General features: G+C 39.2%; 8 protein-coding genes across 13 annotated transcripts; 4 read left to right on the top strand and 4 right to left on the bottom strand.

The window, feature by feature from the left end:
- Nucleotides 1–13,274: 13,274 nt before the first annotated feature.
- Nucleotides 13,275–20,738, bottom strand: LOC114143924 (homeobox protein unc-4 homolog). The gene is made up of 3 exons (XM_028016331.1): nt 20,174–20,738; nt 19,298–19,473; nt 13,275–14,413 (listed from the first exon to the last, which is right to left on the bottom strand). Exons 1-3 carry the CDS (start codon nt 20,433–20,435, stop codon nt 13,343–13,345), a joined length of 1,509 nt encoding a protein of 502 aa, XP_027872132.1. The 5' UTR covers nt 20,436–20,738; the 3' UTR covers nt 13,275–13,342.
- Nucleotides 20,739–35,922: 15,184 nt separating this feature from the next.
- Nucleotides 35,923–43,677, top strand: ubn1 (ubinuclein 1). Of its 3 annotated transcripts, XM_028019237.1 has the most exons (14): nt 35,923–36,256; nt 37,702–37,803; nt 37,880–37,975; nt 38,237–38,368; nt 39,308–39,387; nt 39,469–40,063; nt 40,665–40,735; nt 41,192–41,321; nt 41,404–41,528; nt 42,543–42,626; nt 42,699–42,842; nt 42,911–42,961; nt 43,048–43,092; nt 43,170–43,383. In XM_028019237.1, the coding sequence occupies exons 1-14, from the start codon at nt 36,026–36,028 to the stop codon at nt 43,234–43,236; spliced, it is 1,953 nt and encodes a 650-aa protein (XP_027875038.1). In that variant the 5' UTR covers nt 35,923–36,025; the 3' UTR covers nt 43,237–43,383. The 3 variants fall into 3 exon arrangements, with proteins under 3 accessions (XP_027875038.1, XP_027875037.1, XP_027875036.1); XM_028019236.1 differs by having other exon boundaries at nt 35,925–36,256; nt 37,708–37,803; nt 43,048–43,677; XM_028019235.1 differs by having other exon boundaries at nt 35,925–36,256; nt 43,048–43,677.
- Nucleotides 43,678–44,037: 360 nt separating this feature from the next.
- Nucleotides 44,038–50,490, bottom strand: LOC114145597 (uncharacterized). The gene is made up of 7 exons (XM_028019238.1): nt 50,211–50,490; nt 47,872–48,040; nt 47,720–47,795; nt 46,796–46,946; nt 46,388–46,720; nt 44,902–44,991; nt 44,038–44,785 (listed from the first exon to the last, which is right to left on the bottom strand). The coding sequence occupies exons 1-7, from the start codon at nt 50,263–50,265 to the stop codon at nt 44,721–44,723; spliced, it is 939 nt and encodes a 312-aa protein (XP_027875039.1). The 5' UTR covers nt 50,266–50,490; the 3' UTR covers nt 44,038–44,720.
- A 4,375-nt stretch (nt 50,491–54,865) lies between these two features.
- On the top strand, nt 54,866–68,210 carry LOC114145279 (protein GPR108-like). The gene is made up of 18 exons (XM_028018761.1): nt 54,866–55,425; nt 56,247–56,363; nt 57,568–57,618; nt 57,782–57,867; nt 57,950–58,020; nt 58,142–58,317; nt 58,405–58,467; nt 62,201–62,302; nt 62,392–62,525; nt 63,067–63,142; nt 63,257–63,330; nt 63,819–63,936; nt 64,282–64,412; nt 66,096–66,115; nt 66,199–66,248; nt 66,552–66,635; nt 67,374–67,495; nt 67,959–68,210. The coding sequence occupies exons 1-18, from the start codon at nt 55,330–55,332 to the stop codon at nt 68,044–68,046; spliced, it is 1,659 nt and encodes a 552-aa protein (XP_027874562.1). The 5' UTR covers nt 54,866–55,329; the 3' UTR covers nt 68,047–68,210.
- Nucleotides 68,211–70,835: 2,625 nt separating this feature from the next.
- On the bottom strand, nt 70,836–100,539 carry man2b1 (mannosidase, alpha, class 2B, member 1). Of its 3 annotated transcripts, none has more exons than XR_003595652.1 (24): nt 100,431–100,539; nt 100,054–100,156; nt 98,978–99,151; nt 98,669–98,862; nt 97,462–97,594; nt 97,211–97,356; nt 96,154–96,353; nt 95,947–96,067; nt 95,759–95,837; nt 94,380–94,489; nt 94,122–94,229; nt 93,792–93,908; nt 93,510–93,692; nt 93,312–93,409; nt 93,080–93,200; nt 92,014–92,132; nt 91,785–91,886; nt 91,609–91,696; nt 91,432–91,512; nt 90,273–90,497; nt 90,031–90,180; nt 89,762–89,864; nt 87,854–88,325; nt 70,836–71,828 (listed from the first exon to the last, which is right to left on the bottom strand). XR_003595652.1 is itself a non-coding variant. In XM_028018757.1 (23 exons), the coding sequence occupies exons 1-23, from the start codon at nt 100,533–100,535 to the stop codon at nt 88,222–88,224; spliced, it is 2,964 nt and encodes a 987-aa protein (XP_027874558.1). In that variant the 5' UTR covers nt 100,536–100,539; the 3' UTR covers nt 86,875–88,221. The 3 variants fall into 3 exon arrangements, 1 of the variants encoding a protein (XP_027874558.1); XR_003595651.1 differs by having other exon boundaries at nt 70,836–71,814; XM_028018757.1 differs by lacking the exon at nt 70,836–71,828 and having other exon boundaries at nt 86,875–88,325.
- LOC114145278 (protein GPR108-like) lies at nt 71,957–86,374 on the top strand. 2 transcript variants are annotated; one of them, XM_028018759.1, is made up of 18 exons: nt 71,957–72,513; nt 73,335–73,451; nt 74,656–74,706; nt 74,870–74,955; nt 75,038–75,108; nt 75,230–75,405; nt 75,493–75,555; nt 76,760–76,861; nt 76,951–77,084; nt 79,013–79,088; nt 79,203–79,276; nt 79,422–79,539; nt 80,287–80,417; nt 82,499–82,516; nt 82,624–82,675; nt 82,975–83,058; nt 83,808–83,929; nt 84,605–86,374. In XM_028018759.1, exons 1-18 carry the CDS (start codon nt 72,418–72,420, stop codon nt 84,690–84,692), a joined length of 1,659 nt encoding a protein of 552 aa, XP_027874560.1. In that variant the 5' UTR covers nt 71,957–72,417; the 3' UTR covers nt 84,693–86,374. The 2 variants fall into 2 exon arrangements, with proteins under 2 accessions (XP_027874560.1, XP_027874559.1); XM_028018758.1 differs by having other exon boundaries at nt 71,958–72,513; nt 82,499–82,542; nt 82,626–82,675.
- A 2,436-nt stretch (nt 100,540–102,975) lies between the features above and the next one.
- On the bottom strand, nt 102,976–113,279 carry LOC114145486 (E3 ubiquitin/ISG15 ligase TRIM25-like). The gene is made up of 9 exons (XM_028019089.1): nt 112,304–113,279; nt 110,938–111,033; nt 109,232–109,312; nt 108,229–108,381; nt 106,776–106,935; nt 106,612–106,650; nt 105,626–105,697; nt 105,440–105,517; nt 102,976–103,746 (listed from the first exon to the last, which is right to left on the bottom strand). The coding sequence occupies exons 1-9, from the start codon at nt 112,898–112,900 to the stop codon at nt 103,187–103,189; spliced, it is 1,836 nt and encodes a 611-aa protein (XP_027874890.1). The 5' UTR covers nt 112,901–113,279; the 3' UTR covers nt 102,976–103,186.
- A 4,724-nt stretch (nt 113,280–118,003) lies between these two features.
- On the top strand, nt 118,004–141,300 carry mfng (MFNG O-fucosylpeptide 3-beta-N-acetylglucosaminyltransferase). The gene is made up of 8 exons (XM_028018840.1): nt 118,004–118,797; nt 124,974–125,019; nt 126,701–126,803; nt 130,348–130,501; nt 133,235–133,320; nt 134,266–134,431; nt 134,525–134,610; nt 136,669–141,300. The coding sequence occupies exons 1-8, from the start codon at nt 118,408–118,410 to the stop codon at nt 136,727–136,729; spliced, it is 1,092 nt and encodes a 363-aa protein (XP_027874641.1). The 5' UTR covers nt 118,004–118,407; the 3' UTR covers nt 136,730–141,300.
- Nucleotides 141,301–142,048: the final 748 nt, after the last annotated feature.

Below are 142,048 nucleotides of genomic sequence, written 5' to 3'. Positions count from 1 at the left end.
TCAAAACCCACCTGTCTACACTCTAAGAAGTGTATTTGGGCTGTACTTCATTTTATGGACTTATTTACACTAATCTCACTTAATTCCTTTGGTTTAGTGACGACAGCTTACCTTTTTTTTTGTATTGAATTAACTTAAAAGTTGAAAGTATTTAACTTAAAAGAACTTTTTACTTTGACTTTACTTGAAACAATTCATTTCAGTGCAGCGGTGGCATCCTACATGATGCAAGCTTCACCAGATCTGTTACCACACCAGGTGCTGTGGTGGCGCGGGGGTTAAGCAAAGCAAACATAAAGAGGTCTTAGTCGTATATAGCAACTTAGCCGGACGTGGCTGTCGCAGGTTTGATTCCCGGTCTGTTTATTACCCACTTTCCTCTCAAATAACTGCAGCCTGAGCCAAAAACAAGATCCTCTATTAGTTTCCTTTTTTAATTGAAGTAAACTAAATGATTTGAGTAAGACTGACTTATTGATGTCAAGTTAAACCAACTTAATAAATTAAGCTGGATAAACGTCATTGAATTACTTGTTACCAGTTGAAGCAATTCACTTAAATTGGTCCAGCTATTTCCTTTTTTCAGTGTAGAGTCGCCTTTGACTGATAATGACTGAAATACTGACAAACATCTTTGACGTGTGCTGATGATTTGGATGATGGCGTTTGACAAAAAAAGTCAAGTTTAATACCGGTTTCCCAATTGTCTGCATGTTTTTATGTTTTTATGGCGTAAAACTCTTTGAACTGCCTCGTCGCCGAATCGTGCCCCGCAAATAAGCTTCGATTTGAATTGAAAAGTTGCGAGTTACACTCCAGAACTTTCTCCTGCCACTTCCTCTCCCACCTGCCTTTCGTGTGAGCGTGTGTTCGGGCACTTCTAGTGTAAATAACCTTCAGTTGTTGCCGTGATGAGAAAAATTCAGTCTATTTACCGTCAAAACTCTTTCCCCCACTTTAACGGCTGTTGTGAGACACACAAAGTTGGCAGTAAAGACAATCACTTTTCCAGTGAGTCTGCTGCACTGCGCCGTGTGGACTCAGGAATCAGAAGTTCTAACATATAGCTGCCAATGCTGCTAACGCTGTATTTCATTACAGACACAGCAAACATGAAATAAATGTCACGGCATAAAATAACACGCGCTTTCTTCAAACAGTGCCTAATAAAATAGCTCTGCATTATGTTTGAATAAACTGCGCTGAAATATATATTTCTGTTAATGCGTTTGTATATTAAAAAATAAAGCAGGGCTGAGTTTACTTCGGCTTTGCTTTTCATCAACTCGTGCGGAGGCCTCTCGGTTCAACAAGAGACGCACGTCGTCGCGTCGCTCGTTCGGGTTCAACGAGCCGCAACAATAGGAGAAAGAAAAAAAGAGCAATTGTTTTGCCAGCTAGTTGGAGGACGACTTTCACAGACAAAGAGCTGCGTTGTTGTGGTGAAGTGGAGGTTAGGAAGCGGCTCTCTCGGCTAACGCAGCGCGTTGGCGCGGTCCGAAATGTTCAAACCATGACAAGGGTTTTGACTTTTAAAAAAATGTGTTGTGTTTTGACTGTCACACATTTTGGGTGACAACCCAGGATATGAAATAATTGTGACACATTTTGAACTGTTTACTCAAGTTACTTTGATTTTTTTATTTATTTTTTTCGTCTGTCATGTTTATGTTGAATTTTGATGAGAACCACAATCGGTAGAAATGGTGTTAAATTTGTTTGAAGATTTATTTGCAGAAATCTATGAAAATCTTAATTACCAACAGATAAAAAGTGACTCTCAGTAGATTCACAGGTACAAAGTGATTTGTTCTGGCTGTGACTTATTGCCTGCTTAGAGGTTCAATGCTGTGAAAAAGAATTTCCCCACATATCTTGTTCTGTTGTTATGTCACACTGCATGTTTCAGGTCATCATGCAAGTATTAATATTAGACAAAGTTTTTTCACATGAGCATTTCAGTTTAATCATTGAATTTAAGTCTGAACTTTGACTAGGCCAGTCCAAAACCAAAAGCTGTTTCTGTTTATTCCACATGCATGTCGTGCCTTGCTGTTCTAAAATCACCAGTGCTCGACTCATCCCTTCATCTATTGTTGTTTCATCAGGCGGGGATTTATAGCCAATAACTGAGAGTAAAATATATTTAGCTTATGATCAGGTGGTAATTTTGATCTAAATTATTAGTCTTGTTAATAATTCCTTTAAGCAGTTATTTGTAATTACTCGAAGCCAAATCAGACCCTGCTGTTGAGCAACACCAGTACGATTCCGACCTCTAACAAACACTTTCATTGCTTCTTGCAAATCCTAATATAGCAAGATTTGTAGCATGCTAAACTAGCAGTAGCCTAAACCAGTATTTCAAAAAACAAAAAACTGAGTAGTCATTTTTTAAAATCTTTTTCTTTTCTTTTGCATAGAATCCAGTTTTTTTTCAATTGTTAGTATAAAACATAAATTAAAATGATGTTTTACCGTGCTTATCTTTATGATTGGCTGACAGATTTATCAGGCTCACTTTGCTACTCCAGTAGTGTAGCAAGAGCAAACTGGAAATGATTTTGACAATAGAAAGACCAAAAACAAAAAACAAAACAAGACAAAAAAACCTGTTGTAGATCCTGGCCAACTTAAATCAGAAAGTATGAAGCAGCATTTATGCTAAACAAATGTAATAATTATTAAATATTGAATAAAAGTGAAAGGAAAAAACATTCCAATTGGTGTGTTTCCATTAAATAAGAAACTGAATTAAAATCACATGTGAATAACTTTGTTCACATAATGAATCATTTAAAAAACCTGTTTTTTATCAAAACACATAAGTTTTCTTAAAATTGCCGTGTTTCTATTAAGCACATTTATTTTCATTATTCCAATTTTGCAGTCATGTGGTCAATGGAAAGGCAGCTACCATGTGACTAGTTGCGCTTCCACTACAAATGCGCACAAAACTTTGACAATATTCCCCCTAATGTTGAAAAAAAACCCACCCAATTTGGCAATTGCAGCGTTTCAATTAAATAAGTAACAGAATTAAAATCATTACAGTTCTGACTGTACAATAAGTTCACGTGGAAACATGCCGTGCCGTCTTCTTCCTACCACTTCCTGTCTTCTTCCTCGTCTTTTCCGCCAGTAGCAACATCCGGCCGCCGATCATGTGACTCGTGTGATGTAGAAAACAAGTGTTTCCATTGCAGGTGGGGTGTGTCTGTGTGTGTGGGCGTGGGTGTGTGTGTGTGTGAAATACAGCTGTAAACCCACCTCATCCTACTGCAATAACGTGAGTTTTCTCAAAATTTCCGTTAAGCAAATTTATTTTCGTAATTCCAATTGGCGCGGTTCTGCGGTGAAACCCAACCATCGCTTGAATCTTTATGTCAGAAGATGTCTCTGTCTAGTTTGTGCTTCGGTTAACCTCAATCATCTTGTGCCAGACCTTTATTGAACAATTCATCTCATAGATGGCCTACTACAGATAAATGACACACACTACTATTCCTCTCTCTGTGTGTGTGTAGGTGTGTGTGTGTGTGTGTGTAGGTTAACGCTCTGATGCTGAATCAATGCGACACCTCAGGGATGGCACAGAGGAGGTGGTGGGGGTGAGGAGGGGAGGGTTCATACCAGCCTTCCTCATTCGCACCCTCCTCCCCTCCACCCACCTTAAAGCAGGGGTGTGTGCGAAATAATACGCGCTCATTAGGAGCTCTCTGGCTCCCGGTTAATTCATCCTGGACTGTCATGGGCTTGTGTACGACCCCCGGGTAACACATAAATCACACGCAGAACCAACCGGCCGAGCGGTAAGCTCCGTGCCCCTAACACAGCTGATTTATCAACCAAATTACTGCGAGTCCTGCCCGGCCCCAACACTTTGCAGAGGAAATCACCGAGTAACCCCTGAGCAAGCCGATTTATTGAAAAGCTGTCCCCCTCCACTTCCATCTCGCCGCCCTGCCCCTTGCTTTCCGTGTCACTCCACTCATCTCTCACCGACTTAATTAAAATCTATCCCGTTGGCTCGTTGGCATTTATTACAACCAGTGGGCTAATGAAACAAAGAACACGACAAAAACCGGAGCTGCTTGGCGCCTATAAACGCTCATTACGCCGCAGCAGTCCTGACTGTACTTATTGGCAGTTAAACAAGGTGGCCCTTATTGGGATGTGTGAGTCTCAGTCAGCAGACACAAACACAACAGACAGGTTTGAGATCCTACTGTGAGAACTGTAAGAAAAAAAAAAGTGATTGGAATATAAATAATAATTAATCCAGAACATTACTAAAACCATCTTGTGATTTTCTAAAAATTACAAGACTTGATTCAGCAGTCTTTTAACTTTACGTTTTGTTTTGACAGAGGTTACTGGACGTACAGGAAATTTGATTCAACGTGACGTCACAAGAGCTCAACATCCTGTCCCTGAGCTCTCTGCTGGATGACTAGCACTGGTTTTAGCTGTTGAGCTGTCAACAGGGACGCAGCGCTTTGCTACTAATTGTCAACACTACGACAACCAGATAACAAGATTCAAGGGTATCACAGTTCACAGGTTATTGAAAAGTTTTAATTAAAAACAATAGCGAGGGAGAGTGAAGTAGGTCCGGTATGCTAGCTTGACTATGACAACCTTAACAAGTAGATATGTTGCGGAACTCGACCTGCTACGGTTCAGTAAAAAAATAATAATAATAATAAATTTGACTTAGTATTACTTACACACCAACTCTGACAGATCATCGGTAGAGCAGGTGTTTAGTGAATCTACCGCCACTGTGTTCAGGGAATCACTTATTAATAATAAACATCCATCCTGAAAGCATGATACTGTAGCAGACTGAATGTTTTGTTCTTTGTGGAGGAAATATTTGTATGTTTTTTGGGAGTGAATCTTGATACACTAGTGGAGCTGTTGTTGTCAGTCAGTTGCCTTGGCAACAGGTCTGTGTGTAATATAGCTGACACAGAGAACAAGAATTAAAACCTACAGACTGGCCTGAACAGTTCCTAGCAGGAAGGAGGCCATGAATCCAAATCAGGCCCTGGACTCTTTCTCCCCTTGCATGCATCTTTCAGGGTACTCTGGTTTCCTCCTAGGGGACATTAGCACTACTCTTTCTTTACATCAAGAAGTGTCTGGGTTCAAGTCCCAGAAACTTACATGAAGTTTGCATACTATGGTCCTCCCAGGTAGTCTTTGGATAGTCTGAAAACATGACGGTGAGATTAACTGGTTGATTGACATTTTTGTTAAGTGTGTGTGTGTGTGTGTGTGTGCGGGGGTGGGCGTGGGTGTGTGTGTGTGTGTGCGTGCAGGGGTGCAGGGGCCTGTGTGTGTGTGTTTCTGTGTCAGCTTGTGATGCTTGGGCAACCTGTCCAGTGTGTACCCACCCTGCCTTTTGCCTGCTGACTGTTGAAGACTGGCACCATCCACTGTATCCACTAAAAACTCAGGATGCATTAGCACTATAGCTAAAGCCAGACAAAAACGTAAATTTTAATTATTAGTTGAATTATTAATTCAACTAATAATTAATAATTCAATTAGTTAATAATTATTAATTATTAATGTTGAATTAGTTTAATTATTAGTTGAATATATTTACATATTTTTTTTTAAATATGTAAATTTTAAAAAATAAATGTTTTTACATATTTGCTAACATCATCATTATGTTGTAGCAGTATAATATGAGGCAGATAACCTGTGAAAAAAATCAACCTCCTCTACCTTCTCCCAGTGCTCCCAGTACTAACTGCAGAAATACACAACTCACTGAAACAACATGTCAGAGCCAGGAGGAGGGTCTTAGCGCTGTCAATCACTCTTGTGCTCAACCTCTCCCACTTACTCTGTGCTAAGCTACAGCTGCTTCACCACCACATAGCCTGCCACTAATGCGAGTTAGCATAGCCACCGTTGATGGTGGAAAAACAGTTGTCTGAAAGAGTCTCTCTACCTTTAACACATTGAACAGTGTACTGGAGATTGATTGACAGCACTAAGACCCTCCTCCTGACTCTGATTGGCTGTTTTTAACGAGAGGTGCATTTTTGCAGTCGCAATAGCAGCTCTGAGAGGAGGTGGAGGAACTTGATGTTTTCACAGATTATCCGTCTCATAACATACTGTCACTGACAGTTGTGGAAAAACCATATATTAGTAAAAGTGACATACTGCAGCTTTAATATGGGCTGCAACTAAGTGGAAGTTGTAAACTCTTATAAGTACTTTTGTTGAGAAAGCTGAACTGAATTGAGTGGACAACTTGTTCGGGGAAAAAGACCTTACCATGTAGACGAGCCGAATTTTCATGTTCCATATCCCACAGATAATAGCTTATGCACTTTTTTTTCTAGTCACTGATTCTTTCAGATTGGCTCCTTGTTTTGTGGTTTGGTCTTAGAGGATCTAAGGGGCATATTGAATCAGATTTGAGCAATGGCACAGGGTGCTAGGCTGTAGTGAACAACCATGAGACATCACTGGTCTCATGATTGTTGAGACCAGTTACAACAATCATGTAAGATTGACCAATCCCCTCTAAGTGATTGGTCAAGTTATATAGATAAAAACAATAATTTTACAAACTAAAACCCCTCGTTCGACCCCGGGCATGTTGGACAACAGAATCATCCTGAGTTTTTGAAGTTTTTCTGCAACTTAATTAAATCAGAACATAACGGGGTTCTCACAGTTACATTGCACTTTGGGTCATCTTTTTGTGCAGATGAACACAACTCTAGAAATTATGTCATGGGAAAAGGAAACTTAAAAATAACAGATTATTTTTTGGGGGAAAAAAAACCTTCTTAGGGACGAGGCCTCAACAGTTTGATACCTAACGTCTTGTATACTCCTGAATGTTGTTTTACTATTGGGTTCCTGAAATCTATAATTAATTGTGCAAATTAGTTTTTTTAAAAGGTGGGGGAAAGTCTTTGAAGAATTGGATTAGCGTCAATTGATTCTCTAAATTGTGCACATTTTTTGAGGAATGGTTGGAAGACGGTTTTGTCCTCTGACATAACGTTTTATATTCTTCCACCTCTGGTCTCTTTTTTTTTTTTTTTTGTTCGTCTCCTTCGCCGCAGGAGGTTAGACATTGGACTCGCCCCTCTTCTCTACCCAGTTTTCTTTTTCCTTCCTTGCCTCCTCTTGAGAATTGGAAAAGGGGGAAACCGGGGCGGGGGGAGCTCGGGGAAGGGAGGGAAGTGGAGACGGGGAATGTGGAAGGTGCTAAATTAGCTGGCTGATCCGCGCTCATTGCCGCATACACATCCCCCTATTACCGCGCGCCCGGCGCCGCTTAATATTCCGGGCATGGCGGGCGCGTCTAGATAGCAGATTTATCAAATGGGAAAATGAATGTATGATGATCAGTTAAATTGAAAATCAGCGCCCGGGTGACAGGCCGAGCTGACACCTCGGTAATTAGAAAGAAAAATGATGGCGTCCGAATGCATAATAGAGCAAAAACAATTTGCGCTATCCCCCCACGCCGTAATGATCGCGCGTTCAAATTGAAAATTTCTCCCGGCTGAAATTGAATTCATAAAGTGTGATGCATGAGCGGCGCCGGGCCCAGCAGGAGGGCCGGGGCCGGTCCGGGCTCGGCTTGATCGATTGGTCGTTTGCGTCGGTGTCACACACGCGCGTGCACACACTAGATAGATAGATAGATAGATAGATAGATAGATAGATAGATAGATAGATAGATAGATAGATAGATAGATAGATAGATAGATAGATAGATAGATAGATAGATAGATAGATAGATAGATAGATAGATAGATAGATTTAACTCTGTTAAACTTTATACTGATGGATTGGCCACTTCTCTCCAGGGCCGTATTTAGTGGGTTTTCCTCAAATGGGGCCCCCTGAATAATCTTAGTCTCACACCAACAATAAAAATCTATTACATCACTTTTAGGAATTTTATTGCGCTGTTGTCAAATATTTACCCCAGAAGTGAAGTAGTGATCTTCAATCAAAGAATAAATAGGTAAATAAATGCATTTAATGGAGAGTGGCTGTATTTGTTTAGCCCAAAATGTGTTTAATTTGGTGACTTTTATACTTTTAAAAAGGAGTTTGTTAAATTGCGGGCATATAAACTCTTTAACTTTTTTACTAAGCACATTAAATTGTGAATTTCGTGCCCCACTACGGTTATGTCGGGCACTAAATTTATTTCGGTAATGAAAGTTGCACAAATGTCTTGATTAGAATTGATCTATAATTGTTTAATCATTCACTCATTTGTGAGTTGAGAAGCTCTGTGTATATTGGGACACATTATATAATTGCCTACTTAGTAAAATTGAAGAAATATTCCGAGGTATAGTAAGAATTTAGGTTTGAATGCAGCTTTAGTTAGCTTACTTATAGTGCTAATGCTAAAAATAAAAATCAGGCTTGCATTCCTCGGCCTCTCTTGGACAATTAGTTCTCAGCTGTAAACTGTCAGAGAAAACCTTGTTAGAATAGATTTAAAACATTTTATGTCTGAACTTGAACAAATCAGATATGCCAAATGTTCTAAATTGTAAATTCATTCATTTGTTTCGGCCAATTTCAGCAGTTATACATATTTTTTTGCTCAGAAATATAGATGGAAAATCTGCACAGATAAAGGAAGCAAAATCTTGACCGGTTGCTTTCCAGTCCAAATTCAGTCTAATTAAAGGGGATGGTTTGAGCCTCAACCACATGTTTAGACGTCAGTGAACGTCTCACACTGTTTATGAAGTGAATGTGCCGCCATACTTTCTGTCTACTCAACAACACAAACAAAAAAAAAATAGTAATTGTTTGTGGCTGTGGGCGGGGTCAGGGTATTCCTGTCTAAAAACAATACTCTAGATGAAATCCTCTGCTTTCTGTTTTTGATTTATTATGTCTCTCCACCTCAAACTCGGGCTGCAACAAAGGCCTTACAGGAGGGAGTTCAGCCTATGCGTTTTAATTAACCGCGCTTCTGAAACTAACCGATTATAACAAAGTGCTTCACCTAAAGAAAAAAATAAAATAAAAAGATAAATAAAATAATACAGTGAACGAACGGAGGGATTTCACACAGCACGCGCGGAATGAACGATTTAATGTGATTGTTTCGGTCGAAGGGGACGTTACTGGAGGCCTTGTGGGGAAATAATGTCCTTATGAATTAAATAATAGGGTTATTACTTTCATTGATTTTAGCTGTCTGGGAATTTAGTGTTCAGCTTCGGTCTTAACCCATCCTCCCTCCTGCTGTGTCTCACTCCGCTTCCCTCCTCATCCTCTTGTCTAATTATTTTTTTCCTGTAAGAACCCCTCCTCCACCACAACCCGCTTCCTACAGCGCAAATAGCAGAGTCACTGAGCGAAAATTATGTAAATATTATTAAAGAGACTCCGGCACGGGGAAATTCATTTTAGGACCGGCGCAGCAAAGTAAAGCCCTGTCCCTCGGATCTTCCCTCAATTTATTTGCAAATAAAGGCGAGGTGACCGGGAGGGATCAGGGGATATTTAGCCGGGGCTGTCAACACCGCTCCTCTGCGAGCAGGGCTCGCCAGAATTAATGGTTTTAATAATTGGGATTTCGGTTTCCAGGGAGTTGGTGGCGTTTACACTTCATAAGCCAGACACTCTCTCTCTCTCTCTCTGTTTTTTTTTTTGTTTTGTTTTTTTAAACTGGGATTTGCGCATGTCCATTGTACGCGTCTATTTGGGCACATTTGAAAGAACAAACATCTCCTCCGTTCCCCCCAATCCCCACACACTGTAAAAAAAAACCAGAAGTCAAACTGTTAGAATCTCAATGACAGAATTGGTGTAACATTTGGGTACATTTCATTTGGACAGGATCAGTCAATATTTTCGAGTGCTTAACTTTAACAGCTACCTACACTTAAATCAGTAAAAATTCATTCCAACTGTCAAAATGTTCTCACCAAACTAAATGCGTCAGATTTGAACTAATTATTAGGATCCACTAGCTCATCTAGTTTGAAACAAAACAAAACAAAAGGCGATGGACAAGCTGAAACAGCAGATTGATGCATATTTTAAATCTATTTAAACGTGTGACATCGATTGCACTGTGTTAGTAAATCTGGAAAAATGTCTGAATCATCCCTTTGAAACTTCTCAACTAGAGGTCTTGTAATACTCCTTAACTTTAAACTAAATTATAAATCCTTCATGGTGTAAAGTCTTTCCAATTTCTTTTAGACAACACATATTGATTAAGGATGGCTAAAATTGACAGAACCAATATCATTTGGTTAAAATGTTCATGCAGGACTTTCAGAACTCTAATCATTAATATTTAGTGGCCACTAAGCTCTTCTTACCTCGAATTTCAGACACATCTCTGAGCTGGTTTGTGAGTGAGGCACTAAATGTTTCCAAATTGTCAGTAGATGTTTAAAATCTATTCCAACACTGAGGCAAGTAAACCGTTGTCATGACGACCACAACTATAATGTGTCGTTCAATAGCAAGCAACTTGTCAAAGTTAAAATCGGTAGTTTGGGCGCAAGTTTAACTTTAGCTTTACTGCTGAGTGCAAGTTTAACTGCTGAGTGCAAATTTAAATTGTTGGTCCGACACAGCAACTTTGTCAACAACCAGCTGTATGACAGGCCGTAACTTTTACTAAGTCGATATGTTCATTCATACTGAAAACCACGTAAACAAATCAGCCAAGCTGGTCTATGATGGACTCCACACACACTGTAAAATAGAATTTTGGAGAGTTGTAGAAATTAGCCATCAAACTTATTATTATTTTAATCAAGAAGTAGCTCTTTTGAACATAACGTTTTGTGATAGCTGAATTCTAACTTGTTTGTAGCGTATTAAAACATTTTGATTAAAAAATGTCCAGGAAGCTGCTGAATCGGTTTAACGTTGACATTTCTTGCTAATTGTGTGATGTGTCCAGCAGAGAACTATTTAATGATGTGATTTATCAATTTTTTTAAAAAACAACAAGTTTTTAAAATTCTCATTAGACTTGAGGTTAATAAAGTTTGTGTGTTCAAGAAAAATCTAAAGTACCATCCAGCTTCAGCTAGCCAATCAAGCTGGCTAGCTAGCCAGCTTGTAAGCTGTGAAGCAATTAGAACTAATGAACAACACAGATTGACTCTGGATGTCAGAGAAAACAGATTACACAAAAAGTTATAGCAGTAGAAAAAAGTATTAGATCTAGATCCATTAATCAAAAAAAATTATTTTCCTTTTTTATCCAACTTTAGCAAGTTTAGCTTTGTCAAACATGCTAACAAGCTAAGCTTCTTCACCCATGGCAGTGGTAGGCAATTAACACCATAGCTATGATTTTAAGGGCAAATGTTAACGTACTATTTTGTGGTGACATATCTTTAAAAGATTGCATTCAACCTTAACTAGTTATGTTAAAGTGCTGAAGCTAAAGTCAAACCTACAGGCATGTTTAGCTTCATAATCCTTCATTTCCAATGAACAGAACACATTAGCTCTAGTTGTGCTGTTTATATGTTTACATATTAAAATAGATGTCAATACATTAGCCTCAGTATGCCTTAATAAACCAATTGCTATGTTTTTCTTTTCTTGTTGCCATGGAGAACACGCCAAATTAGAAAAAAAAATTATTACTGAATAGTTAGAAATTAAGTCATTTAATTGAGTAAGTAAATGTAAGTTATTGCCAATAAAATTAGCCAATATTAATTAATATTGCTACATTAGATTCAGCACCTAAATTCGGTCTGTTTATTAGCATATGAGCATTTTAGACAAATTGTAGACTGAAAAGTCTTCAGTCACATTATAGTCTAAATATTCTAATATTTTGCTTTTAATGACTAATAATATTTAATGCTCTCCAAAATTCCCATTTATAGTATACTCCAAGAAGTTCTAACAACAATTAGTTGTTTTTTTTTTAAAGAATGCTAATGCACATCACCGGGCTTCCTTTCTTCCGTCTCCCCTCCTATATCTTTATCTGTCTCGGCCCGGAGGGAATCACAGTCCTATTAGAACAAATGACGAGGGGCCCAGGCGCTTTTGTTAAAAAAAAAACAAAAAAAAACGAGGCAGGCAGGCGGGCGCGCGCCTGTCCTATTATGTGCGACACATGATCAATAGGGCGATAACACAGCAACATCAATATAAGCGACAGAACAATGAGGGATATCATCGAGCATCTATCTTAATATAGCCGACTACAAGGGCCGTCTGACAGCCGCGGCAGCTCATGAAAATTCCGCCCCACGAATCTCCCAGCTACCATCTCCGCCTCCTGCTCAATAGACTATGCACGCTCACGCACAGCGGATCGCGCGCGCCCGCGCGCGCGTATACACACACCGGCGCGGTGCAGCTGGCGCGGCTATTATTTTCCCATTTCAATTTGACACCCCTGCCTTTCATGCTAATTCTATTATTGTAGGAAGTTTATGTGATTCCATATCACTGGAAATCGGTAATGTCTAATAACCCTTTGGGCTGAAACGAAAGAAGGGGAGAGGAAAAAAGAAAGAAGGGATGTGTGTGTGTGTGTGTGTGGTGGTGGTGGGGGGGGGGTTACTGCCTGGAGACCTGCGGCAGCCAGTGGGAAAATAATTACTTTCATATCAAAACTCAGCAGGAGGCGCAGGGTCCTATAGCCCGCGGCCACTAACCTCATTCCAGCTCGGCCTTTCAAATGAATAAATTTGTTAAAGCAATAAATACAAACAGCCAGACGGACTTGAGCTCCAGCTCTTGCATGGCTCACGACACAGAGGGGGAGAGGGGAGGACAAAAAGAGGGGGGGGGGGATTTTCTGCTGTAACATGACAAATCTCTAGCTGCCATGGTCCAAAAAGCTTCTGTCAAACATCCTTTTCTAACTCCAACCTCAAGACAAACGGAATTCAATTAAAACAATAACTTTATTTATCAAAAATGTTTACATATAAATATCGTTATCTCATTTTTTTATGTTTTTGTTTGTTGTTGTTTTTTTTTTTGTTTTTTTTACAATATTTGAGGATTTTTGTTGTGTACGTTTTATTGAAGCCTATAGTTTTTCTTACAAGCTGTTCACAAAAAGAAAAAGGAAAAAGAAAAAGAGCGAAACCTGCTTCTAAAAGGTGTGTGTCGGGGGCCGGGGGGGGGTTGCTCAAAAGGCTGGACTCGTCATACCCTTTAAAAAAAAGAAAATAAACAAAAGCTCAAGTCTCCTGATTCCTGATATGTTTCAGAGTGTCTCGGCAGAACTTTGGGAATGTTTGAACTGGTTGGAGCGTTTTTGTTTTTTTTCTTTCCCTGGTCCTTTGTTTGTGTTTGCTCCTAGAAAGTGTTAGTCCATATCGACATCCTCTCCATCTGTTCCTGGTGTTTCTCCACAGTCTGTGTTCGCCTCGGCGAGGCCTGGAGACCCCGGTTCCTCTCTTGCACTCCTTTCCTTTGAACTCTGCTCGACCTCCGTTCGAGACGTCGGCCCCCCGTCCTCGCCGACCAGAACCGTCTGATCCGTGCCGTCGGACGGTGGAGGAACGGGGAAGGCCGCGTTTTTGCAGCTGCCGACGCGGACCCTGGCGTCGCCCGCCTCTGCTGTAACACCGAGGTGATTGTGGAGTGTGTGCTCCATACGGGCCGAGTTCAAACGGTCAGTGGTGCTGCCAAAGGCGGAGAGGTCGGAGGGAGCCGGGCTCCCTTCGCTCGGCGAGCGCCTCTGTCCCTGGGCGAGTCTGTCGGAGTTCTCCTGACACGGAGCTGCCTTCAGGGCGGCTTGGGGCACTAAAAACCCCAAAGGCTGATGGGTGATGGGGTAAAGCAGGAAGTGCCCCTTTCCCACCAGCGTCCTTTGATTGGGAAGCGGGGAAAAGTCCAGTTGGGATTTCCGCCGTGGCATGGTGTCGGAGAGGAGGCTCTCCACGCTGAATGGGTTCCGCTTCTGCATGCCGGGCGACCTCTGACCCCCAGGGCCGGGGCTGTGCGTGCTGCCCGGAGAGACCTGCTCCGGTTCCCCCATGGTTCTTTGGTTTGGCTGGTTTTGCGGCGGACCGAAGTCGTGTCGCGTTTGGTCGCAGCTGGATTCGCCCCTCGACGCCGGCAGCTCCACGTGGATGGAGGGCAGCGGCGGCTGCTGCTCGCTGTCGGTGAACTGCGACACCCCGCTGTCGCTTTCGGAGCCGCCCGGCGTGTGGAAGCTGTCGCCCGACAGGAGCTTGTTCTGGGACTTGAGCAGCTTCCTCTCATGTTTGCGTTTCTTCTTCTCGGCCCGCTCGCGCTCCCGCCGCGCGATCTCCTCGGGGTCCATGGGCTCGCCGCTGCAGGTGGTTGGGTGGGAGTTGTGAGCGGGCCGCCCGGGGCCCTTCTTCGTGTTCTCCTTCTTCCTCCATTTAGCTCGTCTGTTTTGAAACCACACCTATTCACACATACAAAGAGAGTGCGTGTAAACATTTATTCACACAACTACATAGAAAACTTTTTCCAATTAGCATTTTAAACTCAGCGTTGCTGCATTGAGCCATTAGGCCTGCCACAAGAAAAAACTTTTGCTGGCTGATAAATTGTCCCAGAAGTTATCGTGATAAACGATAATACAGTTTTGAGACAATTTTCAAGTAATATAATGGTAATGGAAAAATAAGGCAAGAACACGTTCTGAAATATTAAGAAGCTTTAAATTCCAATGAAGATTTCACACTGGAATTGGAAGACATTTTAAATAAACAACAGAAGAGAAACAACAAATAAAATGGATACTGAAGACTCTGTGAACAAAATTGTGACTTCAAAAAAGGTCTACTTGAGACAAAAGCACCATACTGGAGACATCTGTCGTCCAGTTTTTGGTGGAAAGAGAAAAACAACAAATAATACAAATAGAAATTATTGAGCTTGTTTTAATATATTATGTGATTAATTGATTTATTGTTTATTGTGGCAGGCCTATGTGTTAAAACAAGGAATGTGAATCTTTCAGGATGATTGGATGGATTATATATTTTACACATGAATTGGAGTTATTTGTTTTGTAAGAAGTGTTGAAATTACATATGTTATAACTGGCTTTATGTAAATAAACTGAATTAAGTCCAATTGAAAAGGCAGCAGGTCACTATGAATGATGTTGTTATGGTTAGGGACGCACCAATCAAATTATTTCCCCTCCAATACCGATATGTGAGGAGTAGTATCAACCGATACTGATCCGATACAGGAAAACAGCGCTGAATTGACTTAAAAAGTTTACATTTTTAAAATCACTCACATAAATGTACTGAATTACACATTTATTTGATCATTCTGCACCAGTACAGCTCACTTAAATACACCCATAGCTGCACAATTTTGGTTAAACATGTAAAAACAACAAAACTTTTATTTGTTCAATCAGTACAATAAGGAGTTTAACAGCCAATGTTAAATAAATAATAAAAAAAACTGAAAGTGACCAAGATAGTCAACAATAGGTTGACTGTCTTGGTCAAGCATGTAAAAATAAACTGCGACAAATCATCTGTAATTAGGAATTGTACATAAAATGTAAAATAAATAAATAATAATGCTCAGCGCACAAAGCATAGAATGAGATTGAATAGATCTGCCATTATTGACAGCCAATTGTCACCAATACCCGATCTAGAATTTTTTTCCAATATTGGGGCCGATACCGATATTAATATCAGATGGGTGCATCTCGAATTATGGTTATCATTTAATTGACAATGGGAAAGTTATTTTGACACCAGACTGAACATTCCAGCCAGATTAAATTTACATGCTGGCCTTTTCTGTGAAATTGTCCAATTTCACTTTTTAATTTGTTTTTTACCCATAAAGCCACATGCTAGGGTCAGTTTCTCAGTTGGTTTAGCAATTTAGTTGTGAAATATTATGTAATCCCAATCAGATCGACCCTCCATAAAACAACCTTCCAGCCGCAAAAGGCACAGGACAACCGTCAGTAGTTTTTTGAGAACACACATTAGCATTTTTCTCTTTTTTTCCTCACTATTTTCATATTTTGAATCAAATTTCTCCTTCTGATGTGTTATGTGTAATGCAATTTCTAATGCCTGCTGATCAGACTGCTGTTCCTGCTGTGGGTTATTAATTCATGAACAACCAAAAGCAGAAACTCTTGTCACCATTCTTTGTTTTTTTGTATAATCATGTAGTTGGTATACATGCTATATTTTCATTGTCTGTTTTTGTTTGTTTGTGAAAGAAAAGTCAGATTTGGAGATGATGATTTTGAAGCATAAATCCAGTGTTCCTTCCACTCTGGTGAAATTTTGTAATACATCTGTAATTCAATGGATTTATGAATTAAAAGTAACAATAGAATATTAGAACCTGACCAGAAACAAAGTCAGTCACTTGGTGCAGTCAAGTGGTATTAGTAAAAAAAACTTTTTACTAATTGTCACTTCATGACTCTGTTATTTTTGAGGTTCTAATTCAGTTTTGGTCACAGTCATAGTTTTGGGTTACAATTTAGTCACATGTAGTCATCTTAGTTTTGGTCTAAATGTACAAAAATGTGAAGGCCTGGATCAATCAATGTTCAGAACCTTTGACTTTTTTCCACATGGTTCTAAGAGTGTTTAGTTGCAGCAAATGCTAAGACTCACATCCTCTTCAACAAGACTTTATTCTCACTTCAGTGTTTTCTCAGATCTTTCCCCAAAACTAAAATTTTGGTCTGACTGAATTTTATTTGATGCGTTTCAATTATTTTATATGGAAGGAAAAAGAAAAAAGAGCGAAATCGACCTGCTTGACTTTTTAAGTTTTTGTCACTCAGAATGCTTCAACAGAAAAACAAACGTTTGATTTTGGACATACTGATGAAGTCATTTCGCTCTGGCAGTCTTGCATTGAAATTAGGATCAAATTGCATTGCATCTGATTTTTATCTCAGTGTGACTGGATTGACTTTCTTATGAACTGATCTGATCTGCACCTCCTCAAAGTGGATTCCACACAACCACATATGAATTGGAGTGGTTTGCTTTTATTAAACTGAGTAGAGATGCTTCACCAAAAGGCTGAGATTATTTAGCAGTTTATTTTTATCATGCTTTACCTGTTTATGTATTTGTTTTTAATTAATATTCCAGTGTTCCATTTCGTTTTTTGCTTAATGATATATATTTTTTGTTCGTTTCATTGTTTTCCTTTCAAGCTCTATAAATGACCTCGTGTATGAATGGTGCTATGTAAATAAACCTGCCTCTCCTTACGTTGTTGTGATAAACTCATATTTCTGGTAGTGTTTGATTCGTTTTCATGTAGATTTCCCATAATTGTATACTTGAGTAAAAAAAACAAACAAAAAAAGACATCCAATCTCAGCCAAGACATTCAATACTTGTGGGGGCCACTTTAAAACAACTGTCAAACATAATGGGTCTCCCAACATCAAACATCAGCAGATTTCATAGCTGTAAGAGAAAACATGCATGAAAGGGGAAGAAAAGCAAGGATAAAATAGGAAAATTTACAACAAATCCATAGAAATTCCCCCAGAATTGAAGACAATCACGTTCTTTATCTCCTTGGATCTACGTGCAATGCTGCTTCACACACCTTAAGACCTCTTAAGTTCATAGGTCACAGCCTTGGGCCAGCAGGTGCACAGATGTGCTGGTGTTAATTACCAATGAGCTGCTGTAATAGGTACATCCGCCAATTAAATTTAACTGTTCTACGGCTAAATCAGCCATATCCCGTCTGTTCATCCACACCCAGCCTTCTGCTCCCTCAGAGTCCCTCCTCTCCTCCCCCCTCCACCTCTTCTTTCACCGAGCCGAGGCAGGGAGCCTCCACCCGCCTTCCAGCTCCCACCGCTCGGCCTCTAGGCGCGCTGACAGCCGCATGTTCGCCGCTGATAACACCAGGAGTTTAGCATGCGCAAGTAGGATCCGCCGAACATTGCATAATAACTGCACGAGGACCCAACATCGCGCGCGACAATGGCGCTTCTTATGAATTGTTAATGTCGGTTCTATCATCCGCTGGCAAATAAATAAATAAATAAATAAAAACTTGGTGATAAAGGAGCACTGATCAGCTTGAGGGAACAGTAATCTGAGGTTTTAAGAAACAAAATCCCCAAACAACATAGAATAACTGCGAGCTCCGTTTGCGCCCCGCGACTGCTGCGAACAGCGCGCGCTTGAAAAGCGGATGGGAAACGTAAAGCGTCTTTCAGGTTCATATCCAAAGATACAGCTGTTTAAAACAAATAATAGCTTAACTGTAAACATTAATAATAATAATATTAATAATATTAATAATAATAATAATAATAATAATAATAATAAATTAGCAAGGACATTTCGTGCATGCAAGTTCACGCGTTAGCAAAGCCTTAAATTGCATTTTCTCCTTTTATTTTCTGAAAACATTATCAGCTTTTTTAAAATCATCAATTAGCAGTTTATTTTACTGTATTGACCTTATTATTACCCTTTTTATCTCTAGCAAAAAAATACATTAATTTTAGAAAAACAAAAATATACTGCAATTTTTTCTAGTAGAAATCACCTCAAATCAGGTTAAGCTACTGCTGTTATTGTTGCCAAAGCTATATATATATATATATATATATATATATACATATATATATATATATATATATATATATATATATATATATATATATATATATATGTTGTTTATATATATATATATATATATATATATATATATATATATATATATATATATATATATATATATATATAATTCCCTTTCAGTAGGGAATTATATATTGTTAACAAATACAAGATGTGTTTAATAAAATATTTGTGCTGCAACTCAATCACGCAATATAAGCACAAGTAATAAGAAGACTATTAGCAGAATTATGAATAAAGTACAAAAAAAAAAAAGAACCAACATAAATGAAGTGCAACATATCCTTTCACCTATCGATTCGTTTTGTAAATAGAGTTGTTTTAATTAGCCCATAAATCAATAGATGGCCCACGTGCAAAATTCAAATGAGACTCTTTTCTGGTGCTTTCATTATTGACAAGCAGCTCCATCAGGATGGGGCAGGCTTTATGGACCATAACACAACAATTATCTCCAGATGTGTTCATGCTGGAAGGTTGTTTTTTTTTTTTGTTTTTTTTTTTCCCTGTTAAATTCAATAATAACTGGAAAATTTTGAAAGAGTAGCTAATAAAAAATGGCTCCAAATTTGACAAGAAAGAAAATTCAAATAATAATAATAATAATAATAATAATAATAATAAATAAAGAGACATCAGATGGATTTCGTTTGGCTCACCTGAACTCTGGACTCCACGAGGTCGAGCCTGAGCGCGAGCGCCTCCCGCATGAACACGTCCGGATAGTGACTCTCGTTGAAAGCCTTCTCCAGCTCCTCCAGCTGCCAGCCGGTGAAATTCGTCCTGGTTCTCCTCCTTTTGCAGCCGGGACTGTCCTTATCCGGGTCTCCGGAATCTGCGAGACGTGCGCGCGTGCGTGTGCATATGCAGACGCGCGTGTTTTTGTTTGTGTGTGGGGGTGCGCGCGTGTGTGTGTAAAAGACAGATAGGTACACACGTGCATAAAGAGAGAGAGGGAGAGATTGAGAGATGCTGATGCCAAGTCCAATCGACAAGTAAATGTGAGCAACTTAGATGTAAAATTGCCAGCTTTAGTTTGTTGTTTGATAAAATACTTTCAAACAAATTTGCTAACAGAAATAAATATCAAAAACATTTTCTATTGAAGTGCAAACAATAAAGCGCTAATAACATAAAATTACTCTTTAGATAGACACGAAAACAAACTTGCAAAAAGTAAGAGAACAATATTTATGAGGGATGACATAAGAGTATTAATGTAGCCGAAGGGCCCCACGTTGATGGGGCCCTTGCGGGCCATGCTAAGTGTTCCTCAATTTAAAAACTGAAATTATCCATCAAAACTTCTCCAAACTTGATCTTTTAAAAACTTTTTCATGACTTGTTTTTTTTTTGGTAATTCCCAGTTTTTAATATAAATAGTTTCTACTTTTACCAGCTTTAGGAACACAGTCTAATTTTTATTCAGCAACTCGCATTTAACAGACTTTAAAGTTTTAACTCTACAGATTAAAAAAAAAAACAACAAACAAACAAACAATAATTTAAAAAAAACAAAACCCAGGCAGACTCACCTGATAGTTTGAACTGCTGGCTGTCGGATGACAGTAAAGGGCTGGAGGAGACCGCAGAGGCCGAGCACGAGCCGTTTAATAATCCGTCTATAGAGAAGGGTACGGCGGCCGCGGACTGCAGCTGGTGTCCGCTCGCGAGCTCGTAAACGTGCTGGTGGTGGTGGTGGTGATGGTGGGAACCGAGCGAGTAGGGGAAACCCACCAGGCCGCCCAAGGAGCCGCCGAACTGGGCGTGAGGATGCTCGAGAACCCGGCTGTCCATGTTCGGCGGAGCTCGGCCGAAGTGAAGACGCAGAGGGAGGCGGTGTGGCTGAACATGCAGTCAGAATAGATGGGGGGGGAAAAAACAGTCAGGAGGCAGAAGGAGGAAGAAGGAGAAGGAGATGAGGGGAACGGGAGCGGACACGCGCGGAGCCTCGGCCACCGAGCGGTGAGCGGCGAGGCTGAGGAGGCTGATATCGCTGCTTCTCTGACGGTCCAGCCCAGACGGTAACCCCGGTCTCTCTGTGTAGCAGCCAGCTCATTAGGACTCCTCCATCTGCTCCCGGGACCAATAAGAAGCGTTAATCGTCCGGTGACGTCAGAGACGCGGTTAATGGAGTAACTGAAGGAAACAGGAGAGAGCTAGAAAAGAGAGAGTGAGAAAGCGAGAGAGAGAGAGAGAGAGAGGCGTTTTCTCTCTCTTTTCTTTTTTTTTTTTAGCTTTTCTGGATCAATCGCTAATTACCTGGCCCAGTCCTTTAATTCAGACCTGTCAAAACAATGAGGACGAGGCTAATCTGGCACTCGGAAAATATCCAAGTGACTGAAAGTCCAATTCCATTAAATTCCCAGGAATAAAACTTAGAATTGTTCGAATGAGAAAGCGCAATTTCATATGCTCAGCAGATGCTACAGGTGCATCTCTGTAAACCAGAATATAACCATGAAGGTAATTCATATCAGTGATCCAGTTCAAAATGTCAAACCAGCTGTTTAAACCATAATCATGTTAATGATTGTGGCTTAAAAGTCCATTTTCCAGAAAATTTGAACATTACAATAAACCAGGGAAACATATTTTAAATACAGAAATGTATTCATAGCATGACCTGCTATAACCTACATAAACATGGCGAAGACTGCTGACCTATGGTGGGTAAGACACAATGTCAGAAGAAGCTGACTGTCCACAACTCAAGCATTTTAATAGAAAGTTGAGTGGAAGGAAAACTGAGAGAATTGTGAGGTGAAATTCACAAGCTGCAGACCTATCTGCAAACCAAAATCATCAAACTGAACAAAAACACCCATTAAAAATATTCATGGCTCTGTATGACATATGAACGTTACTTTTTGATCTAATTTGCTGAAATAAATGAACTTTTCAGTGATTGACATTCAATGACAATTGCTTAAACTTGCATGTAGCATGTCCTCCTGTTTTAATACACAGATTATCAATGTAACTTGACTTTTTTTAAAAAATAAAAGCTACATACTGCAGCTTCACGGATTCAAATAATTCAATAGCAGCTTCTTTACCACTTCTCTCCACCTTTTTTGTTGAGTTATCACATCATATTTGTAACCAGAGGAATTTCTTCACATTACCAAATGTTCAATATCCAGTGTGTTATTTATTTTGTCAGTTAGTCATTGAAGCGCCTTTCAAACTTTAACTTTACCAACTGTGATGGAATATCAAATGAACAAGTCTTAATGTTGTGCACGCATAAAACAAACAAACTGGACTGAAACCAACAAGGACAAAGAAGAGTTCTAGCGTGGCTACTTGAAGGCTAATTGATTAAATAACGGCGGTTATTTAGTGACAGCTTTTCCAATTAATAACCCCAGATCCATTTTGGAAGAAAACCCTCGTGGACATAGCAGCAAGTACAAAGTCCAAGTCTAATCTATTTAGAAAAGGCATCGAGAAAACAAATTTATCCAAATGCTATGTAAAAAAAAAAAAAGACACACAAAACAAATAGTAAAACATTCATTTCAAAATGTTAACTACCTAACTTGAACCAGGCCAAGGAAAATTTGTTTTTCATAAGACGTTTAAAGCCACCAAGGATGCCAGTATGATGCCACTTAAAGACAACCTATTGAAAAAGCTGGATCTCTTTTCAATGTCATCCCAGTTTTTGAAACAACTGTTTGTTTATTTATTTTCCATTGTGGTGGATTTCTGGATCTGGGACCTGAGTCCAAATTTTGTACGTCAAGCTAGCTAGGTGGTATGAAAATTTTAAAAAATCCTTGAACTGAAAGCAGCTGGTTGGTTTATCACTCCATTGAGTAATAAGTTACATACACATAAAGAAACACTTACCTTTGACTCTACTGGCTTTACATTCAAGGAAACTACTTTTAGAGAGCCGACACAGAATGAAGATTGTTGCTGTCAGGAGTCAAAACCCATAAAGTGTCCTTTCCCAGTTCAGTTCTCACTGTTAGGAGAGATTGGGATTGTCTTGTTTCAATATCAGTGAATGATAAAACAGAATCTTACACAGAATGGCTTTGTACACTAAGATATCACCGTAATTGATAGGATGTGTGAAAGGCTGACTACATGTATTCCCCTCTCACAGATTTCTTTCTGCTTTTCCACAAATGGATGTCTCAGGTTGAACAATTTGGTCCGTCGCCACAGAGAGAAGGTGATCACTCCGACCTCCTTTCTGTTGACTCATGGTCGCCTCTCTTTCCACAGAACAAAATGGACTCCTTCACAGTTTAACACTAAACGGTGCCACTGTGGAACAGAGCATGAGCTCTTCTCCTGTTTTTGAACGACAGTGAATGAAAATCTCAGACTTAATACAGACAACACTCGGGTTAGAGTTCAAGTTCACTGGCTGAAATAAAAGCTCTCTTAATATAGATAAATGATGAGTCTTTCTTTGAATTAAGTTGCCATTACATCTAATTTGTCAAATCATAATAGAAGCTGCTATGTTAGTAGAAGCAGTGTTTTTATTTTGAACTCCTGTCATTATACATTCTTTATCATTTCTTTAAAAAGATTCAACGATTGCATATTGTACAGAGTTCATCTACGGAATCACATTCAAGAGATTATGATAAAAAGGAGGTATATTATTAAAGCCTTTAGCTAAATTTAGTTAAGTGATCTCTTATCCCCTAAGGGGAAAAATACATAAATGAACCAATTTTTATAACAATGTACTTAACACGGTTACTTGATAATGCTGTAAAATGGGACTTTGTGCCTGAAAAACACATAATACTGCCCTTCTGATGTCTTGACAGCTTAAGAATCCACAAGGTGTCGAGACAAAACTTGACAGCGATACAATTATCTCTGCCAGCAGATCATTGTATCAAACTACAAAAATGGCTGAGTGGAGTGGAGGAGAGGGGCGGGGCTTGAAATGTCTATTCACATTTAAAAAGACCGCAGCAGAACAGGGTAAACAAGGGCCTGTGCTTATAGAGATACAGTAACCAGGAATTCAGACCAAAGCATTGCAGGTCTACTTTATATAGGCCATAAGTGGACGATTTACATGCGAAAAGGAAGGATTTAAAAGCATTATATATCCACTTTAATGTGGATATTTCCGCCCTGAGGAGGAAGCTGGAGTACCCAGAGAGAACCAAAATCACGGCGTATAGCTGAGGTTGTTTTTGTTGACGTCAGTGATCCAGTCTACGTCGGTATAGAAATAAATAAACAAAAAATCGAGATACTTTCACAGACGATTTGCAGCAGTTCCTGGGGCGCGTGCTTAGTGGAGATTTTGAAAATAGGAAAATGGCTCCAATTAAAATGTGAAGTTTATCCTGTCACGTGAAGGGTCTGGGGCCGCTGGGAGGGGGGCTGAGGGGGAGGGGGGGCATGGTGCTCGAATTGAAGTGTGAATTGGAAAAATGGAAAATGAAAGGTTTCGAGAGGCCAGAAGCAACACCAGGTGTCCAGGTGGCCATCTTTGGACGGGGAGGGAAAGATTATACATATAAATTGTAAACGGTGTCGCGGGGGCCAAATCTCACCCGAGGCAGAGACCGCTTCATTCTGCGTTAAATTTCTTGACAGAGAGCCACCCCTCGTGCTGGTGAATACTGAATGGTAATCAGAGCTGGTTGAATAAATGCCCCCTCTTCCTCTCCCCGCTCCCCCCCGCCCCTCTCTTCCATTACTGTGAATTAATTCGACTTTATTTATCCAATTTCTGGAGCTGACAGAATGTTAATTTGAGTTGAGATTTCTCTCCGCTGTTCTCGCCCGTGACCCGCAAGCCCCGGGATTGGCGTGTTGTAATAACCTGAATCTTTCACCAGAAGCTTCGATAATTGTTACCTTATTAGCATGTAAATTGTTTAATTAATATTATTATGAAGAACCATATAATCCCTTCGTTACTTGACCCCGAGTCCACGCGCCGAGCGGGGGCTTTTCTGCATTTCAATGTCTGACTTTTTTTTTTTTTTTTTAATAGACTCTTTAATGTCGGCTGTTCGTTTGGATGTTATGAAGCCCCCCTTTTTTCTTTTTTTCTTTTTTTGAACCAAATCTGTACAGAAGCTTTGAACAGCTTGAGTGGCGCTTTTCATGTCAACCCTTCTTTATCTCTCTCTCTCTCTTGCTCTCACTGTTTCTTTATTTCCTCGCTTGCTCTGTCTGATGTGTATTTATTTCCGTTGCTGCCATTTCAGAACATCAAACTCCGACACTTTCTTGTCATTTTGCTTATAGAAGCTGTTTGAACCCCCCCACACCCACACACACACACACACACACACACACACACACACACACACACACACACACACCCACACACACACCCACACACACCCACACACACACACACACAGAGTGGCTGCGCGAGCCAAACACATGCAGCGCTGAATGAAAAGCAGCCCTTGACATGAGGTCCTCAGAGACCGCAGCATTTAAATTCCCTTTTCTGCCTCCTCTTTTTTTTTTTTTTTTTTTTTTTGCTGGGCACGAGTGACATTGTCAGATGCTAGCTTTAATTAACTTGATAATAAGATGGGCGACACACACACACGGGGCAGGGTTCGGCTTGCCTCGCCTCCAGCCCCTCCTCCTCCTCCTCTCGTCGCTCTGTGCAGAAAAGGAGAGCAAGAAAATGATAATAATAATAATATAAAAGGTCATCTCTGCTGAGGTGACTCAGCTCAACGCTGTTGTCATAAAATGTTTTTTAAGAAACAAGTGCCAAACGTCATACATTTGGGTCGATGTTGGAGGGAATCCCTGAATAAAGTGCAAAGTTTATTCAGGAACTTTGCACTTTCTGATGTGTGCGCGGACATATTGTAGGCCGGCCTCTGATCTAGACGGCGTCATTTACACATGCACCAACAGCTGTTGGATACAGAAAATGCTGACTAGAAATCATTTTTGCGCTGTAGTCTCTGGCGCCCCCGTCTAGCAGAGCGCCCTGGGCAGCGCCCCTAAGTGCCGCATATATCACATTCCGAATTTTGCGCCACTGACCTAAAAAAAAAAAAAAAAGAAAACTCACCTCACACATACATTCCAGTTGATCCTAGTTGTCAATCAGATCCGTTAAGCTATTTAATCCCACCAGCAACAATTGTTGCCAGATAGCATTTCTTCAGTTTTACTTCTGGAAGCTCTAAATGTGTTGTTTTGGCTTTTGGCCGCTAATTCAAGCTTAGAAATGAAATAGTAGGTTGTCTGCTCTAAGCAATATCAATCTCATAGCTAGTGTGAATAAATGTTCACATGATCAGACCTTTACTTCCTGACTGTTGGGCTGGAGGTAAATGTCTGTCTCAAACTTTTACAAGAGGAAGTGAGTAAAATGCTTAAGTTAACAAATATATCTAAAATATATTGTACATATGTTCTTTAACTGGTCTACTGGTATATAACGAGAATTGTATTCCTGCATGCAAGAAGAGTAGATGTAAGCATGGCAACAATAGTTGTCGCTAGCATACCACACAGACGGCGCCATGCTAGCAGTTATAGATGTGCTATTGTATCTTTATGTGTCTAAAATAGTTCTGAGGACTTGTAGCCAGTCCTTGTAATAACAGATTATGCAAGTCATTTTTATTCTCATTTTTTTTATTCTCTATTTGCACCTATTGTGTGCAAATAGGTTAGAAAAAATCATTTTAGACTACGTTTCTTTCCCACTGGCAACAATTGTTGTAGAGAATAAAACCTACATTGTCACTGGCATAACTATCATAAAATGCAATAATTCATTAGTATTATGTGTTTTACTGTATGCATCGTTTAAAGGGACATTATTATATTAGCTGCAGTTTCCAATCGTTTGCCTTACAGAGCACCCCTCCCACTCAGCTCCTTCAGACTAGCCAGCAGCAATTAGCAAACATCTGGTGGAACTGCACATCCGCTGAGCTCATTAAATCAGCTACTTCCCAGTGAAACGTTGGTAAAAACGTTGTTAAAGGGTTAACAGAGGAGCCTTGTTGTGATGACTTCCTGAAGGCGGAGTTTCAGAAAGCGCAGCAGCTTCTTAAAGAAACAGAGGCCCAATTTAAAGGCTTTATATTGCAAACTTAAATTTATTTTAAGGCATGTCTGACATATACAGTACTTTTATAACAACTGAAGGTAACATGGTTACCTGATTGTGCTATAAAATGGCACTATATGGCTGTAAAATAAATAACACTGCCCCTTTAAGGCTTTTTAGACTTGAAATGGACTGTCCAACAGAAATCCTGCATCTGTAAATTCATTCTGGATAACAGTTCGTCGCTTATGCATATTTTCCAAATAACAAACCTAACTGGAGGTTACCTACTAATTTCAGTCTTCACAATTGAGACAAGGTGACTGTGTGTATGTATCTAAGTTTCACTTTGCTTTAAAACAACTCATTCTTCAGCATCAATGTCAGAACAAATAACGACTTTTCTGTAGCCTCAGACACAGCAAAAATAGCAAACCGACTTTATAGGGGTCCTGTTTTCTATTTTCTTCCTTAAAAACAAAAATAAAGACATTCAAATCTCTTGAAAGCTCGGCTGTTTGTTTTGTAAATGTGAATTTTGGCCACGAAGGTTAGACGACTTGAAAACACCAGAATCTCTTTTGAGCCATCAGCCCGGTGATTTCCCCTCTATCACAGGAGGAATCAGGCTATGCTTATTTTTAATTAGCAACCCAAGGTGAAGCAGTTGAGAATTAATTACTCAATTACCGCTGCGGAGTTAATTTTTAACCAGCCGAAATGGAGTCTGCCCATTATTTGGTCGATTGGTTGATAATTAAGAGTTTAATCTAGATTCATTTTTAGGAAACTGTTTTTTGTACGGGAGTGCAGTGGTGTCCAAACTTTTTACCTCTCGGGCTAAAATTGTCATGTAGAAAAGTATGACGGAGTTTTAGGGCTACGTTAAGAAAATGTTACAAAATGAAATTAAGACAATGAAGTCATAAAATTATGAGAATAAAGTTATGTAATTACGAGACCAAAGTCACACGAGAAAAAAGTTGAACTAATACGAGAAAAAAGTTGTAGCATTTCAAAATAGTCATGCCTATTGTGACTTTACTCTCATAGTACCATGACTTTATGTTGGGTGTCTTATCTTGTTATATTCTCATAAATAAACTGAATATGTAAAATGTTTATTGAAATAAACAAAATAACCAGAGTTTTGTTGAAAATGCATGTTTAAATCCTTGTAGACCCAAAACATAAAAAAGGACTTGGTCCATCACATCGTTATGACTTGGGTCAACGTGTTCTAGTCCCGGAAGGCTTCTGGGGGGCTATAATAAACTGATATTAAAAAAAATAAAAAGTTTCCATCTCTATCATCCTCCAGTCCTTCCAAGCCAGATTTTCTCCCTTTCAGAATTCTGCTTGGTGGGCCACACAAAATCTATGCTGTTGTGTTTGTGTAAAACTACTATGACTAAAAGTTTTGGAAATTTAACTCCTCGCACACGTGTGTGTGCATGTGTGTGTGCATGTGTGTGTGTGTGTGTGTGTGTGTGTGTGTGTGTGTGCGTGTGTGTGTGTGTGTGTGTGTGTGTGTGTGTGTTTATGTGTTTCCATGCAAGGGTATTTTTCCAAAACTGGAAAAGAAACTTGGATAATTTGCAAAAACAAAAAAACAAAAAGAAGAAGAAGAAATTTCCCACTTTCCTCCATAAGGGTATTCCCCTCCCTCACTTCATCCAATTACAATTATAAACCTCCTCCAATTAATACTGAAGAGGAATTCAAACGGTTTTCTATGTCTCCATTATTCTGAGACTTGGAAAACAGCTTTCAAATAAGCCGTCAGGTTTCCCTTAGCCACAAAGAAAAAATGCTATATTTAGGTTAAAGAGTAACAAAACCCCCCAAAAGTTTCTCTTCTGTTTCAATTAAAACTGACTCATTGCCTCCTCATAAAATCTTTTCCCTTTTTAAGCCCCCAAATTTGATGCTTGATAGCTTCCAAAATGCCACTTTAATTATCACCCAGTCACCCCCCCCCCCCCCTCGCTCCCTGCTCTCCTCCTTCCTCCTTTTCCCTCTTTTCTCTTTCTTCTGCCCACCGTCCTTTTTCCTTGGCTGTCTTGGCACAAGCCGCACGGAAATAGACCTAATTAACCCCCCTGCCCCTCAGGGAAATCTGCTATGCAAATTAACGTTTTCAAAATATAGTAATTTGAGGACTGGGGATGCCAATTTTTCATGCACGGGCTCCGAAGAATTTGCATGCGCATTAAGCCACCCAATCAATACCTAGCAACCTTATAATATCTTGATCATCGGAAGGGTGTGTGCGCGCGCGGGCGCGTCTCCGAGAGGAAGCGGTGGTTTAGAAAAGAAAAGAACAAGAAAAAAACAGCTAGTGCTGGGAGCTGATGGGCTTGTAGCGCCTGTAGAGGAAGAATGGATCGGCCCATTTGGCCACTGGCTACTGGAGCCCGACAAAACCATCTGCTGGGAATGAAGGCACGGCGGAGGAAGGAGGGGGATCGGGGAAACACCGGCAGCACCGCGGAGGAGCTCTCAGCTTACAGCCGCTCTGCGAATGAGGACGGATGTTTTAATTAAGAAGCCGGTTCATTTAAATTTTGCATCTCATTTAAAATCACTTTGATGAATGGCTCAGTCGGATCGGTCTGCGGGCTCTGACGTTAAATAACTGAAGCCGTTTGATGCTTCACGCCAGGTTTTGTATCGATACTATCGCCAAAATCACAATACAACACAATGCGATACAATCACAAGGAACATCTCTTTTTCAGCTTTAGGTCCTTTATTTAGATTATCTACATTTTTTCTTTTGGTTAAATGTAAGAATAATGACAGAAAGAATCGAACTTTTTTTTTTAATTGATAAAATCACACCAAGATTGCTCTGTTTTGTACAAGTTGGGATGGACTGGATTATCATAGAAAGGTTACATTTGAGTTTTATTTATATATATATATACAGTATATATACAGTATATATACAGTATATATACAGTATATATATATATATATATATATATATATATATATATATATATATATATATATATATATATACACACCTAGGGGATATATACATATCCCTCCTTTCCCCTCCTCACTGTTACTTTCTGCTGCGCTACAGTTTCTTCCTGAAAGCAAAGCCTGTCCTGAGTTATAAGGTTAGTTACCACGGCCACTGATGATGGTAGATCATCAGCTTTCCTGTAACGGTAAGCTGCTTTTATGCCATAAGCACATTTAGCAGCACGTACATTAGGTTGATTAACAGCGCTAAGACCCTCCTCCTGGCTCTGATTGGTTGTTTCTGACCGGATCTGATATGATGTCTGACCTGTTACTTATCTTTTACAGGGTATGCAAACTTCTGGTCTTAGCTTTATGTTACACTAAAGGACAGAAAAGTTTTGAAACGCTCTATCTTGGTTTCAGCACAGCATTTTGTTTTTATAAATCTAGTGTTGACTTGTTTTCTTTTCAGATTAGCATTTAGCTATTAGCCTTAAGATACTAGAAACACTGAATTAGTGTTTCTCTATTTGCCAACCCTCCTTGCATCTCCTCTTACTTAGAGTAACCACTTCAAGCACTATTGATTTACAAAGAATTTTGAGTTTCAAATCTTAATTAATAACATTTATTTCAACGTTTTTGTTTCTAAATGTTTTTATTTTTTTCTATCTTGCCAAGCTATTTTTGACAACTCAAGAAGAAGAAGAGTTTGTGGACCTGAGGAGTGGAACTTGGAGATGAGATAGGAAATCATGTTGACCTGTGCATTTCATCATCCAATTTATTATCGCGATATCCTTAAAATTAGGTGTCGTATGAAAACAAATAGCGACTGACTCACATATTCTCTGGACGGTCAAAGCCTCTCTTCTTCTCCTGTTGGTTATTTTTCGGATCCCTCTGCCTGTTTTCCAGCCTTCCTGCCTCTTTAGACGTGCCAGCCTGCAGCAGGTGGCGCCGGCCCAACATGTCAGAACAGTTCAGACAATTATTGCTCAAATTTACAAATGAGAGCAAATCATTTCCCTTAAACCGCGCTTTCTGCAGAGCGCAGCCTGACGAGGCCCTGCGGATTATCCCATCCCAGCATATGTTTAATTGTTTACCCCTGCTTGTTTACATAAATAGAAAAAAAAATGCTGCTCTGCTTTAAGGGGGGGGGGGGGGGGAGTCTGGGAGGGATAGAGGAGGGTTTTAGAGTTAGAACTCTACATGACAGAGCTGGAGAATTAATAACAATTTGTGGCAAATAATTACTTATCAATTAAAGCTGTTATCCTGCCTAATTAGGCAACGTTCATTAAATTCAGCCAATTTAAACCTTAATCAAAGTTAGCAGGGCCTGACAGCAGGAGGCAGTGTCAGGGGAGGAGCGCCCCCAAGTGGAGGAGAGTGGAAGAAAGCGTTTTTCCACATTTATTAAAAACCAGAGGGTCACCTTTCCTTCTTAGCTTATTATTATTAATGCTATTATCAGAAGCAGTTTTTTTTTAAAAAAAGTAAACTGTAATAATACATACTTATTTCAACTAAGCAGAAATCCAACAAATTGAAAGTGTTAAGGAATAATGTTTCTGAAAGTGAAGAGGCTTATTATTGACAGTCACCACTGCGTATTTAAAAAAAAAAAACTATTACAAGCACCAAGAAAAGTAAAGTTGCCTTTTAAAAACAGCATTTAAAAAAACAAACAAAATAACCTCCAGCTTCCAAGCAGTCAGTATAAAAAAACTTTGAGAAGAACAGATGGTGTTTCTCCTAAAGAGATGATCATAATGACCTGTGGTTGTTTCCATTTAAAGTAAGAAAACAATAGTTTCAAAGTTTAGATTAAATATCAGAACCTGATATTTCATTTTGTGCAATTTAATATTTTTTTTACAATTTTGTACAATTCTATCAGAACCAGTAACTTTGAAACTGACATTTTTGCTGATATTTCTTTGTGAAACAGGTCAAGCTTATTCAGACTGAACGGAGGGCATCCATGAAGATCCCATTCCAAATCCGTTCCACAATTTGATCAAATACAACAGTCTACTAATCAGGGGTGGGCAATCCTGGTCCTCGAGGGCCGGTGTCCTGCAACTCTTAGACGTCTCCCTGATCCAACACACTTGAATCCAACAGCTGAATCACCTCCTAAGTGCAGTCAAGTTCTCCAGAGTCCTGCTAATGATCTCATTATTTGACTCAGGTGTGTTGAAGTAGAGATGCATCTAAAAGTTGCAGGAGACCGGCCCTCGAGGACCAGGATTGCCCACCCCTGGTCTACTTGAACACTTAAATTTGAACCCAGGCCATGGATCTGGAATTTTAGCATTTGTTTGGGAATAAGAAACCTATTTTTATTTAATGGTTTCAGCATGGATAAGTTAAAAGATTTTTATTTAACATTTAACTTTAATATTTAAAAGAGTTGGCAAGTTTGCTTTGTAAAAGTCCAAAGAAAAACCTTCAGAGTTTGATTGTTGTGTTGCCGTAGCTACACTGCCTTTGTGTTTGAGCTCAGTTTGTTCACATCTCAGTAAATAACCAATTATTAGTGATTGATTTCAAGCCTATCCTTCAAATCTGTGTTGAAACGTTGTCAATGATGGTGATGCAGTAAAAGAGGTGGGGGGGGGCTAAATCATATTCTGCCCAAGGCCCACATAAAATCTTATGCCGGGCCTGCTAAGAAGTGAAATGTTTGGGTTTTTATCTGACCAGAGAACCTGGAGTCTGAACTTGTAAGGTGACAAAATGTGAAAAAGCTTAAGGGCGTGAGAAGTGCTTCAAAAAACAGAGTACATGAGTAGTATCTCAAAGTAACAACATACAGTACATCTGGAATAGTTTTAAAACAAATTCCTTGTCGATTTAAAGTCTCAATTTTATGTAAAGTCATAAATAAGGAAGTTAAGATGAAACATTTTAGTCCAAAGTATGAGGTGAAAATACGCAGAAGCAAAACACTGGAGGCAAAATTCTGAAAACCGAAACATTCTGAACGCCGATCATTAGTCATTTTTTCTCTCTAAAAGCATCACTTTCAGCAACACAACATCTCCCTCCAGCCTGGTTCGCCCTCTGGCCCGCCGTGCCTCCGTTTTAAAGCCCTCACTTCCACAAACGCTGCGGCCGCTTGACAACAAAGCATGTGCTCGGCAGGGCGAGAGGCGCTGAGGATGGAGTTAATTAATATTGGCTCTAGTTTGGTCTAGTTAATGAATGAGTAAATTATGCACCTCTGGGACGCCGCCTCCCTGATCGGCATAAATTACCCCCCCCAACTCCCGCAAACGCCACTCTTCCAACATTGTCCTCCAATTTTCCTGCTCTGATCCTGCGCTGATGGGGTCCCTGTCACCAACCAGACCACCACACACACACACACACACACACACACACACACACACACGGACTCATGATACCCCTGCTGTCTCCATCTGTCTGCCTTTGTCCTGCCCTGGTGTGTTTAGTTCATTGTGCCGTGCAAATTTATTGACGCCTTCTCCTTCGTGTTTTTAATTCAACACTTCTGTTCAGCCTCGCATCTTCAAGCTTAGGGAGGCAAATAGCTTCCATCCCATTAACTCGTTTGAGAGGGAAGGCCAGTCAAACAATCTGACCCACACACACACACACACACACACACACACACACGCACGCACGCACGCCAACACACGCAAACTCGGATCAACACACTCAGTCCTGTTGGTGAGCGGCTGGAAAAGAAAAAAAAGAGATCCATATTATTTGCATTAAAAGCCTCACACCGTGAAATTCATTTATAATTACAAAGTGGGGAAGCGTGTGTGTTATGCAGATCAGAGACACGTGTGTGTGCATGTGTGTGTGGGGGGCGGGTGTGTGTGTGCGCGCGGGGGTGTGTGTGTGGAGGGAATTAGGTTTGGACTGGTTATTTTGTGATACCCTAACACCGAATGTATGGTGACAGATTGCAATTATCCCGTCATTGTTATTGTCAAAATCAATTCACTGCAGGCTGGAAAAGTCAGGAAGTTTCTGGTTTGATATCCATCCATCCATTTTCTGTGCACCCTTGTCCCTAATGGGGTCGGGAGGGTTGCTGGTGCCTATCTCCAGCTACGTTCCGGGCGAGAGGCGGGGTACACCCTGGACAGGTCGCCAGTCTGTCGCAGGGCAACACAGAGACATACAGGACAAACAACCATTCACACACACACTCACACCTAGGGAGAATTTAGAGAAACCAATTGACCTTACAGTCATGTTTTTGGACTGTGGGAGGAAGCCGGAGTACCCGGAGAGAACCCACGCATGCACAGGGAGAACATGCAAACTCCATGCAGAAAGACCCCGGCCGGGAACCAAACCCAGGACCTTCTTGCTGCAAGGCAACAGTGCTACCAACTGCGCCACTGTGCAGCCCTCTGGTTTGATATTTATTTGAAAATAAATAAATGATGAAGTCTGAGTTTGTTTGCAAACATAAAAAATAGACACAGATCAAGTTATGTGACAAGTTTTTTATTTGTTTTTTTAAAATCTTGCATTCACCAAACCTGCCAGAATTGTGACAGGAGTCAATAAAATAAAGATACCACCTAGAAGTGGGTCATGTGTTTAGACCCATTCAATAAATTATGACATTATTGAATATTTCATTTATTTCAATAAGTTCATCACCTACTTAGATGCTTTAGCATATTTTATTTATCTTAATTGTGATCATTTTCTGCTAACAGTTAATGAAAACACAACACTTTAGATCAGAATATTACATCAGACTAATAAAAATAAAACGTACAAAAAACAATGGAAATGAGAGCTCAATGAAAATATGTTTAATACCTGCTTGAAGGTCGTTATTTTCAACATTTATTTTAATCAGAAAAAATAGACTCATGCATAGTAGAATTGATTGAGTATGACTTAATATAAATGTTCACACAATGAAAACATCAATGAAAACACAGATCATCATGTTTAAAAGGTAAACTGAAGAAAAAACGGTAAATTCTGCTGCATCAATGTTGAGGTCAACAACGGAAATGAGAATTTGACAAAGATTCATGAATGTGGAGCTAAATTAGGGCCATAAAGTTTGTTCAAAAGAAAAAGAAATTGACACTGAAAAAAGGATTTCAAACAGGAAAAAATGGAGCTGAAAACAAAACTTGAAACTGAAAAATAGTTTCAACATTTTTTGCTATTTTTTTCGTCTTTTTTTTCTTTCTTTCTTTTGAACAAACATTATGGCCCCAATCTATCTCCATACCTGAGCTTTCGAGTTAAATTTGAGTTAGAAGACGTTCAGGCATACCTGTTTGAGCCTGAGGTTAACCTTTCCGACCCCAAAACTACAAATTCTGAAGCAAGAATTAATGGTGACAGTGACAGTCTGTATATCTAGCAATAGAAAAGACCTAAATTACTATGCGATTCACCAATTCACAATCACTCAATGCTGTTTGAATCAAATTTTGTCTTTCTGTCTGCTGAGTGACTGGATGTTTTGCCTTACGTCTCCTTTCTGGTGTTGACTGGAATGAAGTGTTGCTGCTGGACTTTTAGTTTGTCAGCAGAAGCAGTCTTTGATGCAGAACACCTGCATGAAACAATAATGGATCTAAAAAAAAAAATCTTAATTGAAAACGTCAATCAATCCAGCATGTTCTCATATCAGCTTTGTAAATCAAAGGAAAGAACAAGAGGACAGATGTTTTTAAATACATCTGATGAGTTGTGCGTAGAAGTTTATTTTTGAGAAATGTTTTTTTTTTTTTTTTATCTCAAATAAATGGTATACCCTGGATTAATGTTCCATAAAACTCTAGAAGTTTATATGTCGAAAAAAAAAAAAAAAGACGGAAAATCTCCGCCATCGCTCAGCTGCACTTGCTCTGAAAGATCTGTAGCACCCCCTTGTGGTTATTAATGTGTATTGACCTCGGTCACCAAAATTTCAGCTGTGAAACAGAAGATATTGTTTTCTTCGAGTATCAGATGCATCTGATAAAATCGACTGCTATCGAAAAAAATATTTTATTTGCAACTTAGATGAAAACAAATAATATATTGCTTACTTTCCATATAATGATTTGAAGTGTTTATACCAGCTGCATGATTGCATGGCTTAAAAAACAAAACATTGTGCTAAACACATCTTGACTTTCTTATTTAATGTTTTTTTTAAAAAGAGGGATCTAATTTAACATGCATGTTCTCTGCATTACACTGAGCTGCATATCGCAGCTAAATCATTGGCTGGAAGTGAGGCCGAGCGCGTGCCCAGAAGCAGACGCACACACCTGCTTCCGCTTGGTGCTAATTGGACCTTCCCAGGAGGAAGACCGCTCAAATTAAAACACACTCTGCGGCCGGTGCGTCTCAGATCATGGCCGAGTCTCGGAGAGTCCCGCTCACCACTCTGAGCTGTGGCGTCGGTTCCCTTGGTTCTGAAGCACGGAGTTCCGTCCAGCCGGGTTCTCCTGTTGGTCCGCAGGACACCGGAACCGGCCCAGGCCCGCCATCTGTCGCCGAAACTGTTCGGCTGGTTCTCACTTTGTTTGAGCCCGGCAAGAGGAGCTTTCCAGAGTTTAACTACAGTGAGCTGATTGAGGACGAGGTGGGCTCGCATCCTGTTTTATGTGTTCTTCATCAGCTGTGTCTAAATTCATCTTTGTTGTGCTGAATTGGAAACCGCGTTACTGACGTTTTGAAGGAACAAGGCAGCTTATTTGGCGCATTCAGTTCGCACGTTCTTATGTAAATTCACCATAGTAACCAATACTAAATACTTTGTTTTAGCATCGATGAGTCCATTACTTAACTTCAGCCTGCGCGTGACCCGGGGGTAATCGATAACTAGCTGGTGTGGGAGAATTAGAATATACCTTTTTTAATTCCCATGGGGAAATTGCTTATTTATTGACAAGCTACTCCATCAAAAGTGTTACATATTATTAAATGACCAATATCAAATTAATATTTTCTTAAATTATGTATGTTAAGAATTCATAATTGTAAGCAATTTATGACCTCAATATTTAATGTTTCTAAATGTATATTTTTAAGAAAAGGTACATTAATTATTAAACAGAGCAAGCACTGTCGTTGTAAATTATGAAAAGAATGGGATTACATGGCCTGTTGCCTGTATGGAGGGCAAACCATGCCCAGCCACAAAATATAAACACTTTGTTTTAAGAATATGACGAATTATGACAAAAAAAGTTTCTTTAAAAAAAAAAAAGGATTCAAGAACTCTTTATTAAGTGGCCATTGCAAACTCCACATTCTTCAAATTTACCAACAATGTAGTCATTTTTTCCACAAAGATATTTTATTAAAATCCTACATTTATTGCTATAATATGTGAAGTACTACTTTTTAGTCGTTTTGGCAATGCGTGTCACTGCATACAGGCGAAGTCCCACAAACACTGCACTATAAAACTATTCTAGGTAAGGTAATTTTATTTGTATAACACGTTTTTAGCAACAAGGGAATTCAGTGTGTTTTACATAAACTGGAGGGAAATGCAATCAAAACAATAAACCAAAGGAAAAAGCAAAAAGAAGAAAAAGTATTGAACTACATATTAGTTCCTCATTTTTAAGAATAAGTAGTTTGTAATTTATGAACTAGTAAAGTCAAATATAGCCTATTTCAACAACAAAGCTTATTTCAACATGGGCCATTACAATCACATGTATCTGAATTTTAATTATCTCATTGCAATTTTCTTATTTTCTAAGTGAAGCAAAGTATTTAACTTTTTATTTACTAAAACATAAGAGCCTTAAGTTTTAGTAAATATTCAAAAGCGTCTCTGTAGCGTTTAACCAGTTTTTGTTCTGCAATATTCTTCTTGACAGTCGGTTCACCTTTACAATTTACTAGAACAAAGATTATAAGGGCTCCAGATAACCTTCAGATGGTTGACTATTTTATCAAATGGTTGTCCAACACTGTCTAATGTTGAAAAGCTGCAAATGTGAAGTTTAGCTCGGTGTAGCTGAAGGCAGACTGCTTTTACTCTTTTGTTTTTTCCGTTCTGATTAATGTCAGTTGCAGCAAACGGACGATGTCCCGCTGAGCCGACTGGAGCTGGAAGAACGGCGAGAACATGAAGAAGCTGCTGCTGTCGCAAGACAGTCGGAACAAAAATATGCGAGTATCTATGATTGACTTTTTTTTTTTTATTAATTATTTTAAAACTGAGTTGTTTATGATTTGTGCGTTTCAGGCAGGCAGACATAAGAATAAAGACCGCATTGAGGATCTGCTTGACATTGGATATGGATATGATGATGAGGATTCTTTCATTGACAACTCTGAGGCAGTGAGTCTGTTTTCACTATAGTGTTTTGCATTTCTGTCATCCTGAGTCCAGAATAGCACAATTTCTGTGAAGTTGGGTACATTTAAGTTGAGGCTTTTTAATAGAATTAAGGCATTCTACTAGTAACTCTAATCCATAGAAAGTGCAGAAAACTGTCACTGAGGTTCTTTGTTATGGTTTCAGTTCCTCACCTAATTAATTTTCCTCATTGTGCACATAAAAACAAACTTAAAAGGCATTTCCTTTCTGATTCCGGCCCAGTACGACGAGTTTGTGCCGTCCACCCTTACCACTAAATTTGGTGGATTCTACGTGAATTCGGGCATTCTGCATTTTCGTCAGGCCACTGACACAGACGACTCAACAGACGAGGGAATATTTCAACCAACTAAAGTACGTGCTGTTGGCTTTAATGTTTTTTTTCTTTTTTTGAATTGCCGTTTTCTAAGCTCCAGTTTCTATAAAGTCTGATGGAGATTCTAGTTCTTAAAGATTTTTCTTTAATAAGCGAGCACTTGCATTAGGTACAGATGTGGTGACTAAGTAGTTTTGCTTTAGGAAGAAAGGTTGTGGTGACTTTAACATGAAGACAAAAATACTCCATAAAATTACTAGATTTTAAGCTGATTTTTTTCCCCCATCTTATATAGCACTTCTCATGTCTACAGTTACCTAAATTTAACTATCTTGGTGCTTCTTCCTGAAAAAATGTTGATGCTTAACTTCACAACAAGATTTCCAACTTCAGCTTAGAAAAAGCGTGTTCAGTTCTGTTAAAGGACCAGTGTTATGTGATTTCCAGGCAACACTCCAGGGATGGTTTTTGATGAGGGAAATAACTTTATAACATGATGTAAAGCTCAGTTATTTTTATGCAATACTGATCCTCTTAAATACAGCAACTTTTATGTTTTGCTGAGACTTCCTGTTGTCAGCTGGAAGTCTGGTTTTTTTTGTACCAAGTGTCTCATCCAACAGGTCTTAGGTCTATCTCTTTTGTGTCACTGCTCTGGCTTTATTTTTATGCACGTGAGTTATACTAAAAGCACCAACTTTGTTTGTGCATTAAGAGGAGAGATGTTGGTGTGACCTAGTAGCCTTCAGGTATGGTGTTCGATTTTTGTTGAGTTTTGAATCATCCGGCCACTGGGGACAGTCGGCCTGAAAATTTCACCAACCCTATCTAATCTTGAATGCTGGGGAAAAATGGAAAATTTGGTCTAGTTTTGTACAAGATTTGATATCCAAACTGTCTTCACCATCTTGCAATTTGAGCTTGTTGTGTTTGTGTGTGTGTGTATATATATATATATTAATGCTGTACATCATCAGAAACGTAAACTTGAAGGTGAGCCGAATCCAAAGAAATGGGGTAAGGCACTCGGTGCGATGAAGACCAACACAAATGTAAGGTATGCTTGGCCAGAGTCAATAAACTCCTGTCTGAGATTTGAAAGCGTTTGACCATTTACTCATGGCTGTCTGTTTTGTAGCAACACGTCCAAACTGGGGGTGGATGAAGGAAAACTAAAAAAGAAGAAAAAGGCCAAGACGTTGAGCGTCACCAGCATGCTGAAGAAGTTTCAGCGAGAGAAGGAAAGGGAGCGGCAAAAACAGGGGAAGGCACGCCAGACGACGACGGCTGCTGTAACGGAGCCAGCGACCACGGCCTCCATGTCCACAGCAGATGCAGCTGGGGGAGGCAGCTCCGGTCTAACGGACCCTCTCCTCAGTTTGATCGGCTCCACCAATGATAACGCTCTGATCCAAGCGGCCAGCACGGTGGATTTTGACATAGATTTGGACTCTTTGTTAGAGGTTAGCGAAGAGTCTCTGTCGCCAAAATCTCTTCCCCAAACAGCTGCTGAAGCACAACTTGACATCAAATCGGATGATCAGATCCAGCAGAACGTTCAGTCTGAAGGTGAATCCCAGTTTTTAACCACGAAGACCAGCTTGCTCCCGACGCCTCGCTCAGAGCAACTTCAGCTCCAGGCTGAAGCCGGTCCTGTGGTTCTGACTCAGAGTACCCCGCTGCCTGAGGGACTTCCCCCAGAACTGGAGGACAGCATTTGGAGCTTGGTGATGGTGAGATGTGGGGATTTTTATTTTTATTTTTTTTTTTAGTAAACTTAAAAAAACCTTGATCAAGTCTAGATTTTCACCCAAATCAATTGACATATGTACACTGCAAAAACAGAATTTTATTAAATCTTATTTATAGTGCAAATATCTGGTGGGGGGACTAATTCAGAAGTAACTTTTAAGCAAGATGTAGAAGTTTGTTTAAGTTAATTTTGTTGAAAAATTACTAATACCACTGGCAGATTATCCCACTTAAAACAATACATTTCATTTTCCCATGTAACAAGTGAAATAATCTGCCAGAGGAAATTGTACTTTTCAACATCAAAGAACTGAATTTAAAAAAAAGTTATTTCTTGCTGAAAAGTTGCTTTTAAGTTAGTTTATCTCAAGTGTACCAAGAGATTAACTCTAGAAATTAGACCCAAAATACTTTTTGGAGTAAAAAAAATATTTACAGCATAGTGATTTTTTTTTTTTGTGGTGATATTGTACTAATCAGTTTATCTTTTTTAATTTTTTTAACCTGTGTCACTTTTTTGTGTATCACTGGAACCTTTTTGAATGAAAAGATGTGTATTAGACCCACCTTTTATTTGTTTAGGCTGCCAAGACATCGGAGGGGGAGTCAAAACTCAAGTTCTTCAGTCCAGATATCAACTCAATTCTGCTCAAGTAAATAAATCCCCAACATGTATAATTTCAGATTGTCTTGTATTAGCATTTTTAAAAAATATATACTTGAAACTATAAAACAGCAAGGAATCATTATCAGTACTGTTGTTGTGGTTTTACTTAATTCTTTTTCTTTCTTTTTTTTGTGAAATAACATAAGCAAGCTAAACTAGGGAAATTTCACAAGCCAAAGTATCCTAATGTATAGAAGCTATTAAATTGAACAACCAGTCTTGCTATTCAACCTTACTGTAACAGCTGATCCTGCTTTCATTCTTAAAAGCTACATGTAATTGGACATTGACTGAATGCAACACACTTAGATTAAGCTGCTAATACACTGTCAAACATCAAGGTTGGCAGATTTAAGTTCATATCTCAAACTTGAATGTTTAACATTTAGTGCGTCTGCATTGTACTGAGTGTGGCGTTCTGCTCGTGTTTGTCTTGCTCCAGTATTGAGCTGCAGTGTCAGGAGCAGAGCAGCCAGCTTCGCTCCAAGGTCTACAAACACCTGTCCTCCTTCATGCCCTGCAGTAAAGATACTCTGTTGAAACGAGTCAAGAAACTGCTCATCACACATGAAGTGAGCTTGTTTTAGGAATTGAAATGATATTTCTTTATAAACAGTGTGGGGCTTCTGCTTTTAACCCCGTCTAACTTTTAAGGAGGAAACTCCTGGTGCAGAAGATCAACTGCAGCAACTTAAGGAGGCCATTGAAAGGTCAATGCCGGAGCAGGTGGCTTGCTTCCAGGAAAGTTGCCAAGCCTATGAGCAAGCAAAGACTTCGAAGTAAGTTCTTTTAAATATTTTTTTGAGTTGCCAGCGCTGTTAAAGTACACTACTCATATAAAGTTGGGAATGTTCTTCTTTTGGAGGACATTTAATAATGAACTGAAATCTGGTATTACTAGAAATGTCCTGATCAGATACAAAGTCCAAAGATACATCCTGCATGTCCCTTTTTATTATTCACATTACTTGTCATGGTTTGTTGTATTGAATGCAACCTTTCTTTGCCCATTTGAATTGTGAAGTTTGCATGTGTCAGTTTGCATGTGCAATGTCTGTCATCCGCATTAAAATACCTCCACCAAGCAGACATGCTGCTCCTACCTGCCTCCCATTTCTATGTTCGAGCCAACAATTGAATTTTCTGCACATTGACAGCAAATTCTATGGAGAAGTCTGTTTGAATGTGTAGTCAGAGCCAAGAGTGGTGGGATAGTGTTCCAGTGGTGCCCAAAGTGGGTCCTGGAGGGCCGGCAACCTGGAGGTTTAGTTCTCTCCTTGGTTTAACACACCTGGATCCAATGATGGCTTATTAGAAGAACATTGACGCGCTGAAAAGGTAGTTTGTACCACCAGGGAGAGAACTAAAATATGCCGGATGCCGGCCCCACTTTGGACAGCCCTGTGTTATGCACATCACTGACACTTTCAGAATTTTAGAGCTTTGAGAAAACTCAGCCAATGTTTACATCCAGGTTTACCAAATCTCCTCTTCTGCTGCAGAAATGTCTCACTTCAATGGTGTCAACGGTCAAAATCAAGTTCTCACCAAAATGCATTATTTAAGCTGATTTCAGTTTCTACCTGCTTGACAAATGTTGACATTTTGGTAGCTTTGGTAACTCAAAATCCCATTGGCCTTCCATATCATCAAACTAATGCTGCATGTAGAATATAAGAGTAATCAGAAGACTGAACCCAACTGTCCAAACTTTGAACATACAGTATATACACCGTGTTGTGCATGTATATAACTGGAGGCTGAGCATATCCATCTTTCCAAATCTGCCTCAGGGAAACTGAAGAGGACACGGTGGTGGAGAAAAGTACCAGAAAAGCTGTTCCAAAGAAACTGTTCAAATGGAATCAGGAGATCAGGTGGATTGCTACAAAGATCATCTGAGGGGAAATGTGGACGATTCTTGTAACACTTGTTTTCATAACGTGCAGAGATTGCTTGGGTCTCTTGTTGAAAGAGAAACTGGCGACATGTCAAAAAGAGGGGAAAGAAGGGCAAGAGCTTGAAGAGTACATGAAGACTGTGCTTGACAATGAAGTGAAACCTCTTTGGCCTAAAGGATGGATGCAGTCCAGGTCTGTTGCCCTTTCAAAACCTGACGCATTAATAAAAGAAAAAGATTTTTACCTCATTGTTATTTCAGGGTGCTGATGAGGGAGAGCAGGAAGCTGTCAGGCCTCTTTGCTTCACTCCAGTAAGAAAGTCCAGCGAACTCTTTGGAATGCGTTTGAATTTTTTTTAGATCGTTTTCATATGATGTGCATGTTCTCGTGTGTTCAGAGTAAACAAGGCCAAGAACTATCAAACTGAGAAGCGTCCAGGCAGGTGCACAAGCACTCAGGGAACTGAAGAACTGAAGGTGGAGTCGGGCGTCTCGGTCTCCTTCTCTCCTCCAAAGGCAGACAGACCTCCAGAGACTCCCGGATGTTCCCTCCTGGATATCCTCGCCGACCAGGCACTGGCTTGTGAGCAGCCCCTCACTCTCTCCAGGGACTACTTGGCGGCGGCGGTCTTCAGGCCCTGGAGCGTTGGGATGGACGACAGAAGTTCTCCTCTTCCTCCTCCACCACCTCACTCAAGCCCAATCAATTTCCCTGAGAGTCAGGTTGTTTTGCCTCAGCTTTTGCAGGTTGGGGATATCAAATCTTTTGGAGTTTCCCAACTTAGAAACGGACAGTAGATTTAACCTTAACCTTCATGTAATTGCATATTGCCTGAACCTCTTGCTAACCTGGTCATTCCTGAGGGTTTACAGTAGCTCTGTCCGTTCTGATAAATATTGAAGGATTACTGTTAAATTTCTGGACAGTTCTGACTTGGACGTTGTGAGAAACATGACTCTCGTCTTCAGTGCTGTCGGATTGTAATTCACCTTATTAAAAACAAATAAAGCTGCAGCCAGAAAGTCTAGTGAACGTCAGACATCCTTTTTTTTTTTTTTTTTTTTTCATAAAGTAGTCCACAAACTGCCATGTTTGGACTCGAGAGATGTTGTGAGATTTCCCATTTGACACCTGAATGTTGGGGAGTGAAATTGATTTGTGTGTGGTGTGTTGCTCCTGCCTTGTCACTCGACACCACACACAGGCATTACAGGCTTATCGTGCCATCTGTTTTCTTTTTTCAATACTTTAAAGTTTTGAAAATCGGCAAGATTTAGAAATCTTGCCGATTGAACCAGGCATAAATCTGTGACATTGATTCTAAACGATTTCTAGATTCTACCAATCTGTCTGAGAAAGTTAGTTTAAATAGCTTTTAAGATAAAAATAAAACTTGAAAGCCTTTATTTTATTCAAGCTATCTTTGACTTCTGATGGTGTTTTTTTTTTTTCCCCCCCAAGAGGTCAGAAAATTGTTCATAGCTCTGTGTTGGGTGGCTGCAGCATTGATTCTGAACAATACGCTAAATTCAGGGAAGATGGTCAGTTGAGACAAACATTTCTGTATTTTACAAACACTCCAAATATCCTAAATGAACTTGACATTATGACATCACAAAATTTAACTGATGCTTGGATTAAAAGAAGCATGCCTCAATTAACATGAATAGTTGATCCTGAAGGCAGATTTTACATTTGAATGTAGACTAAAAAATATGTACACTGGATATGAATTAAACAAAACAAACATCCAACAAAACGTAGAATTCACTAAATTAAATAAACATTTTCTTCAAAGCAGCATTCATAAAAATGAGCTTTAACATTTTGAGCAAGAGTTGATCTGCTGTCAGAACATGTACCTTAGCAGTGGCTCTTTAGAGTAGATTTTGCTTTTATTGGGACTTGCCCTGGTGTTTGAGGTCTTCATAATCAACATATAAGGGGAAAAGACACAATTTTAAAAAAAAATAATTTTTTACATTAAAGACAGACTCAGGTTCTGGGATGCGTTTCCCACATCTGGACCAGTCCAAGTCGGGAATTGGTGTGTTCCCTCAGGTTTCACAGTCACTTAATCAAATGAGCAAGAAGAGCGATCAATAAGAAGCATCCTCGACATCTGTTTGTAGTTCCTGTAAAAGAAATGGACATAATTCTAAAGTCTTTCCTTTTCATTGGAAATGAGATCTTCATTATTTAGCAGGAAACACTGTTGAGGTGAAACAACTTGTTTAATTCTGAATATTACCGTTTCCTCCTAGTGTCTGGTTTTGAACTTCACAGTCCAGAGGTTTTTCCTCCATGTACAGCTTGGATTGATGAATATGTTCTGGATCCCCTTGAGGGAGAGGAACAAATAGCATTTAGATTTGACAAGGTTACAAAAACATGCATAGGCTTAAACTTTTGACATTTTTGTCTCATTTCAATCTTTTAATGTATTCATGTTTTATGTGATCAGGCGAAGACAACATAATCATGTCTAACAGGTTTTCTTCCCTGTTCTTGGTTCTATTTCCATCAACGCCAACCAATTTTCCTGCAGATGTTCAAATCCATTAATGATCATTAATGCTGTTTGTTCATTGTGTTCTTTCCTCAGTAATGATCTGAAAGAAATTGCTAGAACAAATGCTTTCAAGCCAGCTAATCACGTATATTTCACTATTTCTGGCCAATCTTTTCTTATAAAAATAAAGTAAAACACTTGGCGCATAATGGTTTTTTTTTTAACCATTACTATTACTATTGTTTCCTTTACGACTGTTATTATTCTTAATGCTGATTAATAAGTATTCTCAATGTCAAAATTGTATTCAAATAAGAGGTTGATGAACAGTACTCTGACAGATTTAGCGTGGTTCAAATGATTCTAAAATTGGATAAGATGAGCGCTCCAAAGTTACCCTGGAATGACAGAATAGAGTGACCTCTCCGTTCACTGTCTGTATTTAATTTAACTACATGACACTGCAAAAAAGTATATAAAATCTTATAAGAAACCTTATTCTGTTTCTGTCTTGTGTTGTCAGCTGCAGGTATTACATTTTTAACTGTCATATCTGACAATGTATCCATTTGTTATAGATGTGCACAAATTGAAATTACGAAATATTCGCATTTTCAAAAAAAGCTAATTTTTCGATTAAAAAGTTTTTGCACTAGGATGAGGTGAGTTTTTTACATTTTTTTTTTTAGCCGTATCGAAATAGATGTATGTCGCAAAACTGCAATGGAAACATTTTTGCATCACAAGTCATGTGATCAACAGATGGATGTTACCACTGGCAGAAACGTCAAAGACAACAGGAAGTAGGAGGAGGATGGTTTGGGTTTTTTTTCTCCCAATGTGCAGCTGGCTCAACCAGAGCTCCCACTGCATCATACAGTTCATAGAAACCTGTGTGTCATTTCCACCTGTTGAATCCATAGCTCTTATGTAAAATCACTGACTATAAATTCCCCAAAATGCCTAGAATAAGAGTGTAAGGGGTTGGTTGTTCCAAAGAATAAAACGCTGACGTCTCCTCTGGTTGGGTGATGAGCGCTAGAGCCATGACTGAGCTCTGAATATATCTCATGATTACATCCACTATGTACATGTACTGTTTGTACATAGTGCTACGTACATCTGTCGCCACTATGATTTTTATTGACTTGTTGCCTAAACGAGCTTAATCACTCGTGATCATAATTTTATTTATTTATTGGAAACATCCCAATTGTTCGCTCACAGAGGACCGTCGCGGTGATGTTCTGTGACCTCTCTGCTGGAGGCTGCTGTGGTCCTGAAGGCCCCAGTTCCAGCTTCGCCTCACACCAGTACTGGTGTCCATTGTCCCCTCTGCAGGGAGCGACGAGCAGACTGAAGCTCTCTTTCACTGGAGTCTTCTCTGCGGTCCTGTTGGAGCGGAGCTCAGCCAGCGCCGTTTGTCCCTTGTAGAAGGTCACCACCAGGTTTTCCACGGGCGCGACATCCTCAACTGTGCACTGCAGAAGGTACTGTCGTCTCTCGTACATCGGGCCGCTTTGATTCAAAAACCGGATGGAGACTGTTTTTGGTGGCTCTGTGGAGGCAGACGGAGAGTCAGGCAACTTAAAATCCTTCAGTTTTCTCGTATGGTTAAAAAAAAGGAACTCACGGTAGACTATTACAGAGAGAGAACTGCTGCACTGCCCTCCCTCATCAGACGTTGCATAACATATAGGGCTGAGAGTCCATTCAGTAAAGCTGTCCACACTCCACACCAGAAAACTTTCCATTGTGTGAACTGAAGTTTCTTGCGTTTCTCTCTTTTGGTAGAAAGAGAGAAATGAGAAAAACAATAAGCCGTACAAATTGAAATGATTGAGCTTGTTTTGATTTGTCATGTGATTAATTGATTTATTGCAACAGGCCTAAACATAGGCTCTACTCTACACTCTGTGTAACATACTTACTATAATTAGTGTTATTTCTATTTAGCTTACGACGTACCGACAGTATTATTGCTACTGATTTTAACGTTACAGGAGTACCAAAATGAATTCTTAAATAGTGATATTTAAGTGTACTTTCAAATACTTATTGTTCGAAGTACTTGAAAGTAACATCAGCTGATAAACACTGAATTTACAGTAAACAAGTTAACAAGTTTGATGTCTTATATTTCCCCAATAGAGGCAACAGGAAACAGGAAGAGATTAAACTATTATGTCAGTAATGTAATGAAAGTAATGAAAGTAATATAGAAATTGTTTTTCGATGTTTAAAAGCATTTAGTTTGTATTTATTATTTAAAAATGTATATTTTGCTAGTCTTTTGCTCTTGGGCGCCCCCTGGTTGTGTGGAGGCCCTAAGCAGCCAATAAAATCACTTATACCTTAGACCATCCCTGCACGGGAATTCATGCAACAAGTAGAGGTTCAGCATCAGTGACATATAAACATGTATGCTTTAATATAAATACACTAATATGGTTTATTCAAAACTCTAAAATTCTGAAGCCCTTTTTTTTTTAATTAAAACTCCAGACGTCTCATCTTTATCAAGCATGACATCATAGCCAGGGAGTTTCTGTCTTACCAGTAGATTTACCCAGCCCATCAGAGAATACCGAGGGTTTAGATTCGAGCAGTTAGCCGTGGCTGGATCTCCAAACCTAAAACAGGAGAGTTTATTGGAAACTGTTCTCTTTTTCTTCTTCTTTAGAACCGCTTTTTAAATTTAGACCCTACCTGACCACAAGAGTTGAAGGCGAAATCCGTAGACTGCAGCTGGCCGTGGTCGTCCGCTCCATGGAGCTGCTAGAGGAGGTCAGGGGCGGGAGGCCAGTTGGTGAAGGAGAGCGGGGCGACATCTGTGATGGTAGATGTGAGGCAGAAGGAGTTATGGGAGAGGAGGTAGCTGAGGGAACAGAGAGCGAGAGAATGAGTTACAACAACATTTAAATTCCCTTTGGGATTAATAAAGTAGTTTTGAATGGAATTGAATTGAAAACACAAAACAATGAGTTACACTCTTGCAGTAGAGACAGCTACTGAGTTTTATTCCTTCACTGCTTCACTGACTGATTAAATCAGACTAAACTTCTTTTTTAAATTATTTTAGATTAACTGGAACTTCCAAAACCACTTATAGAGAGATTCATTTAGTAAAACTAAACTTCATTTAGTTTACATCAACTAAAATTGAAATTATACAGTGGCTTGCAAACATATTCATACATTTTTGTCATGTTGCAAAGTAAAAAAGAAAATTATGCCTGATTCGAAATGGTTTTTTTTTTTTACAAATGAAAAACTGTGTGCAATGGTCCAGTCAAAGTCCAGACCAAAACCCAGTGAAGAACCTGTGGCGAGGTCTGAAAATGTCTGTTTCCTCTCCATCTAACCTGACTGAGCTGCAGCTGCTTTTTTTTATTTGTAAAAAAAAAAAAAAAATGTTTTGAATTGCAAATAATTTTCTTTCCCCTTCTCAATCGTATACCACTTTGTGTTTTCCACTAAATTCCAATGAACTATGTTTGTAGTTGTAACGTGACAAAATATGGGAAACGTCAAGGGGTGTGAATACTTTAGGAAGCCACTGCATGGACATCTACAAACCGAACCATGTCAGTCATGCTACGCTCATCCGTGTTGCACGCCACAAGCCTTTACAATGCCGACTCCCAACCTATTTATGAATACAACAATGCGTCCCTCCGTCTATTTACTTTGGCATTGTGAGGCATGACCTCATGACTCAGAATCTCCTGCCTTTGCATAGTGAAGGCCAGGGTCAACTGAATGTTGCCACCTAGTGAAATATTACCCATTCTGCTGAGCTGTTGCGAGCCATTGTTTCTTCGCGGGCCGAGTCCATCCAGCGTGTTCCTCTGAGGAAGGAAGGACACCCTGCCCAAGTCAAAAGAACCTACTCCTCTTTTTGGATCGGCCATTGTTCCAGCGAACCCCGAGACTGTTCTCCTATCTGGTGATCTCACCCGCAGCAGACGGGGTGGCTGTCAGAATGATTATACGGTATGGGTCCAATCCCCCTTCACCAGTCTGCTGGTGCACCGTTTAGCTTACAAAGAGCTTGAAAAATTATATAAAATTAACTGAAATCTTTTCTTTTTTTTTTCCTTTAGTTATTTCAGTCAGAGTGATGACTGTATTATATGAAGCATTTTAAATTTGGGATTCAAATTCAAAAACAAACAAACAAAAAAATACATTAAAAAGTTATACACTCATTTCTTGGAGCGAAGGTGTTTTACATCCAACCTGCAAAGAGCCAAAACTCTGAGTTCCTTTAAGTCTAGATTTAAATCCCACCTGTTTGAACCGTGACAAATGAAAACACCAACCAACGTATCTGATGTGTTAATGCTGATTTTGATGATGGCACTCGACAAAACATGTTCGTTACCGGTTTCTTCAAATTGGTGACTGTTGTTTTTGGGAGGTTTCATCGTTCTGTTTTTATGATGCAAAACACTTTGAACTGCCTTTTTGCTGAAATGTGCTATACAAATAAGCCTGATTGATTGATCAATCTATTAATTGTGTAATTCTACAAATCTAACAAAACCGTGAAGGTTACAAAGTTCATTTTTATAATACGTCAGTTGATTTACCCATTTCTAGATTTAATTTTTTTTCTTAAAATCAATTAAGTTAGGCACATAACTTCTAGTTAGCAGAGAAATTAGCTGAATTTGTTTGTCAATTTCACAAACAATCTGACTCTTTTTCTTAACTTCTAAGTTAAAGATTAAATATCCTTCAGACATATTTACAGATAGTTTTGCTTTCATATTTGACCTGAAACACAGTACATATTACCCACTTCTGATTTAAGCTCTTACGGTTGCAGTTTCTATTTTTTCGGTCTACTAAAAATCCATATAAAGTCAACATGTCATCCACCTGTTACAAGCGTGTGCGTCTTACCCAATCTTTTTGATGCGTACCAAACCAACACAAACAATCCCCATTTCAGATCTTACGCTTTCATCACCCGGCCTGTTCCTTGGAAAAAAATGTCAGACGCCTTCTCACTTTGCTCATCCCACGCTCCTTTAACTCACCTGAGCCAACGAGGCGAATCAGCACTAGCGTTAGCGACCATCCTGCTGCACACATCCTTCCCCGCGTTCCCTCACTCCGAGGCTTTTTGCTTCTGCTAAAAGGAAAAACTGAAAACCGATCCTCCGATGATGCTGACTGGGACCACGAACTGAGAGCTCTAAGAAAACAACAGGGTACTTTGGGCTTTTTATGAAAATGTGGGTGTGTGTGTATGTGGGTGTGTATGTGCTTGTCCTGTGACTGATGATCAGGCGGTTCCTTTTGCTCTGGGGCTCTGAAAGCCACCCTGGGCGTTCTCTGTTGGTATATCAGGAGAGGAAGGAAGGGAGGGTCAAGAATAATCCAGTGAAATGCTGCAGCATTACACTGGAGGGGAAGAATTGAGTTTGCATATGAGTGTATTTCTGAGTGATAAACATGGGCTGGACAGCTAATCAGCTCAAATGAACACACACACACACACACAAAAAAAAGTGTGCTACGCAGATATAAGTACACCTTCTCAGCAGTTCTCCCTCTTACATCAAATTGTTTTATACTCTGATGGTTTCTGGTTCACTGATTTTATTGGGAGCATTTGCAGCTACAACAACTTTGTGTCTTTAAGGTTTAGCTGTGTGTTCAGACTTGTAAAATGTACTTTTTGGAGCTTTACATGATGTTCTAATTTTATTCCCTCATCAAAAACATTCATGAGGGAATGAATGCTTTTGTGGCGTTGCCTCGATTAATTCATGCATGTTTGAGAAATCCTTTGGTCTCCCGTGCCAACCATTCAGCTGTGTGAAATGCCTGGGTGGGCCTAGCTCCGCCTTCAAGCATGAAGCTCCTCCCCCTGTTGGCTGCACGCCCTAAGCCAGGGGTCTCAAACTCCAGTCATCGAGGGCCACAGCCCTGCAACTTTTAGATGTGCCTCTGCTGCACCACAACTGAATAGAATAATTAGGTCATTAAGGCTCTGGAGAACTGATCTACACAAGGAGGAGGAAATTAAGCCGTTTCATTCCAGTGTTTTGTACCTGTGGTACATCTAAAAACTGCAGGACAGCGGCCCTCGAGGACTGGAGTTTGACGCCCCTGCCCAAAGCTGATGAACACATATTCAAAAACATTTTCAGCTGATCCTGAACTTACAGGCATTTGTACAAAGAACTCTTTGTGCAGGCCGATAAGAAATGCACACACTTTTTAGATTTGAAGTAAAAAATTAAAACATTACTTATCTATCTATCTATCTATCTATCTATCTATCTATCTATCTATCTATCTATCTATCTATCTATGATAGATATTATATCTGTTTGGTGTAATCACTAGTCAGACTGCTCGTTTCCTCTTCACCTCCTATGTCACTTCCTGCTCTTCAAAACCTTAACTTGACATGAAAAATCCTCCGCCTCCATTTCCTTCTCTGTGCCGCCAGGAGGATAGATTCGTCTTTTTTGCGTGAAGAGCCACGGGCCTGTCCTTTGGAGCAACAAGTTCTGCTGAAGGCAGACGGGGAAACTTTGTCAGGATTTTTAAGACTCTGCTTTAAGAAGCTGCCTGTGGCTGCGCGCGTGCTCTCCTTCCCGCGGTGCTGACGTAGAGGTACGTAAAAACAACCAGATTTTTTTTTTCTCTCTTTGAGGCGTTTTTCATTATCATCGGGCCTCTTGAACAAAAAAAACTAGTCTAGTTTTACCTCTTATTTCTATTTCACTCTGCTCTCATGCCCATGTAAAGATAATGACTTTCACGTGAAAAGAAAAGTAGTTTATTTACATCTTTAGTTGCATCTTTAAGACGTTTCTCACACAGGCTCGTATGCGCAAAAAGTCACGAAAATATGTCAGATGAAGTGAACTGCAGACTATTTCGGTGCAGATGTGGTTCATGTGTCGCTAATCCTTTGTCATTCGCTCCGTCTCGTACCCAGCAGGATCACATCGTACCCGCTTCCACTTTCGTAAAGGAAATATTTTGCGCTCATGCCATGTCGGCTCACTGAACAGAAAACGGGGGATATTAGTTTTCAGGCCTCTTCAGCAGTTCAGACATATTATTAGCAGTCGCAATTAACATTTGTTTCAGTTATTATTGTCCAGCAAAAGCTGCTTCAATGACATAAACGAGGCCCATTTCGGACTCGCAAGCAGCCGTTTCAAAAGACGGGAATACGCGAAGTTCACTCTAACATGCTGATGCGTCTTGAAGCATTTTCTTCTCTTGTAGTCTGCCATGTCTGTTAATGTGTTTTTCCATTTGCGCATGTGGTTTGCGCTTCAGGGCCACCACCACAGACATGAGGGTCACAGAGCTGCTCCTGGACTGCCTGGAACAGTTGAACAGGGACGAATTCCAGACCTTTAAGTGGTACCTGCAGCAGCACGAGCTGGAAGGTCACAGGTCGATTCCTACGTCTTACCTAGAGCAGGCAGAGCGGACTAAAACAGTGAGTAAGATGATAGAGAACTATACAGAAGACGTTGCTGTGACGGTTGCTGTGACCATCCTGAAGAAACAACAAAGGAATGACCTGGCGCAGAAGCTGTCCAACGCACATCCAGGTGATTACGCCATCACTTGATTCCCTTTTAGGCGACACTTTCACCCTCTGCCATGTCTGTGCGCTAATCTGTTTTAAAAATTTCTTTAAGTGCAGAAAAATTGAATGCTGTGTCCTCCACCACTTCCTCTTCTGGAACCGCGCCTGAAGCCTCACCTGTGACCGCCCCAGCTGCTGCTGCAGCCGCGGCGCCTGCTGCTGCAGCAGCCGCTGGTCCCTCATTGGTAGCTCAGGAGGGAAGTGTGATCTTGGCTCCAATCATCAGCAATAGTGAATCCGGCACATGGAACATAACTCTTAGCAAAAACTAATGAAAGCTCCACGTGAAACGCAGCCCGTTTTTAGTACTGTTTTACAATGGCTTTATTGTGCTGTCTTTTTTTTTTCCTTGCAATTTTAGTTTCATTTTCAGAGGCATGATCATTTGTCATTGTATACAAACAATCCAAGTAGACGAAATGAACGGAGGCTCGCAAAGCATCCTGAACCAGTTTACCTTTTATTACGCTGGTTCAGCTCCTGTTCTATTGTATCTCATCATTTCAACTCTTTTTCAGAGGGATCTGCTTTAACCTTGTTTTAGTAAATCTGTCTATTTGCAAACAAATCAAGTGTGTGATTTTGAAAAAAATTTTTTTACTTCAGAGGTATTTCAGCCATCATGTCTGTCCGTGTCGGCGGTCGCACCGTCTGCGGATGCTCTTCTTAGGCTGCAGATATCACATTGTTAGTTATAATAGATGTTTATTGGCATTCCCAAATAATAAAGTCTGAGATATGTACAATAAATGTTTCAAAATGTTTGGGTATCTTCTGATGAAACAGAAAGGTATGATCAAACCGAAGGTTATGGCACTTATGAAGGATTTATTTTATGCTGACTTAACGGAGCTTCAGTGGAAAGAAAAACTGATGTCTTATCTAGGAGGGGATTGTTTTGTGTGTGTGTCGTGTTGAAGAACAATTATAATTTTTCACTCTTGTCTGGTTTATGTTGTATTACCAGTTGACTTCACAGTAGCAAATGTTTGAGAAATTTATATTCCAGAATACTTGCCTCTCTTTCACAACTTTGTGATATGTGATATTGCACATATCACATATCACAATATGTGATATTGCATATCATTGCAATATTGTGATATTGCAATGATATGCAATAATCATTGCATATCATGATTATGCATATCATGCATAATCATGCATGATATGCATCATATTAAGTGATCACAAACACTTAATGTTTGTGATCATATCACAAACATTAAGCATTTTAAATTTGCAACTGCAGCTTCGTTGTTGCTACTATGCAGCTGGCAACCCAAAAAGACAACAAAGAGGCATTAACATTTTGTCAGTCTCATTTATTTTGTGTTTTAATTTATGCATGTGTCGTTTCTTTTTGTCTTTTGTCAATCCCAGTATGTTTTTTTTAAAAGATGGCATATGAAGTAGCTGACATACTCCATCAACTGTATAGCTTACCTATAGACATTTTGTTACTTATTTCTGTCATTATCTTTGCATGTTTGTATTGCTGCATGTGTGTGATTCCACATAAGATTAAAGGCCAAAACCAAGATTTTTTGTTTTTGTTTCCTTTTTGTTGCACAAATGTTTGACACCATTTTCGTTTGATTTGGGTAATGGGAGAGGGGTTGACCTGTTGACATTTAAACTTCCACCAATATCTTCAAAGCAAAAGTAGCACAAGCAAACATTTTTGCAGCACACATTTAGCTAATAAGTTGATTGGCACCGATTCTGATTGATTTGAAGAAGTGGAGGGGGGCTGGTTGAACTTTCGAAACCTCTGGAAATATTTATTAAAAACACACACAAAAATGTTGCTCTGCAAACCAGGATAATTGGAGCACAAACGTTTCACAGCAGTTTTGTTGGCGGGGTCCTTTTGATGAAGGGTCTCTTTACATGTAACAGAATTTTAAGTGAGGTTATCCAACTTTATTGACATCACTTTGACCTTTTTGGAGTTGTTTAAACTCGTTTTTCTCCTCATTTATTTATTTATTTACTAGTCTCAGATCTTATACGACGTGGAGGGGTGGTTCCCTTCACGTCAACGTCCTAGTTAAACCACGTGACGTAATGTAGCACAAGAATACAAGGTATAGACAAATCGTGTCAATAGAAACTTTTGACACTGTTAATAACATTTTTGACCGAAGGGCCGCCATAAATCATGTTTTCCCCTCACTGGCCTGCTGGATATATTTATTCCAGCTGTAGAACAAATCATTTGTTGTTCTTCAGGTTGTGACGGCTCCGTCCGAACCCTCCGTGATATCGCAAACCAGGAAGTGGCAGCTTCCCAACGTCTACGACAAGCTGGCTGGTAGTTCACGCAATGAAAGGACTTATACATTGGAAAACATAAAAGACGGTGTTGTTATTTAACAACGAAGTGGGTCATTTGTGCGGCTGAGCGTCGTTTTTGAAGATAAATTTCATTGTAACGACTCGAAACCGGAAGGACTGCTAGCAAGCTTGTTGTTTAGCCATCTGGCAGAATTGTCGACAGCTAACAGTCAACGTTAGCAGGTGTTGTGATGGCTGTGCCGCACATACAGTTGTCCGTTGCAGCAATTTTACTCTTAGTGCTGCTGTCGGGGTGTAACGCGAGGATACACAAGCTCAGGCTAGAGGTGAGTGCGTAACACTGTTTAGGTTTAGAGTAACGTCAGCGTTAGCCCGGGTAGCTTATGCTAACGCCACGAACATTGACGTTGCTTCACTAAACCCACAGCGTGTTGATTACATTCAATGTCATAAAACATGTTAACACAGTGTCACACTGCTGTATTTATGTCCAATATGTATGTGTTTGTGAAGGGGATTATGCAGTAGCTAGCTTCGGCTGTGGCCATTTCATGGTTTCTAGAAAACCTGAACTTTGTTTATAGGCTCAAAATTTATAAAGGTCAAACCAAAACTGAGTCACTGTGATTATGAATGTATTAAATTACAATTTGTGATCTTTAAAATGTTTATGTTTGTGGAAAAAAGTAACCGATTAAACAAGAAAACCCGGCGCCTGTTTGGCATGTGGACAACATTTATATCGGGTCAAATGTGACAGTGGGCATGTTAGCGCCGTGCAAATAGTTCTGCGTAAAAAACAAACAATTTTAGCTGAACAATCATTTAAGCTTTAAATGATACTGATATCATGTGTTTACGTTATAAATTGAGACAGTCTCTCAATTTCCACAAAACGTTGGGACAAAAAAACCTCCCAGACATTTCTTAAATATATCATTTTTAGGTATTTCCATAAAGTATTTCACAAATGAGCTGAAATCAACATGAGAAATGTTGATTTTGCTACCTTCCCTTTTCTCATCCCAAAATTTGCTTCAACCGAAACCTTCAAATTTGTTTTTCGTTCATTCTGAGAGCCAATTATCTTATGTATGATTAAAGTATTTGTGATCACAAACCTTAAACTTGTTTTTTTTTCTTTCAGAACGAGACACGGTTTGCCATTGACCTCAACAATTTTGGTTTCTTTGCAAATGGATTTCTGAAAGTGAGTCTGTCCTCCCTGTGGCTCAATGACACTGTGAGCTACAACCTCTTCCCAGTAAGTCAGTTTTTTTTTTCATTTTCTTTCAGGTAAATATAAAGAAAAAGAAAAGTTGAAGGAAGCAGTAGTAATTTTTTTCTGCCCATATTAGTTTTGCAGTGAGAACTCTAGTATGTTCTTTTGGGTCCTGGTTGAGAAATGAAATAATGAGGTAATTGATACAGTTTGTCTTTTCTTTATTGAATACATTTTCTCTTCATTTGTAAGACTGGTGTAATTTACTCACTGCTCAGTTTTGAAATGCTTGATTACGCAGTGCTGAAAAGAGGAAACCTCTGTTTGTTCTGTGACCCAAACTACTTTTTTCCTATTTATTTAAGAGACTTTTTGCTGTAGACCATAGTTGATACAAAGGGAGCACTTTTCTGCCAAAAATTTCAGATATTTTGAGGTTAATCTCAGAAATTTGCTAGAAAAAAAACTTTGAAGTTTCTGAGTTTGAAAAATCATAAATTTTACTAAAGGAAACGACTTTGAGAAGTCGAAACTTTTTGATTGAGAAAACCATGCTCATCTGAAATGGGTTTCTTCACGACATCTCTTACATAAAGAAGTGATTTCTATCACTAAGCTGCACACAGTAATTGCTTTTTATTATATTTTTTAATTTACTGATATTTGTAGATGCTCTCGTGGAACAAACGGCAGAGAACATAGTAAAAATAAGATTTCCGGGGCGTGCTGTGGTGGCTCAGGGGGTTAGCACGTCCCACGTTAGGAGGCCTTAGTTCTCGACGCGGACGTCGTGGGTTCGACTCTTTGCCGCATGTCTTCCCCCCCTCTCCTCACCCTCCTTTCTGCGGTGGAAGGAGGGGAAGGAGGGGCCTACTGTAGAAAAAATACGAGCCACTAGTGCCGCAAAAACTCTTCGGAGAAAAAAAATGGAAAAAAAAAAAAATTTCCAATAATATAATAATAATATTTTACATTAATTGAAAGTTGAGACAAGAATAAATCGGAATTCTCCTAAGAAATTTTTCATAATAAACAATACAAGAAATGCCCACCTGTGCTGTCACAATAAGCAATAAATCAGTGAATCATATGATAAATTATAATTGTCTGGGACAATTTATCATCCAGAAAAATGTATCATGACGGGCCTAACCACAACTAATCATAGGTTTTCTCTGACTATTGATGGGAATAAATGCCAGTCATATCAAAAGCTGATTCATGTCCACATTGTTGTCTGCTGTAGGTTGGCTTCAGCCTGTCCAGGTCTCGGGTTAATGGGGTGTTGTCGTACACAGTGAGTACCCGCCTTCATAATTAAACGTCTGGTTTTCTACAGCTCTCAATCAGTATTCTGTTTAGTAAAACATATCCTCGATAATATATTATCTGTTCAACGTTATTCATTTCAATTTTTTTTTTTACCGGAGATGGTAAGAGTCTTGTTGTGTTCTCCGTAGGCGGAGGAGACCGAGGCGTGCCCGCCCACGAAGACCACCAACGACGAACCTCTCATTCTTTTTCTCATTGACAGCAAGCATCTGTTGTGTGTGTTGTTTTAGGTTCATAAGTTCCTAATGTATCACAGCTTTGTGCGAAGGTTAAGAGTTTGACTTCTGTCCTTCTAGGGTCAACGTGAGCGCCATGGGCGTTCAGGATAACTTCCTGATTGCCAAAGCCAAGTCAGATGAACCTAAAGGTTTGTGTTGCTGATTCTAACGCTTCCTCAAATTAGCTGCTGCAGAGTGAATGACGCCATTGTTTTAAAGTGACTAAAGTTAATCTTGATGTGTTTCTATGCCTCCATTTCTGTTGTTTAGAAAAAAAGAAGGTTACAAAGAGGGCTGCTGACGATTCAAATGGGAAACCAGGAAAGCCAGACACAAATCAAGATGATGATAAAGACATCCCAGGAGGTCAGGAAAAAGTACCACCAGCAAATGAAAAGTCAAACCCTGTTGAGGATGCTAAGAAACCGGAGGAAACTACATTCCTGGTGAGATTTTTTTAGTTTTTCTTTTAGTGGCTACATTTTTGTGCAGTTTGTTCTTTAAATCAGCGTCTTAACTGGAATTTCTTGCAGCTGAACAATTCAGTCAACCCGATTTTAGCCCTGGACAAAAGGAATGGCTTATACAACTTCAGCGTAAGTGCCCTTTGCTCTTCATTTAGACCAGTGTTTTTCAACCTTTTTTGAGCCAAGGTACCTTGTTTTCATTGAAAAAATCACGAGGCACACCACCAACCAAAAATGTAAACAAATGATACTCTATCGCCACCTATATTAAATATATAGTCATTCTTATCAAAGTGTATTGAATCGGAATCAAATAAACACAAACATTTATTTTTTATCATATTTTATATTTCATATTTCAAATTGCACTTAACATGTCCACTTCAAAAAGAACACCTGAACAGTGGCACAACAATGTGGTCTTAAATTTAAAGAGGTTGTAGAAAACTGAGAGAAGCAATAATATTTGGGAAAGATTTCACTGTTACAATATGAAGAGTGGTATGCACAAAATGTTAGTATCTGTATATTTTACTCATTTAGTGTGAAACCTGTGCATGTTTGGATGAACACAGAGCTGATATCCTGGCAGGAATTGAAGAAAGACACACACGAAGCTCTTCCTCAACAGCTCTCAGTCTCTCTCTGTCTTTAGTTTTTATAGTAGCCAGGCTTGAGAAGCTCACTTCACACAGACATGTTGTGGAAAATGGGAGCAATGTTAAAATAGCTTTGTTTGCCGGAACAGGGAACTCCTTGGCAGCAGTCAACCAAAAACTGTCCAAAGGTAGATCAGCAAAGCTGAGCTTTAAACCACGATTTTGTCTCAGTTCAGTTAGTTCTTCCTGCTCCTGCAAAGTCATGTTCTTTCCAACAACTGCTGAGCTGTATGGGTCCCTAACCCAGTCAAGGCATTCAGTGAAGACTGAAGAGAAATAAAATGACATCTTCTCCTGGAGAGTTTTTAAATGTCCACCTATTATTTCACACAGTGCAGCAGTGTGAACATTTTGCCATTTCTTCGTTAGTGGGAACATTTCAAGGTTGCCACTTTCCACATGTTGTTGCCAGAGGTGCACCTTTGAGCGGAATCCTTTTATTTTAGCCGTACTTGTGAGCAGGTTTTCATTTCGGCCTTGCATTCGTGTGTTCAGTTCATTCAGATGGTGAAAAATATCCGCCAGGTATGCCAGCCTTGCACACCACTCATCACTTGCAAGCAGCTTTGCGTAATCGGACCCCTCATTTGTCAGATTCATTCTGAGTTCCTCCCGCAGCTCATACACACGGGCTAGTACCTTGCCGCGCGACAACCATCGGACCTCCGTATGAAACAACAAGGCCTTATGCTCTGCTCCCATTTCCTCACACAAAGATGCAAATATGCGGCTTTTCACAGGTCGTGCCTTCACAAAGTTTACCATATTTACAACATCATTCAAGACAGGCGCTAGGTCTGCTGGTAAAGTCTTGGCCATGAGGGCCTCACGGTGTAAGAAACAGTGTGTAATAATTACATCTGGGTTTCTTTCCTTCACTCTGCTTACAAAGCCTTTGGTGCGCCTGACCATGGCTGCAGCTCCAGCAGTGCAGACACTCGTGCAGTTTTCCCACTTAAGTCCTTCTTGTTCAAGATATTCTGATGTGACCCGAAAAATGTCTTCTCCTGTTGTCCTTTCTGGGAATGCCTTGCAAAATAGGAAGTTTTCTCTGATTGCGTCTCCATCCACAAAACGCACATTCGCCAAGAGTTGAGCATGTCCGCTAATATCCGTACACTCGTCAAGTTGCAACGCAAATTTCTCACTGATACGGATCTTTTCTAAAACCACACTTTCGATGTCTGCAGACATGTCATCAATACGTCTGGAAATTGTGTTATCTGAGAGAGGGACTTTTGCTATTTCTTTAACCGCTTCAGGTCCGAGCATCTCATTTACAATGGCTTTGCATGCGGGTAATATTAATGTCTCTGCCACAGTGTGGGACCTTTTTGATTTAGCTACAAGTTCAGCTACGTGGTAGCTAGCTTTAAGGGCTCTCTCATTTACCTTTGTGGTTTTTCTCATAAAAGTTGCCTGTTTCTCCATGTGTTTACGCAGGAGAACAAAATAGTCTGCTTTCTTGTTTTGAAGCGAAGGGTGTTTCGTTTGGAGATGGCGTTTAAGCTTGCTTGGTACCATAGAACTGTTGGATAGCTTTTCACCGCATACCAAGCACAACGGAGTCGGTGTCGTTGCATCCCCGGTGAAAGTAAATCCAAATGAAATGTAACTCTCACTGTACTGTCTCGAGCTCACGGTATTTGTCTTCTGTTGATATCCACTCATACTAGGGCCTTCATCTGGGTCCGAATTTTGTCCAGGGACCAGCGTTAGCATTTTTTCATTTCAAAAACGTTTCCATCACTGTCATCACAGTCTTGCTAGATACAACGCTCTCACCGCTCCCTGTCACATTCACGCATCACTAATTCTCTTGTTTTAACGTACAATGCTATGTACCTACTGCCATCTAGTGGTAAGGAAATTACATGATTATGCCGCTAGTCACTACTACAGCACAGACACGCGAAGATAGCATATTATTTGTAGATAATTAATTTGTTTTCAAAAAATCTTTTTAGACCAATTAGGTGAAATTTCCACGGCACACCTGACGATCACTCACGGCACAGTGGTTGAAAAACACTGATTTAGAGAACATTTGGCAGCGTTTGGTTGGCTTTGCTCGTTGATGTATTTTACAGGATTGGACATCTACGTGATGTAACGCCACATGACAATGGTGCATGTACGGACTGAGTCAGGAATATCGCTGGTCGGGAAAATGACCGGCAAAAAAAATCTAAAAAAGAGTTTCTCTTTTAATTGTCTTCAAATGTAATGACATCATAGACAAGAAAACGTTACATCCAACAGAGAAGAATGAACCGACTGAAAAATACAACCCAAAAGAATATAAAGATATCTATGGAGCATCGGGAGTGAATAAATGAAACTTTTGTTTTGCACTCCTAGAATTTATTTAAGGGCTAAAATGATGGATTTTGCAAGTCATTATATACCCTGTAACTCTAAAATAAGGCAACCGAAACACCCACTCTCTGATAGGTCATTGGTGGAGTTCAAATTAGTTAATCAACCACCATTGAGTTCAGACAACCAATTATTAATAATTGCAAAATAAACATCAAGCCAGATACATGATACTGTAACAAATTGAATGTTGTGCTTCATAGTTTTTACGTACTTTTTATGGGGGAAATGTTTTTGTGTTCTTTGGTTCCTGATGCCCATGAATGTAATCTCTGCTCTGTCGGCTTGCAGAGCTTTTGTCTTATTGTTGCTATGGCAATGGGTCTGTGTGTGATTGCCTCATTTGTCCGTAGAACATGGCGATATACATGACGATCGTGATTTAGGATAAAAGTTTTCATAAACTATAGAAGCAATAGTTAGTTAAACTTGAACATACTATGCCTTCTACAGCTGCAATTATGGAAAATTAAATTATTGACCAATATAAAAAACAGATCCACTTAGTCTTCTCTCAGAAAGCAAAATATTTATAGATTCAAATCCAGGAAGAATATATAGTTTACAAATCAGAAGATCTGCAATTTTCTCATCTTTGATAAGTCATTTTATAGAAATCAGGTTAGAATTAAGGGCGCCATTCTTGTGACCGCTTCCTGCTCATCCTGCATTGGAACAGTATGGTTTTGTGGACGTGACTCGATGCGTAGCAATGGCGGCTAAAGGAGCGCGTCACTTGCTGCAGCGGCTGATGGTTGCCGTCCAATCCAGTGATGCGTATCGATTGTTGTGCCATCTGGTTTAATGTCTCTCCTCCTCTACAGTTCCGCCTGGTCATTGGCCCAAAGGATCAGGGTCTGTACAGCCTGAAGTTCCACTACTGTCGGAACAAGGTGGCCGGAGTCAAGCTGCCTTATGCCTTGACGGTGAGTCAACGAGCGTTGGTGATGCTCTGCCAGCCCTCAGGTGTCTGATAGGTGTTCATTTAACATTTTCTCCCTCCACCTCCCTGCAGGTGGATGTGGTAGAGATGAACCCAGGGAGCTTCCTGTCTGCAGCCGAAATCCCTTTACTTCGTCTTTTCATATGTATGGCCGGAGTCTTCTTCGCTGCTGCTATGGTGTGGGTCTACATGCTAATGAAGCACAGGTACATGGCATGAACTACACTCAAATTGTGATTTCTTTTACATCCCAGAGGTTTTGTCATATTGTGGTGGACACAAAAATGTCGCTACATGTGCTAATCCTTCTTTTTTATCTAACTGGGTTTTGATTCTCCTTATTTTTGTTGTTTGCTCTGATTAGGACAATGCAAACATTCACATTGTTACTGATTAGGTTCTTTTTTATCTTTCTTAATGTCATTCTGTGTTTTTTGTCTTTTATCCAAAGCAAAAAGGGGGTACTGTTCTTGGTCTCTTTATTGAGTTTAAAACTTTAGTATCATGCTAACCACACAGACCACAAAGTTAGCTAGATGGTTAACTAGCATAAACCCAAGATTCTCAGGTTGTTTACATTTCGGAGGGTTTGCACCTGCAGGGCACAGGAGATTCCCACACCCAAACCAAACAAGCACACAGTCTTGAATTGTAAAAGGCCGTTAAGGATTAAAGAGTGACTCATCTCCGCAGCCATCTTACTAACTTTAAATATGAAGTTTGTTTTCCTCATCTGCTTCTTTACAGATACAGCGTGTTTAAGATCCACTGGCTGATGGCTGCACTGGCATTCACCAAGTCCACATCTGTAGTTTTCCACAGTGTAGGTCACAGTGCTAGTAATTCTCTTCACGTTCTCAACAACAGCTTGAGGTATTTTCTGTTTTATCACAACAGACAAAGTAGTTTATGTGTCCATGGCTTCTGTTTTTCACAGATCAACTACCACTTTATCAACATCGAGGGTCATCCTATCGAAGGCTGGGCCGTCATGTATTATATCACACACCTGTAAGTTATTTCTGCTGGGGTTTTTTTAATTAGAGATGCACTGGTGTGAAAATTTTAGCTGACATACATATTCTCTACCATGAAAAAAATGGACCACACCACTGAAATGGCCTCTCTGCTGAAGTTGAACACTCTCTCTCACATGGCCAAACAAATACCTGAAATATAGTTTGGAAAATACCGTATATCATGAATATGAGTCACAGTTCTTTTTAAATAGAGTCCAGATAGACACGTATATGTTTTTTTTCCTCTTCATGACACATTTTTTTGACTTAAGCTGCTTACACTCCGAAGTGACCTATAGTCCGGAGAATATGGTAAAAGTCCGTTATTACATCGGCACACTTTTAATTTGGGCCAATATCAGAATGTCAAAAAATGACGAACATCGTCCGATACCAATGTTGATCCTGATATGTCATTCATCTCTAGTTTGAATCCTATTTGTTTTTAACATTCTGTATTAATACTCCTGTATCTGTGAGGCTGAAGGGGGCGCTCCTGTTCATCACTCTGGCACTAATTGGGATGGGCTGGGCTTTCATTAAATACGCCCTCTCTTACAAAGAGAAGATGATCTTCGTAATAGTCATCCCTCTGCAGGTATTGTGTGTGTGTGTGTTTGTTTTTAATACTTTGTGGGAACCATGTTCCTGACACATACAACGTTGTGGGGACCAAAGCCTGGTTCCCACAAGGGTAAATGCTGTTTTTGGGTCAGGGGTCAGATTTAGGACTAAGGTGCAAATTGAATTTTGGTTAAAGTTAGATATATAATGGTTTAGGCTGTAAGCGATAAGGGTGAGGTTTCGACTGTAGAAATTAATGGAAGTCAATGGAATCTCCCCACAAAGATAGCCACACAAACGTGTGTGTGTTTGGGAACCTGCATTTAGTTTGTAGTTTGTGCCTTTCTAATATATCTGTGTGTGTGTGTCTTCCTACCAGGTGCTGGCGAATGTTGCCTATATCATCATCGAGTCGACAGAGGAAGGCTCCAGTGAGTACTATCTGTGGAAGGAGATCCTCTTCCTGGTGGACCTCATCTGCTGCGGAGCCATCCTGTTCCCCGTCGTCTGGTCAGTGTGATGTGTAGCCTGAAGAGGCCGTGTTAACTGTAGATCTAGTTTTGTTCTTTAACACAAGGGATGCATCGGTGCACATTTTTCACTACCATTTCAGATTTAGTGCTTAAACCACTTAAAACATTTCTGGGTTTTTTTTAAACACAGACATAAATGTGCTGAATTACAAATGTATTTCATAACTGTGCAGCAGTACAGCTCACTTAAATATACCAATAGCTTCACAAGCTAATGTAAAACTTTAATTTGTTCAGTCAGTGCAATTAGGAGTATAGCAGCCAATGTGAAGTAAATAATAAACTGACACTGACTAAAACAGTAGGTTGACTATCTTAGTGAAACATGCAAAAATCCAACTCCAACAAACTTTCTTTCAAATTGTTCAGAAAGTGCAGTTAGAAATTCTAGATATAATGTAAAATAATAAAGCATAACGTCGCTCAGACCATAAGTCATAAAATTAGCCTGAATACATCTGGCCTTATGGATCATGAACATCGCTGATACCCGATCTAGATTTTTTTTTCTTTCAATATCGGTACCAATACAGATATTAACATTGGATCGGTGCATCTCTAATTAACACAAAGTACTACAACACGTTGTTTGGACTTTGAATTCAGTAACCAGAGATGAGGTCAGAGGTCACTTGTCAAAAAGAGAAGTGGCCATAAAATTGTTTCACTAATTTCACACAAAAACTAAACTGATGTCTTTAGCAGTCTTTAGCATATTTTGTTAGCCGTTATCATTGCTAACCTCAACTGGAGTGTCGTTTGGCGTCATAGAAGCCTGATCAACCAACCAACTTACCTTTGTGAAAACATAGTCTCCTTTTAAACTGCTTTTTTATTTTGTGCTTTCTCTCAATTCAATTCTGAACACTGAAAATAGCTAACTTTGAGTCTGTTACCATTAGTAGAAATTGCTACTGTTAGCATCCTGTTAGCACTTAGGTAGATGCTGTCAGTGATCAGAAAATGATCGAATTTTTGAGTTTTCTGACTGAAGGACCACTCATAAGGGTAATAATGTGGAAAAACTGTTTCTCACTTTGACAGTATTGTGTTCTACCTTTTTAAATTCCCAATATGCCTGTAATTATTAACAAACTGATAGATTTGTAGAAGCTTTACAGAACTGATAAGTCATTAAAATATACCCTATTAATACAGTCTTTAACGGTACAGAAATTTTTGTTTTTACCAACCATATGATTATAGAAACGTTTTTGGTGAAATATTGATTTTACTTTGGGAAAACATGGAATTAAAATGGAGAAGCTAAGAAAAAATGTAATTTTGATTTAGAAAAATATATGAAACTTTGAAGAAAATGGAAATGATAGACTATATTTGTCTACATCCAAGTTTAATGTGACATTGATCTGACTTTGTGTAGGTAATTAAGACTTTTTGATAAATAAATTCAGCTTATTTGTAAGTAAACTAGCAGAGTTCTGCACAGAGTAATTGTCTCGGAACCTGAAAGTTGTGGGTTCGATTCCAGTTTCCTCCTGGGGGTCGGAGGTTAACCTCTAATTGTACATCAGTGTATGAATGTGTGACTGGTCGGCTGTGACTTAAATTTTCACCTATTTAGCAAAGTGTTATTTTGACCTGATAAAACATTTAAGTATCTTTAGATTGACGTGTTTTCTCATCTTTCTGTCGCCAGGTCCATGCGTCTCTTAAAAGGTGGGCTGGTTTTTCCCTGAGTTAAGTGAACGCATCACCATGTTTATCTTTTTTGCTCTAAACTTGGGTTTTGTTTCTTCCAGCTGCCATGAACCTGGAGAAGCTCAAGCTGTTCAGGCATTACTACGTCATGGTGAGAGAGACGCCTCAGCAGTTCTGACCAGAGCTCAGTTTGTCCTACAAAAATGTCTGTTTTTCCTAGCAGCTGTAAAACTAGATTACCCAAACAAAAATAGAGTTAGTTTTGATGAAGGTGCTAATTTTCAGTTTTAGTTAAAAAACAACAACAACAAAACCTATTCATCTTTGAACAGAACACTTTTATCAAATTACAACATCTCCCGGTAACATTTGCCAGGATTTTAAAGGAAGCGCCAAATCATTAATCCTGTTTCAACAGTCTGATTTTCTGCCTTTAATTAAATCTTTATTGTAGATCGTTTGCTACATCTTCTTCACGAGGATCATAGCCATTTTGATGAAGATCACAATGCCCTTCCAGTGGCAGTGGTGTTATGAGGTAAGACTCCAAGAGTCTTTTAATTAAATTTTTATCATTTAATTTCTGTTGGGGACCAATAGAGTATTTTCCTCAGCCTGCTGCTCTGTAGGCTGACATTTATGTACTTAATTGTTTTATAGTCTTCTATTAATATTCAGCTGTTCAGAGAAACTGAAGTTGGGATTGTCTTTAGTAAAAAACAGACTAGGGCTGAAATGATTAATTGGATTAATTGTGATTAACCAGTTATTCAAATAATTGTCAACAAGTTTAACAATTGATTAATTAACTGGATATACAGACTAAAAAAATAAGTCAATATGCTGAACGAACTTAACATATTCAGAGCAGCAATTAAGCTAAAATTGTGCAGTATAATGTATAGGATAAAAAAAACATCTGTAAATATGTTGTACCCAGAACTCCTAAAGTGGTGAAATTTGACTTTGAACTGGTTCAAATTCACTAAATGATTCTGTTACTGCATTTAAGCAACAAAATGCTTTTTTTTATTATTTAAGAAGTAATTTTTCATTTGCATCTTGTAACTCATTTCAAATATTGTGTAAAAAATCGCTTAAGTGATTAAATGAACAATCCGAATAATTGATTAATCATCAAAAATAATTGACTACTAAATTAGTTGTCAGTTGCAGCCCTAAAATAAAGACTAAAAAAAGTGAAAAAATCTTTACTGAGATGATTTGAGTTGACTGAGGTCTCCCTGTAAAACACACACCTTCCTCTGGTCCTCAGTTTCTGGTGGAAGTGTCCACTCTGATCTTCTTTGTTCTGACTGGCTACAAGTTCCGACCGGCGTCCAACAACCCGTACTTGCAGCCCCCGCTGAACGAAGAGGACGTGGAGAAGGATGAAGTGTGAGTGCGTCAAAGGTGGAGCTACACCGATCCCTTATTAATATCTGTATCGGCTCCGATATTGGAAAAGAAAGTAGTTCAGTACATTTATGTCTGTTTACAAAAAACAAACGAAAGGTTTAAGTAGTGCTGTCAATTGATTAAAATTCAAATCTGCACTTTATTGCTGTGATTAATCATGAGTAATCATCATGCTCAACTTTGTGGCTTGAAATGTAAAAATGCACATTTTCCTAAAGTTGTTAAAGAAGTCTTTTATTGTCTCAAACAAACAAGTGTAGCGGTTCAATAGAAGTTTGGGCAGCATTGTTTTTCTGTATCAGCTCAAACTAACCCTCAGATGTCAGTAGTGCAAGTGGAAAAAGTGGATCCTAGTTTTATTCATTTGTTTTGTATCTAAAATGATCCCAGTCTGACATGAAGCGTTCTCCTCTATGTTTTTTTTTTTTGTCTGTGTGTGCAGAGTGACGGAGTCGGGCGCTCTGGAGGGAATCTCTAAAGTTAAGAAGACGTCTAACGGACGCGAGCGCCAGAAAGAGCCCGCTCTGTGAGCAGGAGGCTGAGTGGGTGGGGGCTCATATGGACCAAGACCCCCCACCACCACTTCTGCTGACGGCTCTCTGTTCAAAACTCTTCAAGTGGTTGCAAAGCTTCATGCCCACTGTCTGGCTATGCAAATGTAAAATAACAACAACAAAAAAGATGACTAACATGACGGAGGTTGTCCATTTTCTTTTGGGGGTGCTCCAAAAGAAAGTTTTTTTCTGGATGGGTGGGAAAATGGAACACAGCTCTGAAATTCTTTTTTTTTCTTCTCTGTTTCTCTCCAAAGCTTGTTATTATTATTATTATTATTATTACAGTGAACCCTCATTTTTCACGGGGGTTGCGTTCCAAAAGGATCCCGTGATAGGCGAAATCCGTGAAGTAGTTACCTTTATTTTTTACAATTGTTATATGCAGCATAATTAAATACTCTACATTGAAACCAAAGAACAAAAATTGTTTTCAGGCCTAAGCATTTTTTTAAAACAAATAGAATGTTTTCTTACAAATAACTACAGTAAAATAATCATTTTAATCATCAATACGAAGTACAGTAGGACAAATTGTGACTCGTGTATTTCATTGTTCCTCTGACTGTGACGCTGCCGCCTGACTCCACTCTCTAGTGTCTTTTTCTTCTGAAGCCTGTGTGGTGCAGGTGTGTTGTTTCAAGAGAAGAACATAGTTATCAGTAGTTGTTGTCGCTCTTTTTTCTTCTGGGCAAAAATATTTGCCAAAATTTGCCAAGCTGTATTACGTATATTTAAATACCGTAACACTATTGGCACATTACAGTATATAGAGAAGAAGCGCGGAGACTGTTTATCCAATCAGGACGCAGAACACAATGCACTGTGAAAAAAAAACTGCACAAAAAACTCTGCAAAGCAGCGAGGCCGTGAAAGGTCAACCGTGTTACAGCGAGGGTTCACTGTATAGACAAAGACTCCGGTGTGTTTATGCCGGCTATGTAAAAACGGTACTTCTGCAGGTAGCATCTTTTTTTCCCCATTTTTTTTTTGTGTAACATGGAACTAACGTAATGTGACACAAATCTAGGTTTCCCTCATTTGGATGCAATAGCCCATTCTCAGGTGAAAAGACAAAAAAAAAGAAAAATTGATGTTATGGAGGAAACGGCTTCGTTTCCCATCACTGCACCGTACATGTTTTGCTCATTGATTTTTAGGTTGGAATAATCAACAGCAGGATGTTTTTTTTTGTTTTTTTTTTCTCCGAAGAGTTTTTGCAGCGCTAGTGGCTTGTATTTTTTACGACAGTAAGCAGACAGGAGAGGGGGGAGGACATGCGGCAAAGGTCGCCGGGACCGGGAGTCGAACCCGCGACATCCGCGTTGAGGACCAAGGCCTCCAAACCAAACAAATAAAATAAAATTTTAAAAAAAGCGTGCTGTGGTGGCGCAGGGGGTTAGGTTAATTTTATTTAATTTAATTTGTTTGGTTTCAGTATGTTGCTGTCTTTTGCATATTGAAATGTTTTCCAGTATCATTGTGTGTGTCGGAGGACGAGGCGTTTCCTCCCAGTGTGTCATTTTGGAGTGCTGCTGTAATTTAGTGCTTTAGTGGTTGAAGATAACCTGCTTATTCCACCATACTGACTTGAGGACCTTTAATTAAAGTGACAGTACTTTCAGATCAGGCTATATAAACAGATCAGGGATATACAGGATATATACAGTATATACATATATACTGTATATATAAATTTTATATATATATAAACTACTAACTACTGAGTCCACTTTACTTACTTTTGGTTTTTAACCATTTTTTGCTCTGGACAGGGTACAAAATCAGATTTAACCACAGTCACTCCTGGTTCACTCCTTGATCTGCAGTGTTGCCACACAGGCAGCCCGTCTCCACCTGCCAGGAGTCCACAGGTAAACAGTTCGTACAGATTTACAGGAGTCGGATAAAGAGATTTTTTTTTTTTTTTTTTAAATTGTTACAGAAGGTTAATGGATGTAAGAATTGCCACAATAAAGTTGGAGTTTTTTGAAAGCTCTCTCGTTGCTGCTGTGGGTAAACATGCACAGAATTTGGCTATAAAGTCAGCAATTTGAATAGAAAACTTTGGAGTTGAAAATGTTTGAGAAGATGCACACACTACAAATGTGCACAAACTGTCGGTATGCCGATGATGTCGAAAAAAATACAGTTTCACAAACATCAGAAAACGTGTCTTCAAAATGGTCATTTTTGTAATTCCAATTTGTGAAGTTTTAAGGTAAATGGAAATGCAGTTGACTCAATTAAGATTGTAGTGATCTACGTTACCCTCATTTCCTTCCTCCCCGCCCCCCCCTACAATCATCTAAAAAGTTTCTGAATTTCTCAAAACTTAAAAATCTGTCAAGCGGGTAAGGTGTCGAAATTTTAGTTTCTTCAAATTTTTGACTTCTCAAAAAAGCAATTGAAGCTTGAGAAGTTTAAATTTGCTTAATTTCTTTTTCTGAAACAATTTTGTTTTTCAGAAAAAGATTTTAGCAAGTTTTTGTCTTCTGAAACTTAATATTTTAGTCAGACTTTTTTCTGAAAGATCTTAGTTTCTCAAAAGTTGAACATTTTAAATTTTGGATACCTAGGAAACTTCCAGTGTTTCAACTTTTGGAAATGGTCTCAGTTTCGTGTCAAAAAAATGGCCTTAAAACTATTTTTTAGAAGAAAAAAAACTGGGAATTTTTTTTATTTGAAAAGTCAGAGATTTGATTTAAAAAATCTGAAATTTTCTAGAAAATCTTGACTTTTGAAGCAAGAATGACAACGGATAAAAATGACCAGAATTTTATTATAAGATGCTTGTTCAGCTGTAAAAACATGTATGTACATACATGAGTAAAACAAAATATTGCACATGTTGGTCAGTATATTTTGGCACCAGTTGGTAACAAAAACAATCAGTTGTTTCTACAGACATGGAAATAATCCTGTATCTACATCTTCAAATTGTTTATAAATGTGCAGATGGTTCAGAAATTTCACAGTGGAGACAAAATTAAGATTTTTATCCAGTTATGCATAATTCCTGAAAAAAAACTACCTTCATTATTCTTTATATACCTCAAGAATAAGTCATTTAAAAAAATAGATTTTTGCTTGAATCCAGGTATAGATTGTCCTTTTACCCAAAATATTCCTCATCACAGCTCCAGTTTTAGTCCAAACCATTAATGAATTTAGTTTTTGAGCCACAGATGGAACCTACAGACAATCACAATGTTTTGCCCTCTGAACTCTCATGTCTGCAGCTTAAACTTCAGCTGATTTAGATGAACATAGTACCCATTTAAATATTTGCCAAAAAAAATCAAAAAAGTGGGTTTTAAACAGTCTGTTCATAGCGCAGCATAATTCAGTGAAGACAAATCAGAGGATTAAAGCGCTTTACAGCAGAAATACAGTCACTGCTCCAAGTTGGAAAGATTCAAATTTCTTAAAAGGTTCATTTTATTCTTAATAGTCTAGTGGCAATGTTTTGTTGCTACCACAAGAGGGCGGTAACAGGAACAGCATAATACTGAGGAATATCATGGGTGGATTTAAAAAAGTACTGTGAAGACAATTTGGTAATACTAAGTGAATGCAAACGGAAAAAGCTTTCAGCAGTGGGAATCGTATAAAATATTGCTGATATTTTGGAATATGATAGGAAGTGTTGGGGGCTGTTCAGCAGCAGTTTCAGTTATAATAAATTGTTTCAGGTTTTATTCATGTTGTGTGGCTCCTGCTGTATGTTACAGTCAAACAAACCTTCTGCCTGGAAACTTAATAATTAATATTTAATAATTTTTTTACTAGTCTCACAGATCTGATACCATTCATACATATATAAGCTTATGTATGAAGGGGTGGTTCCCTTCACGTCAACGTCCTAGTTAAACCACGTGACGTAATGTAGCACAAGAATACAAGGTATAGACAAATCGTGTCAATAGAAACTTTTGACACTGTTAATAACATTTTTGACCGAAGGGCCGCCATAAATCATGTTTTCCCCTCACTGGCCTGCTGGATATATTTATTCCAGCTGTAGAACAAATCATTTGTTGTTCTTCAGGTTGTGACGGCTCCGTCCGAACCCTCCGTGATATCGCAAACCAGGAAGTGGCAGCTTCCCAACGTCTACGACAAGCTGGCTGGTAGTTCACGCAATGAAAGGACTTATACATTGGAAAACATAAAAGACGGTGTTGTTATTTAACAACGAAGTGGGTCATTTGTGCGGCTGAGCGTCGTTTTTGAAGATAAATTTCATTGTAACGACTCGAAACCGGAAGGACTGCTAGCAAGCTTGTTGTTTAGCCATCTGGCAGAATTGTCGACAGCTAACAGTCAACGTTAGCAGGTGTTGTGATGGCTGTGCCGCACATACAGTTGTCCGTTGCAGCAATTTTACTCTTAGTGCTGCTGTCGGGGTGTAACGCGAGGATACACAAGCTCAGGCTAGAGGTGAGTGCGTAACACTGTTTAGGTTTAGAGTAACGTCAGCGTTAGCCCGGGTAGCTTATGCTAACGCCACGAACATTGACGTTGCTTCACTAAACCCACAGCGTGTTGATTACATTCAATGTCATAAAACATGTTAACACAGTGTCACACTGCTGTATTTATGTCCAATATGTATGTGTTTGTGAAGGGGATTATGCAGTAGCTAGCTTCGGCTGTGGCCATTTCATGGTTTCTAGAAAACCTGAACTTTGTTTATAGGCTCAAAATTTATAAAGGTCAAACCAAAACTGAGTCACTGTGATTATGAATGTATTAAATTACAATTTGTGATCTTTAAAATGTTTATGTTTGTGGAAAAAAGTAACCGATTAAACAAGAAAACCCGGCGCCTGTTTGGCATGTGGACAACATTTATATCGGGTCAAATGTGACAGTGGGCATGTTAGCGCCGTGCAAATAGTTCTGCGTAAAAAACAAACAATTTTAGCTGAACAATCATTTAAGCTTTAAATGATACTGATATCATGTGTTTACGTTATAAATTGAGACAGTCTCTCAATTTCCACAAAACGTTGGGACAAAAAAACCTCCCAGACATTTCTTAAATATATCATTTTTAGGTATTTCCATAAAGTATTTCACAAATGAGCTGAAATCAACATGAGAAATGTTGATTTTGCTACCTTCCCTTTTCTCATCCCAAAATTTGCTTCAACCGAAACCTTCAAATTTGTTTTTCGTTCATTCTGAGAGCCAATTATCTTATGTATGATTAAAGTATTTGTGATCACAAACCTTAAACTTGTTTTTTTTTCTTTCAGAACGAGACACGGTTTGCCATTGACCTCAACAATTTTGGTTTCTTTGCAAATGGATTTCTGAAAGTGAGTCTGTCCTCCCTGTGGCTCAATGACACTGTGAGCTACAACCTCTTCCCAGTAAGTCAGTTTTTTTTTTCATTTTCTTTCAGGTAAATATAAAGAAAAAGAAAAGTTGAAGGAAGCAGTAGTAATTTTTTTCTGCCCATATTAGTTTTGCAGTGAGAACTCTAGTATGTTCTTTTGGGTCCTGGTTGAGAAATGAAATAATGAGGTAATTGATACAGTTTGTCTTTTCTTTATTGAATACATTTTCTCTTCATTTGTAAGACTGGTGTAATTTACTCACTGCTCAGTTTTGAAATGCTTGATTACGCAGTGCTGAAAAGAGGAAACCTCTGTTTGTTCTGTGACCCAAACTACTTTTTTCCTATTTATTTAAGAGACTTTTTGCTGTAGACCATAGTTGATACAAAGGGAGCACTTTTCTGCCAAAAATTTCAGATATTTTGAGGTTAATCTCAGAAATTTGCTAGAAAAAAAACTTTGAAGTTTCTGAGTTTGAAAAATCATAAATTTTACTAAAGGAAACGACTTTGAGAAGTCGAAACTTTTTGATTGAGAAAACCATGCTCATCTGAAATGGGTTTCTTCACGACATCTCTTACATAAAGAAGTGATTTCTATCACTAAGCTGCACACAGTAATTGCTTTTTATTATATTTTTTAATTTACTGATATTTGTAGATGCTCTCGTGGAACAAACGGCAGAGAACATAGTAAAAATAAGATTTCCGGGGCGTGCTGTGGTGGCTCAGGGGGTTAGCACGTCCCACGTTAGGAGGCCTTAGTTCTCGACGCGGACGTCGTGGGTTCGACTCTTTGCCGCATGTCTTCCCCCCCTCTCCTCACCCTCCTTTCTGCGGTGGAAGGAGGGGAAGGAGGGGCCTACTGTAGAAAAAATACGAGCCACTAGTGCCGCAAAAACTCTTCGGAGAAAAAAAATGGAAAAAAAAAAAAATTTCCAATAATATAATAATAATATTTTACATTAATTGAAAGTTGAGACAAGAATAAATCGGAATTCTCCTAAGAAATTTTTCATAATAAACAATACAAGAAATGCCCACCTGTGCTGTCACAATAAGCAATAAATCAGTGAATCATATGATAAATTATAATTGTCTGGGACAATTTATCATCCAGAAAAATGTATCATGACGGGCCTAACCACAACTAATCATAGGTTTTCTCTGACTATTGATGGGAATAAATGCCAGTCATATCAAAAGCTGATTCATGTCCACATTGTTGTCTGCTGTAGGTTGGCTTCAGCCTGTCCAGGTCTCGGGTTAATGGGGTGTTGTCGTACACAGTGAGTACCCGCCTTCATAATTAAACGTCTGGTTTTCTACAGCTCTCAATCAGTATTCTGTTTAGTAAAACATATCCTCGATAATATATTATCTGTTCAACGTTATTCATTTCAATTTTTTTTTTTACCGGAGATGGTAAGAGTCTTGTTGTGTTCTCCGTAGGCGGAGGAGACCGAGGCGTGCCCGCCCACGAAGACCACCAACGACGAACCTCTCATTCTTTTTCTCATTGACAGCAAGCATCTGTTGTGTGTGTTGTTTTAGGTTCATAAGTTCCTAATGTATCACAGCTTTGTGCGAAGGTTAAGAGTTTGACTTCTGTCCTTCTAGGGTCAACGTGAGCGCCATGGGCGTTCAGGATAACTTCCTGATTGCCAAAGCCAAGTCAGATGAACCTAAAGGTTTGTGTTGCTGATTCTAACGCTTCCTCAAATTAGCTGCTGCAGAGTGAATGACGCCATTGTTTTAAAGTGACTAAAGTTAATCTTGATGTGTTTCTATGCCTCCATTTCTGTTGTTTAGAAAAAAAGAAGGTTACAAAGAGGGCTGCTGACGATTCAAATGGGAAACCAGGAAAGCCAGACACAAATCAAGATGATGATAAAGACATCCCAGGAGGTCAGGAAAAAGTACCACCAGCAAATGAAAAGTCAAACCCTGTTGAGGATGCTAAGAAACCGGAGGAAACTACATTCCTGGTGAGATTTTTTTAGTTTTTCTTTTAGTGGCTACATTTTTGTGCAGTTTGTTCTTTAAATCAGCGTCTTAACTGGAATTTCTTGCAGCTGAACAATTCAGTCAACCCGATTTTAGCCCTGGACAAAAGGAATGGCTTATACAACTTCAGCGTAAGTGCCCTTTGCTCTTCATTTAGACAACATTTGGCAGCGTTTGGTTGGCTTTGCTCGTTGATGTATTTTACAGGATTGGACATCTACGTGATGTAACGCCACATGACAATGGTGCATGTACGGACTGAGTCAGGAATATCGCTGGTCGGGAAAATGACACGATCATGCAAAAAAAATCTAAAACAGAGTTTCACTTTTAATTGCCGTCAAATGTAATGACATCATAGACAAGAAAACGTTACATCCAATAGAGAAGAATGAACCGACTGAAAAATACAACCCAAAAGAATATAAAGATATCTATGGAGCATCGGGAGTGAATAAATGAAACTTTTGTTTTGCACTCCTAGAAACTCAAAGTAGACAAAAAATGTATTCAAGGGCTAAAAAAATGGATTTTGCAAGTCATTATATACCCTGTAACTCTAAAATAAGGCAACCGAAACACCCACTCTCTGATAGGTCATTGGTGGAGTTCAAATTAGTTAATCAACCACCATTGAGTTCAGACAACCAATTATTAATAATTGCAAAATAAACATCAAGCCAGATACATGATACTGTAACAAATTGAATGTTGTGCTTCATAGTTTTTACGTACTTTTTATGGGGGAAATGTTTTTGTGTTCTTTGGTTCCTGATGCCCATGAATGTAATCTCTGCTCTGTCGGCTTGCAGAGCTTTTGTCTTATTGTTGCTATGGCAATGGGTCTGTGTGTGATTGCCTCATTTGTCCGTAGAACATGGCGATATACATGACGATCGTGATTTAGGATAAAAGTTTTCATAAACTATAGAAGCAATAGTTAGTTAAACTTGAACATACTATGCCTTCTACAGCTGCAATTATGGAAAATTAAATTATTGACCAATATAAAAAACAGATCCACTTAGTCTTTTCTCAGAAAGCAAAATATTTATAGATTCAAATCCAGGAAGAATATATAGTTTACAAATCAGAAGATCTGCAATTTTCTCATCTTTGATAAGTCATTTTATAGAAATCAGGTTAGAATTAAGGGCGCCATTCTTGTGACCGCTTCCTGCTCATCCTGCATTGGAACAGTATGGTTTTGTGGACGTGACTCGATGGCGGCTAAAGGAGCGCGTCACTTGCTGCAGCGGCTGATGGTTGCCGTCCAATCCAGTGATGCGTATCGATTGTTGTGCCATCTGGTTTAATGTCTCTCCTCCTCTACAGTTCCGCCTGGTCATTGGCCCAAAGGATCAGGGTCTGTACAGCCTGAAGTTCCACTACTGTCGGAACAAGGTGGCCGGAGTCAAGCTGCCTTATGCCTTGACGGTGAGTCAACGAGCGTTGGTGATGCTCTGCCAGCCCTCAGGTGTCTGATAGGTGTTCATTTAAAATTTTCTCCCTCCACCTCCCTGCAGGTGGATGTGGTAGAGAAGAACCCAGGGAGCTTCCTGTCTGCAGCCGAAATCCCCTTGTCTCGTCTTTACATATGTATGGCCGGAGTCTTCTTCGCTGCTGCTATGGTGTGGGTCTACATGCTAATGAAGCACAGGTACATGGCATGAACTACACTCAAATTGTGATTTCTTTTATATCCCAGAGGTTTTGTCATATCGAGGTGGACACAAAAAATGTAATAGAACTTCGATTGTCTGTGAATTCATCAGCCGCTTTTCATGTGACCCTTTTAAGTAAAGCCTAAGGTGTATTCTTGCCCCTCGATGGGGCTCGTGTGATGACTGAGGGGCAGCGATGCAAGGGTTGAAGATATGTTGCTTTCGTTCCAGTTGGTGGAAATGGTGTCAAAATGTTGAGTTTTGTAAAGTGGAGGCAGCATGAGCAGCACTTTTTTGAGCATCCTCTAAAAGTCTTACATTTATGTATCTAAAATGTCTTGCATTCATTTAAAAAAAAAAAGTCAGTTCTCCTTAAAATGTCTTAAATTTTGTCTTGACAGGAATATTTAATTTTGTATATTCTACCTATTGTCTTTTTCCTCGGGACGTTTCTATCAGACCACATTTTGAGTTGCACTCATACATCTTCGTTATGTTTGATGACTTGATGTAAGTTTCAGGCTAACATTAACTCACTGCTAACATAGCCAGCTGCTGATGCTGTAAGTTCACCGACATGGTGGATTGGTCTGGAGAAGAGCTTCGACGACCCACCAGTATATATTTAGCTTGTGAAAAGTCCGAAAAGGAAAGGTTGAAGGATTTTTACACACAAACGTCCCAGCTGTTCTCCACAGTGTTATAAAAGACTGGATGATTGTACAAAGTCGGCGAACATCCTAAAGATGCATATTTAATATAAATTAAAAAAGTTCAGTAAAGCTCCCATAGCTCCTTGTTTACAGCAGCATTAACTGATCGGACGACACAAGCTAACATCATTAAGGAGAACTGCTGATGACTAGATTTGTTTGTTCGGATCCCTGATTATTATAGCGCTGGGAAAACCTGCTTTCCAAAAACTGAATCAAAAGTACAAGCTTGGGGGCGTGCTGTGGTGGCGCAGGGGGTTAGCACGCCCCACTTTTGGAGGCCTTAGTCCTCGACGCGGACGTCGCGGGTTCGACTCCCGGTCCCGACGACCTTTGCCGCATGTCTTCCCCCCTCTCCTCACCCTCCTTCCTGTCTGCCTACTGTCGGAAAAAAACGAGCCACTAGTGCCGCAAAAGCTCTTCGGAGGAAAAAATGGAAGAAAAAAAAAAGTGCAAGCTTGATCGTATCTCATCTGTCTGGTTTGTATTTCCTGTTTCGCTACATGTGCTAATCCTTCTTTTTTATCTAACTGGGTACTGATTCTCCTTATTTTTGTTGTTTGCTCTGATTAGGACAATGCAAACATTCACATTGTTACTGATTAGGTTCTTTTTATCTTTCTTAATGTCATTCTGTGTTTTTTCTCTTTTATCCAAAGCAAAAAGGGGGTACTGTTCTTGGTCTCTTCATTGAGTTTAAGACTTTAGTATCATGCTAACCACACAGGCCATAAAGTTAGCTAGATGGTTAACTAGCATAAACCCAAGATTCTCAGGTTGTTTACCTTTCGGAGGGTTTGCACCTGCAGGGCACAGGAGATTCCCACACCCAAACCAAACAAGCACACAGTCTTGAATTGTAAAAGGCCGTTAAGGATTAAAGAGTGACTCATCTCCGCAGCCATCTTACTTTATTTATTGCACCCCACATCCTGTTGAGACATAAGCCAAGTTAACACTACAGACCTTGGACTACATTATCTTTAATAGTGAAGGCAGCAGCATTTTATCCACTTATGTAAAAGTAATTGATGCCAGCAACACTTCTGGATACGATGTTCAGAAACCAAAAAAACACTGCAGATAAAACAGAAACACAAAAAATCATCAACTATGGTAACATTTTTATTCCATAAGGTCAGAGAAAAGCACAAACTGCCTTTCTATAACTTTAAATATGAAGTTTGTTTTCCTCATCTGCTTCTTTACAGATACAGCGTGTTTAAGATCCACTGGCTGATGGCTGCACTGGCATTCACCAAGTCCACATCTTTAGTTTTCCACAGTGTAGGTCACAGTGCTAGTAATTCTCTTCACGTTCTCAACAACAGCTTGAGGTATTTTCTGTTTTATCACAACAGACAAAGTAGTTTATGTGTCCATGGCTTCTGTTTTTCACAGATTAACTACCACTTTATCAACATCGAGGGTCATCCTATCGAAGGCTGGGCCGTCATGTATTATATCACACACCTGTAAGTTATTTCTGCTGGATTTTTTTTTATTAGGTATGCACTGGTGTGCAAATTTTAGCTGACATACATATTCTCTCTCATTCGTCTCTAGTTTTAATCCTATTTGTTTTTAACATTCTGTATTAAATACTCTTGTATCTGTCAGGCTGAAGGGGGCGCTCCTGTTCATCACGCTGGCACTAATTGGGACGGGCTGGGCTTTCGTTAAATACATCCTCTCTGACAAAGAGAAGAAGATCTTCATGATAGTCATCCCTCTGCAGGTACTGCGTGTGTGTGTGGGTTTGTTTGTAATACTTTGTGGGAACCATGTTCCTGACACATACGATGTTGTGGGGACCAAAGCCTGAATCCCACAAGGGGAAATGCTGTGGGTCAGGGGTCAGATTTTGGACTAAATTAATGGAAGTCAACGGAAAGTCCCCGCAAAGATAGCTGCGCAAACGTGTGTGTGTGTGTTTGTTTGTTTGTAATACTTTGTGGGAACCATGTTCCTGACACATACGACGTTGTGGGGACCAAAGCCTGGTTCCCACAAGGGGAAATGCTGTTTTTGGGTCAGGGGTCAGGTTTAGGACTAAGGTGCGAATTGAATTTTGGTTAAAGTTAGATATATAATGGTTTAGGCTGTAAGCGATAAGGGTGAGGTTTCGACTGTAGAAATGAATGGAAGTCAATGGAAAGTCCCCTCAAAGATAGCCACACAGGGCATGCCGTGGTGGCGGAGGGGTTAGCGCGACCCACATTCAGGCAAACGTAGCCTCGACGCGGCTGTCGCGGGTTCGACTCCCGGACCCGACGACGTTTACCGCATGTCTTCCCCGCTCTCCTTCCCCCTTTCCTGTCAGCCTACTTTGAAAAAGGGACACTAGAGCCCACAAAAAGACCCCTTGCGGGGCGATAAAGAAAAAAAAAAAAGATAGCCACACAAACGTGTGTGTGTTTGGGAACCTGTTTGTAGTTTGTGCATTTCTAATATATCTGTGTGTGTGTGTGTGTCTTCCTACCAGGTGCTGGCGAATGTTGCCTATATCATCATCGAGTCGACAGAGGAAGGCTCCAGTGAGTACTATCTGTGGAAGGAGATCCTCTTCCTGGTGGACCTCATCTGCTGCGGAGCCATCCTGTTCCCCGTCGTCTGGTCAGTGTGATGTGTAGCCTGAAGAGGCCGTGTTAACTGTAGATCTAGTTTTGTTCTTTAACACAAGGGATGCATCGGTGCACATTTTTCACTACCATTTCAGATTTAGTGCTTAAACCACTTAAAACATTTCTGGGTTTTTTTTAAACACAGACATAAATGTGCTGAATTACAAATGTATTTCATAACTGTGCAGCAGTACAGCTCACTTAAATATACCAATAGCTTCACAAGCTAATGTAAAACTTTAATTTGTTCAGTCAGTGCAATTAGGAGTATAGCAGCCAATGTGAAGTAAATAATAAACTGACACTGACTAAAACAGTAGGTTGACTATCTTAGTGAAACATGCAAAAATCCAACTCCAACAAACTTTCTTTCAAATTGTTCAGAAAGTGCAGTTAGAAATTCTAGATATAATGTAAAATAATAAAGCATAACGTCGCTCAGACCATAAGTCATAAAATTAGCCTGAATACATCTGGCCTTATGGATCATGAACATCGCTGATACCCGATCTAGATTTTTTCTTTCTTTCAATATCTGTACCAATACCGATATTAACATTGGATTGGTGCATCTCTAATTAACACAGAGGATTTTATTGGTAAAATAAGGAATATGCAGAACAACCAGCAACTTGTGTTTTCAGTATTTGTTTTGCACTAAAATGAAGTTGTGAATTCACTGTACGCTCAATCAAAAACATGGAGTCAAAAAATAGTTTTCTAAAATGTATAGTTTGAACTAGAACCGGGCCCAGTGTTGTAGTCAAGACCACCTAACCCGAGATCAGGTCAAAACCAAAACTTTTAGGGTCCGAGACCAAGACTGGTCTTGAGTACTACAACACTAGCTGGGCAATAAGTTGAATTTGACTATTAATTAAATTAGCAGTTTATGAATTTTTTTGGAAAATCTGGATTTAAAAAAAAAAATTCACCATTGAACTTCTCGGGCCCACTGCCTACCATCTTGTTTTACAAGCATCTTTTACATCTTGTATTTGTTTGGACTTTGAATTCAGTAACCAGAGATGAGGTCAGAGGTCACTTGTCAAAAAGAGAAGTGGCCATAAAATTGTTTCACTAATTTCACACAAAAACTAAACTGATGTCTTTAGCAGTCTTTAGCATATTTTGTTAGCCGTTATCATTGCTAACCTCAACTGGAGTGTCGTTTGGCGTCATAGAAGCCTGATCAACCAACCAACTTACCTTTGTGAAAACATAGTCTCCTTTTAAACTGCTTTTTTATTTTGTGCTTTCTCTCAATTCAATTCTGAACACTGAAAATAGCTAACTTTGAGTCTGTTACCATTAGTAGAAATTGCTACTGTTAGCATCCTGTTAGCACTTAGGTAGATGCTGTCAGTGATCAGAAAATGATCGAATTTTTGAGTTTTCTGACTGAAGGACCACTCATAAGGGTAATAATGTGGAAAAACTGTTTCTCACTTTGACAGTATTGTGTTCTACCTTTTTAAATTCCCAATATGCCTGTAATTATTAACAAACTGATAGATTTGTAGAAGCTTTACAGAACTGATAAGTCATTAAAATATACCCTATTAATACAGTCTTTAACGGTACAGAAATTTTTGTTTTTACCAACCATATGATTATAGAAACGTTTTTGGTGAAATATTGATTTTACTTTGGGAAAACATGGAATTAAAATGGAGAAGCTAAGAAAAAATGTAATTTTGATTTAGAAAAATATATGAAACTTTGAAGAAAATGGAAATGATAGACTATATTTGTCTACATCCAAGTTTAATGTGACATTGATCTGACTTTGTGTAGGTAATTAAGACTTTTTGATAAATAAATTCAGCTTATTTGTAAGTAAACTAGCAGAGTTCTGCACAGAGTAATTGTCTCGGAACCTGAAAGTTGTGGGTTCGATTCCAGTTTCCTCCTGGGGGTCGGAGGTTAACCTCTAATTGTACATCAGTGTATGAATGTGTGACTGGTCGGCTGTGACTTAAATTTTCACCTATTTAGCAAAGTGTTATTTTGACCTGATAAAACATTTAAGTATCTTTAGATTGACGTGTTTTCTCATCTTTCTGTCGGCAGGTCCATCCGTCACTTACAGGAGGCTTCCAGCACAGATGGGAAAGGTGGGCTGATTTTTCCCTGAGTTAAGTGAACGCATCACCATGTTTATCTTTTTTGCTCTAAACTTGGGTTTTGTTTCTTCCAGCTGCCATGAACCTGGAGAAGCTCAAGCTGTTCAGGCATTACTACGTCATGGTGAGAGAGACGCCTCAGCAGTTCTGACCAGAGCTCAGTTTGTCCTACAAAAATGTCTGTTTTTCCTAGCAGCTGTAAAACTAGATTACCCAAACAAAAATAGAGTTAGTTTTGATGAAGGTGCTAATTTTCAGTTTTAGTTAAAAAACAACAACAACAAAACCTATTCATCTTTGAACAGAACACTTTTATCAAATTCCCGGTAACATTTGCCAGGATTTTAAAGGAAGCGCCAAATCATTAATCCTGTTTCAACAGTCTGATTTCTGCCCTTAGTTGAATCTGTTTGTTTATTGTAGATCGTTTGCTACATCTACTTCACGAGGATCATAGCCATTTTGCTGAAGATCACAATGCCCTTCCAGTGGCAGTGGTGTTATGAGGTAAGACTCCAGGAGCTCCACAGCAGACTCAAACATATCATTTATTTAAATTTTTATCATTTAATTTCAATAGAGTATTTTCTTCAGCCTGCTGCTCTTTAGGCTGACATTTCTGTACTTAATTGTTTTATAGTCTTCTATTAATATTCAGCTGTTCAGAGAAACTGAAGTTGGGATTGTCTTTAGTAAAAAACAGACTAGGGCTGAAATGATTAATTGGATTAATTGTGATTAACCAGTTATTCAAATAATTGTCAACAAGTTTAACAATTGATTAATTAACTGGATATACAGACTAAAAAAATAAGTCAATATGCTGAACGAACTTAACATATTCAGAGCAGCAATTAAGCTAAAATTGTGCAGTATAATGTATAGGATAAAAAAAACATCTGTAAATATGTTGTACCCAGAACTCCTAAAGTGGTGAAATTTGACTTTGAACTGGTTCAAATTCACTAAATGATTCTGTTACTGCATTTAAGCAACAAAATGCTTTTTTTTATTATTTAAGAAGTAATTTTTCATTTGCATCTTGTAACTCATTTCAAATATTGTGTAAAAAATCGCTTAAGTGATTAAATGAACAATCCGAATAATTGATTAATCATCAAAAATAATTGACTACTAAATTAGTCGTCAGTTGCAGCCCTAAAATAAAGACTAAAAAAAGTGAAAAAATCTTTACTGAGATGATTTGAGTTGACTGAGGTCTCCCTGTAAAACACACACCTTCCTCTGGTCCTCAGTTTCTGGTGGAAGTGTCCACTCTGATCTTCTTTGTTCTGACTGGCTACAAGTTCCGACCGGCGTCCAACAACCCGTACTTGCAGCTGCCTCTGGACGAAGAGGACGTGGAGATGGATGAAGTGTAAGTGCGGCAGAGGTGGAGCTACACCGATCCCTTATTAATATCTGTATCGGCTCCGATATTGGAAAAGAATTCTATATCGGGTATCAATGACAATGTGCTCGGTCCATAAGGACTGTTACGTTTCGTTATTTATTTTACGTTATGTTTAGAATTTCTAATTTCTTTCTGAACCATTTGAAAGAAAGTTTGTCGCAGTTTATTTTCTACATGTTTGATCAAGCCTGTGAAGCTACTGGTGTATTTAATGGTGCTGTTCTGGTGCAGAGTTGTCAAAAGAATGAGTAGTTCAGTACATTTATGTCTGTTTACAAAAAACAAACGAAAGGTTTAAGTAGTGCTGTCAATTGATTAAAATTCAAATCTGCACTTTATTGCTGTGATTAATCATGAGTAATCATCATGCTCAACTTTGTGGCTTGAAATGTAAAAATGCACATTTTCCTAAAGTTGTTAAAGAAAGTCTTTTATTGTCTCAAACAAACAAGTGTAGCGGTTCAATAGAAGTTTGGGCAGCATTGTTTTTCTGTATCAGCTCAAACTAACCCTCAGATGTCAGTAGTGCAAGTGGAAAAAGTGGATCCTAGTTTTATTCATTTGTTTTGTATCTAAAATGATCCCAGTCTGACATGAAGCGTTCTCCTCTATGTTTTTTTTTTTTGTCTGTGTGTGCAGAGTGACGGAGTCGGGCGCTCTGGAGGGAATCTCTAAAGTTAAGAAGACGTCTAACGGACGCGAGCGCCAGAAAGAGCCCGCTCTGTGAGCAGGAGGCTGAGTGGGTGGGGGCTCATATGGACCAAGACCCCCCACCACCACTTCTGCTGACGGCTCTCTGTTCAAAACTCTTCAAGTGGTTGCAAAGCTTCATGCCCACTGTCTGGCTATGCAAAACGTAAAATTACAACAACAAAAAAGATGACTAACATGACGGAGGTTGTCCATTGTCTTTGTGGGTGCTCCACCCAAAACCTGAAGAGCTCCAGGAGGGTTTATTTTTTCTAGACGGGTTGGAAAATGGAACACAGCTCTGAAATTCTTTTTTTTTCTTCTCTGTTTTTCTCCAAAGCTTGTTATTATTATTATTATCATTATTATTATAGACAAAGACTTGGGTGTGTTTATGCCGGCTATGTAAAAACGGTACTCCTGCATCCTGCAGGTCGCATCTTTTTTTTTCTTCTTCTTTTTTTTACTGTAACATGGAACTAACGTAATGTGACACAAATCTAGGTTTTCCTGATTTGGATGCAATAGCCCATTCTCAGGTGGAAAGAAAGAAAGAAAAATCGTTGTTATGGAGGAAACAGAGCTTCGTTTCCCACCAATCACACTCGTACATGTTTTGCTCATTGATTTTTAGGTTGGAATAATCAACAGCAGGATGTTTTATTTTATTTAATTTAATTTGTTTGGTTTCAGTATGTTGCTGTCTTTTGCATATTGAAATGTTTTCCAGTATCATTGTGTGTGTCGGAGGACGAGGCGTTTCCTCCCAGTGTGTCATTTTGGAGTGCTGCTGTAATTTAGTGCTTTAGTGGTTGAAGATAACCTGCTTATTCCACCATACTGACTTGAGGACCTTTAATTAAAGTGACAGTACTTTCAGATCAGGCACCAGGCTCTAAAGTGACCAGAGCTGTGGCCAGATATATGTATATATATATATACATACATATTTTTCGGTTATTTTTGGCACGGCTGAGTCCACTTTACCTACTTTTGGTTTTTAACCATTTTTTGCTCTTGATGTGAAGTTTTTGATTAATTCCAGTTGACTTCAGCAGCCGGACAGGGTAGAAGATCATTCAGTAACAGGTGATTTGTAAATATGACTGTTCATAAAAGAAGAGACAGATTACACTTTATGAACTGCACAGTGTTTCAGGATGGATCAGTTTCAGTGAGATTTTTGAATCTTTTCTTTTATTCCTTGAAATGAACCCCAATCACAAGAAACGTGAGACTGAGATTTAACCAGTCACTCCTGGTTCACTCCTTGATCTGCAGTGTTGCCACACAGGCAGCCCGTCTCCACCTGCCAGGAGTCCACAGGTAAACAGTTCGTACAGATTTACAGGAGTCGGATAAAGAGATTTTTTTTTTTTTTTTTTAAATTGTTACAGAAGGTTAATGGTAATGTAAGAATTGCCACAATAAAGTTGGAGTTTTTTGAAAGCTCTCTCGTTGCTGCTGTGGGTAAACATGCACAGAATTTGGCTATAAAGTCAGCAATTTGAATAGAAAACTTTGGAGTTGAAAATGTTTGAGAAGATGCACACACTACAAATGTGCACAAACTGTCGGTATTCCGATGATGTCGAAAAAAATACAGTTTCACAAACATCAGAAAACGTGTCTTCAAAATGGTCATTTTTGTAATTCCAATTTGTGAAGTTTTAAGGTAAATGGAAATGCAGTTGACTCAATTAAGATTGTAGTGATCTACGTTACCCTCATTTCCTTCCTCCCCGCCCCCCCCTACAATCATCTAAAAAGTTTCTGAATTTCTCAAAACTTAAAAATCTGTCAAGCGGGTAAGGTGTCGAAATTTTAGTTTCTTCAAATTTTTGACTTCTCAAAAAAGCAATTGAAGCTTGAGAAGTTTAAATTTGCTTAATTTCTTTTTCTGAAACAATTTTGTTTTTCAGAAAAAGATTTTAGCAAGTTTTTGTCTTCTGAAACTTAATATTTTAGTCAGACTTTTTTCTGAAAGATCTTAGTTTCTCAAAAGTTGAACATTTTAAATTTTGGATACCTAGGAAACTTCCAGTGTTTCAACTTTTGGAAATGGTCTCAGTTTCGTGTCAAAAAAATGGCCTTAAAACTATTTTTTAGAAGAAAAAAAACTGGGAATTTTTTTTATTTGAAAAGTCAGAGATTTGATTTAAAAAATCTGAAATTTTCTAGAAAATCTTGACTTTTGAAGCAAGAATGACAACGGATAAAAATGACCAGAATTTTATTATAAGATGCTTGTTCAGCTGTAAAAACATGTATGTACATACATGAGTAAAACAAAATATTGCACATGTTGGTCAGTATATTTTGGCACCAGTTGGTAACAAAAACAATCAGTTGTTTCTACAGACATGGAAATAATCCTGTATCTACATCTTCAAATTGTTTATAAATGTGCAGATGGTTCAGAAATTTCACAGTGGAGACAAAATTAAGATTTTTATCCAGTTATGCATAATTCCTGAAAAAAAACTACCTTCATTATTCTTTATATACCTCAAGAATAAGTCATTTAAAAAAATAGATTTTTGCTTGAATCCAGGTATAGATTGTCCTTTTACCCAAAATATTCCTCATCACAGCTCCAGTTTTAGTCCAAACCATTAATGAATTTAGTTTTTGAGCCACAGATGGAACCTACAGACAATCACAATGTTTTGCCCTCTGAACTCTCATGTCTGCAGCTTAAACTTCAGCTGATTTAGATGAACATAGTACCCATTTAAATATTTGCCAAAAAAAATCAAAAAAGTGGGTTTTAAACAGTCTGTTCATAGCGCAGCATAATTCAGTGAAGACAAATCAGAGGATTAAAGCGCTTTACAGCAGAAATACAGTCACTGCTCCAAGTTGGAAAGATTCAAATTTCTTAAAAGGTTCATTTTATTCTTAATAGTCTAGTGGCAATGTTTTGTTGCTACCACAAGGGGGCGGTAACAGGAACAGCATAATACTGAGGAATATCATGGGTGGATTTAAAAAAGTACTGTGAAGACAATTTGGTAATACTAAGTGAATGCAAACGGAAAAAGCTTTCAGCAGTGGGAATCGTATAAAATATTGCTGATATTTTGGAATATGATAGGAAGTGTTGGGGGCTGTTCAGCAGCAGTTTCAGTTATAATAAATTGTTTCAGGTTTTATTCATGTTGTGTGGCTCCTGCTGTATGTTACAGTCAAACAAACCTTCTGGTCCAAACCTAAAGCTCGTCATTCAACCTGACTGACGGCTCTAACTTTTAAAATGACTGCAATTATTCGACATTCTAACTTTTTTTTAAACTTTATTTCACTCCTGCAGTGTTTGTTGTCTTTAAATCAGCTGATATTTGGGTGATTGCTTTTCTGAAAAGAAGACGGTTACAGCAGCGTCTGAAGGTGTCTTCAGCTAAAATTTGAAAGTTGTGTGATTTAATGCCTGTCACTAGTGGAAACAATAAAAAGACAGGCATAAATGAAAATTATTTTCAAATCCCTTTCACTGCAGATTTAAGTGATATTTGCGGAATCCTCAGTTTGGAACACCTTTCCACCTATTGGATGGACATGATGGGTTATTGAAATGTGACCCTGAGTAAAAATGTTCTGATCTCCATGGGCCTCAGGGTGATTTCCCACACAGACGGATCCTCAAACGTCTTCAGCAGGGGTTTCTCTTCTGTCAAGACAAAATGTTAATTATTAGAGCGTGTAACTAAAAATATGTAAGAGGTGTAATAAAGCCTACTTTACACCTTGTTAGCATCAAACAAAGCAGCCTGTAGTAAAACAGTCTGTCCCCAAGCCGAGAACGCCACATAAATAAAACGAGTCTTTATTAAACCTCCCTGCTGTGAAACACTAAGACAAATTTATGGCTCATTATATTCTAGTTTAATTAGAGCCTGGGGGCGTTGTTCTGATTGTAATGAGACAGTGATTACTGCCACCGCAGAGTTACAATGTGACAGACACTTCCTGTTCATCCTCTGCTCAGTTTGCTCTGAGCTGCACAACAAGTCAGCAGTGACCAGACAGTGACCAGGCAGTGACCATCCAGTGACCATCCAGTGACCGCTGCCAGACATTGCAAACCCCCAAACATTTGGCTGAGTAGGAACCATCAGCTAATTTCCAGATAAATGTTTCTGAGTAGAAACTAAAACTTAAACACATTATTATCATTATTATCCCAAAAAGACCAGCAACTAATTACATGTAATCATTAGCTTTATATTTTCCAAGTGTAAAACATGAACATATGAACTGCAACTTAATCCAATTTTTATTGATATATTATTTGAATAATCCTTTTTGGTTTGTGAAATATTGAAGTGCCAGTCATTTACTAAACCTTGAAATAATTACACAAATGATTTATTAAGCATATTACATTTAATTATGGTCCTCAGTTAAATGTATTGATTTTATTTTTTTTAAAATAATGATTTAATAGATCATTTTATTGTGCTGAAGCACTTTGCAAACAAGCACATTGAACCAAGTGGGCGGGACTAGAGCAGCTTGCAAAGACGTCTGATTGGCTGCTTCAAACGGCACATCAAATTTACCTCTGAGGTCAACGTTTCTGCTAGAAAGTGCAGAAATAACTTCAAGAACAATTAAGCTGCTGTAATTTATTTAATACAATCTGAGTGAGTAACTCTGGCTCTAATGTATTGCTGTCTGAAGTGTGTGGCAGCTTCCTCTACACAGAACCACTTAGAGATATTTCAGACAAAACTACAGATAGAGTCTGGAGCCACTCAAAGAGTTTATTAAATCAATATATTCAAGTTGTTTTCACACTTCCAGTGAAATATTAACCTCAGAGTCATAACAAATGCTTCAGCAAAGGAACATGAAATAATGATATTGAATTTTTCCACACAAAAATCAATACACTTAAGTGAGGAATGTATAATTATTCTATATTTAATCATATAATAATTTTGGTATTTATTCCCAGTTCTAATAAATGAATGATAGATTTAATTATTTCATAAATTAGTATTTATTCACTATAATTTGCCATTCTTCACCTTCCATACTGTAAACTTGAAATGTCGCGCACTAACCCCCAGTGTATTTGACACCTGTTAGAATGACCTGTACCTTTTTCAGGAGACCAATCAAAACGCTTCATCTCATCTTTCCACTGATTGGCTGAAAGGTTCAGCTCAGAAACACCCAGAACATTCAGAGTGGAAAACAGCTTCTGCGCACACACACACACACACACACACAAAAAGACAGAAAATCGTTTAAAAGGCATGATGTTCAAGTACATTTAATTCACTATTTTTAAACTTAAAAGTTGTTAGAAAGAGAATTGGTGAAATATTTCTCTTTCTAAGGAATGTCATGAGTTCTGAATGTCCGACCTGAAGGTTGACTGTGACGGGTTGGGAGCTGGCTTTGCTCTCCCAGCTCTGGAACTGATGCTCCAGCCTGAGCAGGACGGACTCCTCGTCCCACTGACTCAGTGTCAGGAGGTGGACAGCAGGGGGCAGCGATGCTTGAAGGCCTGAAAACTGAAAAAGAAAAAAGCCAATTTTCTTCAATTCTAAAACCTCATTTCTTAGTTGTTATTAATCTGTCAGAGGTGCGGTGTGTTAACCCGAACCTCCAGTCGTGCGTTCGGGTTCAGGTCTCCATTGGTGAACGACAGCAGGGGTTGTGATACCACTTCCTGTGCCAGGGGGCGGTGTGTGTCTGCGGCGGTGGCAGGCGGCTCCAGGGAGAGGAGGAGGCGACCGCGGACCACCAGGCCGTCGGGGAAGAGCTCCGAACTCTCATCGAGGGCTTCACCGACGCCGCGGTAGTCGTCATGCAGCAGCCGGCGGTGAAGCTGCAGAGGAACGTTAGTGGTCTCGTTAAACATGTAGCATTACTGTTAGCCAAACAAAGCCGGGAGGATAAGAAACACGATTCCGAATAATGGAAGTTAAAACATAAAAACACACAACTCACAGTCAGTTCTGCTCATTTTTTTAAACAATTTTTATGCAATCAACAATTAAAATGACAACCCAACATACTCTCATGCTACACTGTGCAAATGCTCAGTCTGCACCATTGAAGATTTTCTCACATCCGCATGCTGAATGCTTAAGATGGCTTCCAAAGCGAGGCAGTCAGGCTAATTTTCTGATCTAGCTAATAACTATATGACTAATTGTCATACTTTAGGCCCTCAACCGCTGTCATTAGTTGAAGAAAAAGAAAAAAAAAATGGACAATTACCACAGAAAATATGTAATTTAATACAATGTGTTGTAGTTAGCCCCCTGTACATTTTACATTTACATCATGGGTCCTTTCATGTTTGGACCTGTTGTATATTCGACTGATTGAAAAACGAAAAGGAGTCGGATGGATTGTTCAGATGAACTTTAGTGAATAAAAAAGGGATGAACGAATCGTACAGAGTTTAGTCATTCAGCTAACAGCTCTTTTCTCGGAAAAAAACCCAACGGTCCTCAGCTCACTTCTTCCTCTAACCCCAAGTTCTTCTTCTACCAGTTCAAAAGCATCATGGGATATAGAGTCCATTCATTTAAGGGTCCACAATAGTCAGTTTTGAACCAGATACTAACTATCAAATGCTAACTAGATTTATGAAACAACTGCAACTAAAATTATATTAAATTATAATATCCCAAATAATAAGTCTTAAGCAAATCCTGCTTAAACCCAAAACAAATTCTCAACAGGACCCATGAAAGTCAGTATTGGTGCTTACTGCTTGTTTCAAACAGATATAAAGTGTAAATATGCTGTACCATGATCTCCAGAGATCCGTTGTAAATACTCGCTCCTCCCTGAGAGCGATCTGTCACTACTGTGAGTTGGTCCGTGCCATCCTGAATACAAACATACAGTAAAATGTTTGTAGAATTGCAGGAAATAAAAGAAAAAGATGAAGAAAGTGATTAGCAAAAGAAAAGAGTAATTAAGACCTTTATAAAGGCGCGAGAGTTGATGGGGTAATAATTCCCAGCAATGGGTTCCGTTTGCTTGAGCTGCCATGTGGGACGGAAGTCTTTCCTGATGGAAACAAATCCAAAATACTCATCTAACGTTTTCTATTTATGTTTTTTAGATATGATATGATATCTAAAAGACATTTTCTTACTTTCTCTGGAGAACTTCTCTGCCGTTTGAGTCGGTGTAGAAAAACTCTGCGGTTTTAATGCTGGTGTCCAGACGAGTGATCACTTCCTTCCCCTGGTCATCACTAGCCAATAAACAGATTTAAACATAAACTCAAACATTCACAGACCACATTAAAAACAAGGTGTCCAAAACATTCACATAGTACAGGTGCAGATTATTTTCCCAACTCGTAAATATTTGGCACTCACTTGACCGGCACCGGTCCGACCGTCCACTCCAGCTCCACGGCTTTGCTGTCGGCGTAGAGTCGGACCACCTGAGACACCCAGGGAGCGAACCGCTGCCGCACCTCCTGCACCACCGAGTTCTGTTCACACGACGTTACAGAATTAATAGAAAACTTTTTCTTTTAGGATCTATTTTATAACTTAAAGTGTCCTCGGGGCGGGCATTTGTGGTATCGTTTATCATTTATCGCGATAAATTTTGCGTCGCTATACGATTTTGATTTAATGTCGTCATGATAAACTCCAATTAACGATGTTTAAAAATCTCTAAAACTTTTTGTATCGTCAGGATTTTTAGCTTTACCATTTTTTCTACACTCTTTGTTCAGCAACAGTAATTATTTCTCCGGATAAATACATTTGAAAATATGACTAAATGTAGTTACTATGTGCAGTTTCACATTTCTTTATGCTGCGTTTCTGCAGGTTTCACCAACTCAAATTTAATGACTTTTAAAGACATTTTAAAGACTATTATGAATGAAATATAAAATCTGTAAAAATGTACAAAATAAAGAAACAAAAACATGGAAAACTGTTGAGGAAGAAATGGTATATTCTTCCATATTCAACTCACAGTTAATAGGAATAAAGGACATTTTATGAAAATATTTTTGGTCATTTGTAATTTCTCTTGTGTAAAAAAACCAACAAAAAACAGAACAAAAAAAAAATTAGAATCATATCTGGTATGAAAAACAGTTTGTATCTTTAAGCCTATGCTAGCTTATTAGCCAACTGGCAGGCAAGGTCTTATTAGCAGCTTCTGAAGTTTTTACCTAAAAGAAAAGTCCAATGAGCAAAAATAATAATAATAATAATAATACATAAAATATGACTAAATTTAAGACCTGTGGTTACCATATTTAAGGCCAGTTTACATTTTGTTTGTGAATTCTAGACATTTTAAGACCTTCGTTTTAGATACATGGATCCACGGACACCTTGAAATCAATCATAGTGTCAAAGTTAGAAGCCTGTGAGTTTAAATACATAAACATGAGGTTAAAAGTCAACGCAGTGCTACCTGAAAGACCTCCACTCTGGCCTTACTGCTGACCATGACAGGTGTGGAGGAGTTGGGTCTGAAGATGTAGGCTCCAGAGGTCTGCCGACTCTCGTCGTTGTTGCCGTCACTGGCATTGTACCTAAAACGCCCAAACACACACGTTTTTTTTTTTATCAATTATCATTTGAAAACTTGAGGCAAAAACCTGAATTTAAACACATTTTGTTTTTGTTTTGGAAGAAACACCAACCAGTAGAAGTTTTGTGAAAGCTTTATGGTCTGTTTGGTTTCCAGGTTGCTGAGACCGGACAAAAGGCCAGTGTCAGGGTCAAAGGTCACTTGAAGGAACTGAAGCACATCGTATAAAAAACAGTCACTAGTCAGTTTTGATTTTATCACGCTCATTTCTAAGCGTGGTGGACTCCGACTCATCTTTCTGAACATGTACCTTGTTTTGGATGCTGGTGGGAGCCTGGTGTTGAGGCGAGGACGATGGCGGCCCGTCCTGCAGCAGGGACACAGAGTAGCTGCTGTAACCCAGAGGAGGAGCTCGGACCTGGAACACCAGCTCGTTCTTGGCGAAGCTGCGGCTCCTCCTCACTTCCTGTGTGGCTCTGGACACAGGAAGCACCTTCAAAACGAAAATAAAAACACAAAAAGAAGAAGTCATAGGGTGGCACACTTGGAGGTTACCTTTAACTAAGGGTTTGGGAGCAACAGATTGACTAACCTGACAGTCCACGGGTTTTCCTTGAGCGTCAGTGACGGCGTACACCGTCCCGTTGACCGGCAGCCTGACGGGCCAGGTGACGGACCGACCCAGAGGGTTGTACACACTGAGCGAGAACTGGACCAGAGCGGCGAGACACAAACACACTGAGCTTCTAATAACAGAATTATTGCAGCTTCACACTGTTAAAATCTTATATTAGAAGATGATAGTGCAGACCGGGGTTTTTAAGAACAATTATTAGGGATAAGACATGGTTATTACTAGATCCAGGTTTACAATGAATCATATTATGAGTGTGTGTGTGTGTGTGTGTGTGTGTGTGTTCACCTTGCTGCTGGACTCGGTTAGAGGACACACACTGACGTTGAGGTTATCACAGTAGATTCTTTCAGCGGAGGAGCCAGTGAGGGAAGCCAAACTGTTGCTGACCAAAACCTGGACGAGGACAGTTAGTGAAAAAAAAACAAAAAACAAACAAACAAAAACAAACACATGACGAACGCATGTTTTATTCAGCATAAAATGATAAGAGAGAACGTTTAAACGGGACTAAAGCAGGTGAAATATGATCATCATCTCATGTACCTGGCAGTGTTGCCAGCCTTTGGCTAGCATCTTGGCGTAGTCATTGGCAACATGTTGTTTCTCTGTTCCTGACACTGCGTCATGGTGCTGAGCCACAGCCATTGCTTTCCCTGCAGACCAGGGCATAAACTTCATCAAAATTCATGTAGAAATGCAAAAGAAATAAATATGTATACAGCTAATATTTGATGTATTTTACCATCTCTAGATGCACCAACACCAATAGAAGGTGCAGATACAGTAGAAGGTTGTGGATAGTTTTATGTCAAAGCACTATATTCTCTAATGCACACCAATCATCCTGTTTATTAATGATGGTAAAATAAATTTTAAAAAAACAACCACAACTCTATCAAAAACTACATATAGACCATCAGGTGCAAAAAGTGATGGAAGAACTTGTCATAAGCCACTCACAATAATCAATAAATCAACTAATCGCATGATAAACTAAAAGAAGTTCAATCATTTCCATTTGCATGATTTTCTCTCTTTCTACCAAAAGCTGGATGAAAAAAGTCTTCATTCAGCCTGGTGCTTTGGCCTCAACCTGCTCCTTCCTTTGAAGGACAATTCTGTTTACACACCTTCATCACTCATTTTATTTGTCGTTTCTGTTGTTTATTTATTTTGGATATTTAAAACGTCTCGCCGTTCCAGTGTTAAATGATTGTTAGAGATTAAAAGTTTATTGATCTTTGAGATTAATAAACCATTATTATGCCATGAACTTTATATTATTTGGAAATGGACTCAAAACAAGGATATTATCGTTTATCGCAATAAGTTCTGAGACAATTTATCATCCAGTAAAATTTGTTATTGTGACAGACCGAATCTAAGAGAAATGCATTTCCTGCTGTTAGGACATTCGACAGAGGCAGTAGCCCAGAGCGCCGATTCTTTGGGGGCTACCACAATTTTTTTATTATTATTATTATTTACTTATTAATGAATGAATATTTTTTTATTTTTCATATATAGATATATTAGATAAGTAGATAGATATGATCTAATACCATGCATCAGTTCACACCCACTCATGTATAGATCGACCTATTAATACGTATTGTAATTTGAATTACTAGAAGAATTTTTCTTTAGTGGAGAGGGCACCAGAGCCAGCTCTGGCCCAGGGGCCCATGTGATTATAAATCCGGCCCTGTGAGGGATGTTTTTATTGTTTCTTCAGCAAATAGAATACAAGCAGCTTTTACAAATTTGCGCAACTTTCCACCACTTCTCATTGTTTTGACAGTACAGTGTAGTTCTGGAAAGCCTGTAGAGCCACCAATAAAGAGATATTCATTAAAAAGGTTTGAACGCAAGAACCTTCCACCAATCAACTGGACAAAAAAAAAAAAAAAAAAAAAACTCACTCAAAGTCTTGCTGTCACCCTGTCCAAACAGCCCATTCCTGGAAACGGGACCGCCCAGAACCTCCAGCTGATTACAAGACTGTCAAATTTGAAAAATAAATAAATAAATAGGGCAATAAAGAAAAATACATCCAACTATAAATCTGAAAAAGCGATTAAAACCAGAAAAGTAAGTGAACTGTAGTTACCTGCAGGTTGCTGTTGCTGATCCTCTCGTAGCGTTTCAGTGCCGGTCGGCTTGTGAAGTATCCCGTCCAGAAGTTATGAGCGTTGTCCGCGTAGGGAAAGAAATCGTCCGTCTTCAGAGGCCTTGATAAAGAGAAATGCGGTTGATATAATCGTTTACATGAACTGATGTCAGGCTTCACGTTTTGAGCTCCAGACGTCGGCTGCACCAGGTGAGGTTAGCTTTGTGAAGCTCCTGCAGGTAGCAGGATGGAGTGGAATAGAGGACGTTGACGTTGCTGCCGTTGCCCTGCTGGTCGTTGACGTAGCGGATCAGCTTGTCCAGGTTCTTGTACCACAGGTTGGCGTTCTCGTACTGGAAGTCTGAGCCCATGGTCATAATGATGTGGTTGGTCTTGTACACTAACGCCTTAGAGGGGAAAAGAAAACAGAAAAATGAATGATTCACGCAAACAACAGGAAGAAAAGTGGAGAAAATACAGCAATTCTGTCTGCAATATTAAATAGTTATAAATCTAAAACAGTCATAATTTTTTTATTTATTTGTTTTTTTAACAGTTGAAGGTTTAGCTCTTTTTGGACAACAGTTGTAGGAAAGGTGTCCGTTACCGTTTTTCATCGTAAGTATGAGCCTAGTAATTTTGGCAAATAATATCATAGAACTGGGAAACGTTTCATACAGAATGGTACTGAACGCTTTCATGAACACAAGAATGGGTTTTGTCATTAAGCTGGAAAAAAAAAAAAACCTTGCTTGTTTGTATATAAAGAAAATCAGGTTGTTCTCCTTTTTGAAACAGTTGATGTTTTCTACAAAAGTAGAAAAATAAAAGTATAAAGACTTTAGTTCTAAAATTTCAACATAAAAATAACCACATTTTCTGTAAGTTTTTCCAAAACTTTGTGAGCACTTTTTTATGGTTCTGATGCTAAAAATAGTTTATTTAGAAACAGTGATTTCTCTGGTTTTATATATTTTTTCTCTTTCTGCAGGTGTAGAAGCAGATTTCTACCGACTCCTGTTCCTTTCTTTCTCTCCCTAACCTCCCATTTCTTTCTTTCTTTTCCCACACCTCTCAGAAAGACATAGAATATGCCAGAGGTTTAATTATTCATGTCTTCAAAACAAGAAGCCGTTACCTCAAATGTACTGTATTTAGATAAAACTTAGCTTAGTGCCTGCTTAACAGATAAAGCAAAAATGGATTACATTTTTTTATGCAGCTGTAAAATTCAACCATTGAGGAGAAACCCGTCTCAACAGACCTGACTCTTGGCGGCGCGAAGGAAACGCTGGACAACATCGTCAACGTTATAATCCTCAAGGTCGGGGTCGTCTCTGATTGGTGCGTCGGCGCACAGCTGGTCCCAGCAGAACCCTTCTGGAGGGTTGTACCCGTTGGGAAGGATTCCTGAACGCAGTAGAAAAAAAAAACAAAAAAACACCCTGCTGCAGCAGCGGTCTCAGGTCATGAAGCATGGCGGAGGAGTTTTGTTTTTGTTTTTTTTTTTTTTACCGGTGAAGAGGTCAGCCATGGGTGGTGGGAGGCTGTCTGAGGCTCTCCAGAGGAGCTCCTGCTCCTTCGCCTTCATCCTGCGAGTCCGGTCCTGGTAGTCCAGGCGACCGAAGAAGAAGCCGTCGTATCCCATCTGAGGACAAATGAATCGGTGCTTCGACTGAATCTCACAATGAAAGCTGTTTTTTACCTGCACCACGTTTGGATCTTAAAGTGAGCGACACCGTCCCCGCCTGATCAGTGAGGCGTTTCTCCAAAAAATAAATAAACAAATAAACGTAAACTAAAACCAAACCCCGGCTCACCGGTGAAGGTAAAGAGTGTAAAAAAAAAAGAGAAAAAAAAACACCCAGGAGTGTGCAACATGAAAGGTGGAGAATAACCTCCAACTTACTCCAGGATGGAGGTCTGACCAGAGTCAGTAACCTGAACATGGTCGTCAACTGGACTCAACAGAACCCGTCTCGTCTGCCAGCTCAGCTTATTGTAGACAACCCTGACCAGTTTATATACATCCCAGTAATTTGACATAATGTCGAGAATGTGCTTTAATAAAAAAATAGCCTTTAAATAAGAGGATGAAACAATAACTCCAGTTTGTTACGCAACGTGAATTAATCAACTGAAACTGGAAGTCTTGCTTTATTTTTCTTCATTACGGGTTTATTTTGTCCCACCCTCCATCTTTATTACTCTACAAATTAATACATTAATACATACTGTCTAGCATCTTCTTAGCCCCTTTAATCCTTAATAAAAGCTCTAAATATAACCCTGCATTAACAAGGTTTTGGACATAAACAAACCAAATGTAAGCTTAGTACGTTTTCCACAAATATAACAAGAAAGTTCCATGTAGGTTCTGCGAAAGCGACTGCCGTTTCACAGGAAAGTATTGGTAAGTTTCATGAAAGAGTAACGGCTAAAACTGCATTGGCTAAGTTTCAAAAGAGTATCGACTAAAATTTGTAACTTAGCTGTTACCAAGTTAACTTACGGATAAAGTTGAAATAACTGCCATATTGTTTCTGTAACATCTAAGCCCCCAAAGAGAATCTTTGTTCAACTAAGAAAATATCTTCGTTCCAGGAAAGTAACTTTGAGGTCAAACCATGGCAGCAAGGAGTGTGATTAATATTAAAGGCAATTATTCACCAAATATTGACTAAAGCTTCATTTTGTAACAGTCCTGCTAAGCTTCAGCTACCTGTGCAAAAAGAGAGGCGTGTTCGCGGGCGTGGCCAAAGGGGTCAATGTGCCAGGCGACCCGGGGGCGACCGCAGATCCCAAAGGTCTCGTTCAGAAACCTCAGGCCGATGGTCATCTGGTCGATGACGGCGCTGTAGTGCGTCGTGGCCTCGTCGCTCATACACCAGCCGCCATTTACAAACTCCAGCCGACCTGGAGGAGCAAGAGTTGGGTCAGGATGAGCTTCCTGACCCAAGCTCATCCTGAGCTGTGCGAACACGGCTGTGTGTTCGCCGTTGACGCAAACACACAGCACCGGGCGGCGCACCTTGGTTAACCAGCTGCTTGACCGTCTGCTGCATGCTGGAGCTCTGCTGCTTCCACCAGCGGTAGAAGAAGCCCGTCTCCACGTAGATGAACCGTCTGTCTGGGTTCTTCAGCAGCTGATCCACCACCGAGTCCAGGATGTACTGAACGCCGGCGTGTTGGATGTCGTTACGATCTTCACAAATAGAAAAAGTCATATTGTTCAGGACCCTGGAGGTCGCAAACTTCAGCACTGAGAATAGACATATTGATTTATGCTGATAAATGATGGTCTAGCAATTTTAGTTGATGATTACTTGTTATTGATCACAGGATTCTTTTGGAGCTGTTCCGACAAACAACACTCCTCTCATTCACAAGCATATTTACACTGCAATTCACACTCATTTTTAAATTACCTACAAATATCACAGTACAAAACTGTTAATCAAGAGTTTTACCAAAAATGTTTATAGAGACTGATATGAAGATTTCATATCATTACTAATAAAAATCAAAGGATCCGAGCAATACACTAAGGAAAGAGGAAGAGATCTGAACCAGACACAAAAGTGATGGGACATGCGGTCTGGTCATAAAACTGTCATAAAAATGTTCTTTTTTTTTGTCTAGTAAAAATGTGTTGACAAAACACACAGGACAGAATAGTCCAGAAACATCAACACAGATACATTATGTGTGGAAATATAAGTGAGATTCATATTAAAATATACAACCGACTTCAGGTTTTACTTGTAAATTACAAATTTAGCCAAAATGGTCATTACACACACAAAAAAGTCAAAGTGTATTTTATCAGGTGCAATATAATAAACGTCACAAAAAAAATTGTTGCGCTTCCATGTCCAAGTTTAAAAATGTAAAACGATGTTTTTTCAGCAGTACACAGTATAGTTACGTTAGTAAGAGCTAATTTTAAAAAAGGGAAAAATTAAGAGCACAAAACTATTTCCACATCTTTAATTCCTATGGCCCAATGAAATGGTCATTGTTTTCATGTCTTTAAACATATAGGGTCAATAAATGAAAGAGTATTTTTGAAAGTTAATGTTGTTTGGGTTTTGGTTCGGGACTGACCTCCATAGAAGTACTGGTCCACGGTCTTTAGCCAGCCCACGTCGTCGTGTGTGTGAGGAACCAGGTGAACATTCAGCATGGTGGGCTTGGTGGCCTGACATGACTGGACACACAAACACACTTCATCAACCCGAATGGCTTTCCACAACCAACCGGAAGTATCAGCGCACCGGTTGTGCTGCTAAACGCGAATAAACCCCCATTTTAAAATGACGATTACAAAAAACAACTAATTCCCTTACACACACCGACAGCTCAGAAAATAAGGATGAGTGAAAGTGAAAGAAAAAAACGCACCAGACCGTTTAGCTCTCAGGTTAACAAAAACAAAAAAAAAACTTCAGACTGTAAAAGCTACAAAAACCGTAATAACGAACCTGGTATCCGCAGGCGGTGGCGCCTCTTTCCTCTGGGCCGACAGGAAAACTTAAAACCCCGCTGAAGAGCAAAGCAGCCGCAAAGAAGTGGCAGCTGGCCGCCATGTTGAAAACTAACACAAAATCATATGACATATGTTTATATGAGCTTCGGTCACGTGACTGAATTCCACATGGGAAGTGCTGTGGGTATTTTAACCCTCAGTGTGGACTGTCAGGCAGAACAGACACGTCTACGTCAAAAAAACCCAAAACTGTCTTTGAGTTGTTTTTTATTTATTGGAGGAAATTTTAAAGTAGGTTGTGAGGTGAAAAACAACATATGCTGTTATTTTATTTTGTCTACTCTCCTTCACTAAAATTGAACTGTTGGTGGTTTTGGATCTAGGTTCTGCAACATACACCATTTGATTACGTTTTTGTGCCGATTTATGGGAAGCCATTCGTGCCATAATCCAATCAGAATACTACTTGGATGAAAAAAATAAAATAAAAATAACCTCAAACAGTACCAGCAAATCAAACTACCGCATTAACTGGCAGAAATTACAAAACAAAATAGCAGGATTAAAAGGCATAATGTGCCGCATACAAATGTGCTTACTTTGTGCATTTCAAATAATGTTGTTATATTTCTTGAACTACTTGAACTACTATGTGATTCAATAACTATTAAAGGCAGAATTTTTTTTTCTGCAGTGGTCCTAATCTTCTTTCACAATTTCATTGAAAACAAGTCAACTGCAACATTTTGCAAAACGCTACAGCAGCTGTTCAAGCAAGCACTATAAAAATGTATAACAAACCACTATGTCACATGCTTTGCTGCTCTTACTCTTCCTTAGTGCTTCAGTATGCATTTTGGCAGGCGCCTGATAAGGGTTATTGGATAACAAAACCAGACAGTTTCTCGTTAAGCTCTAGTGGTTTGTTTGTCACCTGATGTTGTAACAGTCAATTTTCTTTAAATGTAGTCAAAACAAAGGAGATGACTTTGTACTGGCTGAGGTTTTTATGATGAGCAGAAATAGGCCAAAGCCTGTCTTAAGATGTGTGAAAGGGATGTTTAACATTTCTCATTTATGTACTCATTTAAGAAGATTTATACGAAGTCTAAGACTCTATCCTACGGTGGTATGTGCTGCAGCACCAGTAGCTATCATACAGAAATTGGACGGAACTGATAAAAGAATAATGTCTCTGTCCCCATCAGAGACACAGTCATTGTTCTTTGTCCCTATAGCTGATAGTTGAAAGAAGAGTGTTGTGTCAATAGACACACTGCACAATGAACTGATGAACCAGCAGCTTAGTGTGTTCATGTTTAGACCTTTTCAGATTTGTAATAAGACCATTGGCCATATTTGCTTAAGAAATATTGAAATAATCAAAATCATATTTTCTGTGCAATGTAAAAGCATACCCACATTTTCTGATTCCCTTTGTGATCAGTATGTCTCGCTTCTTTTCTTCATTCCTTCGTTCCAAGATATTCCATTGATGCACTTAATTAAATTTCCAAATTACAAGTATTTATTTGTAATACATATACAAAACTCTTGTACAGACATTTCGGGAAGTTAAATTTAACATGTCTGTCGTTAACTTCTAGCTTGATGAAATGCACTTTTATTATTTGTTTCCAATTGCAGAGTAAATCTGAAGCAGCTTTAGGCTTCTTGTCTTTATAAACAGCATGTTTTAGTGGTTAACATAAAAGAACATTTCTGACACAGCGTTCATGTTTTCCACACCAACCTGTTTACTTTATTTAAAATTCAACTGTACACGGCAGAAAGAAAAACAGGTTATTTACATTCTTTGGAAGAAATGCTGTTAGTCATTGTGTTTCTCTTCCTCTTTGGTAAACTCGAGTTGTTCCCGCATGTAGCTATTTTTCGTCACTACCGCTTTCACATACTGTAAAAAGAATGCCACATGTCATGTCGCTGCTTTCTCTACCATTTAGTCTAAAATGGGATTATAGCCCTTTTCTTTGTCTTTTAATTGTTAAATTCTCTCCTCAAGTCTTTCTTTTGCTCTCAACTATCTCCGCTAACATCTACCACTGGCTAACAGCAGTTACAAATCTTTGGCTGCAATTTACATAAAAACAATAATGATGTTTCTGATTTCCATCCATCCATCCATCCATTTTCTGTTCACCCTTGTCCCTAATGGGGTCGGGAGGGTTGCTGGTGCCTATCTCCAGCTACGTTCCGGGCGAGAGGCGGGGTACACCCTGGACAGGTCGCCAGTCTGTCGCAGGGCAACACAGAGACATACAGGACAAACAACCATGCACACACACACTCACACCTAGGGAGAATTTAGAGAAACCAATTGACCTGACAGTCATGTTTTTGGACTGTGGGAGGAAGCCGGAGTACCCGGAGAGAACCCACGCATGCACAGGGAGAACATGCAAACTCCATGCAGAAAGACCCCGGCCGGGAATCGAACCCAGGACCTTCTTGCTGCAAGGCAACAGTGCTACCAACTGCGCCACTGTGCAGCCCATGTTTCTGATTTTAAAGATATATTTAAATATAAAATAATATGTTAAATATGTGTATAAAATATATATTTTTAAATATATTTTTAAAATATATTTTAAATATATTTAAGAAGATTCTTCCGAGCAGGCTTCTGATTTTAAATGTTAAAATCAGAAACAGGCATTTAAAAATAATTTAGTTTGGCCACATTTCCTTCCGGTTTTTGAGTGGCAGATCGTCACTGCTACATAATGACCTTTAGATCATGCTAGCATTAGCATTAGCTCCCGGGTGTGGGCAGATGAGCAGGGTGGAGTCCAGGTCCAAGCGGAAAGCCGGGTACAGCGGTTGGGGGAACTGGCACTGAAAGGTGTGGAGGAGCACCACCGTGTCCGAAATGCTGTAGAAAGACAAGGTCCCTTTCTGTCGCTCCAGCAGAACCCCGATCCGCGAGCAGGACGGGGCGGCCACCGTGGTCTTGCGGTTGTCGTGCCACGCCGAGTAGCTTGTATGCGTGCACCGCAGCCGCCAGGAGTTCTCGTTACGGCCGAGCAGGCAGGGCCTTCCGCCGCCTTTGCGTCCGATTGATAGCGACGTGACGCCAATGTCGACCCATCCTCTTCCCCGCCACTCCACCTCCCAGTAGCTGGTGGCGCCAAACTGGCCCTCTCTGCACAGGACCTGAGTCACTGAATCAAAGCGATGTGGGTGAGGCGGATAGGGCTGGGTGTTCTCGCCACAATGGGCGCCCTGGGGCTCCTCCAGGAGAACCAGAGTGGGGTGGGCCGTGATGGCGTCCAAAGAGAGACGACATGAAACTGAGGGCAGCAGAGAGAAAAGTGAGTTAACGGTTAAATACGGCGAACGGTACAGACATTTTGAGCGGCAGCTGTGAACTGATAAAAGAACAATGTCTCTGTCCCCATCAGAGACAGATGCATTGTTCTTTATGCCTAAAGCTGATAGTTGAAAGAAGAATGTTGTGTAAAAAAGGTGGAGAAAGATGAGCTAATGTGGCAGATGGAAACTTAGCATTGAGAGATTTATTACAGGCAGTCATGTCAGGCTCAGTTATGGAAATGTGGGGTAATATAGGCTTTAAAATCCAGAAATTGTTCCATACTAGAAGTGGCTAGTATGGAACAGAGGCCACATACTAGCCACTGTTAAAAAAACAAAGCAGTTTTTTTTGGTCCAGAGGAAAAAGAGTAGACTGTGCTCCAGCACCACCTAGTGTCTGTCTGTGCATGTCTTTGGCACCGCTAGCTAAAAACAAAACTAGCTGAAGTTTACAAAACAGTCAAGTTCATTAGGTTTGGGAATTTATCCAGAAAAATTAATGTAGGAGAAGCTAAGTGTGCTAAATGTTTTCAAAGTCAGCAAAAAGTGCTAAAGCACCAAGATAAAAATTAGTTCTGAGATTAGCAAATTAGCAGATTAGAGGAATGTAAATGTTTTTCCTCTAATCTAAAAAAAAAGGCATTCAAGTCTTAATTTAAACTTTTACATTTGTAAACAACCAAAGCTGATCAGGATTTATTGGCTGAAACTATTTAGCACAAATTTGGTTAATTGATGAATTTGAACTTTAACAGAAAAGGTTCAAATTCATTTTCTGCTGAAATTCAAAATGCAGACAAAGAAAAAATATCTGCATTTTTTTTTGTCAAATATGAAGTGAATAGAAGAAATATTGTAAACAGAATTTATGAGACAGATCCAACACATTTGCACATAATTCTATTTGTTATTTTGTTTGGTGCCAATTGAAAACTAAAGTAGCTATTTTTGCAAAGAGAAATTTCAGTCTCTACATGAGCAAAGCTTGTATAGCGATGCCCCCCAAAAAGCTGTGAAATGTACCAACTAATGCACTGTATCTGGCAGACGAAATTTAAAAAAGCATGCCACACTTTTCAGTTTTTTTACTCAGAAAATATTTAGAAAATAACAACAGCGTGTGTTGGCTCTTCACTGAGCTCTCATCCATTGTTCCTGCGCTGTAAAGGACGGTGCCAGGCCAAGATGTGAAAAGCCGTCCAGTATTTCAGAGGGCGTTTTGACACTGACGGGACAAAAGACTCGCTCTGCCTTCACCCTCCTCCACGTGAATTATTAAAGCCTGACAAGGTGCCGTTACATTGACATGTTGTCAGCTGCAACAGGTAGCAGCACCGGTCTTAATGATGAACCAGGATGTCATAAATACATCATGATTGTCATTCATTATTGAAGGCAGGCCAGACGAGGGCTTTCTGATTTCCATACCAAGATTCTCATTGTGTGGTAAATAAAAGAACAAACGGAGAGAGGGATGAGATGGAAAGATGGAGAGGAGAGAGGCGGGGAACGGTTCCGTTTAAGTTCCTGATGAGGATTTCCTTTTGCACGCACCCATTTTCCTCTCAAACGTCAGGCAAAAACAATTGACTATTGAATTGTATCCCAATTTTCCTGTATGAGTGTGAGCATGAACCAAGTTGATTCCCTTTATTCAAATAAAGTCCTTACATCTGAGTAAAGCCGCCCTCATCCTCTGATCAGGTGGTTGCAGGCACAATATGGACAGAGGAAACGAAACTGGAACGGCTGTAAAAGTTGATTATAAAAAACAAAACAGAGAGGAATGTAATAAAAAATGTTTGTAAAGGAATTTTTATCTCGGAAAGAATTACACATCTACAATCTTCCACATACCCCTGCTGTTTTGTTGCCCCACGGATTGAGATCGCTGAGGTTTGGAGTTCCCCAGTCGGTAACTCTGGCCACCTTCCCAACACGACAAAGATGAAAGCATTTATATATATAAAAAATAAATCAAAAATATCAACTAACTTCACACAACGTTCATGTTGGCTTCACCAACTCAAATTGGTGTAGCCAATTTTTAGTCTTAAAAAATGTAAGAAGACCATCATGAATACAATTTGTGGCCTATATCACATTGCTATACTTTTTTACTTTTACTTATTCATTTTATTATGAAGTATCTTTACTCTTACTTCAGTAAAATTTCTGGATTCTCTACCCACTGAATGAACAACAAACATGTTTCAACCAAAAATTCTCCAGACTCAGACACACACCTGCAGTTTTTGTTAAAGTTTCACAAGTTTTATATTGAAAGAAACTGATTTGGAAAAATCTTCTTTTAGCTGATTTTGGTATTTATTTTTTTTATGAATTATTGCCATTTTGGACAATAAAAATGATGATAAGGACCAAAACAGAGAGGAATGTTACATTCTTATATGGTCCACTTAGCTTTATATATTTGATCCATCTGATTATGTAATTTTTAAACAAACTATTAATAATTTGATCAGTTTCTCAGTACTTGAGTGGACATTTTACCAAATACTTGAATAAAACTACATTGAAGTGGTGCTACTCTTACTTTAGTAACATTTTTGGCTTCTCTATACCGACCTCTGGTGTATTGTCATTTCCATTGGTAAAAAATAAAAAAATAAATTCTTTAGAGGATTGGGCACCAAAAACGGACCCAGCCCAGGGGCCCTGCATCCTTGAACATCCGGCCCTGCATGTTGTCTTTTTATCATTATTAATTAAGGGCTGCAGCGTTAAATGTCATGTAAAAACCTCAGACACGACTCTCCCACAGAGGGCAGGACACGGTGGAGTGTGCGGGTGCATCCAAGGATCGCATTACTTAAGCTTACCGTTTACAAGCTCTCTAGCGGGGACGCAGTTCTCATTACCTGGAAGAAAAACAACACGTTGGACAGAGAGAATGAGCCAGCTGGGTCAGAGGTCAGGAAAAGGCCGGCGGGTTGCTTTCTTGGCATAAATGCTATATTTGGCACTGCGGGTGATTCCTCCATACCCACACGGCCAATCCTGTCGACCTCCTCCCTGCAGACGTCCTCGATGCAGCTGCGGAGGTGGCTCAGCGCTCTCCTGGCGTCGCTGAAGGCCTCCGGGGCCAGGCTGAAGGTCCCGGGGGGCCGATCGGCGGCAACGGGGATGCAGAGCAGCGCGGCCGCCTGAGGTGGAAACGCAAAGACAAACGAGCGGAAAATTACGCACTTTGCCCTCCCTCGGGAAAACCTCGCTGACTCATTTATTCCTCTCATCCGTTCCTCCTAATGTCTGAGCATCTCTGTTGGAGAAAAAGAATCTTTCAAGCACAGTTCATTTCCTGCGGGGTCCCTAATGACATGCAAAAAATAAACTGCGTTTTCAATATTTGCCAAGAACGGGGTTTATACGGTTTTCACTCAGTAAAACTCGAGCGCTTTCAAGGCGAGTTTTCAAAGGCAAATGAGCTAAAGAAGACACTTTCAATTCACTATTATATGATATAATTTATTACTGTTAATATAAAATAATATGTTGCATTATGCATTCTATAGTAGGGACAAAATATAGTAAAATACTGTATAAGAAAATGTTATGCTTTGACATGTCTTTCTTACACCTTACGCACCTGACCGACATGAAAGAGTTAGAAAACAAAATCTCTAAAATAATATTGTGTTTTCTGGCATTTATCAAATAGAAATAATTTTAGTGATTCTACCTGACAGAACTAGAAAAGTTTGGTCTGATTTGACTATAAAGAGTGAGAAAAAAAAATGTATCAACTATAAATAACACATTCCAAATTTAGGCTGTTAATCAAACATTAGATCATACGTTATTGTAAAACTGTGTAGTTTGAATATCAAGCACTTTCGAAGACATTATACAGGAATAAAATACTTTCCCATGAGATTCAAGCATCTTCAAGAATTTCAACACCTGTAAAAACTCTGTAAAAAAGTTTGATACATAGATAAATAGTAACAAATAAAAAAACAAATTGCACGTTAAAAGTCTACAAATATATCAAGTATAGTAAAATAAAAAATAATGTTTTATTTCAGTTGAAATAATTAAAAATATGTTTTTAACTTTACTTAAGAAATGAATGTTTTTCAATATCTAGAATCTTGTTTCTATTGATTTTAAGCTTGTTTATTTATTTTTATTGCTCAAATATATTTTTTTCCACTTCCAAAGCGTGTTTTGTTTCTCCCAGTGTCTCCCTTCATTTCCTAGTAAAAGGACATATATGATGCTGCCGTCACCCGTTTCCAGAAACCGTCTACTCGGCAGGCGGCTCCTATTATTTCTCTGGATTAAACCCACAAACCGCAATCCAGATCAGATAGCAGCAGCTCAGATTTCTTCTGTCTCTTCAAAGAAAAATACTAATTTCCTAAAACTGAGGCTTTGATTTTTTTTCTTTTTTTCAGTTTTGATATCGGTGACTCCTCCCTCTTTTGCCCCGTCACCTGTGTCAGCCGGACGTTGTCTTCGGTTCGCAGCAGCTGGGCGATCTCCTCGTCTCTCCTCCTCAGCTCCTCCAAATCCGTCTCCAGAAGCGCGATGTCTCGCTCCAGTCTGCCGACCGCCGCTCGGCCCTTCGCCTCCAGCAACGCTCCCACCTAAAACACAGATTCGGAAAATCCACCACAAGTCCCAGGACGTAAAATACAGAGTTTCAAAAATTATATTCAGGAACTGTAGCTGTCTCAGATCATTGAATGCATTTAAGCAAATTAAAATTCCTGTTTTTAATTTATTTAAAGAAACTTTTTTCCTCAACTTTTATCTAAGCTTAAACGGATACGTTTGTGTTTAGAGCGCTGTCATTCCTTCCAATACCGATATTGCAGCCTTGAGAATCGGCTGATAGCGATACTGACCCGATACGATAACAGGATGAGTCATACAGGGGTTTCCACAGGAATCACCCACTCAAATATAAGACTTTTTTTTTTTTACCCCTCCAGGGGGTCTTTTGTGGGCTCTAGTGTCCCTTATATGACAATGGGCTGACAGGAAACGGGGAAGGAGAGGAGGGAAGACATGCGGCAAATGTCGTCGGGTCCGGGAATCGAACCCGCGACGGCCGCGTCGAGGACTCAAGGCCTCCAAATACGGGTCGCGCTAACCGCTACGTCACCACGGCACGCCCCAAATATAAGACTTTTAAAGACCATTCTGAATTCAATATAAGAACTGTGTTGTACCCTGATACATTATTTTGTTGTGCATGCTACTCAAACAGAATTAAATGCTGGTGCGGACTAAATGCTGAGACAGACTAAATGCTGGGGTAGAGAGCTTCTAATGGAGATTTTAGATGCTTGCCGATATAATCCGATACTCGTCTTTTGGCTGATATCAAACTGATTTCCGATATTAATACCAGGTCTGGACACCCCGAGTTCTAGTGTTGGGTAATTCTGCAGTGCCATAACAAACCCAGAACTTTGAAGAGCTACGTTTCACCTCAGCTTTAGTTTTCTCCAGGCGGTGAGCGATCTCAGCGAACAGAGCATCACTCTCCTCTAGAACGGCGGAGGACAAAACCTAAAAAAAAAAAAAAGAAGAAAAAAGACTCATGAGAGATTGTGTGTAGTGAAAGGACAAAATAAAGCCACATAATCCAGATTTTAAGACATGACACAAATAAAAGCATAAAATATATATTTTTTCAATGAGTTAATAAAAAAAACAAAAGTTTGTTGTTTTAGGGAGGAATAAAAGTCAGTAGGAGGTTGAAGGAAGGCGTTTCTCAAAAGACCGAGTTGCTCAGAATAAAGGACATAAATTTGTTTTGCACTGAAACATGATACAGTAATTAAATTGAAACAGGATGTCTGAGTGAGTGAGATGTCGGAGTGCAGGCTTTATGTGTCTGCTCAGCTGTGTAGCCCTTTAATGTGGCTTGTCTAGATAGCTAACTAGATAACAAAACAAAAATAGGTTTCACTACAGTCAGTGAGAGAAAATATTCAAATAACGCCAAAATTATGCATCTTATAAAAATGTTACAGCATCCTAAAACAGGAAATTCTGAGGTAGGTATTTAAAAATCCTGAATTTGCATTAAATTGGGCAAAACCTTGGGACCCAAACAGAAACAAAATTATAATTTCAACATTTAAAGTCATAAAGTTTACAGCAAATGCTCTCCAATAAATATTTGTTGATCAGTCAATCAAGTTTCAATCAAGTTTTTTTGTACGGCATATTTCATCAACACGGCAGTTCAGCGTGCTTTATATCATGAAAACAAACCAAAAAACCCAACAGAATCATAAACACATCAACAGCTGTGAAATCCAACAACAGACTTTACATTTTGTCAAGTGGCATCATTAAAAATCATAAATACAAATAAAATAAATTGGTTAAAACAAGTTTGTAGATCTACGTTGAGCTGAGCCTCATATTTGTTTTGTCTGTTCTGTTTTAAGCTGTTCAGAAAGGAAATAAAAATATAAAAAAGACCAAACTCTACACGTGCACCAATCTTAAAAAAAAACAACAACCTGACCTGCCGATTCTGATTTTGCCTGATATTGATTTATTTTGTCTGAAAAGTTGCTAAATTTAGCAACAAGTTAAATTTCAGAACCGTGAAGTTGGCAGCAGCGGGGTGACTGTTGTTAAGATAAGATCAATTTCACGTGTAAGTTTCGACCAATCACTGATCTCTCAGGATTAAGGGACTCAGGGCCGATTTAAAGGCCGATAGCTACAGCTAACATGCTTATTCCAAAGAAAACCAACGAAAGATGACGTACTAAATGAAAAAACGTTTTCAAATCTCGCGCACGGAGCTGAAGTAACAGATTGCTTCGCTGATGCTCGGTCGTCTCCCAGAAAACGGAGGTGTTTCCACAAACAGTTCCCCACTTGAGAGAAAACCGAAGGTGTTGGATGACAACAGGTAACTTTTTCCAGGTTCATTCCACTCATGCTGGCTGATTTCTCAGAACTACCACTTAGACCGATGATGCTTCAAGCGCAAACAAACACATTTTGACCTCTTGGGACTTCGGCTTGACATAAATAATTAGTAAGTTCTTGGAAACCCTTCGCCATTGACGGAACGGCAAAGAACATTGAAACCAGAACATTGGTTCATAGAAACACTGGATTAACGACGAATAAGGGCACCGTGTGTGTGTGTGTGATGGTTTTGTTACCTTCTGGGACTCCAAGCTCTGCTGGAGCTCTTCCAGGTCCCTCTCTCCGGTCCGTATCCTTCCCTGAACCGTCCTCTGGGATTCCTGGAGCTGGAGCTGAAAGATCACCGAACAAACCAAGAGGTGGCTGATATCAGCAAGACACCAGTGCAAATATGGAAGTTCTTGACAACTGACTTAGAACCTCAAACGCATTTAGACACAATAATTCAGATTTTCCAAAGGCCATCATCTGAGCTAAACTGGAATGTTTATTGGATTCATCCAAAGAATCCAATAAACATTCCATTTGCAACGTTTGCAAAGTTATTTGGAGCTTGGCCCTTAAGGAAATGTCAAACTAAATTACAATCACATGGGAAAAAACAAACATATGTTTGGAGGTCAAATTTAACAAGACTGAGATTCCTATAATTAAAGAAAACAAAAAAAACAAAAAAAAAACAGAAGAGAATACTTTTTAACATTTTCTGTAACAACTTCTGCCAAGGACTAAATTAGGACATCCCTACATTTGTTCCCCCATAAAATATCTAAAATTACACCTATTACGACAGGTTTAGCACTTTGCTGCAGCTTTTTAAAGGAGGTTTGCCCTGTTTACCTCTCAGATATTTAGCTTGGTGAGCTTCTGACTGTTGAAGTAAGTGTGAACACCAAAAGACCTAACAAAGGTGGGCCTGGTTGAAATCAGCCATTTTACAGTGTGGAAATAGATCTGCAAGTGGTGGACATTCAATGCAGCAGCTCTGCTTTTAAGATAATGAGATAAAAAATGGGGGAAAATGTTTCATTTTTAAGCGCATAAAAGGACTAGAGTTTAATAATCCAGCATTTGTTTCTCCTTTTCAGTTAAAGCCTCCAGTATGTGGATTTTTAGGGCCAGTTTATAATCCTGCAGAAGACACCTGGACCAGGATGGTGCATTTAAGTATCAGTCGTAAACTATATGATCCACATTAAATGGGCTATAACAGTTTAATGTATCATTCTTAACAGCACATCTATTTATATTTACACTCAAAATCTGCTAAATTTGACAATTGATGATTTTTAAGTTATCTTATGGTACATTGAATTTAGGCTAATAAATGGAGAGATGTGATGAAAAAAACGATACAAGACGCAGCACGGAGGTACAGGGCAATTATCTCATCATAAAAACAATGACTTTGTTATCTTTTAGTGTTTGAATTTGGTTTTAGATCATTTTTCGTACTTGAAACCATGAACGTTTATTTTTATTATACTACTGTAACTATATCATCCACTTTATTTGCTCCACCGTAAACCCACCAGAATAAAACTCCACCCGTGCAAAGCTTTCTTTGACCGCCCCTGTCCCACATCCCGTCTAACCGGGTACCTGTCTCCTGGCTTTCAGCGTGTCCGCCCTGCGCTCCTCCTCCTCCCGGTCAGCCTGGCACAGGAGGCAGTCGCCGCTCCACTCGGCCTCCGCCTCGGAGCCGCTCCCCACGGGCTCCAGACCGAGGCGGTGCTGGGCGCACAGCTTCTCCGCCAGCCGCTCCACCGCGTCCACCAGCTTGTGCCGCCGCAGAGGTCCGACCTCGCGGTGCGGCAGGACGTGGAGGTCACAGAAGGACGCCAGGCAGACCAGGCACGACTTGCCCGCCCTCAGCTTGCTCTCTGTCGGACAGAAGTCACACGGCACCTCGCCGGCTTCGCCCAGGTACAGCTCCGGCTCGTGGACCGTCTCGCTCAATATCAGCTTGTCGACGACCTCGGCAAGCACCGTGTTTCTCCGGAGCACCGGTCGAGGGCTGAAGATGTCCCGGCACTGTGGGCAACTGAACTGGCCCGAGTCTGCCTGGTCCCAGTAGTTGCGGATGCACACCATGCAGTAGGTGTGTCCGCAAGGGATGGACACCGGGTCTCTGAGGATGTCCAGGCAGATGGGACACCTGAACTGGCCCTCTGTCACTGAGATGTTAGTCTGAGCCATTTCTGGGGAGAGCGCTCCTCCGTAGGCGGGTGACTTCTGAGCTGCCAGTCGACGGTGTTCCTCCTGAAAGAAACTTTTCCTGACTCCAGAAGTGTTGTTGTGAAGGAGAGAACTCCTTCCGCAATGTTGACAGCGCGCCGGTTGTGCTGCCCTCAGCGCGGTCTGACAGGTACGGGATCAGAACCACACAAATAAAAAAAAAAATCAACAAACACGCTACTTTCTCTGAGCTAAGACGTTTGAGTTTTACTGCAAACGCACAAAAAAAAAAAAAATAATAATGGTGATAAATACGATCAAATAAAAATGTTACGAGTAAACAAATAGTAATTAACGCTGTATCTGTAACACACATTAAATAAAGGTGATAAAAATATTATAAAGTATATGTGTTTTTACTTTCAGAAGATGACTCTATGGAATGTTCTGATCTATTTTGCTTTACACATACGCCCTTACAATATTCATTAATGGAATAATATTTGAAGGACAGAAAGAAAGAATGTTTTAACAAGTTTATGTCGCCATCTGCCGACCAATTGCGATATTGCAGGCGCGTCACAATATTGAGTCATTTTTAAGCCGTAGAAAAAAAATAAAATAAGCAGTGACGTGCGGTCAGGGGAGGCAGGTGAGGCAGTGCCTCACCAGCCATCATGGAAAGAAAGAAAATATATAATCATAAAGTAATTTAAATTGTTATATTCATCCGGTGGTTTGTACTAAAAAATATTTATTTTTCATGTAGCTTCACCAATTTCGATTTTTATTTGTTCAAAATCGCTGAATTTTCTTATTTTCGCATTCAAATGCTTGGAAGCGATGCCGGTGAGGCAGCAGCGAGCTCTGCCTCACCTTGGATTGCGCAACCCCTGGCTCTGCGCTGGCTGCTAAGCGGAGAGAGCATGTTGCTGTACGGCGTCAATAAAATGGTTTAAACAAATTTAATATGTGAACTTATTTCCAATAATTTAGCTTATGTATATAATGTACAGTGCTTTTTGTCACCAACTGTGTTTGTGTAACGTGTTTCGTGTAATGTGCCCTGCGACAGACTGGCGACCTGTCCAGGGTGTACCCCGCCTCCCGCCTGGAACGTAGCTGGGGATGGGCACCAGCAACCCTCCCGACCCCATTAGGGACAAGGGTGCACAGAAAATGGATGGATGGATGGATGGGTTTCGTGTAATGAGCGATTATAAACGGCAGAGAACAGGTTTGAGGTGGGGCAGGCAGTTCTCTTGCCTCATGGCAGGGGGCGCTCAAGATCCCAGACGTTCGTCTTGTTCACTCCTCAACTGCCGAGTAAGTGACAGCGAGCTAGGCTAAACGATTCGGGAAGCAAGTCAAGTGCAGCGATAGATTATAATAGAGATAGTGATTTTTTTCCTCTCGCTTATCCCGACTTTCGACATGGATGACTACATTACAGTACTAAAAAAGTTTTCTCAAGTGGACTTTCAATCGAAGCAGGAGATAATAACCAAAGGAAGACCAACGCCGGAGCTGAAAGGTTTGTATGTGTAAGGATGCAGAAGTGAAACATAACCTGTAAACTGCTGTCAATCTATGCATCTATTTGCAAATCTGATTCTGATGACGTCAGTGCCTCACCAGCTATGAACCTCACCGCACGTCACTGAAAATAAGTAATATTCCTAACGTTTATAGACATTTTTTTCCCAGCTTATTTATAATTTTATTTTTCGGTAATTACTTTGGGAGTTTATTAATGCATTTGAACTGTTTCTTTTGTGGGAGAAACAAATGACTAATTTATTTTGGAACAATACATGTTCAACATATTCGAATTTCCTCTGGGATTTTTCCAATCCACGGTGCAGTTGGTGCTACGGACAACACAGGCGTTGTGAGGTGGCTGATATCAGCAATACCACAACAGTCAATGACATCAGTGTAAATGTAAAAGTACAACTTCTTCTTGAAGGTCCTGGGTTCAAATCCTGGCCTGAGGTCTTCTACATTGAGCTTACATGTTCTCCCCAGGGCTTTGTCTGGGTTCCCTGGCTTTTATCCACCATTCTTAGTTAAAAGTCTTGTAAATGCTTCGACTGTTGTTCCAACAACTCAAATTTTTGCGGCTGAAGTTATCCTTAGATCAACTGATTAGGTCTATTTACTAGTTGGACCGTTTCCAGTCAACTTTCTCTCCATTGATCTGAAGACTTCCTCAGTGTGTATCCCCAATCTCCTCTCCTGCTCTCAGTCCCAGTCTCTGTCTGGACCCGACCTTAAATCAGGCACAAAGCCTTGAAAGGAGCTCTGGTCTCTCGACTCCACTGGTCCTTTGTTCAAAGCGAGGCCCTTGTTGTGCTTGCTGCTTTAAGAAGAGGACTTTTCAGCTAGGCCGTAAGGTGATGCTAGGTCTTTTTTGGCCCAGGGTGTTCCCCGGGCGTCTCTGGTATACCTGCGGGACTGAGAGTGGTGAGGAAGGGAGGCGTTGCCCCGGCTCTTTTACGGGAAAGGCAGCCGGTCAGTGGATCAGGGGGAGATCAAGAAAGGAGGCGGGGATGGAGGGATTGATGTAAGGCGAGAACGCTGAGAAAGGACAAATAAACAAAGGTGGCGATGAGGGTCTGAGGTGATTTAATTGTATCGAGCTCTTTCACTTTTTGGCGGCAGTCTCTGGAGACAGCAGAGCTGGGAACAGTATACAGTTGATGGAGCTTTGACTTCCACTGGGAACCACTGGGAACTATTTCATTCCTTTACAAATACAAGACGCTTCGGAACAATATTTTGTGAATGCAGTCATAAACACAGGACCCTGTTTGTTAAATTTCTAGACCTTTCCACCTGTATCATGTTCATTTTGAACAACAAACATTGAATATTCTCTAGGTATTCTTGCAGTATATTTAAGGTATACACCAAGACAAGAGTCTGCAGACACCAAACTAAAAAGAACAGAGTTTCAAAGTCCTGCTGCTGCTGATCAGAAGTCTTTCAGATTTAGTTTCCAACCTATAAGTGAAAGCTTGTAACATACTCTTGATGGAGAGTCAATGGAGCTGCACAAAGATGTGATGTGACATGAGTGTAGTAATTTGGTTAGAAGTCTGGCAGCAGCTCTTTGAACTTGCGACAGTCCAATGATGCTTTGCTTAGACAAGTCATTAATGTGTCACAATCTTGAAGGAACTAAGGCATTAATAACAATTTCCAGATGACACTATTTAATGCAGCAATATTTTGTAAATGACAAACTTGAGTGAACAAGAGACTGGACATGACTATCTAAGGTAAAGCCAGAGGAAAATTTACCCCAAGGTTCTTGAAGAATGATTTGGCATAAGAGGCTATAGGCCACCGGTAGTTTTTCCTTTTTTTTAGCCATCAAACTTTTATTACTCACCAGAAGTTCACTCCAACACAGAACCCAGAGGAACACCATAATGATGATGGATTAAGTTGTTAGGTTTCCAGGTTTTGGTAAACCAGCAATGTTTTTCCTTTTGCCTTTTTTCAAGCATTTTCATAAATCTGACAGAGTTTTGTAAATATTTTTAGTCCCTATAATGTTTTGACATTTTGTCACACCACAGCCTGAAATTTAAACATATTTTATTGGCAACTGATGTGACAAACCAGAGGCTCATCACTGTTACATGGAAGGAAAGGGATCGCTGGTTTTTCTAAACTTGGGTCTCAGAAGAACACTGCAAATGAGACTTTTTATGGTTTTTCCTCAATACTGGTTTCTTCTTTCCTATCGTCCAAAATGGACGTATTCATTAATTGTTAAAGACGGATGGTGTTGTTCTGGGGACGGCACTGCGACTTCTACAGATTATTGAGCAAACAGGGATTGATCATAAAATGTTGAACAATACAGACAACCCTGAACATTTCCCTTATGAGACTGTTTACCACAACAGAGTGTCTTCAGTCTGAGGTAAATTTTGATTTACTGTAATACTACCTGTTACAGGATAACCTTCCTTTATTTATAGAAATTCAGATTCAAGGAATGTGCAACTGCAATTAAAAAAAAAGTACATAATGTGAATAAAATAGACTATTTACAATATATGAAAACTACAAACTGTGCAAATAACAGCAGACATGTCACTTAAAGTGACTAGATTGTGAAAACAGGAGCTATAAAAAAACATTGAGTTTGTTGGGAACTCTGATGGTTTTGGATTCTATCAGCTGCTGGAAGGAAGGATCTCCTATAACACTTAGGATGCAGCAGTCTGTCACTGAAGGACAAGCTGTTGGTTCATTATGTTTGCTTGTCACATAAAATGAAAATTAAATACATTCGACATTGTTGTTTGAATGCATGTTAAAAAGTTCAATGAGTATGACTAATTTAGCACAAAACTGTGAATTATTTTTCACTTGGCGTCAGGACAATTTCTTACAAGATGAAAAATCCAGAAAGAGCGTCCAGAAATCTGTGTTGAAATGGAGCCAAAAATATAATAACTCTGTGATTAAGTTATTAAAAACTTACTAGTCATATTTTGTCTTCTTCTAGATTTAATCAAACACAGTCGTTCCTTTAATCATGTCATGAAGTGCGGGTGGTAAGGGTTGGTGAGGCAGATGCAGCGGACCCAGGTCTGATGAATAATGATGGTTTTAATGACGAAGCACAGTCCAAACAACGAACAGCAGGCACATGGAAACACTGACGACAACTAGACTCGACACTGACGACAAATAAGCTAAACATTGACGAGGACCCGACGAGGAACAAGGAACACAGGTGGAGTTAAATACACGGGAGGGTAATCACAGAGACGAGACACACCTGGGAACAATCAAGGGGAGGACAGGACAACGAAGAGACTTAAGGACACAGAAAACTCTAAATAAACACAGAAAAACACAGATCCTGACAAATCATAATCTGAGCTCCGAAGACAGTAAAGACTTTGCTGTTTGTCACGAGATCTGCAGATATGTGAAATAATCCTATAGATTTTCTTTGAATCAATTATTAAAGTTAAATTTAAATTAAAGTTATGCGTTAATAAAATCCGAATACAATTTACTCTACCAGGCTAACCGGAAGTTTTTAGTAAAATTTTACTTTGAAGGCACAGAAAGGAAGTCCCCTCTCAGGTGCTTCCATCCTACGTGACGCTACGGTGCCAGGCGGCGTTATGAGCAGAGCTGTGACTCTAAAGACAGAGAAATTCATGGTAGGGGCTTTCCCCCCCCCAACTTTTACAATGGATTATTATGAATTCATTGTATTTATACAATGACATTTTTTTTTAAATCCTCCTCCCCTCCCCCCCAAAAAGATCAGGATTATGAAATCTCTCTGATTGTCATGAAACCGTCAGAAGAGTTGAGAGCATAAAAGGAACTGTGACGGTAAAGAAGGAAGAAGACACACTGATGGAGGAGGAACCGCTGCAAATTTAGTCCGAAAACGTTTGGATTAAACTGAGAAAAACGGAGTTATAATAGTTTAATATCTTTGAGGACTTTTTTGTTTTGTTTTGTTTTTATTTTTTGGGTGCACCATGCGCAATAGATGGACCCGCCGGAGCCTGGTTGTCCTGGTTTTTACATTTTTCATCGTTGTCTTTGTGGATTTCCAATTACGCACCAGCAGCTTTACCAAATCAAACGTGGCTCACCGCCCGTCGGCCGGCGCGCGCCATGGCTCCATCAGGCAGGTTCCCTCCGCGCACAGCTCGGTTCATAACAGAGGCAGCAGCATCAACGGCGGCGGAAGAGAATCTAAACTCAGTGAAAATAACCGAGGAGAGTCGGTGGCTGAGCGCGTCCACGCCACGCAGCCCAAACTCAGACTGGATGACATTTACGTGGCTGTAAAAACCACCGCGAGGTTCCACAAGACGCGTCTCGCGCTCCTTTTGGACACTTGGATCTCAAGGACCAAGGCGCACGTGAGTGTCTGTCTCACTTCTCACCGCCTTATGGAGATCTGATAAGTTCAAACAGTGCAATAATGTCGCCTTAAATGATTAAATTAATACACTTTGATATAGAAGATATAACAGGTTAATTTTACAATAATGTATCTTTTCTACTGAACTGAACTTTCTTCGATCCATCAGGGCTATGTTTACTGGGATAACTGTTTGGGGGGGGGGGGGGGGGGGGGGGTACTTTTAGGAGTAACTTTGCTACGCTGTACTTTTTACTTTTATTTGAGTGACGTTATGATAAAGTGTCACTACTGTCACTTGAGTAAGACTGTGAGTAATTTCACTGAGTAGAGAACAAACATGTTTTAACCAAAAAAGTCCACCAGACACAGACACACACCTGCAATTTCTGTTAAAGTTTTATAAATTTTATAGTGAAAGAAAAATGTTTCCGTTGCCTGATTTTATTATTTCGCAAATTACTACTATTACTACCTACTATTACTGCTACTTTATTCAAAACATTCAAAATATGCCAAAAAGTAAATAAAAGATGACAACGAAAACAATAAAATGCAGATTAGAGCAAAAGTTATTTTATTTGAGTTGTTTTCATTTTGCTCTTTAAAGTATCAAAAGTTCCACTTAGTTGTTGCTTTGGAGATGTAGAAAAATAAAGACTTTTTTCTTTAAAGTTCCAGTTTTTATGTTTTCAAATTTTCCCCATAAGCTAAAAATATCTTGTGCTCTTGTTCCACTGGCAGATTATTTCACTTATAGTAACTTTTCGTCAATATTAGGGCATTGTTGACTTAAGACAAACTTAAAACATTGTGCTGAAAAACTACTTTCAAGTTATTTTTGTTTTATTTCAAGTGTAACGAGATATTAGCTTGAAACTAGGCCAAAAATACTTTGTAAGATTTTGTGTTTTTTGCAGTGCTCCGGTGATACTCTCAAATTTATAATAGTTATGTTTTTTTTTAAGTATCTTTGTGTTCACTGCGTACATTCCCTCAGGTTAAAAGTTTGATTTTTCAGTCTCATTGAGACTTTTACACATTTAGAAGGGCTTGATGTTGTTAAAACCTGTCAAAAGGGCCTGAAGGCAAATTTATCCCAAAAAGTTTTTTCAGCAATGGATTTTATTCCAGCTTAATAAATGTAGACATGAAATGGTGCAAAACCTTCAGTCTCTGTCAAAAAGTCCTTCCATTTGCTGTGTTTACTCTGCAGGTACAGCACTTCATTAAAGATTACGAGGAACACAACATGACTTTACCATGATTAGTCTTTTTTACAGCATACTTTTGTTGAGATCCAGCAAGCCTCACAGCTTTAACTCTGCAGGTCAAAACGTTTCACATAAAATATGTGTTTATGTCACAGAGCCACGTCTTCAGCATGCGGACGTTTGGTTTGTCCAGCTGGGCTCAAAACGGGGAGAGTTGGGGGGGGAAAAAGATCCATAACATTTGAGTTGGTCCTGAAATCATAATTGACTTACATACTGTATACTTGTTTATCAAATAGAGTTATTAAATAAATATAAAATCATGACTGCTGTTTTGATTAAATTGACTTTGTTTTTTCTTTTTGCTGAAAATGTGAAAGCATTCCTCGTGTCATTTCCTGCTTTTTGTCCTTTAATGTAAGTTAGAACGGAGGCTTTGAAGAAAAGTCATAATCATGAATGAAAAAGGAAGGTCATGAGACAGTAACTTCCTCCTCTTTTTTTTTTTTTTTTTTTTAACAAAAAACAGCATTAAGGTTTATTTTTTATTTTTAATCCTTGTATCTCCCCCCAACTTACCTCCAAAAAGTTAACTGTTTCTCAAACACTGTTTACATTTTCAAACCAGGCCACATGTAGTCACGGGAACGCAGCGCTGCACCAGCAGAGCGTTCACAAAGACACAGGAAGCTCTGCAGGCAGGCTGCCTCGGCTGAGGGGAAGCAGCAGCCGCGCAGCGACTCTGCTAACAATACTGAAACGGAAACTGGTCACAGAACAGGAAGTGGAGACACAGATTGCAGAACAGAACGAACCTCGTCACATTTAACACCCTGTTAGGAGCAAAGAAGCAGGGTGAAAGGTCATTATAGAGGCTCCCTGTGTACATACAGTACAGACCAAAAGTTTGGACACACCTTTTAATTCAATGAGTTTCCTTTATTTTCATGACTATTGACATTGTAGATTCACACTGAAGGCATCAAAACTATGAATAACATGTGGAAATATGCACTAAACAAAAAAGTGTAAAACAACTGAAAATATTATATTATATTATATTGTAGTTTCTTCAAAGTAGCAACCTTTTGCTGTGATTACTGCTTTGCACACACTCTGCATTTTCTTGATGAGCTTCAAGAGGTCGTCACCTGAAATGGTTTTCACTTCATAGGTCAACCTGCCCTGTCAGGTTAATAAGTGGGATTTATTGCCTTATAAATAGTCATGAAAATAAAGAAAACCCATTGAATTAGAAAGGTGTGTCCAAACTTTTGGTCTGTACTGTATGTATGTACAAATGTTTATGAGTTGGGTAGTAAATAGTTACATTTACTCACATTTACTTCAGTAACTTTTTATTTCTTAAATGTGCTTTTGGAAGAATTTTTACTATGTTGTACTTTTTACTTTTACTTGAGTAACGTTTCTGGATTCTCTACCCACTGGAAGAAAACCAAACATGGTTTAACCAAAAATTCACCAGATAAAGACACCACATCTGCAGATTTTGTTAAAGTTTCACAAGTTATTTTTTCTACAAACTGATTGTGAAAAAGAAATATTTTGCCTGATTTTGTTATGTATATGAATCATTGGCATTGTCCACCTTAAAACACCAAAATTTCCACTTAAGTTTATATTTTTTGAGCGTCTGATTATGTAATTCTGAAATATTAAATGACAGATAATTTGATCAATTACTCAATACTTGATTATACTTTTTACCAAATATTTTTACTGGATGGCTGCTTTTTTATTTTACTTGAGTAAAAACAGGTCCGTCAAGAATCGAGCAGAACACACGTTGGAAATTATTGAGGATTTTCCTCAAATTACAAACGGTCATAATTATATACACACAGGTTCAAATATATACATACACCCCAACTAATATTTGACCAAATGTCTTGTGGCAAATTGCTGCCAACCACTTGGTTTCTGTAGCCGTCATTATCTAATTACTCTTCTTGGCAGGATTGGTGGTCGGTTTTCTTTAAAGGGGAAGTATTATGTAAAATTAAATTTTTTTTTAGCTTTATATTAGGTTATAATGTTATTTCCTCACTCAGCTCCTTCAGACTAGCCAGGAGGAATTAGCAAACATCTGGCGTAACAGTCCAACGCTCCTCAGAATGCTTGTAAACACATAGTGGAACTTTGTTGTGATTGATGACTTCCTGAAGGCGGAGTTTCAGAAAGAGCAGGAGCTTCTTAAAGAGACAGAGGCCCAATTTCAAGACGTCAGATTAATAAGTAAAATTTCTTTTAAGTTATGTGTGATGAATGCAGCATCTTTAGAACAAAAAATAAACATGAAAAAAATCTGGCATAGTAAAGTGTTTGTGACCCATTCAGAGTTTAATTCACAATATAACAGACAGTTCAATTTAGTTAGCCTGGTTAAAATAGACTAAAAAAGTAAGTTGTACAAAATGTAGACTGTTAAATCTGTGTATTATTGTATTTAGTTTTTATTTTTATTATCGATGGATGATATGGCTTTCTGCCAGGGCGGCATGGCCTGTGGGTTGTATACCACTACAGGAGTGGCTGAGGATGCTAAATGCTAAAGTTGATCTCTAGTTTCCGTTTTTTACCTCAGAGTTAAATTAAAAGACAATTTCATTGTTTTAGGGAGTCTGGACTCCATTTAGCCATTTCTTTGAAAAGTCTTACATGGTCAGAAATATAAAAAATTTTCTGTGCTGAACAGTAGTTATTTGAAGCAACATCATAGATGTATAAAACCTCTAAACTATTAGTAAAAATACACACACACACACACACGCACACACACACACACACGCACCCCCACACGCACACAAAAGAGTATTTGTAATGATTTAGTTCCACCTTAGACTGTGACCAAAGTGAAAAGGTCAATATAAGCAGCTGGTTAAACCTGGAGTGAGTTATTCTACAATATATAAGAATATTCCCTGCATGTTCAAATAAGACTAATTATAGTGGCTTTTTACCATATTTATTCATTCCAACATGAATATTTCAACTAATGATGAAGCTAAATATATATAAAGAGAGATTGCAACCTCAACTAAAGTTAATGCATGTGTACTTACATTAATATTCTATTTGGAGGGTGTTTGTTTTGGAAATATTACCTGGAGCTAGTTCAAAGCAGTTAAACTCTACATGTGAATGACAAAAAAGCTTTGTTATTTTCTTTCTATCACCATCAGAACATTTCCATATCCCAAACACAGTTTATGAATTGGGGATATTTTAAGTTTTACGTTTCTTACTGGGAATGTATTTCTAAACTAAAATAATGCATCTTTGGTCTTCTTCCCACTTTCACCAATATATTGATGTTATTTCTGTCATCTTGTTGCATTATTCGAAGATTACAGGTGTCGAAACTTGGGATGCACCAATATAAATATTTGGGCCGATAACGACATCCGATGTCATTATCGCTGTTGTAAATGATATTTTCAGGTATTATATATATATACACACACACATATATATATATATATATATATATATATATATATATTTATATATATATATATATATATATGCACTGTTTATACACTTTTCTGACACCTTTGGAGGAAAAACAAAGACCAGAAACAGACGGCAACAAGATAAAAACAAATATTGGTTGGTCACATCAGACAAGTTTTATTTATTGGATCGATACCGATATGTTCAAATGTTCAAATGTTAGCGGCGATATATCATGCATTCCTAATCAAAACTTATGGTTTAAAATTATGGTTTAAATATTTGTAATGTTTTATAAAGTACTACTACTAATAATAACCATTATATTTGATTGTTACTTCATCCTAATTCTTTCGTCAACATCCTTTAACACGGGGCAAAACATTCTTCAACAAATCTGGAACTGAATATTTAAGGTGCTTCTACTGGAGTCAAAACATTAATTAAGGCCCTTTGAATAAAACATTAGTTAGTGTTTGTTTCTCTCTTATCTAACAGGTGATTTGTCTCACTCTGAGGTTATTTATTGCCCCCCTGGCAGAGACAGACGAACGCACCAAACGGTTCAGCTTGATGAACTCTGCAAATGGAGTCATTTCCCCAAACCCTCGCAGCAAGCCTCATCAGTTTCTGAGTCCTGCACACCTTAAAGTTTCCACTCTTCCCTTTCACGCTGGATCGGTTTTGAATTATGTAAAAGAAAACACAAAACAAACAAACACACAAAACAACTGTATAATGATTGTAGAACCTTTTAAATGTCTAGGAAATCTGATAGATCAAGACAATGGTGTTTTTTTGTTAAGTAGTTGTTGAACAAATATCACATGACAAGCTTCTCAATTTTTATTGCAATATATAAAAAAATCTGGTCAAAATATATTTTGTACAGTGTTTTATGACAAAAGTAAACAAAACAAAACCATGTAAACATAAAAAAAAAAAAAAAAAAACCTAAAAACTTATTTTGTGCAATATACATACATTTGTCTTAAACTTAACTACTGGTACAAACACAATGGTTTTTAGTATTACAAAGATTAACCTGATGATGAAATCCACTTGTTATGAAATTTATTCCGTTCTGGGGGGTTTTGCACCACCAGATGGCAGTGTTGCACTGCAGTTTGATTTCTGTAGCCATCTGTCTGTCTGGTTGGGTGCAAACGAGGGAAGTAAGGAGGAATCTCAATATGTGATTTACGGTTTATTAGCTGGTAAACATGAGGCTGATTCAGCCAAGTGATGCTTCATAGAGCCTCTTTGACTGTGTGTGCTTCTGCATATTTCACGCTGTTCATTATTCAACCTGAAGTTGGGGAACAATATTAATATTTCACCGAATTGGCTTCCTGTAAAGGGGGTAGCATATCTTGAAATATAACAGCTTCGATAATTGTCCACTAATTAGAATATGTGGTAGAAGAAAACAAAGAATAACTAGTGGTAATTAAAGGAATGTGTTTGTGTTTTATTCTTTTTTTAGACATTCATTTTCACAGACAAAGAGGATGAAGAATTAAGTTCAAAGGGTAAGTAGTTACAGTATTATTAACACAGTTTTACAGAGGCGCACTTTAATAAACATCTATACTGCCTCTCAAAAGTATTCATACACCATCAACTCTACAGATTGTGCCATTTAATAAGCAGGCCAACACAAAGTAATGCATAATTTTCAAAGTGGAAGGAAAAACAACCATGGTATTAACATTTTTTGCAAATAAAAGTCTGAAAAGTCAACAGATTCTCAATGGAATATAGATTTGGACTTTGACTGGGCCACTGCACACCTTGGACTGTGAGGTCCATGGAGTCAAGAACTGGTCTTGACTCCCTGTTAGACATAGCAATGATTATTCACCTATAAGATGGCTTCTGAAGATGGGCTGGGTTTTATTTAGAGGGGTTATGGTAAAGGGGCTGAATACAAATTAACACCAAATAGTTTGCAGTTTTCTTTGTAGTTACCTTCCACTTCGCAATTACGGATTATTTTGTGTTGCCCTATGACAATCCCATTGAAAGACATACAATTTGAAATGCAAGACTGATAAATACATTCACAAGGCACTGTATCTATAGAGTCTCTCTAGATCAGGGCTCAGCAAATGTTTCCATTCAAAGAGCCGCCGCTGCAACAAGATGAAACTCGCCTGGAGCTGCAAAAAAAGATTTGCTAAACATGTACTGCATAAAATGTTTTATGAAAGCTGTCAAAATTAACGTAGGATTGTTTTTTCTTTTTCAGATTTTAGAGCAAAACATCTCTTCTATTACAAGAGAAAAAGAGCTATTTTGTAGAATGAGGCAATCCTTTTGTATAAATATGGATAATGAAGAACGATATGTAGCATATTACAAGCTAGTTACTTTAAAAGTCTCCATACGGACATTTTGCATAAGAACTTATGGAGAAACTCCTAAAATGACCATTTCTCACTGCGCCCATAATCAAAAACATTTCCTTTCTAAATTTCTAAGAGCCGCAGTGGAGGGGCCAAAGAGCCACATGTAGCCGCAGGTTGCAGACCCCAAAGTACCTAGGAGCGCTCGATGCTTTAAGGCACATTTATCTATCATATCTTTCCCACATAAATCATTTTCACATCAACGGAAAGAGCAGACATTTACTTCTTTCAGCATGACATGCACAGAGAGGCACGCCAGTCCGAATTTGAAGGACATCCTCCTGCATGTACACCCCGTCCCCCTCAAAACCTACAACCTTGCTATCCGCTCTCGCACATTTGCTCCTCGCGATGACGCCGAGGGAGATTTACCACTTGACATCCGCTGTAATGCTCGAAACAGGCTCCTCGTCTCCAGCCAGCTTCTCATTTCCAGTCTATTTCGCCAGCTGATATGACAACTAATGGATGGTCAATTTAAACACAAAGTGCCAGGCCAGACCTCATCACCCTAAATCAGCGGCTGACTGTGAGTAAATGGAAGCAGATCACTGCCGCTGGTGCCTCAAAATCATGTGGAGAGGTTTTATAAAAAAAGCTGAAGACCGAATGCGGAGTCGCATTTTGTCCGAGGCTCTTGTGCCAAACACACATTTCATTGTTTCTTCATCTAACTTCTTATTCGCTGTTCAAGTAATCGCATTATTTTTATTTCCACTTTTCTCCTTTTGAACTCATCTTTATTATAGCTTTCCTCTAATTGCTCTTTTAAAAATGATTATTTCTTCCTCTCGCTGCCCAGGTTATAACATGGTGGTAACGGGGTGCCAATCAGATCACAGCCAGCAGGCTCTGTCCTGCAAGATGTCCGTCGAGTACGATGGCTTCATGGCCTCAAACAAGAAGTAAGACGCACTGCAGACCACATACCAGACTGCTCACAGTTCATTCAAAAATGAGAGTGCTGAGGCCCCCAAACTATAGGAATGACTTTGCACAAATTGTTAGGCCAATAAATGTCATTATCATTTGTTCTTGAAATGTTTATGTTGAGTTATGATGTTTTGCTTTTTGTTGTTATCTTAACAACAAGTTCTATTTAAGTGATTTCCTGATTCTACAGGCCTGTGTGTGTGTGTATGTGTGAGTGTGTGTATGTAATACCTTGTGGGGACCATTTTTCTGACACATACTAGCTGTGGGACCCACTGCTCCTTGTGGGGACCAGGCTGATTTTGGGTCAGGGGTCAGATTTAGGACTAAGGTGTGAATTGAGTTTTGGTTAGGGATAGGGTTAGGTATGTAATGGATAGGGATAGGATAAGGGTAATGTGTAGGCTGTAGAAATAAATGGAAGTCAATGGAAAGTCCCCACAAATATAGCAACTAAAACATGTGTGTGTGTGGCTGGTGATTAATTGTGAAATTTGGGGCAAATATGTTCTCACATAGTACATGGTTGCTTTGGATAGTATTTCTTTCCTTAACAAAACAAAAGACATCTCTAAAGAAGCAAATACCTTTTTCACATATTTGGCCCTCCATGGCCCTGGTGATTTTTTTTTATACCCATAATGTAGCTCTTACATGATAACGTTTTAATTCATACAATACACTTTTTATTTGCTTCAAGAGTCTTGTTTTTCATTTTGTTCACCCAAAATAGCTCAACATTAGAATAATAAAATCCTGCTGCCGGATGTGAATTTGAATATCTTGGGCGACACGCCAGTATTTTGCTCGTTGCCAGCCAAAATTTGCATTAGATAGCACACATATATATATAAAGGCTCCGTGACAGTATACGGGCAGTGTGAAATATACGTTTTATTCGTGGAAAATACAGTAAAAGTCAACAGCTTGTGCTTGCTTGTGTGACCAAGGCCCTGATTAACTGTCTCGTTATAATGATGGCAGAGAAAATTAAAGATTTGTTTGTTGTTGGGGTTTTTTTCTCCCCCAGCCCAATTCCAACCCAAACTGAGTAAACATCCACTGGTTTCACTGAAGTGCAGTGGAAGTGGAGACTAAAGCTGTTTGGTTTGGAATACGGCCCTCGTTGGCCGATAGCATGGCAGAGGGGGGAGAAAAAAAGACACGATTTTCATTTGGAACCAACAGATTTGTTACTTGGACTCTGATGTTACGGATGACGTGTTTTTGGTCTGAAAAAAAAAGGGGCTCTGCCATTATGTCCACTAATTGGGATGGGAGAAGTACATCAAGCTGCTTGATTGCTGGGTTTAATATGGCGGAAACATTATGCTTGGATGAGAGAGGGAAACCCGGAACAAAAATAGCTTTATAGCGAGAGCTGCTCTGCAAAAAAAAATTCCATGTCCTTCCAGAGCTTTTGTGACGGTCCAAACTCATTTACCAACACTTGGAGGGAGGAAAGTGTTATGAGCTCCACTTGTACATCTATGCGTTAGTAAATTAAAACTTATTTTTCTACTTTTTGTAGTCAGGCCTCCCCGCATTCTGTTAAAGAAATGACACGAAGAAGAAATGCTGCTCAAGTCTTCCACGCAAGTTTCTGAAGTCCAACAATTTATGATAATTTTTAGTACGATGGAATAAAACCAAAGTCAAAATGTCTTTCTTGCATTATCATTAGAGGAGATGGAGGTTAGGAAGAATGGGGCTGTTTGAAATGGAGTTAGGATTTTCATTTTTATATGTAAATATAGCGGCGTTTAGACATTTACATACACTCATTTTCAATATTACATTTGTTTTAGGTTTGTAATTATGTGTTTGAACTAGCGGTGGAGATTCGATTAAAATCTATAAGGGCGTTAATTGCAAGGTCTTTAATTAATTAATCGCAATTATTCACATTTTAATTGAAAATCATGTATCAGCCAAATAAGCAACACTTTCAATTCAGAAACCCTTTTTGCTACTAAACTGTTGAATAAGTAGACATATGAGCTCAACAACAAAGATATTTATGGTTTTTACTCTGTTATTTAGATTTTTCAGTTATCAGACTGGTGCAAAGTTTTATACCCATCATTCATGGAACGCCTTTGAAAAAAATACTGCTTTTGAAATGTGGACGCTGACATTGGAGACGTCTGTGTTCACTGCTACATGTTTAGCATTGGGATGGTATCTCTGGTGATAAGCTAATTCCTCTTAGCACAACTTTCACACAACCATAGTCTTTTCCGGCGTCCCATCAGATAGTATTTTGAAGCAAAAATTAAACGCTTCTTGCCTCACAGAGGGTTAATTTTGTTGTCAATTACTTTCGTTTGCAAATGTTGCTTGTGCGTCAGCTTTACGGTTATACCAGGAACAAATGAATACAAGGGTTCCAGCTCAGGATTTTTTAATAAGAAAAAAAAAGTTAATTTAAAATTTTGTAACACATTTAATAAGCAGCCAGAATTATTGAAGAACGTTCTAGATGGTTTAAAAAAATCCACACATGGCTTGTGTGAATTAGTTATAGGGACATTTAACCAAATGTAAGTATATTCAAGGACACATTTGAGTCTGTATGTATATTCTTGACCCTGTATGTATATTCTTGACCCTGAATATGTATATTCTTGACCCTTTGGAAACTTGTGTTCCCAATCACTGTTTCTTTAAAATCAGTCAACTTCTTTACAGCATTATGATTAATCCCTTTAAGACCCCTAAATTACATGACATTCAACTCCATGATAGATATGTACGTGTCTAATTGGCACAGTGATATCAAATTTTAACTTTAAGGGAACTAGTGTTGATGTCTGAATTCAACAGTAAAGTTCTATCTCTTCAAACTACAAAAAGCTAAGAAAAATATGTATAATAATTACAGTCCCACAATAGATTAAAGCAGCCATTTTGAGATTTATAGCCACGCCTCTTGGTTCTGAAATTTATAATCTATCTTCTATAAATGGAGTTATATAAAATTATATATATATATATATATATATTGTGCAAAATAACCCTTAATGTGGTTTGGTGTGAGTTTTCTGTTTGCTAATACAGTATTGAAGTCTGCTGAGGACTTAACATGGTTCTCTGGTAAGAAAGCAATCACAGAGGAATAATTGGGGCACTAACTGGAGATGGATTATAATGCTTATGTTCTGTTTTTCCTCAAGATGAATAGGAGACAAACTAGCTGCTCCAATAACACTCTCAAGACAGCAACTTTTTTAGCACTCAAGGATCTCTAGCATACAAATCAACGGCTCCATAGTGTTCACACAATGTCAGTTTGAGCTTAAAGCAATAAATGCAAAGCAGTAACAAAAAATGTACTATAAAGTTTTACTGTTGACTTCAGTCATTACTTGGTTTAGCTGCTGCACATTGTCTTCTTGGTAGTGCTGCAAGAATGAGCCAACATAGTGAAAAAGCACTTTTGAAAGCGTTAATGTGCCTGGCTGCAAATATCCAAATAGGTGTAAGTTTTTTCCCCTTTGTTCTGCTTTTCTTCAGGTGGTTTTGCCACGTTGACGACGATAACTATGTGAACCCCGAGGGTCTCCTCTCTCTGCTCTCAACGTTCCCCCAGGAGGGCGATATCTACGTGGGCAAGCCGAGTCTGGACAAACCCATCACCGCTCATGAACTGCTGGACGGAAATAAAACGGTATGCTGACTATTTACTGTTATCGTCGCCTTTTTTATTTATTGAATTTCAGCCCTGAGACTTTAATACCTTTGCCATCTTGTAGTAATACATTAAGAAATAAAGGTGACTAAGACTAAAAATATATTTATTTTAAATAAATAAATACATAAGTCAATAGCATTTTGTATATAAGAAATATGTATTGAAATAGAAAAAAAAACTCTTGAAGGTTTGTCACAAATTTTCTAGGCAACATAGCAGTGGTGGGCACAGCTAGCTAAAAGGTTATTTCCACTAATTATTAACATTAGCTAAGTGTTACAGCAAGAATGAATAAAATTCAAGCCTGGGAAAACATTTTCCAACATAATTCAGTGGATGAGAGACTAAGTAATAATGACAGTCTATGTACTACTTGATTTTATGTTGCTTTTTGTGTTTTATCTTGATCCTGAGCAAGACATGCTTAATATGTCTGTAACTTAACTTAAGGGCCTTTTAGCCCAGTTGAAAATCAATAAAATGCTGAAAAGTTAGCCAAAGGTTAGCAGATTAGTAGATGTATGCTAACCACTGTAACATAGTATAAATAGTTAAACACATAAATACCTTAATTTCCGGACTACAAACCGCTACTTTCTTCAAACACTTTGAAAACTGCGTTGCGGCTAATAGACAACTTTTTACCAACAACAACGAATCTGTTTAGAGACCAACGTGACAACTAGAGCGGCAACAAAAAAGAGAGACCGACAAAATGTTTCACAAAGTAAAGCTGAGGCTGTTTAATTCAGATGCAGAAAAAGACAACTTTCTTGGTTTTAGTGTGAAGATCACTGACTTTTCCCTGCAGGCTACTGTAGTTCACTTTGAGCAGCCATGTTACGCGCACCATTCGGAAAAATAATTAATGTTGCGTTATTGTGTATAATACCAGTAAGTATTTCATTAAAAGTCTATATTATATGTATCATATTATAGACAATATGCAGTTCGAGGGCGTGGCTCTTTTATTCCGGTCGGCTCAATAGTCTTAAAAATCCCGCCACGTTTTTATGAACTTTAGTCATGGTACGTAATTTCTTTAAAATCTTTAAATATTTGTAGCAGTCATTCAAAATCCATGAGTTTAGCCACCGGGCACCAGAGACGAGGAATGCAAATAATTTGTGTTTGTGACATCCATCGGCTCTCCTGAGGAGCATTTTTGAGTGATTAGTGTCTGATTTGAATGCACACAAAAGCAGCGCTGCACACAAACAAGGAGGTTTCTTTAAATACACAACAGGTGCTGGGTGTCAGGATAGTAATGAGCATAGATCTATTCATGTCGGCGTGTGTGTGTGTGTGTGGGGGGGGGGTGTGCGGGTGAGAGTGTGTGTGTTTGTATGCGCAAATTCATCCACAAGCTAACAGAATTAACGCCTATGTTGCGTTTAAGTGCATCATGATTTCAGTAAGCTCTCTGCACTTTTCAATCTCTTGTTCATATCTCGAAATTGCTCTCTTCATCTCTTTGGTGTCACATTCTCTGCTCTGATTGCATCCATTTATATTGAAAACAGATCTTTATTAGTCTTTGCTTCCTGTTACTCTCCTGCTCCCTCTCTTTCCTTCCTTCTTTAGCTCGCTCATTCTCTGGAGGAGAAAATAAAGACAAATGTCAGGCTCCTCTGCCTCTACCCCTCCCTTCTCTCCCTCTCTATCTTTTTTTTGGTATCTAGCTGTATGTCTCTTTTCGATTTCCTGGCACTATTAAGAAGCAGCGGGGGGATAAAAGAAGGAATGGGGGGAGGAAAGAAAGAAAGCAGAGGGAAATAAAGAAACAACCAAATTAAAATAGGGTCTAGGATGAAAGGAATGGTGTAAGCAGTTTAAAATTCAATGAAAGTAATTCACAGAAAGTATTGCATTTCTGAACGTATACGGTGCCAGCAGTAGCACTCATATTCCTTGAAGTTTACATTTTGGCTAATTACAATCTGAAACTTTAATGAACTTTATTAGGATTTACGGTAAAAGACAAACTCGGAGTCCTTCACAACTTTGAAAGACAAAGATGTCCGTATAAATAAAAGTTTGCAGTTTGACGTGCATTTGTATTCAGTCTCTGTGAGTCAATGCTCTCAGAACCACTGTTCCCTGCAGTCACAGCCGCAGGTTTTTTTTTTTTTTTTTTTTGCAGTACGTCTCTTCCACATTTGCACATGGAGAGACTGAAGTTTTTACAACAGAGCCAGCTCAGGCAGACCGGATGGAGATCCCCTATGCGCAACTATTTCCAAGTGGATTTAGGGTGGAGTTTGACTAGGCCATTCGAACATGAATATGTTTAGCTAAAACCGTTTCATTTTAGCTCTGGCTGTATGTTTAGCCTTGGTGGACGGCCAAGCTTTGTTGCACTTTTTAAGTGTTCAGATGATAAATTGAACTTTACTCCTGAAAGCCGCAGTATGTAACTTTCACAAAATATGTTTGTTACATATTTGTTAAAACTGTAACCATTTTGTGACAGTATAATGAGAGAAAGATAATCTGTGGGAAAAAAAAAAAATCTAGTTCCATCCATTGATTTACTCCCACAACCCTACAGCCAATGAATGGGTGAATTTAAATGTAATGAACTTAACACTTGAAGTGAATGCATTGACATTGTTTACTGATATTCTGCAAAATCTAAAACGCTTTAGTCCAAACGGTTACTTGGATGTTGTTGTTTGTAAGTTTGTGCGTCTTTATGCTGTCTGTCAGGTGAACGTGCGGTTCTGGTTCGCCACGGGAGGTGCCGGGTTCTGTCTGAGTCGAAGGCTGGCAGAAAAGATGTCTCCTTGGGCCAGGTACAGATAAATATAAAAAAATGTGTGTGTGTGTGTGTGTGTGTGTATGTGTGTACTTATCTGTCATGAACGCCACCATGAGTGTGAACAAAGGCAGCTAAGCTAACGTTGCTGGCAAGGCTGAAACGTGTATTGAAGGCAGGTTGAAACATGACATGTCATCTATCAAACTTGGTAACTGTTTATTAATACGGCTTACACAAGTGGTTGAAAAACACATTAGCTTCCTTCACACAGAATTACCATGGAAACTTGTAGCCACAGCTATCACATTCAATGGTAGCTTAATTAAACAGGACTATTTTATGTAGTTTCACAACTATTTTTTCTGCCATTTACTTCGGTCTATGCAGAAAACATTGGGGATCAATCACAGTTAACATGGGATCTGGTTGAATTCTGACTCAAACATTGGGGACAATTAATTAATAGGAAAATCAACTATTTAGAAAAAAGACCCAAAGACTTCCATTCTTTTTTCTTTTTTCTTATCACAGGAGCGCGCAGCTACTATGATCATGTACATTCCCGCAAACACGAGAGTTCTCGAACAGGAAAGCAAGTGTTTTTAGCTGTGTTAACCTGCAGCTTGATTTTTATTTCAAGAAAATAAACTAATAAACGTATTAAACTGCATAAGGCATAAAACAGGAGTCCAAGGTAAATCTCTGCTGTCTGCAAGACTGTATTTATTCTGCATTCAAAGAGGTGAGACTAATGGCTGCCCAGGGCTACGTGTTGGGGGACTGAGTCCAAAAACACTAAGTACTGTGGGGTAAAAAAAAAAAGGTCAGCACTAAAATACAAGTAATGAATAGTTAATAGACCACAAAATGCAAATTCACCTGAAATGCCCCTCTACAATAAAAGTTGAACTTTTCGGGGAGCAAGTTTTCACCTAAAAGAGCAAAATTCAAAGTTCTCTAAAAACGCAATCTCTTCCAGCGGCCCGCACTTCGAGCGGACATCGGCCAGAATCCGTCTCCCGGACGACTGCACCGTGGGTTTTATCGTCGAGAAGATGCTGGGCGTCGCCATGGTCCACTGTCCTTTGTTCCACTCGCATTTAGAAAACCTGCTTCTAATAAGTCAAAGAAGCCTCCCACAGCAGGTACGGCGACACACAATCCCCGCCGAACGCGCAGAGACCGACTCAGTTGCTCCTTCTCTTATTGCTGCGCGTATTTGCATTTGTTCTCTGCAGGTAACCCTGAGCTATGGGATGTTTGAGAATAAGATGAACAGCATCGAGGTAAAGGGAAGCTTTTCTAAGGAGGAGGACCCCTCCAGGTTAGTCTCTCCTTCCATCCATTTGCAAATGAGAAAGATATGTGAGCAGTGTCCTACTGTCTAAATGAACGTATTTAGTGTCTTTGAATTCCACTGAAGCCTCGGGCAGCAGCTGTGTGGTCTTGGTGGGCGCGCACAGTGGACCAGCAACGTGTGAGAGAGACTCAGGCTGTTTCTGTGAACTGTTGAACTTCCTACGGCTGGTGTTTGCTAATGTTAAAATTGTTCAAGTCATTATGGAAAGGTTATGGTGCAGAAAAAAAACAACAAAAAACAAAACATCGCCTAGAGCTGTGCTTGTACTTTCCTGATATCTGGCATGTTATTTGAAGTAAATCAAATTTTAAAAAACACAATTTGGAGATTCTGGGAAAATTTCACTCACACCAAGCTGCGGTAATGGCATGTTCATGAGAAAATGTTAAATGCATGAGATATGTTGGCCTTGAGGTGAAGAAGAAGCCTTTCCTGCTTTTAGAGGGCAGGGATTGTAACAAGCACTATTGCAGAAGATGTTTGATGACCATGAAGAGAACTAGAATCAAGGTTCACACTGTGGAAGAACCACAATCCTGGTATTAATGGCTCTCAGCTCAGCATTCAATTACAGCTGATGTTTTCATTAAACATAGAATTGCCCAAACTCAATTTATGAAAATAAATTGGATTAATGAAAGCACAACAATTTTGGAAAACCTCATGTTTTTCCTGTGAGACGTTTTTGCACTAGGATGAGGTGGGGTTTTTTTGGCCGTATCACAATAGATTCATTTAGCGAAACTGTAATGGAAACTCTTCTATTGCACCACGCGAGTCACGTGATCGACCGCCCGATGTTACTACTGACAAAAACGACGCAGAAGACGACCGTAAGCAGTAGGCGGATGATGGTTTGTTTTTTGTTGTCTTTCGGACGATGTGCAGCTGGCTCTACCAGAGCTCTCACAGCATCACACAGTTCATAAAAAGCTGTGTGTCATTCCAACGTGTTGAATCCATAGCTCTGATGTAAAATGACCGACTACAATTTCCCCAAAACGTAGCCGCTCCCAAGTATAAGGACCTTGTCACGCCAACGCCGGAATAAGACACCAACGTCCCTTCTGATTGGCTCATCGATGATGAGCGTTAGCGCCACGGCTGATTTATGAATATACTTCATTCATAAATCAGCCAAGCATATAACTGTTTACATTCGCCGCTGCCATGACTTTTAATGATGACTTTTAATCATGTGAACAAGCTTATTTACGTGTGATTGTAATTTAATGCCTTATTTAATGGAAACACTGTAATTGCAAAATTGTGTTTTTTCGACATTAGCACAAAATCCACAGAGATCTGCACATATTTGTAATAGAAATGCAGCTACTGTTGACAACAGGTATATTACTGGAGTCACTGGAGAACTGGATCAGGCTCTCTTCTACAGTACTTGACTAGTTTGAGTCTTGTTTAAAACACAGGGACTTCTTTGTGTCAATAAGTAATTTTTCATCAGAGTTGACAAAAATCACATGTGGGGTTCCCCAAGGTTCTATCCTTGGGCGACTCTATTTGTCACCCTACATGCTCCTTGTAGCTCAGATAATAATAGCAAACAAGATAATTACCATAGCTATGCAGATGACACACAGCTCTACATTACAAGGATAGATGCATAGAACAAATGGGTGTCATAAATTTCTTCAGTTGAATAAAACTAAAAATAAGCTAATTATTTTTGAACCAATGGATGTGTAATAAAGAGTCAGCACCCAGGTACAGCTATTACTGCTAGAAACTATATTGATCAGACCTGATATCTGGGTTTTAACCTTCAGGGACACAAAGACAATTACAAAGCCAGCCTTCTATCACCTGAAGAACATTTCTAGGACCAATGTCCCAGCAAGATGTTGAGAAACTCATCCATGAATTAATCTGAAGTTACACTGATTACTGCAACACTATCCTCACAGGTCTGAATCATTGTCAGGTTACAAGTCAAGCCATTCTGCGGACTAATATTTCCAGACCTGCCGATGTTGACGTGACTCTTTACTCTGTTTTCTGCAGGTTTAAAACTGTCCACTGCATCCTGTATCCTGCCACCAGCTGGTGTCCTCCGGTCACTTGAGAGAAAGCTCTTTTCCTGCTGGGTAAAAAGAAAGAATCGTTCCCTGGATATTTTTTCTTCTGCGCAGAGGGGGAAAAAAAAACATGATTTATTTTCATGGAATACAGAAGGAACTGGGGTCGAACCAAATATTCAACATGATGAAACTGTGTCCTCCCACAACTCATGAATGCGTTGCATGTTCGGCGTAAAGCACTGTAAAGACATCTCCTCTATTCTTTCACTGCTGTTTTTAAACCTGCTACAAAAAATAATGTTTTGTCTTTTTTTACTTTAACTTAAGCACTTAATAAAGGGAACAAATATGTGATTTTTTTGTTTTCAAGATTTTCATGACTTCTTGGCAGAGATTTCTGGATAATAATGTTTCAGTTTAACAGAAATTACTTTTTTTATGTGAATTATGCTTCTAATTGTCAACAATGTTCATTAATCAATGCGGGCAGCAATAAAGTAATGCGAACCGTTACGGGTCGAGCCGACGCGCCGTCGTGGTGTGTTTACTGTTCTGAAGGAGATATCGTCCTTGCACCTACAGCATGAAGCCTGCACACAATGAACCGCCTTGACTCACATCTCCCTCGGCCAAACCTCTCATCCTCTCCTTTATTTTCTCACTTCCTCCCTCCCTCGACACCTCCATCTGTCTCGCTGCCCACCGCTCCCTCCTCCTTTCCTTTCCGTTTGCTACGCATCAGCCGTATTCCTGAACACCTCGAGGCGGAGAGCGCCCGAGAGCAAAACGCTCTTCCACTCTTCCCTGATTGTCATGTTTATTTTTGAAATTCATCCCCCCACCCTCACCTAGCCTCCGCTCCTTCACATTGACAGCAAAACACTCAAAGTGGGATGATGAGAGCAACCGACGTTCCCGGTCTCCTGTTGAGAGAAGAAAGCGGCCTGCGTTCGCAGGGAAAGGAAATCTCATCAAGTCGGACAGGTCGGGTTCAGAATACCAACTGATATGCACGCAATCAGGCGTCGGGGTAGGAATGAACGGCGGGGGCCGTGCGAAGAGCACCTGAGGAGAGTGATGACACCACACTCGCCGGCCCGTAGTTTGCTTGTTTGGTGTGAATGGAGACGTGATGAATACAAATAACGTTGTCGGAAGCGTCCGGGTCTGACCTTGCCTGCAGAAGACGGAAGTTAGTTTGGAGAGAGCGTGTGACTTTAAGAGATAATGATGGAAGCATGAAGACCCACTTGAGAGGAGTAAATAGGAAGTTGAGTTGATGGGAAATGTAAAGTCGATTGATGGGAAAAGTGCTGTTTTTTTTTCCTCCTACATTTGTTTAATTCAGTGTGTTTCACATTTTATCAGTGGGAAATAAGATGTTGAAGTATGGAAGTGTTTAACTGCCAGAGCTTGGACAAAAATTCGGACAACTTTCAAGTCCTAGCAAGATTTTTAAGAAGTTATTACGAGACATATCTCAGTAAAATGTAAAAATCTTTTCCTGTAAATAAGACCTATTGTAACAAAACACTAAGACAGTAACATCTGATTTTTTTATATGTCATCTAGAAGAAACGAGGTAAAAAGAAGAGACATAAGTCGGCACCTGTCAGAGGAGAGTGTCGTTACATCTCGTTAAAATTAGAAAGTTTTCTTATTTCAACGAGTTTTGTATCTTGTTATAATGAGAAAGTTTATCGTGTTAACTAGTTTTGTATCGACAGCGATAAAGTTTTCACGTTTCATCAGGTTTTGCAGCTATAATGAGAATTTTTTGCATTTCAACAGGTTTCTCTTTAAAACGAGAGTTTTCTTGTTTTATTGAAAAACTTTCTTGTTATAGTGAGATACCTCTCTTGAATACATTTCCCAGCTCTGGCAGTGAAACGATTCCACAATAAAGAGCTCATAGTGAAGATCTTTAAAGGTAAAAAAAAAAAAAAGTCACGTTGGTGATTGTCATAATGGAAAGGGAAATGTCAAATGAGCTCTCAGGATAGTCTGGATGTGTTGTACGTCTTTATTTGGGGGGAGAATTCAGATTTCACCCATCAGATTTGGTCTGATGGGTTTGACTGAGACATATGTTTGAAAGCAAAGTTATTTGAGAAACAAATCTTTGTTTTTGTGTGTGTGTATGTGTGTGTATATTTTATTGTTAAGGCTAAGGATGGCAAACAGTGATGCGTATATAATTCATGCCTACGTCGAAGCTGCCTTGGCCGTATGCATTTAAACTATGTAGAATTTATCCTTACGTGACACCAGAAACTTGATTTTGGGTTTATCAGAGAATAACAGTGGAGAGCAAAAAAGAACAAAGACACTTTGTATTTCACAATAAACATGTATGATTAAGAGGATTTCTCAAATAAATCAGATGGACCCCTGAAACGTAAACGGCTTTCAGTTTACACACGGACCTTCTCAATGAGTTCTTCACTCTTTAATCTACTCTTGGAATGGATTTATATTAACATCTTCTTTAAAATGTGTGCAGACAAGCTTTGGCACTGCTACAGTTCCATATGTTCGTGTCATATACGCAACAAACTGTTTAAACGCACAGATTGATGCTTTTTTCCCCCCTTCTTTCATTTACTAGGAATTACAGTGGCAGAAAATTCAGGTATTTGATGTCTAATTATATAACACTTATCCTTTTGTATAGATAAGAGATTTTTAAATTGAGTTTTTTTTTGTGGTCTGCTAATCCGTGAGGTCTCAAAGAAGCCTTCCCATGTGTTGTGTCTGCACGTCTTTCCTTTTTGCCCTTCTTTTGGCGGTGCCCAAAGGGGTGAGAGGTTTGTGTCCCCCTGCCCACTGCTTGCCTTTGACCCGAGTATAGTAGATTTAAGGCCCCTGCTGTCCATAATCAGGACTAACTGTGGGAGCAGGGGACCGGGTCAATTGGAAGCAGAGTGTTACAGCTGTCAGAGGAGCAGTGCCCCTCGTCTCCTCTGTCCGTCACATTAAATCGATGGGGGCTTTTCAAAGGGCACGGAGGAAGAAATGATGCCCAGGAAGAATAAAATGATGGAGGAGCCAACAGGGGGACACTGACAGCTAGGCAGATTTCTTTTTTAATGTTTTTCCCTAATAAAGACGCAACACAAATAAAATCCTCAAAGATTTGGCAAACCTTGAACAGCACGTAGGCATAACAGGCGATTCTCTACAGCTGCTTTTGTCCAGTTTATCCAGCAGGAGGTTCTCAGTCCACATCAGTGAATCTCCACAGGGCTTCCTTTTAAGCCATTTGAGGTTTTTTTTTAAAAGGTATGCTGCATTTTTATTAAATATTTTCCCTTCTAAGGCTTCAAAAGTATTGAAAGGATTGTATATATTCTACAAGAATGAAGAGAATTCCTCTCAGAAGAAGTCATGTCAGTCTTTCCTTACAGGCTTGGCTGGGGAGTTCTCGCAACTTGTTTTATCTGGGAGGAACTTTTGTCTTGTGCAGTCTCATCAACTTGAAGCGGGTATGGTCAATGTGGAAAAGCACATTTCCTTTTTCCACATTGTGCTGGGGAAACTGGGAATAGTTCCCCGCTGGTGCAGACTGTCCAGACGTTGTCCTCATCTTGCCACTTCCAACAAAAGAAGACATTGAAAAGCACTCTTGATAAACGCGAACACGCCTTTAGACCGCTGCCTCAGTCTACACAGCTACTGCATGACTGTTTACAGGCACTGCAAAATCAGAACATGCAACGCTCACGATGACCTTATTGTGTCGTATTCCCAACGATTTTAATTTTGTTTTTTTGTTTGTTTCTTAACATTCTTAATGTTTAAGCCCCACCACATCTGCTCTCAGGTCACACATTCATTTTTCTTTAGATGTTCCAAAAACTAAACTACAAAATTGTGATATTGCTTTTGTTGTTATGGCTTTTATTGACAAAAAAAAAAAAAATCCCCCAAAGCTTTAAAAATGTAACCGGGTCATTTTTATGACTGACTTTTATTCCTTGGCATTTGTTTGTTTTCTACATGTATTTTGATTCTACTACATCTACTACTGCATTTTACTGTTTTCTTAAATTATTATACTACTTTGTTAGTCTTTACTCATTCTTACGGCCTCTTTGTTTTGTGGTTTTACTCTATTACGAATATTACTTTATTGCTCTTGAATAATTTTAGGCATTGCTGCGCAGCTCTTTTCTGAAAGTTATATATATGTAAAATCAACCATAACATTCGTACCATGGTATAACCAGCGCTGCCTTTGGTATCAACATGTCCTACATGTGTAATCATCCTGTAAAAGTCATCAACTTACCCAACAGCTGGAGTTTTCTCACTCCATGACGTCATCTTGTCTGGTTTTCAGCGGCTGAAGTTTCTCTCTCTCTCCATGGTCCTGCGGGTCAAACAGTCCCCAGTAAGTGGACAATCTGTACTCCTCTGCAGTTACATCGCCACGTAAGCAAGTTTGCTGTGGTTCGATTCTCAGTGTAGGAGTTCCTGGTCAACCAGGCAACCCATTACCTCCTGCTTCTGGAGTATTCCCAGTTTGCCTATCTGGCCTCTGTTCCTGTTTATCCTGCAGGTCCTGTTGTTCATCTTGCACATTTTCTTGGTCATTAAATCTCTCATAACTCTTCCTGGATTGTGGTCTGAGTTCTGGGTCCAAAGCATATATTGCCTGTTTTTGCATTTAAAAAAAAAAAAAGACTTGATTTTTGTATGTTAATAATGCATTTGCCAGGGGAAAGAGTTTGTGGATAAACCTGTGGTTGGTAAGTAATTTTAAAGTACATTTGACTTTCTGTGTTTTCAGTTGTCGGGGTTTAAATCTGCAATTTGTGTATTTCTGAAAAGTAGACTCCTAAAAATTTGGTCAAACAATCATTTGGCAAGACAAATGGTGCTAATTTTGACATGATTTGTCAATTCAGCTACTGAATAAAAATATGAAATTGAGGATGTCTTATTCCAAACAGCAGTGGCAGAACATTCAAGATTACTACGGAACAAGACACAACCTCGCCCTTCCAACACATGGCAATAACTTTGTCCACATTTGCTTCTTTTAGATTAAGTTTGACATTTTCATCTCTTCCAGTGTCACCATTAGTGCCAAACGTTTTCTCTAATTCTTGAATGGTCCCACATTTAACCAGGCACTAAAAATGCAACACATTAAACCCAAATTGTTTTTGAAAAGTAAAAAAAAAAGAATTCAAAGAATGGACTTTAAAAAGACAACAACTCTAGGCTCTGTAGGTTATTAACTATTTAGAACCTGTTAGTTTTTTGAACATTGTCTTTGGCGCTGTCTAAGAACTCTGTCAAATATGTTTAGACACTCTAAAACCTCTGTGCCAGTTTTGTTTTATTTGAGATATAAG

Source organism: Xiphophorus couchianus, chromosome 5 (genome assembly GCF_001444195.1).
Source record: "Xiphophorus couchianus chromosome 5, X_couchianus-1.0, whole genome shotgun sequence".
Lineage (NCBI taxonomy): Eukaryota > Metazoa > Chordata > Actinopteri > Cyprinodontiformes > Poeciliidae > Xiphophorus > Xiphophorus couchianus.
The sequence above is the reverse complement of the archived record's forward strand: the minus strand, read 5'-3'. Positions and strand labels throughout refer to the sequence as shown.

Excerpts from the sequence above, each read along its gene's own strand:
- LOC114143924 (XM_028016331.1), bottom strand. The coding sequence starts at position 20,435 with ATGGACAGCCGGGTTCTCGAGCATCCTCACGCCCAGTTCGGCGGCTCC. Across the intron at positions 19,474-20,173 it reads CCAGCAGTTCAAACTATCAG|ATTCCGGAGACCCGGATAAG; the intron begins GTGAGTCTGCCT and ends CACGTCTCGCAG. Across the intron at positions 14,414-19,297 it reads TCGTGGAGTCCAGAGTTCAG|GTGTGGTTTCAAAACAGACG; the intron begins GTGAGCCAAACG and ends ATGTGTGAATAG.
- ubn1 (XM_028019235.1), top strand. The coding sequence starts at position 36,026 with ATGGCCGAGTCTCGGAGAGTCCCGCTCACCACTCTGAGCTGTGGCGTC. Across the intron at positions 38,369-39,307 it reads GAATATTTCAACCAACTAAA|AAACGTAAACTTGAAGGTGA; the intron begins GTACGTGCTGTT and ends GTACATCATCAG. Across the intron at positions 41,529-42,542 it reads GAGCAAGCAAAGACTTCGAA|GGAAACTGAAGAGGACACGG; the intron begins GTAAGTTCTTTT and ends AATCTGCCTCAG.
- LOC114145597 (XM_028019238.1), bottom strand. The coding sequence starts at position 50,265 with ATGTGTGCAGCAGGATGGTCGCTAACGCTAGTGCTGATTCGCCTCGTT. Across the intron at positions 48,041-50,210 it reads GATTCGCCTCGTTGGCTCAG|CTACCTCCTCTCCCATAACT; the intron begins GTGAGTTAAAGG and ends CTGTTCCCTCAG. Across the intron at positions 46,721-46,795 it reads TCTCTCTGTAATAGTCTACC|AGCCACCAAAAACAGTCTCC; the intron begins GTGAGTTCCTTT and ends CTGCCTCCACAG.
- LOC114145279 (XM_028018761.1), top strand. The coding sequence starts at position 55,330 with ATGGCTGTGCCGCACATACAGTTGTCCGTTGCAGCAATTTTACTCTTA. Across the intron at positions 57,868-57,949 it reads ATTGACAGCAAGCATCTGTT|GGTCAACGTGAGCGCCATGG; the intron begins GTGTGTGTTGTT and ends CTGTCCTTCTAG. Across the intron at positions 62,526-63,066 it reads TACATGCTAATGAAGCACAG|ATACAGCGTGTTTAAGATCC; the intron begins GTACATGGCATG and ends GCTTCTTTACAG.
- LOC114145278 (XM_028018758.1), top strand. The coding sequence starts at position 72,418 with ATGGCTGTGCCGCACATACAGTTGTCCGTTGCAGCAATTTTACTCTTA. Across the intron at positions 74,707-74,869 it reads ATGGGGTGTTGTCGTACACA|GCGGAGGAGACCGAGGCGTG; the intron begins GTGAGTACCCGC and ends TGTTCTCCGTAG. Across the intron at positions 79,540-80,286 it reads TGATAGTCATCCCTCTGCAG|GTGCTGGCGAATGTTGCCTA; the intron begins GTACTGCGTGTG and ends TCTTCCTACCAG.
- man2b1 (XM_028018757.1), bottom strand. The coding sequence starts at position 100,535 with ATGGCGGCCAGCTGCCACTTCTTTGCGGCTGCTTTGCTCTTCAGCGGG. Across the intron at positions 93,201-93,311 it reads CTTTCACAAAACTTCTACTG|GTACAATGCCAGTGACGGCA; the intron begins GTTGGTGTTTCT and ends TGGGCGTTTTAG. Across the intron at positions 91,887-92,013 it reads GTCGGACCGGTGCCGGTCAA|TGATGACCAGGGGAAGGAAG; the intron begins GTGAGTGCCAAA and ends TTTATTGGCTAG.
- LOC114145486 (XM_028019089.1), bottom strand. The coding sequence starts at position 112,900 with ATGGCTCAGACTAACATCTCAGTGACAGAGGGCCAGTTCAGGTGTCCC. Across the intron at positions 108,382-109,231 it reads TGGAGAAAACTAAAGCTGAG|GTGGGAGCGTTGCTGGAGGC; the intron begins GTGAAACGTAGC and ends TCTGTGTTTTAG. Across the intron at positions 105,518-105,625 it reads GGGGCAACAAAACAGCAGGG|CCGTTCCAGTTTCGTTTCCT; the intron begins GTATGTGGAAGA and ends CAACTTTTACAG.
- mfng (XM_028018840.1), top strand. The coding sequence starts at position 118,408 with ATGCGCAATAGATGGACCCGCCGGAGCCTGGTTGTCCTGGTTTTTACA. Across the intron at positions 134,432-134,524 it reads AAAGAAGCCTCCCACAGCAG|GTAACCCTGAGCTATGGGAT; the intron begins GTACGGCGACAC and ends TGTTCTCTGCAG. Across the intron at positions 134,611-136,668 it reads AAGGAGGAGGACCCCTCCAG|GTTTAAAACTGTCCACTGCA; the intron begins GTTAGTCTCTCC and ends TGTTTTCTGCAG.